Source organism: Cupressus sempervirens, chromosome 10, assembly GCF_028749045.1.
Source record: "Cupressus sempervirens isolate cs-2001-9-10 chromosome 10, ASM2874904v1, whole genome shotgun sequence".
In the NCBI taxonomy this organism is placed as follows: Eukaryota; Viridiplantae; Streptophyta; class Pinopsida; order Cupressales; family Cupressaceae; genus Cupressus; species Cupressus sempervirens.
In genome coordinates this window covers 616,856,840-617,001,018 of record NC_143127.1, presented here as the reverse complement: position 1 = coordinate 617,001,018, position 144,179 = coordinate 616,856,840, and the positions used below count along the sequence as shown (strand labels likewise).

The 144,179-nt window shown below is 34.8% G+C and overlaps 1 protein-coding gene across 2 annotated transcripts; it reads right to left on the bottom strand.

Moving 5' to 3' along the window:
- Positions 1–30,772: 30,772 nt before the first annotated feature.
- On the bottom strand, positions 30,773–113,955 carry LOC149535354 (3'-5'-exoribonuclease family protein). Of its 2 annotated transcripts, none has more exons than XM_089803707.1 (8): positions 113,511–113,955; positions 113,341–113,390; positions 76,421–76,490; positions 76,209–76,314; positions 58,980–59,046; positions 58,623–58,698; positions 31,300–31,601; positions 30,773–31,168 (listed from the first exon to the last, which is right to left on the bottom strand). In XM_089803707.1, the coding sequence occupies exons 1-8, from the start codon at positions 113,668–113,670 to the stop codon at positions 31,085–31,087; spliced, it is 915 nt and encodes a 304-aa protein (XP_089659833.1). In that variant the 5' UTR covers positions 113,671–113,955; the 3' UTR covers positions 30,773–31,084. The 2 variants fall into 2 exon arrangements, with proteins under 2 accessions (XP_089659833.1, XP_089659834.1); XM_089803708.1 differs by having other exon boundaries at positions 76,430–76,490.
- Positions 113,956–144,179: the final 30,224 nt, after the last annotated feature.

The following is a 144,179-nucleotide window of genomic DNA, read 5'->3' as shown; positions in this document are numbered from 1 at the left end:
AGTAGGGCTTTTCCCATGTGATTTTCTCTATTTCTTAACTTTACAAATATTTGATTGTGATTGGGTACCTCATCAAGTCTTTTTGTTGGGACCCAAGTTTTCTTTATGCATTGTAGTGTCCATTTCTTTCATGCATTATTTGTAGTTTCATTGTCACTCATCTCAAGGGAAGGTTTTAGAGTAAAAGGTTTAACTTAATTGTTTGATTAAATTACCTTTTATACTTTCTTAAGACTTCACTTTATGCATTATTCACATTGAATTATTATTTTAATTGTTGAATGTTTTCCCCTTAGGGTCTTTTTAGGGTTGCATGATCTTCTTTTATAAGGATTGATCCATTATATTTCATTATCCAATTTCATTCTTTGAGAAGTAGATATTTCATATTTTCAAAGCCTTTTTCTTATATTTTTCTTCTTTCTTCCTTGTAATAGGTTATGTTGCATACAAGTACTTATTGGGCTCTATGAAGTTGGTTTTGACAACTACATTTTTTAGTAACTATTTCTTTTCTAAGTAGATTATTTTTAGTGAGAAATTTGTTAATTGTTATTGTAGTAAACTCGTTTAGGTTTTTCGAGCTTTTCATAACCTTTTTGCTTCAATTTTCTTTTGCTCAACTCAATTTGGGGATTTTTTTGAGATGTATCGAAAAAGGCTTGCATTTGTTGTTGTTTTCTTTTGTTTTTATTTATTTATTTATTTTGAGGTGGGTTCTAGGTTTTGCATAATTTATTTTTTAAAACTAATGGAGTTATGATTTTTCCCCTTCAAAGATTATTTTATGAGTTTTTCATAATTTTTTATCTTTTGAAAATAATTTGGGGATTTCCATTAAAAAAACTCCTTAAAAAATTATTTTGAGGGTTTATAAGGTTTTCCTCAAAAATTAATATTTTGTTCATGTATACCCTAGTTTATGTTAGGTTTTCATATTTTTTCCTTGAACAATATGTTTTGTATTCTTTAATCTGTGTCTCAGATTTTGTATTTGGTATTGATCAATTTTTCACCTGAAAAATCATATTTTGTTTTTTATAAAAATTTTACCTCAATAATCATGTTTGGTACTAGTCACCTTTTCTCCTTAAAAAATATGTACAAGTTTCTATAATTCATGATGTTCACGTGGTATTTTCTATCAAGGATTCTTGATTTAGATGTTTTACCATTTTTTCTATAAAAAAATGAGGCTTTGTCAACTTCAAATCATGATATCTTGCAATATATTTTTGGGCATCCTTCTCATCTATAATAGTTTGGAGGGTTTATTGAAAATCCATAGTAATTTTCTTCTCATGGAATTCCATTGTCACCATGGCATTACATCATCATTGTGGCATTCCATAATTCAAATAGTTAATTATCTTGTATATCTTATTTCTTTCTATCATTTTGTATAATGGAATGTAATGATGGTGATGGAACATTATGGTAGTGATGGAATGCATTGAAAATCCATAGCAACTTATGGCATAAGTTTGTATACCATGTGATATCAAATAGTTCATTGACTTGTCTATGATATTTAGTGTTATTATGCTTTGATAGATTCTTTCCAAGCATCCATAACTTGTTGAAAAGAACCTATTTTAGTGTTTCATAGACATGTATTAAAAATGTGGTAGCATGGATAAGGAAATAAGTTGTTCAAAATATTGATTGAATGAAATTTGGTCTTACGGTGATATAATACCATGGTGGTGATGGAATTCATTGACAATCCATAGTAATTTTCTTCTTATGGCATACCATCGCCACCATGGAATTTCATCATCATGTCATTCAATCATTCAAATAGTTCACTACCTTGTCTATCTTATTTATATATGTCATTTATATGATGGAATTCCATGATGATGATAAAGTGCCAAGATGGTGATGGAATCTTATGGTGGTGATGGATTGCTTTGACAATGCATAACCATGATGATGGTGGAATACCATTGTGGTGATGGAATGCATTGACAATCCATAGTAATTTTCTTCTCGTGGCATTTCAGCAATACCATGGCATTCCATCATCATCATAGAATTCAATCATTCATATATTTCAATGCCTTGTATATCCTATTTCCTTTTATCATTTGTATGATGGAATGCCATTATGATTATGGAATGCCACAATGGTGATGGAATGTTATGGTGGTGATGGAATGTATTGACAATCCATAGCAACTCAACACATATTTTTAATACCTTATGATCCATCTATACATAGAAACTTATGACCTATTAATGGTCTAGGCCACACACCTTAGCCTTATTTATCAAATCCCTATATTCCACTCTCAAAAATCAAATGTTGTTCATAACTCCATTTATTGATCATATTTTTTTAACTGATTATTTTCAAGAGAGTCCATGTCTCTAGCAATGTCCCCATACCTCTTGACTGCTCCCTCACATCATTCTAGTACCCTATGATAGCCTACTTTCCCTTACCATCCACAATCCACACAAGGAACTCTCACTTCCACTAATCCCACCAACCATTTCCCATTTATCTTGAGGGCTTCAATCATGATTTTCCTAAATCCATCAATATGTATACTATTAGTGCATTATGTCACTGACCACTATACATAGGCCTTATTTTGATCAAATATCCATCTCATTGAATTCTAGCCCATGTGGTACTCTAGACTTTACACTTTTATGATTTTTCCCAAATAATCCTCTACACACAGCCAACTACTTGTTTCTACCAATTAGGATTCTACTCCTAAGAACCTATTCACATACTTAGGATAGTCACTTTTATCTCTAAAAAAAAAAAATCAATAAAATGGTGCCTTTTAAACTCTTCATTTCCTTGCTCTAACTCCTCATAACATCCCACATTTGTACTTATGAGGACAAAGTCCCTCCAACTTACTTTATCACTATTTTACTGTAATAGTGCTAGCTGCAAAGGTCTTTCTTGGTCCTTTGCACAAGGTCCCTCTTGCATGGTACCCTACAAATTTAAGGCTTGCAAATGTTTCCCTATCATCTCACCAAATATGGGGGCCTTGTAACTTGTGAAACAGAAAGAAAATTACATTATATATACCCATAGGTTCCTCAAATAAGGGTTTTAGATCCAATATCTCATTGGTCTTCAAATTCCTTTCAATGATCAAGTGACCCTTATTGTGTTCATAAGCCTCCTAATGCTCCTATGCCAATATGGAATGGACCATTGAGACAAAGTCTGATTGTCAAAAAGACTCTCGATGGTGAAATTGGAAGAAAAAGAAGATGAAGTTATCATCGAAGGTCTTGTGATTCATCATGGGAATAATGTGTCAACAATATTTTTAAGGGTCAAGAAAGTCTTATAAAGATACTTTTATTGTGATGAATGCATTGGAGGGTTTGATAGGGTCGTAAAGGAAGGTTTTTGGTGAATCTTTGGAAGGGTACACTTTAAAATAAAACATAAAAGTTTCTACATTTCCTTATATTTTGACAATCATTTTAGTACTTTTTCTAGAATTTTTTTGAGTGTATACTACTCATTTTTTAGGATCATTTTGCATGCCCTATTAGAGCATCTAATCCTTTGTACTTTTTCTTTTGTGGCACTTGATTTGGTTTAGTACAGACAAGGATTATTATGTTTGGAATCAAGACTATCTAAGACCCCTTTTTGTGAGATCCAAGGCATATCAAATGTAGTTTCCTTCCATGTTCACATGCACCAAGACACTGAATTGGGCATGGAATTGGTCCTCTATGTATATTACATGCCACCAAATCTGCAACTAGACATGCAAGGTCTAAAATATGCTTTAAGAAGAGAAAATAGATCATAAATTATCATTGTGATATTAAAATAGTAAAAAATAGGTCGAGAGACTTTGTCCACACAAATTGAAATATGGAGTGTTCTGAAAGGTGTGGGAGATGTATCAATAATTTAAGGGAATTTTATAGGAATAAATTACCTTGGAGGAGGTTATAGACCAACAAAAAGGTTTTCATATTAGTTATTAGCATTGGTGTAGTTAATAGTTGAATGATGATAGAAAAAGATGCATTTGCACCATTGATTGGGTTTTTGACTGAGTGATGGGAAAGTTTTTTGGAAATATGGCTAGGTAGGATGAGTTAGGGTTTTCATTTATGGCAACATATATCTCGAGATGAGATATCAAGGTATACAGTTGAAGATTCTATAGTCAAAGACAAAAAAATTTCTAAGTGTTACACAGTTTCTCTAGCAATGAAGAGATCATTTTGACAGTGGGTTCACTGGTCTTTCCCCTAAAGCTATTTGGATAGTGGGTCCATCTACCTTCTACAACTTCTAATAGGTTTGGCACAACTCCTAACAAGGTTGGAATCTCCTAACAGGTATTTAAAGTCTCTTAATAGGGTATGATATGTACTAAATGTTTCCATAGACTCCTAACAAGGTCCATCCTTTGACAAGGAATATTTATATTAGTACATCATCTTGTGGGTGCCATCCCCACTAGGATTTTCCCTTTGATCAAGGGTTTTCCTAGTTAACACATCTGGTGTTATTGTGCATGAGTATCCTATTGTAGTTTCTAATTATATTGCTTATATGGTTATATTTTAATAAGGTTGATAATTGTGATAATAGTTGGATAACTGATTCACCCCCCCTCCCCACCCCACACCACCCGCCCTGCCTATTACTTATATTGGTGGACTGTATATTCCAACAATTAGAATTAGAGCATCAGGTCCTTGAAGAGAAAGCTTAGCATCTTTGGGAGATCAATTGTGGGTCATTTTAGAAAGAATAATGCTAAGTTTGATGGAATCAACTATGATAGCTAGAAAGAGAAGATGAACACTCCTCTTCTATGTATGGGTCCAAGATATAGGATCTTGACAAAAGAAAACAAAAAAATTATGGAAGAAGCAAAGCTTGAGGAATGCAATGAAGCAGAAAGAGATGTTCATGTGGAGTATGAGAGCTAGAGAAGCCTTACTATCAGCTATTCTTGAGAATGAATACAGTTAGGTAAAGTCACTAGATACACCTCATCAAATTTGAAAAGCTTTAGAATCTTCTTTTGAAGGTGATACACATACAAAAAGGATAAGATTGTAGAATTTAAAATTTTTGTTTCAAGATGTTAAGATGATGGAAGATGAATCTATAAGAAGCTATGTTGGTAGGATATCTAAGATTGTTGCTGGAATCAAATCATATGGTGGAACCAAGGAAGAAGATGAGGTTGTATGGAAGATCTTGAAAACTTTGACACCACCATTCAAGCTAGTAGCATAGATGATTGAACTTTTGATACCCTATACTGATAAGTTCACCAAGGAAACTTTGCTTGGAAGATTGGAAGTAGTAGAAACTTGTTTGATACAATCTAGAGAATTGACAAGAGTGGAGACAACTTTCAATGCCTTAAGTTTTTGGCCATGTCTATCTAGAAGTGCAAGCACTCATGAAGATTTTGCTAGCAATAGTAGAACCAAATTTGATGAAGATAGGAAGATTGAAGAAGGTACAACCCCTATTGTAAGAAGAGAACCAGATGGTAACAATATCTTTAAATGTTGGACTTATAATGCATTTGGTCATTATGCATCTAAATGTCCTAAAAGAGAGAAAAAGGTACAAAGGAAATTTTAAGCCTAGAAGACCTAGAAATTATTTGTATGCAAATGAAGATGAGGAATCCAACAAAAGAGTTCAAAGTGTAAGTGATGATGAGCTAGGATTTGTAGCCATTAAGGAAAATGACCTTGACATAGAAATTAGAGAAGAGAAATCTCTACTTTCTCAAGTTGAAAAGAAATATGATTGAATAATAGATAGTGGATGTTCGCATCACATGACTGGTGATATGAAAAAATTTGTTAGATTCAAGAATCATGATGGAGGTATTGTTAGAGTTGGAAAAAAATGTAGCCTATCACATTATAGGAATAGGATCTATTACTCTTGATGGAAAGACTAACACAGATGATTACTTTTTTTATGGTATAAAGCATAATTTGTTGAGTGTTAGATAGTTGGTAGATAAAAGTTATCACTTGCAACTCATATAAAAGACCTACATTATCAAAGATAAAGATGGTAAGATGATTGGAATAGGTATAACATCTAGAAATAATGTATTTCAATTGAATCTCACTTAGATGACATGTTTGGTTGCTAAAGTAGATAATAGTTGGTTATGGCATAGGATATTTTTCATATAAACTTTGATAACATTGTGAAGATTAGTAGAAAATTTGCAATTAGGGATTTGCCTAAGATTATGAAGCCTGCTAATGTTGTTTGCAAATAATGCATCATGGCTAAGTAGAAGAACATATCATTTCCTAGCAAGAAGTCCACTACTACAGAGAAGTTGGAGATTGTTCACACAGATTTGAGTGGCCCTACCAAGAAGACAATTATATGGAGAAAGGTATTTCATGATTTTTGTTCATGATTTCACTAGGATGATGTGAGTAGAATTTTTTAAAGAGAGATCTAAAGAATTTGAGAAGTTTAAGATATTTAAGAATAGAGTTGAGAATGAATCTAGTGTTAAGATAAAATGTTTAAGATCTGATAGAGGGGGGGAGTTTATCTCTAGAGAGTTTAGCATGTTGTGTGAAGAGAATGGAATTAAGAGACTGCTATCTTCACCTAAGACCCCTAGGAAGAATGGGATAGCAGAAAGGAGAAACATATTAGTATCAGATTTGGCAAGAGAAATGGTATTTGAGAATGATATATCCAAGACATTTTGGAGAAAGAAGCAGTTAATACAACAGTAAACACCATAAATAGAGTACATATTAGAAAAGGTATGCATAAAACCCCTTATAAATTATGGTTCAATCATACACCTTCAGTAAGATATTTTAGAATCTTTGGAAGCAAGTGTTACATAAAGAGAGATGATGATGTTGGTAAATTTGATCCAAGAAATGATGAGGGTATTTTTCTTGGTTATTCATTGAAAAGAAAAGCTTACAAATGTTTTAATCATAGAACCAAGACAATAGTTGAATGTACAAATGTAAAAGTTGATGAAAAGTTTGGAATTAAAGAAAAGATGATGGATTACAATTATGATGAAGAAGAAGAAAATATTGAAATTATTGGAGAGCATGTAGAAGTTTTCTTTGAGACTAACAATAATCTGCAGAATGATGTGCAAATTGTTGAGAAAAGAGGAGAACAAAGATCTAAACCAAGAGAAGAAGTCAGAGTTGAGTTAGAAACTCCTACCTCTAACAAGAACATGACAAAGAATCATCCACCAGAGAAGATAATTAGAAGAAAAGATAAAGGAATGATGAAAAGAAATAAATTTAATGAGGAATTATGTTTGATTTCTCAAGTTGAACCTAAGAGTGCAGATGAGGCACTCAAAGATGATCATTGGATTCAAAAAATGAAGGAAGAACAGATTGTGAAGAACGATACATGGGAATTAGTTCCAAGACCTAAAGACAAGAATGTTATTGGAACCAAATGGGTATTCAGAAACAAGATGAATGAATAAGGTGAAGTTATAAGAAAAAAGGCTAGACTTGTATGCAAAGGATATTCATATCAAGAAGGAATAGACTATGAGAAAACATATGCCCCTATAGCTAGAATGGGATCAATGAGAATGTTCATGGCTTATGCAACAAATAAGAAGTTCAAAGTGTATCAGATGGATGTCAAATCAGCCTTTTTGAATGGAGTAACTTGAAGAAGAGGTATACATTGATCAAGGACGCCCTCTAATGGAAGAAAAATATATGGTGTACAGATTAAGAAAAGATCTATATGGTCAAAAGAAAGCACCTAGAACCTAGTATGCAAGGTTGGACAAGTATTTTGCAAAGCTTGAATTTACTAAAGGTGTGGCAGATAGCAAGTTGTGCTTAAAATAAATTGAGAATAGTTTCTTGATAATAGTAATATTTGTAGAGGACATAATATTTGGAGGCAATGATGAAGCAATTGAAAAGGTTTCTAAAGAAATGAAGAGTGAGTTTGAAATGAGCATGATAAGAGAAATGAAGTTCTTTCTATGTTTTCATATTGTGCAAAACAATGATGGCATTTTTATTTCACAAGCGAAGTACTTGAAATATTTGTTGAAAATATTTGGCTTGAAAAGTTATAAACCCATTGGAACACCAATGATAATTGGTCACAAGTTATCTAGCAAAGATGAGACACCTACAATTGAGCAGAAGAAGTACAAATCCATGATTGGAGGTTTACAATATCTAACTCACACTAGACCAGATATAGAAAATGTAGTTGGGATTGTAGCTAGATTTTAAGCTAATCCTAAGGAGTATCAATATGTAGCAATAAAGAGGATATTTAGATATTTGAAGGGAACGTCTAGTTATGGGATATGGTATGACAGATCAAGTGATTTCACTCTATGTGTTTATACGTATGTGGATTGGGCAGGCAATATGGATGATAGAAAAAGCACCATTGTTGGAGTATTCTTTTCTTGGAGGAAGATTGATTTCTTGGCTAAGCAAGAAACAAGATTGTATTTCTCATAGAATAGCTAAGGCAACGTATGTAGCAGCAACAAATTATTGTAATCAAGTCATGTGGATGAAGCAAATGCTAAAGGATATTGGGATAGAATTTTTAGAACTTGTTATCATATATTGTGATAACACAAGTACAGTAAGTATGTCTAAGAATCATGTACCACATTCTAACACTAAGAATGTATCTATTAAGCATCATGTTTTGAGAGAGAAGGTAGCAGAGAAAAAGATCATATTGGAGTATGCTAGTAATAAAGATCGGGTTGCAAATATCTTTAAAAAGCCTTTGCCTAAAGATACATTTGAGTACTTAAAAGTATGCTTGGGGTTATGCCCTTGCCTACTTTATAGTAGATGATGTAGAGATTGCATCAGTCCAGTAGTACAGAGCACTATCATTTGATTGGACTGAGTGTTGATGCTTCCTGTATTGGGAAGTATCTGTGATGAGAAAATCCATTAAGGACTCTTGGTAATTGGTTGTTAATAATGTCTTTGGACACTTGAGTTGGTTTAGGACTTGGAGCAGACAATTGACATAATGACGCCTTTGTTATTGATGTTAATGGGGGAGATATATATATATACATATATATGTACATATGTACATATGTATGTACATATGTATGTACATATGTATGTACATATGTACATATGTATGTACATATGTATGTACATATGTACATATGTACATATGTATGTATATATACATATATATGTACATATGTACATATATATGTATATGTATATATATACATATGTACATATATATGTATATGTATATATATACATATATATGTATATATATACATATATATGTATATATATACATATATATGTATATATATACATATACATATATATGTATATACATATACATATATATGTATATACATATACATATATATGTATATACATATACATATATATGTATATGTATATACATATACATATATATGTATATATATACATATACATATATATATGTATATATATATATATATGAAAAACATCCTCTAGTTGAATGGGGGAGAGATAGTTGAAGAGGGGTGAGATGACCACATCCCTATTCCTTTTTAGGGAGATTTAGAAAGATTCATACAAGCTACGATGTATGGAGGAGAAGTTGACATTTGATTGATGAAGATGATTTGAAAAGATAAGAACAGCTACAACAACAGCAGAGTATTTTTTGGTATTCTTGGAATCGAGATGTTTTTCATCTATGTTGTCATGAATACCAAAGGTGGAGATTGTTAGTATGAATGTTGATGGTATTCCTTTGGGGGATTATCCTAAGCTTTGGAGAGCATGTGGAAGTATTGACATGTTGCATTCATGACTATGTTTATCATTGATGTCAACATAGTAGTAATTATGTGAAGACAAGTAGAGCAGTAGATAAAAATTGTGGTTGTACAAATAGCATTTTGATAGTCAGGTGACATGCAATTAAGGACATGTTCCACATTGTGCCCTGATGATGAGGTTAAGTGCATATAACATAAGTCAAAGAGATACAGAAGATATACGTGATTTACAAAGAGCAGTGCAAAAACAAAGCACCTAAGAAGCAATTTTTGATGATTATATTTTATCTCTCAACAAAGATATAATTAGGATATGTGAAGTTATACAGTGATAGAGGATATTTGAATGATGATGTTAGCAAGTGCACAAGTCCTGAATTCACACTTGTGAAGAGTTGTGTAGACTGTGATCAGACAATGCTATTGTGATTGGGAAATAATTAATTATCTTATTGTGGTCCTATTATAATTAATTTGGAAAGTCTAAAGGCCAACTCAAGGAATTTTTTTGAGGACTTGGTATAAAGGAAAGTATTTTTCTTGATTGTAAAATGGATGTGGAATGCAAAGTATTCAAGGAAGTGAGAACAAGAGTAGAGTATTTGGTAAATGTGAGTAAGTGATCCAAGGGTTTATTGGATGTGAAGTTTGTGATCTAGTATCAAGATCAAAAGGAGCAGAAGTTCAGTTAATAGGACAGAGAAAAGAAGAAGAAGGGGAAAAGAAGAAAAAGGACGAAGAAATAAAAAGAAATGAAGTTGAGAACAAGAAAGATGATTAGGAAAAGAGAAGAGAGGAAGAAGAAAGTAGAGGAGGATGAGAAGCCAAGTGTACCCAACACATCTCTCACCCTAGCTGTATTTACTAGTTCTAATGATGATAATCAATCAAAATTTGATATCATCCCTCTATAAGATTATCAGCAAGAATAAATAAGTCAAGAGTTTGTAGAAAACTCTCATGGAGATAACTGACAAGTTGTAGGGAGTCACGACTATGAAGTCACTTGATCTTAACCTTGAGGATAGAGCCAAAGTTTTGATTCAAGCATTTAATGTTGAATTCACAATTTTTTTAGAGGTTGCAGCAGCTCAAGCTCAAGACAAGAATGATGCGCATATGTTTGACATTGTCTTTCAAAACATCATAAATGAATTATTGACTCTTAATGTATGCATCAAGACATTAAGGAAATGTGAGCTTGAAGGCAAAGCTTTGTATACAAAGTGTGTGATGTCTTTTAGCTTCACAAAAGACATTGACAATGAGCTCAAAAGAAAATGCACAGAAGTAGAAGCATTGTCCAATTAGTTAAGTCAACCTAGCATGCAAATTGAAGTAGTAGAAGCATAGGTTAACAAGACTTGTTATGAGATAAGTCTGTTGGAAGATGGAATGGCAAAGATAACAATGAGGTTCTCACTTCTGAGAGAACACCTATCCATGAAGTTAAGCACAATTAAGTGTTAGTTGGAGGAATGTTTGTCAATCAAGACATCTTTTGACAATTTTGTGTACTCATATTTGAATGTAGTGGAGATAGCATCCTATAGATTGTGTGCTCTTGTCAGCATTTCAAAAGGAGTTAAGGACTCATGGGAGAAAAGCATGAAGATTTTTGCAATTGGTTTTGGTGATTGTATTTCTCGCTTGTCAACCTAAGAAGAGGTAATGAAACACAATTTTGTCATGTAAATAAGTTTGGACACCTTTGTCATTAATCTCAAAGGGGGAGAAGAAGGAAAATTGTATAGAGTTACAATATGTATAGAAACAATTATATACTAAGGGGGAGAAATGTTACTTAATATTATATTGTATTAGGAGATATAAGGAAGATGGTTATAAGTGTAATTATCCACTAAAAAAAACTTGTTAAAGTGAGGTTTCTGTTGCATGAAATGACTGATCTATTAATTCTTGATACAACCACTCAACTTATAGTACACAAGAGGTAGTTAAGCCATTTTCACGAATCCTAAAGGGAGCGTTGAACAAATTTTCAACAATCTCCCCCTCAGCATTACCTAAGGGTCTGAGGATTTGAACTTGTGACCAAGCTATGATACCACTTTTTAGAGTGGGGTTGTTGTTGCACCAAAAGACTGATCTGTCAATGTCTGATACAACCACTCAACATATAGTACACAAAAGGTGGTTAAGCCCTTGTCATGAAATCTCAAGAGAGCACTAAACAAATTTCCAACAAGATTACAGTATGTATAGAAGCAGTTTTATACTAAGGGGGCAAATGTTACTTAGTATTATATTGTATTAGGAGATATAAGGAAGATGGTTATAAGTTTAATGATCCACAAATTTTTGTAAAGTTTTCAAGGCTAGTTTTGAAAAGTTCTTTTTGTATAACATTTTAGGACTTAGCCAATTTTACCATATGTTTCCATCAATGCCAAAGGGGGAGATTGTTGTCAATATGGATAGGTATGATGAATTAAGGTTGTCATTTATGGAAACATATATCTCAAAATGAGATGACAAGTTATACAATTGAAGATTCTACAGTTAGAGATAGAAAATTGTCGGAGTGTTAGACAGTTTCTCTAGCAGTGAAGAGATCATTTGAACAGTGGGTTCATTGGTCTTTCCCCTGAAGCTATTTGGACAGTGGGTCCATATGCATTCTACAACTCCTAACAAGGTTGGCACAACTCCTAATAGGGTTGGAATCTCCTAAAGGGGATTCAAAGTCTCCTAACAGGGACTAATATGTACTAAATGTTTTCATAGACTCCTAACAAGGTCCATCCTCTAACAAGGAATATTTATATTAGTACATCATCTTCTAAGTACCATCCCCACCGAAGTTTTCCCTCTGATCAAGGGTTTCCCTAGTTAACATATATGGTGTTATTGTGCATGAGTATCTTGTTGTGGTTTATAATTATATTGCACTCATATGGTTAAGATTTAATAAGGTTGATAATTGTGATAATAGTTGGATAATTGATTGACCCCTCCCCCCCCCCCCCCCCCCCCCCACAGTTATATTGGTGGACTATATGTTCTAACAAAGGTCTGTAATGAGATGAGGTTTGAAATCCAAGGGATTGGGGGTTTTGTAAAAGATGAGATTCATATTTACAAGAGTGTTAGTATTTAGCACTATGATATTGGGACACAGTGTTATGTTGGAAGACTGGGCATTATGGAAGTCCAAGTGCAGAGTTGATGAGGTTGGATGGGGTCAGTGGGTTGGAGTATAGTGCTAAGTTGATTCAATGTATGAGTATGGTGTAATAGGGTATTAGAAGTTGTGTGTGAGAATTCAAAGGGCATTAAGATAGAGTTAGGGGCATGTAATCTCTTGAAGACATTTATATGCAAGGACAAAGTGTATTTCCTAGACCATTAATAGGTTTTGAAGGTGTGAAAAGTATAATTATTTGTGTGGATCCTAGTGTTGAACCAAGAAGATGAATTAGGATAATATCTTTTAAAATAGAAATTGATGTAAGAACTTTTCTCCATGATAGATTGTAGTAGTTATCTTTAATAGTTAGGATATTGAGAGAAAGTTATAATATGTTTAGCATCATGGGAGGATGCTCTACATCATACTAGCTAGTGGATAGTAATTATAATCATGTTGAAGATTGTGGTCTTGCCCTTGTAGTGCATTAGGGGATTTCCCACTCAAAATCAGATATATAATAATGTATATAATTTTGCACCATATTTGCTATTATATTCCTCTATTTTGATAGTTTCTTCATTACACTAGCACAAAATCTTGAATTCTGAAATTTGATAAGACAAGTTCCATCTATACATATACTTTAAGTTTAAGTTCCATTTAGCAAAGTTCCCAAACTTAATGAATAGTAGTACATCTTACCTTCACATTTTCTCACCAAAAAAACTCCCATTCTTATCATTCAAGGCTCTAAATCTTTATTCATCTCGAAACACATTTGAAAACCCATGATTCAATGTCTTTAACTAGTTGTATTGTCCTAATCACAAATAGGGATATTTGCAATAGTAGCATCTACAAGGGTTCTCATCAATAGTTTATTGCTTTTTCAAACATGTTTTAATTGGTTTTTCAAAAAAATAAAATTTAAAAATGGTGTAGCACTAATGAGGCTATTGTTTTCGTCGCAGGTTTGGCAACCTTGTCGACTCTATGATGGATCATGTCATCAAAAAAATGACATGTCATTTATTTACCAATGAGGTTCCCAAACCTATGAAAAATTCTTTTGTTGTAGGTACAACAACTATATTGGTACTCTACTAGATCCTTTCATTGGAATTTTGATGACATGTCGTCGCTTTACCGATTGTTGCTGCTTGATAGCTTCAGTCAAATAAACCTATATATAATTATATGAGATATAATTTATATAGACATCTATCATTATATTTGAGATGTAATGTTATTGTTATATGAGAGAAATTAATATATTATAATATATATATATATATATATATATATATATATATATATATATATATATATATATATATATATATATATATATATATATGATTAAATTTGGCATTATATTAATTATTTGATTAACGAATAGACATGTCCCATAAAGGGACGTGTATATTCATGGCTTACGCTCAATATAAATAGAAGAGGTTATTGTGCTTGAAAAATGCATACCATATATAGGCAGTGTTATTACATCTGCAATCGAACCTCAAAAACACATAGTATCATAGCCTAATTGCATATGTAAATTGAATGAAGAGCATAAGAAAGAGATTGTGAAGCATGAGGGTGCATAAGTTCTGCATTTGACAATCAAAAATAAATTGTAACACCAAATATAATAGAAGTCATGAGTATTGAAATTATCACCAATATATCTGGCAATGTTGAAGGAGCATTATGCAAACTACAGTTTTGCAGAGAAAGGTGAGGGTTATCTCTTCCTGCATAGGGAGTCAGACTTGGCATGTATTGTATCAAAACATATTTGAGCATGATTTACCAGTATTGAACTTGATGCAGAAATCTCCAATCTGATTTACATTTGTGATGATAGAATATGTAAAATAACACAAAGTCTTTGATTGTTTTTATCAAAATTGTTTCAAGTTTTTATTGAATGATGATGTTGAGAATATAGGTGGTGTCTATGTTTAATATGTATTCTCAAAGCATTATTAGAACACTTCTCATCCACACTCAGAGTGAAGGAGACATCATTAAGAACAAAAATATATGTTTAGAATAATTTGAAAGAAAATCATTTTATTATGAAGACACATGACTAAGACTTGGATTTGACTCCTTTTTGTATTTTGTTGTCCAATCTTACGGCTGACATGGGGCACCTTCAAATAAAGAATGATAGGTTCCTATTTTCACTACCAAACAATATGAGCAATTTGAGAAAATTGTAGCATCTAAGTTTGGAAGGATGTAGATTGAGAGGGCTACCTACTTATTTTAAGGATTCAACTCTGCTATAGCATCTAGACTTGGTATGTTGTGCTCATATACAATTGAGAGTGGGCCTTATGGAAAAAAATGTTAGAGCTAGAGTATTTAAGCTTTTCAGAGTGTGTTGAATTGACAGAGTTGCCTCCTCACATCATAGATCAAATGCCCTTGAGAAATCCAAAGTCATATATGGGACTTAAATGAGTTACCCATGAACATTGGTCAACTAACAAAGTTGCAATAATAGTGTGTCGGGGGTTAGTTATTGAGAAGCTTTATCTTCCTAGACTACACTCCACATCAAAGAATCTTGGGAGGTATGATATTTAGCAGATTCTGTGGGTTTTTTTAGTCTCTTAGAGAGATTAGAGATGGAATATTCAAGAGTGAGATATTTATCCAAATCAATCAATCAATGAATTAATCTTGAAAGCATAAGGTTAGAACATTGTGGAGTCAACGAATTGGATCTTGGGGCTAGGTCTTCAGTGAAAGCTTAAGACAATAGATATAATAGCCAAACTATACAAAGAAATGATTTCCAATTTTGAGTCATATGAGACACCCTTTCGGTGGTGAGGACTATTAATGGAGTATTCAAGGTAATGTTGAGGTAATGTATTACGATAATATGTGTCATTATTAATAATTATTTTGTAGTTATATTGTATGAGATATTACAATTGAAAAAATATATGGTGATAACATATATGTATATAAAGTAATAATATGTGTAAACATAGATTAAAGATATATACTTAGAAGATTGAATGTGTGTGTGTCTATGTAAGTGTTCAAATTATATATTTAAAAAATATATTTATCTATATTACATTGGAATGATCTTATATCATTATGCAGAATTGTCCTTAAGTATTATATTAGTCTCTCTTATTTTTAATTCATTGCATACTATAAGAGCTATGTGCCTTGATCTTTTCCTTCGAGAATGTTATTGAAAGAAGAGGGAGCCTGACATTTCATTACAGGAAACCTTGAAAGAGAGGTAGCAGATAGAGGATATGATTCAGTCAACCTTCAACAATCTCGGTCATATTAATTTAGAGGGAGTAAACCATGTTGAGATGGATACTTCAGTGATCAATAAATTGTAGCAAACAAGAGGACTATAATGCATGAATATACCTTGTGACTATGTGATTTTATTGGGCCTATCCCCTATGTACATCATAAGGAAGTGATGAATTCCAAATTATGTCACTTGTATTTGCAAAAGTTATTTTAAAAGGTGAAGCTCTTACAATAACTTAATTTTCTATTATAATGGATATCTTATGATGTCTATGTAGATCATGATAGCTTATACTTTTCATGGTAGATGTTAATATGGTGAGCATTATGAGAATGTGTGTGCACATACTTTATAAATATTTTTTGGGCACATGGAGAATATTATGCAAATTGATGGTATGGGGGGTTATTACATAGAGTACTTGGTGAATATCATACGACTTGATGTTCTAGATATTGTACTTGGTGAATATCTTGCATCTCAACATTTTGGAAGGTCGTTACTCAAAGAGTATTTGGTGAATATCATGTTTTGATATTCTAGGAGACCAATACTCGTAATATCATATGTGATATCAAACCTTATTTGAGTATTTGGTGAATATCATGTATTGATATTCGAGAAGACCAATAATCATGATATCAAATCTTATATGAAAACATTACTTAGAGTATTTAGTGAATATCATATGTTGATATTTTGGAAGACCAATACTTATGATATCAAATGTGAGATCAAAGTGGTGGATATCTTATGATCAAAGATATCCTTGAATTTTTTCATTCATAATATTACCAATGGTGTTATATGTCATGTGTTTTCCCCCCTAGCTAAGAGGGAGTGTTGATGTTTGACAACTTCAGTCAAATATAAGAGATATAATTTATATGTGTGTTTGTGTTCATTATATTTGAGATATAAAGTTATTATTATCTAAGAGAAATTTGTGTGTGTGTGTGTGTGTTGATGGAATATTGCCATTGATATCAAAGAGTTTCAAGAAGATAAATGGAATGTCACCATTGAAATCAATGAAATTTCTGAGAAAGAATAAAACTACAAAGGTTAGCATCAGCACTATCAAAGGAAGATGCAATATCATGATATGAGTGTATAAGGACCATATAGGGATACACTATTGTAAATACAGTCAGAGAAACTTCAGTTTATTCATATATTAGAACAAGAGCAACAGCATGGTTATTATAGTGATTAAAGAAATAGTTGGGATAGTTTTCTCAAATAAGCAATGGGAAACATAATTCTAAAAGTTAATAGAAAGTCTAGAACAAGAGGGAAAATTCCCTGAGGCAAAGCTACAAAGAAGAGCTGCTAAAGATAGTAATGGTCTACACACAAAGTATTATACACCAACTTAACCAAACATGTACTTGACTACATCCAGCATATAAAGAGATGATAGACAGTAACTAAGTAAGGAGTTGTTTGAATTGATAGACGTTGATTAAGTAAGGAGCTGTGATTTTTTCAATATATTCTAGTAAAGATATTATAATAGTTTATATGGAAAAGCATGTTCCGTCAAATATGAAGACACAGATATAGTGATAAAGAGGAAGTTGGCAAGAATCTATAATGGACCAAATAATATGAAGGGTTCAAAGAAACACACAGAAATGGGACAATGAAAATAAGTGCCACACTGCATATTAAAATGCAAAGTTAATATTCAGAAATTCATAATAGACAACGTTAGTATGAAGAAGTTTCCATTAGAGAGCCACATTAAACATTACCAAAGCAGTAAGCATGGTCAAGACGAAATAAGAAAGTAAAAGAAAAAGAGGTTTCGAAGACTATATATTGTCCATGAACATATTAAAAATAAAAATTATCAAACATATATAGAAGGCATGATGATATGCAACAAATAAAAAATTATACACGAGAAACACAAAGGAACCAAACATGAGTTTTGAAGGTAGCATTTATTCAAATAAAAATTAAATAAATTTGTTGATAATATAACAATATACGATTTTATTCTATATCAACAAAGTGCAATAATGTCACACGTAGCAACAAAAATAGAAGTAAAGGGGTTTTGAAGGTGCCATTGGGAGTTATTAATTTAGTGACATAATGTATGCAAAGAAACTATTATATGCTAAGCAGTCAAAGCCAATTAAATATTAAATAAGGTTGATTCTATGCAGTTGAATTCCTAATTAAGGAGGATATATTTAATAATGAGAAAGTATGTGTGTTAAGGAACGATGGAATTGAGAAGTGAAACAAACAAAATGAATGTTGGTAATATATTTCACTATTAAATAAAGAAGCCACAACCAAAACAATAATACTTATACATAGAAATGAATTTATAAAGAGAGGTGAGTCAAATACAAAAGTTAAACAAGTATGCTTTGATTAAATAATAACTAGTATTTCATTAGGAAACAAAATTATAAAGAGAGGTGAGTCAAATTCAAAAGTTAAACAAATATGCTTTGATTAAATAATAATTAGTATTTCAAGAGGCATAACATGTAGAAGAGTTGTGATTATTAAAAGAAATCTTAATAATAAAGATTATCTATAAAGAGCCTTTGGGTATAAAGCAAAAATTATGAGTCTTCAATGAAAAGACTTGTAAGTAATTGGTTAAAGATAAATAAGAGAAGGGGGAATGAATAAAATAGTAAATATGTGAAGTATGTGAGATATTTAAAAAAAAGTGTAGTGAAGTATAAAGGGAGGAGATTTAATATGAAAAAACATTAAAAGGTTGTAGAATATTTGTGTGTGTGTGTGTGTGTATTTATTTATATATTTATTTGAGAAAAGGAATAAATATATAAAAGAAAAATATTGATTTAACTTTCATATATATGATGAAATATAAGATCGAAGGGTATATGAGTGCTAAATTTAAATAATTTATGCAAATCTAAATATCAGATTGAACAAAAGAATTCTTGAAATAAATGTATACATCATCAATTGAGTAAAGAAATGTTGATAAGGTGGAATAACATTTGTTTGTTGTGGGGTTGGTGCTTCCAATAGGTCAGCGCCTGTGAAATGTGGGTATTGAAGCTTCCAGTGAGTTGGTGCTCATAAACATAGGGGTTTGAGCCTCTAGTAGGTTGTAGCCTATAAAACATTGGAAAAGAAAAATTTATATAAGAAAGCATTTATTTGTCATGGTTTTCTCCCGCATTGAGTTTCCATTCATTGTGTTATTATGTTCATGTGTATGATTGTTCATTTCAACATTTGAAGTTAATTATTTGGATAAGAGTTTTAAATTGGCAAACTTGTTAATATACTAACTCACCTCCACCCCTCAATATAATTGTGTGCACTTCTTATATATAAAAAGTTTGCCAATTTACAAATCAGTATGAGCACTTAGTGTGGTATTGCAGATATGTGAACATGAAATCATATGAAGGGTACAAGAGAAATCATACAAAGATCAAACAAAAAGAACCTGTGTCTATATGGAGAAAGAAACTTGGAAAAGACAAAGAAGATAATGAAACCTTATGGACTTTGAGGGAAAATAATCACAAGGGAATAGCTACAAAGGTATGGAAAAAGAAGATAACTAAAAAGGAATATCAAACAAACACAAGTACAACCTGCATCTCGTATACCTCCCAACTTGAGAGGAGAAGCATGAACTTGGAGGGGGGAGTGGGGGGGATACATATGAGATTATTTGTTAAACCCTTGGAGAAAAAAGTGAGATGGTTCAAGAGTGATATATTTGATGTTTTGAAGATTATATTCATAAGATAAACAAGTTGATTGCATTGATGTCAAATTTTGAAAAGAAACCTTTAAAGGGGCGGATGTAGTAATGGTACCACTAGAGAAAGCAAGAGCACTGAGGAATTCTTCTCAGGGGGAGTACGAAATAACTTTCATAAAGGGAGAATTTGATGACTAATTTATAGATGGAAGCTTGATAATCATCCCTTTTCCATTGATGTCAAAAGGGGAGAGAGACAGGGAGGAGGAGAGCCAGAAGATTTGTTATTGCCATCAATGACAAAAGGGGAGATTGATGGAATGTTGTCGTTGATGTCAAAGAGTTTCATAGAAATAAGTGGAATATCATCATTGATGTCAATGAAATTCATGAGAACAAATAAAACTACAAGAGTTGGCATCAACACTAGCAAAGGAAGATGCAATATCATGATATGAGTATATAAGGACCATATAGTGATAAACTAGAGTAAATAGTGTCAGAGCGGATATAGTTTATTCATATATTAGAACAAGAGCAATAGCATGTATATTATAGTGACTGAAGAAATAGTTAGGATAGTTTTCTCAAATAAGCAACCAGAAACATAAATCTAAAAGTCAATAGAACATCTAGAACAAGAGGGAAAAGTCCCTGAGGAAGAGCTATGAAGATATGTTGAAGACTGTAATGGTCTACACACACAATATTATGCACCAAATTAACCAAGCATGTACTTGACTACATCCAACATATAAAGAGATGATAGACAGTAATTAAGTAAGGAGTTGTTTGAATTGATAGACAGTGATTACGTAAGGAGTGGTAATTATTTCAATATAGTCTAGTAAAGATATTATAGTAGTTTATATGGCAAAGCAAGTTCCGTCAAATATGAAGACAGAGAAGTAATAACAGAGATGAAGAGGAAGTTGGAAAGCATCGAGAATGGACAAAATAATATGAAGGGTTCGAAGAAATACATAGAGACTTGACAATGAAAGTAAGTGACACGTTGCATATTAAAATACAAAGTTAATAATCAAAAATTCAATAATAGCCAACGTTAGTATGAAGATGTTTCTATTAGAGAGACATTAAATGTGACCAAAGCAACAAACATAGTCAAGACAAAATAAGGAAATTTCGAATACTATATTGTCCATGAACGTATTCAAAACAAAAATTATCAAACATCTATGGAAAGAGCGATTATATGCAACAAAATTTGTTTGTACATGAGAAACACAAAGGAACTGAACATGAGTTTTGAATGCAATGTTTATTCAAATAAATAAAAAATAAAGTTGATGGTAATTTAAGCGGATATGAATTTATTCCATATCAACAAAGTGCATTAATGTCACATGTAGGAAAAAAATTAGAACTATCGAAGTTTTGAAGGTACCATCAGGAGTTATTAACTTAGCGACATAATGTATGCAGAGAAACTATTATAGGTTAAGCAGTCAAAGGCAATTAAATATTTAGTAAGTTTGATTCTATGCAGATGAACACCTAATTAAGGAGGATACATTTAATAATGAGGAAGTATGTGTATTAAGGAACGATGGAGTTGGACAGTGAAACAAACAAAATAAACACTAGTAATATATTTCACTATTAAAGAAAGAAGTCATAGTCAAAAGATAATACTTATACATAGCAGTGAATTTATAAAGAGACATGAGTCAAATACAAAAGTTAAACAAGTATGATTTGATTAAATAACAATTTGTATCTTAAGAGGCATAATATGTGGAAGGGATGTGGTTATTAAAAGAAAGATTATCTATAAAGAGCCATCGGGTATAAAGGAAAGATTATGACTCTTCAATGAAAACGCTGGTAAATAATTGGTAAAAAATATATAAGAGAAGGGGAAATGAATAAAAGATATATATGAAGTATGTGAGATATTATAAAAAAAAATTGTTGTGAAGTATGAAGGGGGGAGATTTAAAATAAAGAAACATTAAAATGTTGCAGAATATAAAAACATATATGTATATAGATTTATATCTAGTATATATATATATATATATATATATATATATATATATATATATATATATATATATATATATATATATATATATATATATATATATAAATTTGAGAAAAGAAATAAATATATAAAGGAAAAATATTGATTCAACTTTCACATATATAGGACAGAAGAATGTATGTGTACTAAAGTTTAATAATTTATGCAAATCTGATTATCAGATTGAAGAAAAGAATTTATGAAATAGATCCATCATCAATTGAGTAAAGCAACATTGATAAGGTGGAATAACATTTGTGTGCAATGGGGTTGGTGTTTCTAGTAGGTTGATGTCTGCAAGTGTGGAAGTTGAAGCTTTAAGTGAATCGATGCCCATAACCATAGTGGTTGGAGCCTCTCATAAAGTTGTAGCCTACTAAACATTGTAAAAGAACAATTTATATAAGAAAACATTTATTTGTCATGGTTTTCTTTTGCATTGAGTTTCCATGTAAATCATTGTGTTATTCTGTTCATGTGTATAATTGTTCATTTCAGCATTTGAAGTCAATTGTTTGGATAAATATTTTAAATTGGCAAATTTGTTATTACTGATTCACCCTCCCACCCTGTGTGTGTGTGTGTGTGTGTGTGTGTGTATAATCATGCATACATATCTACATATACATATACATACATATATATATTATATAATGTATATGTGTGTGTGTGTACATGTATATATTTATATGTATGTATGTATTTTTTTGTATATAAGTGTGTGTATATACACACACACACACACACATATGATTAAATTTATTATTATATTAATTATCTTATTAACAAATAGACATGTCCCATGAAGGGACATTTCTATTCATGGCTTATGCTCAATTTAAATATAAGAGGTTGCGTTGCATTTGTAAAACACATAACATATATAGGTTGTGATATTACATCTGCAATTATTCCTCACAAAAACAACACTGATGATAGGAAAGCATCTTATCGTGAATCATTTCTGATGTGGACTTTGTCAGAAGTACAATGTCTAGGTATTTGTTGAAACTTCCTACAAGATATGTTGCCCTTGTTTGCTGAAGTTCGACACTTGTTTGTTTGAGAGGTTGTTGCATTTGATAAACACATACCATATACAAGCAATGCTATTACATCTACAATTATTCCTCACAAAAAAAACATCAATGATAGGAAAGCATCTTATCATGAATCATTTCTGACATGGAGTTTGTCAAAAGTACAATGTCTAGGTATTTGTTGGAACTTTCGACGAGATGCATTGCCCTTGTTTGTTAGAAGTTCAACACTTGTTTGTCAGAATTTTGATAAACTCTCATTGAAAACGGACCTCAAATATTCAATGTCTTAAACATGTATTTTTTCGCTTAGGTGGAGATTAGTATAGATCATCATCTTTCAGCATATAAGCTAGGTTTAAAATAATTGATAAAATGTTCTTGTTCAACCTTGTAAGTTAAAACTTCTCAAACTCCACTTTTAAAATCTAGAAACTTAATGATAATAACTTCTCAAGATATGTGAAACCTATAATCAAACTATGAAAATAGCAGTCTTCTTTTAAGCTCATGTGATAATTGGAATGAAGAACAATGGTAGTTTTTCCCACTCCCCTATTTCAAACTCCTTTGTGCCTACAATTGTGTTTCGTTCATCTCTATTGCATGATGCTATTGAGGGGTTTTTTGTTGTTGTCAACATGTCAACACTTGGTTTCCCACTGCCCTTGCGGCAGTCTTTGGACTACCTATCTCCACTACGGAGTTTTTGTTGTCATTGGCTTGCGTGTGTCCCCTGGCCATTAGATCTATATTGGCTTCAATGGAATAGCTTTGTTTGTTCCCATGTGCTCTGTTGTGGATGTTGTGGTACCTTGTCTAAATGTTTTGCAACTTCGAGTGAAGTTTGGTTCTAATTTGTGCATTGTCCCTAAGGTTGTTCGGAATTGTACTTTTTTTGGTGCTACCTAAGGTTTTGCAAGTGTAGGTGTCGTTGGTGTTGTCAAGGGAGGAGCCCCCCATCATAAAACTACTACTGCATGTGGAAAGGGTCATGCTTTTGCTACTAAATATTTTGCTACCATCCCATCTAATGTGAAAGTCTATCCCATTATTGTGCCAAGACGTCACTTGTGGTTGTTTGTAACCCTCAAGTGGTGGAAAATGTGGAGTTCTACCAACAAAATAGGTTGATTGGTAGATTTGCAGGTCTTTGGCCCCCTCTTTCAGATCTACATGGTTGGATTTACATCTCTTAGCAACACCTTGCCTTGGTTGATATTGAACTCTACCCTTGTGCTAAAGGATTTTATTGTTATTTTCTTCTCCCGAAGATCGTGATTTGATTCTAAGCAAGTTGTAACTTTGGGGAAGTCATTCCCTTTCAATGTGCCTTCAGAATGGTTCCCATCCTAAATCTCGCTTTCCATTTTTGGGAGATTTCTTGCTTTGAGGATATTGGAAACTCCCTTGGTCAATTCCTCAACATGAATGTACCTACGAAAACTTTTTTAAGCAATACCACTTTTGTATGTATCTTGGTTGATATCATGTTTCTTAGTTTCTTCATGGTGGTGTGGTGCTCATGGTTGAGATAGGCCATGGACCTAAGAGCTATATTATGAGGGCCTCCTTTCCATTGCTGGCATTGATTTTCTACTAGTCACATGGCCACAAATTGTGCTCTTATGGAACACCAAGGTGTTGCTACTTGGTGGAAGGTTGCAAGTAATGATTTGTGATATTTCTACTATTAAATTAAATAATAACTTTAATTTGGGGTCCCAATTGATTTATGTATATCTCAAGCCCAACTTTAATTTTTTGTAGATGTAGGTGTTTGTCATGTCTTGTTGGCATGTTGTTTCTCCCTTAGGAGTTTTCCTTTATTAGGTTAGTTGTTCTAGGTATGTGATTTTGACTATTTTATTGTACTCTAAATTCCTATTGGAGTTCAGTATTGTTCGTCATTTTGGAAGTGGAATATCTTCCCTACATGGCTTTTCTGGTTTTGGTGGGATTCAACCCTCGCCCTATTCCATTCAATGCATTACGTTGCTTAGATAAGATAAATCTTAGCACTATCATATTTGTAGATTAGAGTTATGTCTCTGTCTAAATTGATTCTCTCTATGTTTGGATATTTAGTCTTTAGCAAAGATTCATTGTGTTGCACTCAAGAAAAATATAATACAATTCTTACAATATTGGTGTATTGTTCATACAATTTGCCTACCATACAACCCACACATTACATAAATCAACATTTACCGTGGCAAGTCTCCCCACCATGTATAATTCTCCCCTAGTTCACCATACAGCATCTACAATTCCACTCACTTTCCCTTCATCCAAACATCAATTGTCCTCACAATTGTATGATGTGTGACATTCAACCTCCAACTCCCTCCTTCATACTCCCCTCCAAGATACACCTTCCACCATACAAAAACCCTTTCGACACAAGTAATTCATTCTACAAAAGTCAAAAATTTGGGTCTAGCAAATTAGGAACATAATTGTGCTAATAGAGCTAGTGATTATGCCAGCATGTGGAAGTGAATGCAACTTTATACTCGAAGAAGAAGGTGAGATCACTTCATTGGTAGAATGGAGGATCCACAAGATCCTATGACAAAACTTATGAATCTTCTAAAAGAGCTTAGCAGAAATCGAATTTAAATCAATGAAACCTAATGTAGGAAAAATTACAGAAATTAGTTGAGGGGAAAGTAATCAGAGAACAAAATGGGCTCAGCGACAACTTTGTTATGAGGAGGACAAACTTGCAATCCACACCTTCTTGACCTTTGATATTGATTTTCCCTCCAAGGACAAAAGCACTGTACAAAGAACGAGAGCCCACCTTCTAGGAAATGCAAGAATAACTTTGAGAAGATGCGAGGAACACGAATATGGAAGGCAATATATCCTACAAAGATTGTGTCGATCTAAGAATAAGATATTCAAGCGGGGGAAATTGTGGCTATTTTAATGATGACCTAAGGAGGAAGATCGGAAAGGTGAATTTATCAAAAATTGATGGATCTGGAGCAGCCACTGCACAAGTATGGGCTTTGAAGGTGGACACTTCTTTTCAGCTCAACCTGGTGCTCGAAGAAGCCATCAAGTTTTGTCACACTCCATCTGAAAGGAGTTGCATAGGAATGGTGGCATTGCAAATTGTTCACTCTCAACCACAACCAAGTGACCCCTTATGTTGGGTTCACTGAGAGACTCATTGACCATTTTGATGAGAAAGGTCTTGAACTAAACTTCAAAGATCTGGCGCAACTAACACAAATAGGGGTGATAGACAATTACATCATAGAGTTCCAAAGGCTATTAAGATCGGTCATAAACACCTCCAAGAGACGTCAAGTCATGTTATTCATGGATGGACTAAGGGAACCTTGAGAGGCTTGATCAAAGGGTTTAACCCATGCACTCTCAACAAAGCTATTAAGAAGGTGCATGACATGGTCGCATCTTCTTCCAAAACCCACATAGCTACTCCAACACCTCCCCCACGAGAAGACAAAGACAAGGAGCCAATTTTAAAAAAAGCCTCATGTGGATGAAGACTCTCGGCAAGAACTCTAGAGGAGAAAGCTTTGTTTCACTTATAAGGAGTCATGGGGATCATGTCATCATTATCTTGGGAAGCGGAAAGATTCATTATAATGAGGTGTATCCCAGTTATGAGGAAGGTCAAGTATCCACAATATTTGGTGAAGAAACTAACTAGGTAGAGAGAATAAATCCACTCATACAAAAAGGGGGTTCCAATGCTACCCTCACTACTACATCTTATAGTAGCATCTTCAGGGTTCATGGCACACTTCACGAAAGATGAGTCACAGACATGATTGATAGTGGTGTCACACTTAATTTCACAAATTTTCCATTGGTCACTAATAAGGCTTTGCATATTGCAGAGCATGAAGGATTTGAGGTTAAGGTTGTAGGAGGAACTTTGTTACCCTACACACACGTGACTCCACAATTGAACATTACCATGGGAAACTATACCCTAACATATGACTTCTTCGTCATATATCTGGTTGACACAAATATCATTCTGGACATCCAATGGATGGAGACCCTTGATCAATATAGCCAAAGCTTCAAGAGGAAAGACTTTTCATTTGAGACATATGGCAAGAAAGTGTTGCTAAGAGGAATGTTAAATAAATGACCAAGGTAAGTCACAATCTAAATCTAAATAAAATATTATCACAAAATCTAAATCTGATAGTGCGAAGGCAAGTAAAAACATGATAGACAATGCTATACTCCATTCCTTAATGAATGATTAGCAGGCTCATATGTTGGTTGGATACTCCAAAAAACTTTTACATGTCACATGATGGATGGCTATATAGAGGATGATAGATACGAGGTGATTTATGATATCATTTACTACGATAATAAGATCTACTTGGTGCATAGCAAATTGGAAAAGTTGTTCACATAAGGTTTTCCAAAATCATATTTGCAATTACTTAGGGCAAGCAATTTTTGGGATGGAAGGACTATAATATTCTCATTATTAAATATAAATAAAATAATCTTTAATTGGGGACCCGATTGATTTATGTATATCTCGAGCCCATCTTAAATTTTTCATAGGCCTAGGTGTTTTTCGTGTCATGTGATTCTCCCTATAGAGTTTTCCTCCAACAGGGTATATATGTATATCAAGTTAGTTGTTACAGGTATATGATTTAGATTATTTTATTGTACTACAAATTCCTGTTGGGGTTCAATATTGTTCACCATTTTAGAAGCCGAAGATCTTTCCTACTTGGCTTTTCCGGTTTCGGTGGAATTCAACTCTCACGCCATTATGTTCATTGTATTACTTCACTCAAATTTGACAAATCAGAACATCATATTTGCAAATTAGAGTCTGTGTCTAAATTGATTCTCTCTATGTCTGGATATTTAGTCTTTAGCAAAGATTCATTGCGTTGCACTCAATAACAAAATAATTTAATTTTGACAATACTAACATATTGTATCTACAAACTACCTACCGTACAGCTCACACACTACACAAATTAACATTTTAGCGTGGCACATCTTCCACCAAAGTACAATAGTCCCCTAGTCCATTGTACGACATCTACAATTCCACTCACTTTCCATTTGTGCAGGCATGACTTGTCCTCACAATCATATGGCGTATGACATTCAACCTCCAACTCCCTCCTCACCGTACATCGTTTCACTTTAGTCTCACATCATATGGACTAGGCATAGTGCCATCACACAACACCATTCATACGACCTATGTCCTACCATACATCCTTCATAGTCCCCTAGTCCATTGTACGACATATGCAATTCCACTCACTTTCCATTTGTACAGGCATGACTTGTCCTCATAGTTGTATGGCACATGACATTCAACCTCCAACTCCCTCCTCACCATACACCATTCCACTTTAGTCTCACATCCTACAGCCTAGGCATAGTGCCACCGCACAACCCATCCATACGACCTATGTCCTACCATATGTCCTTCATACTCCCCTCCAAGATACACCTTACACTATACTAACACCCTTTTGGCATAGGTAATTCATTCTACAGAAGTCAAAAATCTAGGCCTAGCGACTTATGAACATTATATGATCACCTAACAATTTGTGTTGTTGACTCTTTCTGAGTCCTCTGATGAGGGTTCACAATGTGTTGTTGAGGTCAATGTTGATGAAGGTCATGTTGCAAATCATGTCCAAGCTTCTAACGATGCTCCATGCCCTACCTTTAATGCAACCTTTCTTCCTCATAATTTTGTCTTCAGGGCAAAGGGTCATAACTGCACCCTCTTCCTCTACCATTGCTCAAACTCCACAACAATTTGACCATTATGCTAGTAGTTTCCCTAGTGGAGTATCTTTTATTGGAGATCCTAAGGATAGTACTGCTTGTACTGTTGTCTGACAATGTAGAAAGAATTCACCCTTCCTCTCTTGCAACATGAGTTTGGTTTGATCTGTCTAGGCAAAAGCCTTTGTGCTTTGTATTGTTATGTTCTATATTTCTTGTGAGCACCTTTCATGCTGATGATCTATTGTTAATGGCTTGTTAACCTATTGGCGAGTCTTGTCTTTGTAATGTGTTAGCTCCTTGTTTTGGCTGCTTTTAATATCAAAAACAGGCTAGTTATACACAAACTCAATTTAAACAAGTGTTGTCATCTTTCAACATTGATGGTAATATCCCTAGTGAAGTCATATTCCAACAAGTTGTTATCCTCCACATCCCTTCCCTATTTAAACATGCACCTCTTTCATTGAGTACACATGCATGTACCATTAGGGACATACTGATTTAAGCGTATACAAGGTCAATTTTAAGTCGTCGTCAATTGAGACACTAATTTGGTACATACAAATCATTTGTGGGAAGGAAAAGTTACTTTCCCATCACATTGATCAACCAAACGCATATAACCTCCTCCATTAAGCACATAGGGCTTTAACATCACACTATGCATGATGTAGGGGTCACAACTAAATGTCATATTAGATAAGAAATTATTCAGTTGAATGAATGCATAGAGATAGAATGCATACGATCTAGTATGTTAATAAGTACAATTTGGATAGTATCAAGGAAACAATTGCACCCACTGCAATAACAAGAATAATTAACACAATGATATAAAACCATGTATTGTACTCTATGACAAACGGTTCATAGAACTATTGAATAGAATTATAAAGCATTATTATTGTGCTCCAGATCAAGCTTCTATAGCAAGGGTCTTCAATTACTTCTACTAGAGATGTTGGTAAACAGTGGACACTCTACAACTTTCTTTTTATCTTATTCTAGAAGATTTAAACAGGCACAATTTTCATCAATTAAGAAGTTCTAGTCTTTCTATGGAAGATTTAATGTAGACTTCGGACAACCATTTTGGCAATACTAGCAACGTCAATAACTTTGTGATGAGCTATATTGCAATTTGATTTTATTTCCTACAAGGTTTGAATTAAACTGCCTTTTGGCAAGGAATTATCTAGAGATTGATGTAAATTATTACAAAAAACATTTATAGGCAAAATCCGTGCATATAAACCAAAGTATGAGAATCGGAATCGGATCGAAATTGGCAAGGCCGAATCGAATCGCAAATCGGCCATTAATCGGCAAATTTAAAAAACCCTTGAAATTTAGTAACTTATTTCATAAACCCTTTATCGCTGATTCAATTCACCGATTCACAAAAAATCGTTTGGCTTGAATCAAATCACCGAATCACATGAATTGCCGCGAACCTTACTACTATGGACTATGAACCATGCTTTAAATGCTGTTTACAATAAAAATGAACAATAACATGCATCAGTCCCACAGCCAAGAAAAATGCATAAAGATTGCTGTCAATTAATTGTATATGAGCAAAACAAAACCTACTCTACAAGGTAAGCCATATTCGTCCACATGGTTCCCGACAAACCATCACAAAAAAAAAAATGCAGTTCAGATAGTAGCAATGAGAAAACATTTATGCCACCCTTCAAATGACGTTCCAATAATCAACCAAATGTTTTGGCATTAATAATGCAATCCCACTTGCCAGGCAAAATGACAAAATAGAAAACTGATTTAAGTTCTGTCAGGTGTGCAGTTAACAGGATAACAAGAAAAAAACCTCTTATACTTTCTAATCATGGGCATTAATATCTTTGGTTTAAACAAGTATACACCACATATGTAAGGCATTCAAAAAATTGATCCCGACATTCATCAAAAATCTTAATGATTGCACTTAATGGGTAGAACAGACTTTATACCTTGTAAAATAATGCCCCTACATTACTTTCTAGTAGCAAAAATTTTCAATTTTACCCACCGTAAAAAGCCAGAGCTGATTTATAAGAACAGCTCTCATCTGTCAGTACAGCCCATAAGATATTGCCCAATCCTTATACCTTTATTTTGACATGTTTTGCAGTGCTTTCAAATATGGACAACCACTCAATGAGGTAATTAAAAAACCTGAACCTTACAGATCATTTAAACATGTTTGAACTGGGAAGATATTTATTAGAGTATTAAGTACACTCCATGTCAGAAAGGGCTTCCTCAAGTATTCTCTGCAACTCTTTTACTCGGAACTTTGTTAGTGCAATACAATCCTGCCATGAGTGAAAAATCTATCAGAGAAACTCTTAATAATATTGTCATCCAACCATGCATTTTTCAAACAAAAGCAAACTATCACTGCATGTAATAGAGATGACTGGAAGCAATTGGTAGAATTCCAAACCTGTACAGTGGAAGTAGATGCAAGAGTAGAACCACCAGGTTTATAAAAGGAGACAAGGCGACCAGAGGAATCAAGAACAACTATGACCATTGTCTGAAGAATAAACTCTTCTTCTGCTGTTGGGTCTGCTATTAAATGTCTCTTATAAAGCATACAAGTCAAAGAAAAGGGAATATTCTGTAGCATCAGCTTCTGCCTTTTCTCTTGAACTTTAGCATGCTTGTTTTCATCTTCTTGAACAGTGTCTCCAGATGCAGGAATCACTTTTCCATCTTCAGTCAGAGAAACAGACGGAAGAGACACTGCATTGAAAAAGGAGAATAGATTAGCAAATATAGGTCAAAAGATTTAAGATATTAGTCTGCAACCCAAATTATACAATTTTCAAGTTAACAGGTCACAAAAATATCTACTCAGTCTGCATCTATGAAATGCTAATCATGATTCTTATGCTACCCAGTGGCATTCACAAAAAGAAGCGAACTTCTTTAACAGCAATATTCATTCCTTCTTGACAAAGACCAGCTGAAACCTGTTTTAGTGGAAAATTAAAATATAAATCTCTAAATCACAAAAATTTTACCTTGGAAAACAGAAGGCCTTAGACACATTTGAATAGACAATTAAAATAAACTACAATTAATGAAGAGCTATGACAGCAGCAACATACAACAAGGGCTGTCCATTGTATCTGTTAAAATGTTGCTAATTATAGAATATTGAATAAAACAATGATTCTACAAAAAAAAAATTTAGAATGTACAATTATTACAATGAAAAACAATCTATAGAGAAGAATGTTTTGTATAGGAACCAGAAAATAGCATGGTAACATGTCCCTAGAACTTCCTATGCATCCACCTCCCGCACAAGTTTTTCACCAAAATCTTCATCATTTATCCATCAACACTTTACCAAACAGTTATCTGAGGGGAATGACCAGTGTAACCCGAGAACTTGCACCCCCCTCCCAAACCTCGAAGTACCCGTCCCAGCACCGGGTACTTGAGTACCCAAGTACCCCCACCTCCGCCATTCCGCAACCATTTTATATATGTATTGGAGAATCACGTCAGCAGAGATGTATTAATGCCAATGTTATATAAGCATCATATGAATCATTCAGAACATATTCGGATTCGTGAGCCAGAGGTGGTTCAAATGTAGAAGCTCCTTGAATGTTGTAGAGTATCAAGTGTTTCTTTGGGAAGTTCAAGGAATTTTTGATAGAGACAAGATATAATAGTGATGATATTTGGCATTAAGCCAACATCCAATAATGAGTTGAAAAAGAGAACTCATAAACTTGTGGGATTTGGCCAGGGTCAACCATTAGTCTATAAAAGATAGCCAAATATACTCAATCTTGCCAAATTTATTACATCAATCTGATTCATGAATATCATACAAGTCAAAAGGTTGGCTGACTATTACAAATCATATAGGATAACAATAAAGTCTAACAAATTGGGAAGCATATTTTGAGCAAAAGACAACAATAAGAAGTTTCATAATCCAATGTTTAAACCGATCTTGTGAAGGTTACTAAAACAAACGATGGTCAACTTCATATGCTGGAAATTAATGGAGAAGCAGTGATGCATAAAAAGGGTGGGAATTTTACATTGTGGGGGAGTGGATAATTATCTTAACCAATGTTTCATTCCTCATGGGAGGCATTTTTTGATGTGATGAGCCTTTACTGGATTCATTAATATCAAGGATGTTGATGTACAAGATAAGTATTACATTTATCTACTTATGATAGTCTCTCTGTCATTTGCATTTTTATATGTACTATATGAGTTATTTTCTTTGATCTTCTCCTTTGTAACTGAAGTTGATCTTCCAAGAAGAAAAGAATGGTACATTAGGCAGCTTATGACAATAGTTTCAACGAAGTTGTGATCAGGCTGGATAAAATGAGGCTCTTGAAGCAAATATCTTTGATGATTGAGATTATGAGTATCCTTCTACATTAAGAGGGAGTATGACACTTCTTCAAAGGCAACACAGGAGCTTAGAAGATTGATACTCAGAGGGAGTCTAGAAAAACATGTGTGTGACTGTATGATTTTGATGGATCTACTCATGTGTACATTATGAGGAAATAATGACTTATCATCAGAAAATAGGAAGATCAATATTAGATTCAGAGGGGCAACCTTGGGTGAAGAGAGCCTATAAAGGAGTAATTACAGGACCTGACTTCCCAAAATCAGTATTCAGAGGGAGAAATTTGAGGTGCAATCTCTTGTGAATGATATCTTCTCTATGAAGGAAAGGTTCTAAGTGAAATTCCTTGTAATGCATTCTTTTCTATGAGAGAGAAGTTGAGGTGAAATCCTTTTGTTTCACCCTCTGACTTGGTTCATGATGGTTACTATTTTGCATATGTGGATTATGTCATGAAAGGTGACGATCTTTCATTGATATACATATTTGAAGAGTAGCTATTGAAAGGTGACAATCTTATCAATAGCTGGACCTGTTATCGTGACAGACTACATTAAGTTGTCCCAGAGTGCTAGAAGTCTTGATAACGAATGTATCATATGATTAGACTACATTAAGTTGTTGTCCCGAAGTGCCGGATGTCATGATACTTGTCATGATAGAGTTCATGACATTCTGGAGTGCCAGAAATCAAATAACTTATTCTCTTGATAGACATAACTTGTCTGATGTTAGTACACATATCAAGTAAATATCACTAAGGTAATAAAACATAAAAGATTCAATCCTCCCTTGCTAAGAGGGAGTGTTAAAGTTATAGCTTCAGTCGGATTGAAGCCTGTAAGAAAATCAATATAATATGTATCACTAATATATATATCTCTGCATGTTATCTGCATATATATATGAGTTGAGATTCACTAAACTTCAGATAGAATTCGCTGAATTGCCCATCATTAGCATTGGGCTATATATTATTATCACAGGTCATATTAAAATTGAGCATCATATTATTGTGAACATGCTTGAATCGGCACTTTGTTTATATTAACTAATCTCATGTCCACGTAGGGACATGACCCTACATGGCACCTGTGCCACGTGGTGTCATGTCTCTACGTGGGCATGACTCTTTGTGCCTCTATATCATAATACCGTTGCTGTTGTTGAACCATCATCAATACACAACATGCATAATTTATACAACAGAAAATATATATATCATATCATTTCTGCAGTTGATCGAAGACATATTACATACTAAAGTCACACAGTTATCTGAAGATAATCACATCTAGTTTAGTTCACTTCTGATCAGTCAAGATTAATAACAGATCTGAACATATAAATTATTCATATCAGATTTTTAGTTGAGCAACAGTAAAATAATTCTTTTTGTTCTCTATCAGAGATCCTATATCTCTTTACACTTCAAAACAAAAGTGTAACTCTCCAAAGGCTCAACCCATTTTAAATGTCTTTGATACAACTTTTTTTTTCTATTCAAATGCTATAAGGCTTGATGACACTAAACAAAACAAACTCTAGGAAAAGGATAACGTCTTCACTTCCTCAACTTCCTCAATGCTTGAACTATAACATTAAACTCCTCATCATAAACAAAATATTTTCTTTTAGCATCATTCAAGTTCTCACTAAAATAAGCAATGGGTTTACATTCTTGACTCAAAATAGTTCCCGTGGCATTGCCACTAGCATCGCAGTCTACTTGAAATACCATAATAAAATCTGCTAGTGGCAAAACAAGTTCCCATGTAACTTTTCTTATCAAGAAATAAATTCTCCATATTGCTCCCACAATCCAATTAAACACTTTTCTATCCCCTCTCATCGTTTCAATTAAGGGTCCACAAATACCACTGAATTTTTTGTAAACTTTCTATAAAAGCTAGCCAAAATATGAAAAGATCTTAACTCAGTAGCACTCCTTGGAGTAGGTCATTCATGGATAGCCTTTACTTTCTCTAAATCCATTTTAACACCATTTACAAAACTACACTTCTTCAAGCTAATCAACAACTTATCTTCTCTTAACTTCTCAAAGATGTTTTATAAGATTGGTGCAAATGTACTAACAATTGTCATTTATTGATTGTTTTCCAAATGCAAATGGAAGGCTTATTAAATATGAGAGGAAGAGACATGTTTCATGAAGAGACATGTCTCTACGGTTAATCATCACTAGTTAACATATTATTTATATTAGTAATATAAATAACCATATATATAATATATTATTATGTAATATGTATAACAATATATATATATATATATATATATATATATATACAAAATAATATAATATATATATTATATACAATAATATATATTATTTAACATGGATAAGTATATATAAGAAATGATGATTTGCCAATAACATTAATATATATCAGATCGAATCAATCCGACTAAAGTTACAACTTTAACACTCCCTCTTAGCTAAGGAGGATTTGTAGAACACATTATACCCTCAAGTATTTCAAGAGATATCATCTCAGTATCATATTCAATTTACTAAAGGGCTAAATTTCTCAACACTCCCTCTTTAGCAAAAAGAGAATTTCAGCAATTATAATACAAGATTTGAATACCACCTTAAGTGTGGTCTATAATAAATTTAAGTTATGGTGTCCGGCAAGATCCGGCCTAAAGAACCATAACAAATTGTTTTTCATGGTGTCAGCCAAAATCTAGTGAAGAACCATGATGGGTCGGTTATCAAGGTGTCCGGCAAATTTCAGCCCAAAGAATCATGATAACCCTTGCTCCTAGACATCCAACACATTTTGGTGCTACAGGTTAATGTAGCATATTTAGGAGATAGGTCAAACTATTGATAAGATCGTCACCTTACAATAGTTACCTTTTGTTCGTTATCATAACTTCTAGCACTCCGGGACAACAACTTACTGTAGTCTTGTTATGATAATAGGTCTAACTATTGATAAGATCATCACCTTTCAATAGCTCCCCTCTAAATATATACATCAATGAAAGATTGTCACCTTATCATGACATACTCACAACAGCATCATATAGTAACTCACATGATATCTACCATGAACCAGGTCAAAGGGTGGACCCACCATAGTTGCTACTAGAGGGTGGAACAAGGGTTTTCACCTCAAACTTCTCTCTCATAGAGGAGAGCACATTACAAAGAATTTCTCTTAGAACTTCTCCTCATAGAGAAAATATCATCCACAAAGGATTGCATCTCAAAATTTCTCCCTCTGAACAATGATCCTAAGAAGTTAGGTCCTGTAGTTACTCCCTTTGAGACTCTCTTCACCCAAGGATGCCTCTCAAACTCTCTTTGAATTTGATATTAATCCTTCAACCTTCAGTGATAAGTCATTATTTCCTCATGGTAGGCCCATCAAAATCATGCAGCCACATACATGTATTTTTAGAGTCCCTCTGAGTATCAATCTTCTAAGCTCCTTCATTGCTTTAGAAGAAGTGTCATACTCCCTCTTAATGTACAAGAATCTCATAATCTTAATCATCAAAGATGTTTTCTTCAAGAGCCTCATTTTATCCATCTTGATCATCAAGGTCTTTGGAGCTAATATCATTAGATTGAGTCTGCAAAATATTAGGTAGCATTATGTAAAGTACCAACCTTCTTTTCTTGTAAGAATATCCTCAACCATAAAGGAAAAAATCAAGGCAAATAACCCTTATAGTATGTATAGAATTACAAATAAGAGAGAGACTACACAGAGTAGATAAATGTGAACAATAAGAATACTTATCTACACACAAAGATTCAGAAATTGTCTTTTTAGTTATTTGAGAATGGAACATCTCCCTTCTAAATACGGTTCAAGTGGGAATGGAACATTGACTATTATTCCCCCCACAATGTAATATTTCCACTCATTCTTATATTGTTGAACAATTTTGTATCAATTATGACAACTTCTTTCTAGGTTCCAACTTGCTCTTTTCGTCCATTGAAGGTCCAAACATACATTTAGCTTTAACAGTAGAAGCGAACATGTCCTTCCATTTTCTCAAACTCATCCACAATACGCTAATATATTGATCGAGTATGATTGTGCCACATGTATGGATATCTTGCAATCTGTGTATTCCAAATTTATATCATTAGTGAATCTATCACAACATGGTTTACTCCCTCTGAATTAATATGATCAAGATCACCAAAAGTTCACTGGATCATATCCCATATATGCTTCCTCTCTTTCAAGGTTGCCTGAAATGTCAGTCTCCCCCTGAATCTCAATCTCCCTATTTTCCTACGAGATCATTCTCAAAGGAAAAGATCAAGGCAAATAGCTCATATAAAAATATAAATGAGAATGTTAACATTAATTCAAATGTTAGTGATTTAACTCATGCTTACAACTAACAATAGTATAAATGATTGTAACATAACTCTTTATTTTATATTTTCAATAATAGAAGTAAGATAACATTATACTCAATCTTTTCTTTTCATACTCTCATGATGAATCCCTTTATGTTTAACAAAGTTTATATCAAATTATTAAATATCATTTTGAATGGATATATATTATAATTCAAATGCCAAATATATTCTCAATTATAATATCTCATGTAATATTAAACATTTAAATATTTAGAAAATGTTCATTATCAATAAAGGATTCATAATTATAAAAGTAAATGCATAACTTCATACCTTATCGGTGCCTTTTACCTTATTATTCTCAACAGATGGGCAGCAACATTCTCTGGTCCCTCTATAACACCCAATGGTCTAAGGCAACACTTTTAATTCTCCAAGTAATAGCAATGGCACCTTTTTCGTTCTAATATATTTCCTCCAATTCTTGCCATGGTGTCAAACTTGACTAGCTTTGTGTGGTTAAGTGATGATGAGTTGATGATGTGGGAATACTCCTCTTTCATTCCACATTAAAGTCCTTTATTCTATGTTATCTGCATGACATGGAATGTGTTGGACCTTGTACTCCACATTCGCGGTTATTCAATGCCTCCTTGTATAAAGAATTTTATTTTACAACTGCCAATGCATTTACACATAATTTCTCGAAACCATTTCAATGAACCCATTCATTCATATCATGAAAGTGGAAAAAGACCACGCTTTTGCAAACCATCACGTGTGTATTCTACAAACATCTATTTCCACCCCTTGTTCATTAAGTGTGTAGGTCACAGCCAATAGAGTTAAACATAGGTTTGATTTTACACCAACTCATTGCATTTTCTTTAAATGTTTATAGTGTTTTTTGTTATTCTAATCTTCATTTTTCTATTCTACTTAATAGGTCCGCCTTGCATCCGTCAACCTTGTGTTTTATTTTTTGTTACAATATGGAGATATTCTTTGGCCTCTATAGAAAGTCCCATCTTTACATAAGAGATTGACATCTCATTTACCTTTGAGTATCAACCTCATGCGAGTGTTTCTTATACCCTATGCCTTGCATGTGTCTTCCATTAAGGGATCAAATTATGAGTGTTAGCTCGTTTATATGTTTGTTTTAGGGATCAAATTACAAGTTTCGGTCATCCTTGATGAAAATGTAATGTGTCACCCTAAGTTTTTCTTTTATTGGTTTCATTTGTTCACCCTTTGAATATAATTTTGTTTTGGTGGGCAGGAAATGACAATATACAAACAATGGTGTACAATTTTGCTACAAATGTGCTTTCATGTGATTGATCATTCAGTTGCCTTATGGTTCGTAGTCTTAAGTATATTTATTAATATTTTCAATGTTATCACCAAGTATTTTATTCAACTAAATGATATACTATTTAGGGTTCATGTAATCATCCTTCTTGCCGACGGAGCTCTAATGTCCCTTATACTCTAATGAAGAGAAATCTGCCCCAACGTTGCTGCTCCCCACATTGACTATCTATTGATCGCTTGGCCATATAAAAATCTTATATTATGGTGGCACGTCCAATAAATGGTGACTGCGTATGAATTTGGTGTCAATGTGAGATTCTTGGATGGTTCAAGCCAATAAGTTGCCCTCTTTTAATTGCTTTTTTTTCTATTCATCTCACCTTGTGTATTGTTTGAATCTTTCATGTTCCTAGGTCTGCAGATTGCCTCTGAGTTTCCCCCCATTAACCATGGATAATATGAAAGCATGAGATTAGCATTAATATCCTAGATTTGTATTGTCCTATTATTGCAAATTAATTAATTTCCTCTCATGCCGATTTTGTAGCTTCAATATATCGCTGTAATATATTACTCATGGATGAGGAGCTTTGTGGGATATTACACTGAGATCTTTCATTTACTTCCAATATTTACACTACTTGAGCATAATCTTGAGAAGGTAGATGTATTCTCTCTCACTTGCGGAAATGTAATCGAATCTTTCTAAAACATTGGCTATTTACTTCCATGACTCAAAGCAAGCATGTATCAAATTGTTTATGAACTTATTCAGTGAAGAATAAAATTCAATGATTCAGAAAATTATTCATATTATATTTTGTCAAATACACTTATGATCGACATCTCCAACATTTTCATGTACTGTTGAATTGTTTTAGGATAGCAAGATATTGAAGACTATATAATTCAATCTAATCAAATCAGATATTGCTTTCTGTCTATCTATCATTGCATATAATTACATTTGCAATTGGCTCTGATACCATGTTGTTTTCTAAGATTGCTGCAAATGTACTAACAATTGTCATGTATTGATTGTTTTCCAAATGCAATTTGAAGGCTTATTAAATATGAGAGGAAGAGACGTGTCTCGTGAAGAGACATGTCTCTATGGTTAATCATCACTAGTTAACATATTATTTATATTAGTAATATAAATAACCATATATATAATATATTACTATGTAATATGTATAAAATATATATATAATATAATAAATATATAGAGTATATACAATAATATTTATTATTTAACATGGATAAGTATATATAGGAAATGATAATTTCCCAATAACAATAATGTATACTAGATCGAATCAATCCTACTAAAGCTACAAATTTAACACTCCATCTTAGCTAGGGAGGACTTGTAGAACACATTATGCCCCCAAGTATATGAAGAGATATCATCTCAGTATGATATTCAATTTACTATAAGGCTAAATTTCTCAACATTCCCTCCTTAGCAAAAAGAGAATTTCAGCAATTATAATACAAAATTTGAATACCGCATTAAGTGTGGTTTATGATAGATTTAAGTTACAGTGTCTGGCAAGATCCGGCCCGAAGAACCATAATAAATTGATTTTCATGGTGTTCACCAAAATCCGACCCGAAGAACCATGATGAGTTGGTTATCAAGGTGCCCGACAAAATTCAGCCCAAAAAACTGTGATAACACTTGCTCCTAGACATCCAACACATTTTGGTGCTACAAGTTAATGTAGCATATCTAGGAGATAGGTCAAACTATTGATAAGATCGTTACCTTACAATATTTACCTTTTGTTCGTTATCATAACTTCCAGCACTCTGAGACAATAACTTAATGTAGTCTTGTTATGATAACAGGTCTAGCTATTGATAAGATCGTCACCTTTCAATAGCTCCCCTCTACGATCAATCATCACTAGTTAAAATATTATTTATATTAGTAATATAAATAATCATATATATAATATATTATTATGTAATATGTATAACAATATATATATATATATATATATATATATATATATATATATATATATAATATAATATATATATTACATACTATAGTATATATAATATAATATATATTATATACTATAATATATATAGTATATACAATAATATATATATGTATTATATACAATAATATATATTATTTAAAATGGATAAGTATACATAGGAAATGATGATTTGCCAATAACAATAATGTATATCAGATCAAATCAATCCGACTGAAGGTACAACTTTAACAAAAGACCCTGCAAATAGATGCATATGCTCTTCCCATGTCTTATTGAAGATTAAAAGATCATCCAAGTATACAGTAGCAAAATTACTCAAAAATCTTTTAATGTCTCATTCATGCACAACATGAATGTGCTCGATTCATTGGTTAGCCAAAAGGGCAAGAATAATCGCTCATACAAGCCCTCCTTTATCTTGAGGGTTGTTTTCTATCCATCTACTTTTCTAGTCAGGATTTGATGATATCCACTCTTCAAATCTATCTTTGTGAACTAGTTAACTCCACTCAAGAAATCCTTAAAACCATTCATCGTTGGCAAGGGAAACCTATACCGGATAGTAATCTTATTGATAGCCTAAGACTCTGTGTACACGTCCTCCATTTTCATTTTGCTTTGGTGCTAGTACTGTCGGTAAGGCATAAAGACTCAAACTAACTTGAATCAACCCTTCTCCAACAATTCTTGCACTTGTCTATTCAACTCTTCACTCTTTGTTAGAGTCATTCTATCATTTGCATTATTTGTCAAATTGGTTCTAGGAATCAAGTCCATTTGATGACTAATCTTTCTTATTGGGAGCAATCCATCAAGTACGTTATTAGATACAATATTCTGAAACTCATCCAACAAATCAACAAATTTCACTAGTACATCTTCCACTTCTTTATCAACTTTTAAAATTAAAGAAAACATATATGCTAATGCTTCATGCCTTCTAGAAACTTCCTTCCATTAACTAGACATTTTATCACATTACTATATACCTTTTCCTTTATTTTTTTTCAACAATTTCAACTTTTGCCAAACTCCATCCTCTATCAAAGAAATAGGTGTTTGCATACCCATCATGCATTGCATGATGATAAAATTGCCATGGTCTCCCTAACAATAGATGACAAACATCCATAGGTATAATACCAAAAAATACCTCATCATGATAATTTCCAATTTTGAACTTTACCAGACATAGCTCATTGACCAGAGTTGTGTTGTCCTGCAACCAAGCAATCCGTTAGGGATGTAGATGCTTCCTTCTCTCTAACTTCAATTTATTAACCAGTTCCTCTTAAACGAGGTTATTAATACTATCACTGTTACATCCCAATTTTTGACCTAATTTAAAATATAGTCGTTGAAGTTCACATGAAGTCAGTTGACAGTTAAATTTGTTATAATCCTGCCAAATGGTAAGAAGGTTAGTCATTATAATTTCATATGAAGATAACGTGCTAGTGATTAATTATCATGAATTCATGAATTGAAAAGGCGGTTAGCCGTTATGATTATTTATGATTAAATAACTTGTTATGGTAATATGATTTAACTGCGGAGAATTTCCTTGTAGGAAGCATGTCAAAGGGGTGGAAGCATTGTCAGAAAAGAATTGGGCACAGGAGCATCACCATCACTGAGAAAATGGGTATGAATCGTGAATCACCATGATTGTGGACCTAGCAACTTGAACATCAGAATACAATCGATGGAACCGCATGAGCTATTAAAAAAACGATTTAAAACATAAAATAAATTAATTAAAATATAATATGTACCTCAAAGGATTTTGAATGATCTTTCACCATATTATTATGGTATATATCTATGTACGTACACATAGATATAAAAATGAAGTGACACCATCATATTATTTTCTTATAATAAAATGATGCCACCTCACCAATATATTTACATGTATGTATATAAATATAAATTATAATATTTTTCGAATTATAACCTTCAATCTTCTTCCATCTTTATATTCTTGTCTTGTTTGAAACCGATTGACACTTGGCTCATTTACTTGGCATCCAAGAGCCAAGACATTCTTTTATGTTACGGCTTCTTGGAAGCCAAAGAGTCCCTTTTAATCCTTATTATATTTTGAGATCACGGAAGACGGGACATTCAAGAAATCACATTCTCAACTTCCATATATTATTATCACTTTTTCCTTGTTCATTCCGGCTTCAATACATAAGAGATGCTCTACTTAAGCAATCAAACTTTCTACAATTTCATTTGAACCTTTCATAGCAGTGTCGTTCTTAATGCACTCTGTCGTATGTGATCTTTTCTATGCTAAGGATTGAAGTTGTATTTATACACTATGGTTACACCTGGAAGACATTCATATATTTCAAACACCCGACTACCTTGCTCATGCTTACGTTTTTCAATATTCTGTTGGAAATCGTGAGTACTCTTATGTTGGAGTTGTGTTAGATATTTTTACAAGTAAAGGTGTGGTAAGTACCTGAGTTTTCAACAAGACATCATCTCCAAATTGTCCAAGTTATGTGGAACACCCAAAACCAGTATTTCCAATTTGATTTTCTTGAACCAGGGTGCAATAACATCAAATTTCATAGCAATAAACTACAGTATTTATCATGGTGATATCTTGTTTGATATTATAGATTTGATCCACTTTTCAATTTTGCTTTGTCATGGCAAGTGAAAGCCAAGAAAACATAGTATGAATCCATAAATCATTATGCCAATGGAGATTAGCATTAAACAATAAATTCTGCAATCTTTAAGAATATCTCTTTCAAATCACAGATTGTGATAAGCTAGAATATATATATATATATATATATATATATATATATATATATATATAATTCATGAATTAGCTGAGAATCAACAGACAGAGTCGGTTGCTCTAAGATCTGAGCACCTAGGATTCACCGGCTATATAACCATGGAAAAGATGAAGAGGTGAGATGGAGTTTGCAATGACATAGAAATAGAAGTCGGATATGATACATTAAATCTAGAATAACATCATTTAATAGCTCATGCATAATCATGTTTATTGTATTCTCCTGTTGTCAAGTCAAGTGGTGTGATTAGATACCAGAGTGCTCAATGGATGACAAGATGTTCCATGTCTATTTCGGGTAGGGAGGGCCTTTCTCGTCAAAGATTGTGTGGGGATAAGTTATGGTCTGAGGTTGGGTGGTTAAGCCCCTGACAATGTTTCCCTCTCCACAAGATGTCGAACGAGCATCAGATAAAGATAAGCTATGCATTCAAACATTTGTCAAAAACAGGTATTTTTACTATACGATGTATGATTAAGTAGAAGGTAAGATTAATTGAGTTATATCATCATTACAGTTATTTCTTAAAATGAAAGCAACTCTTATCATCAATATAATTGGCAATCAGTTAGATCAATTGATCTTCTAACTGAATGTGGAATATATTTATTTACGAGGGATAGATTGTTATTTCAGTCTTTCATTTATAATAATGATTACGAGCTTATTTTCCAATCTTATGTTATTTCCACAGTTGAGCAAATCAAAAGGAGAGGAATGATACAGTTGTATATGATGCCCTAAATGATCCAATGGTAATTGATGCCCTAATGATACAGTGGTATCTAAAGCCCAAATGATACAATGGTATCTGAAGCCCTATATGATACAGTTGTATTGACGGCCCAAATGATATAGAGGTATCTGATGCCCTAAACAATCCAATGGTAATTGATGCCCTAATTAACACGGAGGAGTGTGATGCCCTAAATGATCCGATGATGTAAGATGCCCTAATTGATAGTGGTATGTGATGCCCTTATTGATATAGTGGTATTTGATGGTAATTGTCATTTGATTTTGATATAGTGGTATTTGTGGACTAACCTGGGTGTTTGCAAAAGTAACCCTAGATTGATCTCAGTTTCGAATTCCATGGTATGTAGGTTTTAATTTCCATAGTAAATTTATTGAAGGTGTTTTTTAGATGTTAGTTATGAGTTTTTCATTTATGTAATTATAACTATTAAATCTTATTCACATGAACATAACTGATATAATTGTCTTCCTATGAAAATGAAGTAATAATTGTATTTCTTTGATATGTTAGTTGATAATTAAGACCCGGAAAAAGAAGTTGTTACAACCACCATCTATAATGATATTGCATTCTTTACTATTAAACTTACATCTTATGCAAAACAAATTCTTCCTTTTCTCTAGTGTCTTCTCATCATTTAGCAAGGCCCTTCTAGTAACAAGGACCTCTCCTCTTTCACAATCTTTAGAATGCGAGGCCTCGACATCCTCATCTACATGTGCAACTAGTGCATGGTCTTTTGGTCTCTCATATTGGGGACACTCAGAGGCTCAATGTCCTTCGCACTATAAACATGTTCCACTAAAACCTCCTCTTCCCAATCCTTGCTCTCTTCCTCTTCTTCTTTGATCTCCATTATCTTGATCGCAAGGATGATAGAAATTATTCCCCCTCTTATTCTAGCTACTACTAGAGTCATATTGGGGACACTCATAGGCTCAATGTCCTTCGCACTATAAACATGTTCCACTAAAACCTCCTCTTCCCAATCCTCGCTCTCTTCCTCTTCTTCTTTGATCTCCATTATCTTGATCGCGAGGATGATAGAAATTATTCCCCCTCTTATTCTAGCTGCTACTAGAGTCATCATTCCTCTTATGATCTTCATTTCGACAAACCATCCACTTGATTTTCCACCATAACCTCTTCCATTTTGCTTAATCCCAAACTTCTTGTTCAATTTTTCTTCTCCATTATATAAAAATTGATATAAATCTTCAAAGGTAGATATTCTTACCATTATGTGTTCTTAAATACTCAAACTTAACCCATTTATGTAATGGGAAACCTTCTCCTTGCTAGCCTCAGAATTACCCCTTCAAATGAGAACTCAATAGAACTCTTTAGTATTCTCTCAAACATATTTTTTTGTTTGCTTCAATCCTTGCATTTTCTTCAACAAATCATGCTCATAATCAACAAGAATGAATAGTCTCATCAATGTGTCCACCATCCAACTCCATCCTGTTATCTTTTCCTTTGCTCTTCTATTTCTCTTTGACAAAAACTCTTTTCACCAAATTTTAGCATGACCTTTCAGCTTGTTCTTTGGGAACCTAACCCTCTCAGGGTCTTCTACTTACTCATACTCAAAACGCTCTTCCATATCATTGATCCAATCAATTCTTTTACATTAACATTTCTAGAAAATGTGTAAACTTAAATCTTTGGTCTCTTCCCAATCTTGGAAATGGCCCTTAAAAAACCTAGCTTCGTCAGGATCTTTGGTCATTTCTTGTTCTTCAAACTATCCTTCTTTAGATTCATCCTCATTTTCATCTCGTTCTAATTTTGGCTCCCCTATGCAACTCCTCTTGCATTGCTTGCATTTTTCTCTCGAGGGCTCTATGACCCTTTTCTATCACACTCGAAACTCTTCCACCTTAATTCCTTTGTGGAGGTATTTTCTGCACTTAACCTCTCAGACCCACAACCATAATCCTAGTGCAAATTGTCTCATGTTCGACAATCTATGCACTCAAGAACTTTTGTTCTGATACCACTTGATGAAGGGTACTCTCCTTACTAACCCAAGCACACAACAAAACATGGAAATTAACATAAAATTGCAAGAAGATAAACACTTGCTTTCTATTATCTTCAATGAGATGACATCACCATATTGAATGAAAAATAACATACTACAGCCACATGGGCATTTTCATTACAATAATCTACAACATAGAGCCACAAACTACCATTCTGGAACCAAGCATGAAATCCACTTTCATCCCTTTATATGCAGCACCAATAACCGCCTTAGAAAATTTTAGAAAGTGAAGTTTTATAATTTTGGCATTGAGCGGTTCAATTTCCTACTTCAAGTGATATTTCTCTCTTCCTTTTGTATCAAAACTTGAATCTTGATGGCACAACTTCAGGAAGCCATAACTTGTGAACCGTGTACCCGATTGTCTATTACAACCAATTTTAGAAAACCTCTCTTAGCTCTCTACAACTAGAAGAGGCACCTCAAACAAGTTTTGACTTGTTTCAAAGCCTTGAAGGCCTTCAGAATTGAGTTCAAAGCTTTTATACCACCCTCTCAAAACAAAATATTCAATATCTTTGAAACCAAACTTGGTCTTACCAAAAACTTTTACCTACAAGCTTATACATCCAAAAAGAACCTACAAGGAAGTGATTAAAACAATTCGTGCTCCAATGAAAAACTTACTAAAAGTAGTAGCCCTGCCCAAGGATAGCCCTTATTGAAAAACTAGACAATATTTTTAGGTGATGCAATATTGCTCTTACACATTGGATTCTCCTGCATCACTCTCCCAAGTAGCAGCCTCCACAATAAATAATTCCCAATGGTCATCTTCATCAAGGTATGTTCCTTGTAAATAATGACTACCTCTGAACCAACACAAGTTTCCCTTCCTCAACCAAAGTGTGTAACTCAAAAGAGGGAACAACATTACTTCCAAGAGCCTTCTTGAGGTGAGAAACGTGGAAGACACAATGAACATCGCAACTCTTTAGCAGCTCCAACTCATATACCACCTCTCCAATCTTCTTGGAGGTCCTCAATGAGCCATAAAAACTCAGTTTTATCTTCATTGATCCACTCTTCTTGATAGTAGATTTCCAAAAGGATGCAATCTCAAATAAACCATGTTGTCTACCTCAAATGCATGCTCTATACAATGCAGGTCTACATACAACTATTGTTTTTGAGCATGTTGGAGGTTGTCTTTAAAAGATTGCATTGTCCTAACTTTGGTGCAATAATCTTAGGTTTCAAGGACTCCACTATAACTAACCAGAAATCAATGAACTTAGAAGCTCCATGTCATGTCCCCATTTTAATAAGATTTTAATAAATATTATAAGAAATATTAACGAGTAATATCAATAACACAGCTAAATATTAAACTATAACATAATCAATTATAGACCAAATAATATAAACTATTCTATATAAGTATGATAATGCATATGATTATAAATATAGTAATAAATAATAAATAAATAGTATTCAAATATACTTATATATACATAATATGATTAACAATATAGTATTACATGCTATAATAATCAGCAAAATGAATAAAATGTAACTAACAATGTCAATATAATGATATGAGCCACCTAAATATAATAATGATAAGTTAATAAGTAATCATAAATCAAATAAACATATTAATAAATAATCTATTATTATCATATATATCATTAGTATAATCAATACTAAGCATTAAAATATAATAAAGTATTTTATTATACTTGTATTTATTATAAGTATCTTATATTATATTTTAACTAAATTATAAATATATATTACATCAAATTAATTACCAAAAACTACTAAATGAATAGTCATGAACCTTCACCCACTCACCATTTTTGGTAATTTATTTGATGTAATATATAATTATAATTTAGTTAAAATATAATATAAAATACTTATAATAAATACAAGTATAATAAAATACTTATATTATATTTTAATGCTTAGTATTGATTATACTAATGATATATATGATAATAATAGATTATTTATTAATATGTTTATTTGAATTACGATTACTTATTTACTTATCATTATTATATTTAGATGGCTCATATCATTATATTGACATTGCTAGTTACATTTTATTCATTTTGCTGATTATTATAGCATGTAATACTATATTGTTAATCATATTATGTATATATAAGTTATAACTATATTTGAATACTATCTATTTATTATTTATTATTATATTTATTATCATATGCATTATCAGACTTATATAGAATAGTTTATATTATTTGTCTATAATTGATTATGTTATTGTTTAATATTTAGTTGTGTTATTGATATTACTTATTAAAATTTCTTATAATATTTATTAAAATCTTATTAAAATGGGGACATGACACTTCATATCAATAGAATGCCACCAAAGGATACATCTTGGTTTACTTGTGATTGGCGTTATGGTAAATCAATATTGTATTAAACAAAGGAAATGAAAGCTCCTTATATTGATTTACAAAGAGGTTGCTTCTAAAAGAAACACTAAAGAACTAAAGATAAAAATAGAAACTACTTAATAAACTAAAGACTAACTAAGATGACAATCAAAGAAACATTACGATATTTTAATACCCTCCCTTATTGGTCATCATCTAACTAGAGTCTTTTGGTCACAAATTCTTCAAAACATTTCGTTGTTGCTGAGACCCTCCCTGGATCTGCAAATCTTAATGCCGAAGAAGTCATCCTAACTGACGTTGGGTAACTGAGTTGTTACTCCTGTACCTAGAGACACTGAGATGAAATTGAAAGCACAATTTTGGGAAAATTGTTGTGTAACACAAGCGTTGGGGTATATTGGGACACCTAGACGAGTTTTTGGGACGAGGAGACAAAGGGTCTCAATTCCAAGACAATGGGGAGCAATGAGGGGGGGGCAAAGGGAGCGTTGTGTACTACACATGTATAACTTGAAATGCTAGTTATAAAGTGATGTTTCAATATAATATACCAAATTAAAACACTTGAACATAGCAAAATTGCAACACTAACCAAAACCATTGAAAATTCAACATAATAAATTAGTATATACCCAATAGTAACATGCAAAAAATAAAAACAGAAATTCAAAGTACATATCCCAGCAGCGACGTGGTTGTGTAATGGCGGAGGTGGGGATACTCGGGTACTACAAGTACCCGATGAGGGCACGTCTCGGGGATGGGTACTTCGAGGTTTTGGGTGGGTGCAAGTCCCTAGGTTTCACTAGAAAATTGCTAAACCCTTTTGCAAATGAGTACTACATCCCAAATAGACTACAAGATGATTCACCAAAAACTTTTGCAGATAAGCACTACGACTCTAAACAGACTTTAAAAAGCCATAATTTATTTAGGAGAAAAACCAGCCACAATTTTTACGGTGAAAATTTGAACAAAACTAGACAACAAAATGTGAGACACGGGTCATATAATACAAAGCATTGATTTTTAGGAAAAAAATGTTAAAACCTATTAGATAGTTTTTTAAGGAAAATTTATTGAAACCCAACAGAAAAATTGAGGAAATTTTATTCAAACCCAACAAATAATTTTTGAGGAAAAACTTATAAAAACCCAACCATAATTTTTGAAGGGGAAAGATATGAAAACCCATCATAATGTTTTAAGGGAAAAATTTATCAAAACCCATTAGAGAAACCTTAATGCGAAAAAACACGAGACTATGTGGTAAACAAGCACACGCAAGTACATACAACTCACAAAATGTGCATGAGAGAACATGCAACAAACATGCAAGTACATCCAACCTTCAAAAATTATAGACTTTTGCTCAAATTAAGAAATCGTGCAATCAAAACCGTCAACTAGGCTCACAATTTTCAGCAAACAATTTTAATTTAAAACAAATTGAAAAACATTTTTTTTGGAAAAAAATATCAGGATCAAAAGAGGCTTAAATTTTTCTTTAAAAAACCAGCAGATTTTGTGAAACCCCATTGATCCACTCTAACACTTTGTTATGGTAAATATGTGTATTAAACAGAGAAGATGAAAGCTCGTTATAAAGGTTTACAAAGATAATGTTTCTAAAAGACATACAATCTTACTAGGTGAGGTAATCCTCTCCCTCTCTCTCTCGAATATCATGGTTAAGCTAGTAGGTTGGATTATGGAGTTAGTATCATCGTTGGTGATGCTCTTGTTCCTTACTATGTGATCACTTGTGCTCTTATTGTAGCTTCCAAACATGATATTAGTGGGTGAGACATTTTTGGCTGATGTCTCTTTCACTAGTTGATTTAGAGTTTTATTTTAGTACTCCCCTTTTTTGTGTCTTTTGTCTTTTCTTTTGGTTGTGTTTTCATACACTCGTGCACGGATGTGGAGTTAGGATCCTTAGTTTGGAGGCTTATGTCCTTAGATTTAATGACATCTTATTTTGTTGCAATTCTCCGCAAGTATCTTTCTTTCTCTTTTCCATCTCTTCCTTTACCATGAGCATGAGCTTGTCTCAAACTTCCACCAAAGTGGAGGCTAAATGTATAGCCCTAAAAAGTAAGCGCTTACTTTGTGTGCATTTTGGGACCATTTTTTGTCCACTTTAATGTGTTCCTTATGTTGGGATCTGACATTGCACCTAATTGCATACATTAATTAAATCAAGGTCCTACCTTCTCCTTCAATGTTTCTTTAAACTCTAAGTTGACTCTGATTTCTATTTACAATTTCCCTTCCACTCACATAATTTGTTTCCCTCTTGAGCCCATTTTGGCATTTATGATCAATTTTCCTACTCATCTATCTTTTTCTCAAAACCCTAAACACTTCTCAAGTCTTGCAATTTCCACCTCAAAATTAATCCTTCCACGTATAAGTCAATCCTATTTTGACCTATACCTTGGGGTTGAATTTTGGTGGATTTCAAACCCGATGCAAGATATTTTCATTTTCTTGCCCAGTACAGTCGGCCTTTCCCAAATTTGGACCCTGAAATTACTATAAAGAGAGACTTTCCCCCCTCATTTTCACATCTCAATCATCAATCTAAAGTTATCCCTCATTTCTAAAAGCTACCTACATTCAAGCAAATTATTGTGCATTTAAGGGGTTCAAGCAAGAAAGCATTCATTGAAAGCATCCATCCATCAAAGCATTCATGCATTACCTTCCATAAATCTTTCTTTTTTCATATGAGACAAAAGAGTTGGCCACCAAGGGAGGGAATTTACCATTCAAATCTTTCTCTTCTTCAATTCAACATTGAGGCAAATTACGAGCATCTATTACATGAGGTTTTGTCTCACAAGATTTTTCTTTTGGTTGTTGTGTTCAATCAAAGCTATTGCTTCAACCTACTTGATCATATACCAAGGATAATTGCATTTACATGGTTTGATATTCTTCATTGTTGTTTAATCTCTACTATGATAGCATTTCCTTTATTTAAATTCAAGGTTAATTTCTAAACAAGGGCTTCATCAAGGCAACTCCCTTCCCCTCCGACAATTTCCTTTTCCCTTTGGTGTGCAGGTGCAGATTTGCGAAGTTTCGGATTCGGGAATTGCAGATCTAGAGATACGCTATCAATCACAATTTTGAGACCTCCAAATTTAGCCCTCCCAATTATAGGTCGAACCTATTTCGACCCATCTACAAACCTTAGATTTTAACAGTCGGTAGATCCAATCATTAGGTTTCCAAATCTTGATCTATTTCCAGTTTTGATATAGTTTGATAGGGTCTCTACAAATCTGAAGTTGCTTCCTCTACTAGCCCTCTAGGTGAGTACATCATCACCCTTATTTTTCATAACACTTACTTTGATGGACTAGATCTGATATCTTGTTGTTACATAAGTATTTGCTTTTGTTTACTTGCACACACATTACACTTTTATCCTTACATTCTTACATTCCTATACATAGAAAGAAAGGACCCTAGAATCAAACACCCCCTTTAAGGTCTAAATTATGCATTAGCACCCCCGTATCTATTTGGGTTTGTGCTAATCAGATTTAGCCTCAAAAAGGGATCTTAGGGCCCCTTCTAATGTATGTGTCATGTTGGGATCTATCATTGATCACCATTTTTCATTATACATATAGAGGTCCAAAATTGATATGAATACATTTGTTACTACAATCATGCTAGATCAAAGGCTCTACCTTGTATAGGTACCTTGTCAAATGTAATTGCCTTAGAGTTTAAGGAAGCAGTTTACCCTTGTTTTGATGGAATATGTTATCAATTACCCCTTAGCCACCTTACCTTTGCATCAATAAGTATACTTATTTTCACTCTATTGACATGCGGGCACTCATTTACATATTTAAGTCCTTTCTATGAGAGTTATTCTTGGATCTTTTGGTAAGTTATAGAAACCGAGGTCACCTGCCATATGTGCATCTTGAAATGTCCTTGTAATCTTCATCTTAAGCCTTGATTCAAGTACTCAAATTATCCCCTCCTATAGAGTATGAGTTCATTCGTAAGGTGAGTATTTATCACAATCTATATGAATTTGTTCTTTCAAATCAAGTACTATTTCCATCAATTAATACAAATGTGGCATGCTTGACAATACATCAACTATATTTTTCTTCCCCTTGAATTATTCAATGTCATAATCATAAGCTTGTAGCTTAAACACCCATTTCTACTATTTGTCATTAAGATCCACTTGATCTAGGATATAGTTGAGGCTATTGTGATCATTTAACCATGGGCTTACTTCCCACAAGGTATTGCCAAGACTTGGTCAAAGCATGCATGATTGCAAGCATCTCCTCATCGTAGATTGGGTAACTTCTCCCCACTTTCAAATTCTTGCTCTCATAGACATTTGGGTTCTTATTTTGCATTAGGACAACACCTATCGAATCACAATCAACCTCAAATAGTATAGAGAAATCAAGAATAGCTAAGACAAGGTATGCGCTCATGATTTTCTTGATATTATCAAATGATTTTTTATTAGATTAGACCACGTAAGGCTCCCTTCTTAGTGCGATCTATAAGTGAGATAGAGACCTATGAAAAAACCGTAACAAATTTCCTATGGAAACCACAAAGCCAGAGACTCCCTTGTGAGATATTTGTAAGAGGCAGCCAATCTAGAATTGCTTTGATTTTCTCTTGATTAACACTAACTCCCTTAGAGTTGATTTTGCAACCAATAAATAGAAGCTCTATCATCTCAAACTCGCATTTTGGCTCTTTTGCATGCAAACATTCTACATCAAGAATGCTCAAAACCTCATCTTAGATGCCTCATGTGCTCCTCCATATCTTGTTGTAAATTAAGATGGCTAAGTAGAAGATATTTCCACAAGTCAAATTGTGATATTGCTATCAGGATTCAACTATGTAGTTCTTGAGTCAAACTCATTGACCAATGTTTCATGAGGAGTGGTTCACACGAGCCCATCTCTCATTAGAATGAATGGAACACTAAGCACTCATTGGATCTAGGTGATGCTCACAGAGGTGAAGCACGGGGACTTCCCAGGAGGTCACCCATCCCAGTACTACTACAACTTAAGTGCACTTAACTATTTGAGTTTCCTCCATGATAAAACCCACTCTACTTGCAACCCCATTTGTAAAACCTTCACCAAGTGTTGTGACTTATAAACCATTCATTAGAAAGCCCCTTAAGCTCATCAATTGATAACTAGAAGATATTTTCCACAAGTCAAATTGTGATATTGCTATTAGGATTCCACTATATAGTTCTTGAGTCAAACTCATCAACCCATGTTTCATGAGTAATGGTTCACACGAGCCCATCTCTCATGAGAATGAATAGAACACTTAGCACTCATTGGATCTAGGTGATGCCCATAGAGGTGAAGTGGAGGGACTTCTCAGGAGGTCACCATCCCACTACTACTCTAGCTTGAGAGCACTTAACTACAGAGTTTCCTCTATGGTTAAACCCACTCTGCTTGTAACCCCATTTACAAAACGTTCACCAAGTGTTGTGCATTATGAACCATTTGTTCGAAAGCCCCTTAAGCTAATCAATTAACAAGTAGGAGATATTTTCCACAGCAAGTAAATTAAGATGTCATCAAAGAGTATCAAAACAAATCTACAAAGTTGCATCTGAAACACCCAATTCATACAAGACTAAAAAGTGACAAGGACGTCGGTCAAATCAAAGGGGGTAACTAGAAACTTGAAGTGAGCAAAATGGCATTTAAAGGTTGTCTTTTCTATGTCCTCTCTAACCCTTATTTGATGGTACCTAGATCTCAAATATATCTTACACAACTCCATCTAGCTCATCAATGAGCTCATCAATCCACCTGATGGAGTACCTATTTTATAGTCTTATTATTCAGAGCCATGTGGTTAGTACACATATGCATGGTTCCATCTTTGTTCTTAACTCAAACCAATAAAGAAGCAAACAGGCTCTTACTACATCAAATATGTCCCTTCTCTAGTAGCATCTTAATTGTCTACTCAATCTCATATTTGTGCCTCTTGGATTTCTTATAAGGAATGGTAATAACAAGTTAAGCACCCTCCAACTCTATCTCATGCTCAATGCCTTTGTCAAAAGGCCTATTTGAAGTTATACAACTAAAAATCTTACTTCACTTGATTAATAATGTCTACACATCTAAATGGAAGCTACTCTTTTCCTACTCAATGATTGCATGCATTATATTACACAACATTACCCACTCAATCTAATCATGTAGCTAAACTCTCCATATGAATGTGACAAGTAAGTTGTCAGATTTTGTTTGGTTTCAAGTTCGGGTTCGAGGAAGCAGTTCACTGATAAGGAAAAATTTTAATAAACGGGGATTTGTTTTTGTTAGTACAAAAACTTATAAAAATTGTGTGTGTGTGTGTGTGTGTGTGTGCGCGTGCGTGCGTGCATGCATACATATGCAACCTAGAAGCATGAATTAAGATTAGAATGTCGCATAGTATCATATAAACAACAAAAAAACCATAAACTTGTAATCATATATCTACATTAGGTCTCACAATAAATTTGAAATTAAACTTATATTATTAAATAATAAAGTCAAATGTATTATTTATTAAAAGTTAACTAAATAATACAGTATTTAATTTAAAATTAATATGTATATTTTACACTTTTTTAATTAATATATATTCTATACACTTATTAACATTAAGATGTATATTTTACACATCTATTTATATAGCTATATATTGTTAATATAAATAAGAAATAATTTGTTAAAAACTTAGCTATTAATTATTTCCTAACATTAAAATTGGAAATCATTTCGAAGTGTCATGAAATAAGATATTCAGCAGCTAGCTATTGTTGGATGGCAAAATATTACTAGTGTAAAGGTTGGAGCCAACCCATTTCTTATTGCAAACTTTGAGACAGGTGTGACCCTGTTTGGAACATTGTAAGGCTCATAGCTCTCCACAAAACCCCTAGTCACAGAAAATCCATGCAAACCCAAACCGTACCAAAACCCTACCTGGACACAGTGCGAACCAGACCTGGATCCAGGCATAAACACTGCAAACCCAGAAACTTAGTGTGACAACTCTAGGATTTCAATGCAGAGACACTAATGCTGCTCCAATTGGACGCCCATTATTGCACTGCTAGTTTGTGGCACTTGTTTCATCATTTTGTAACACGGAACACTGTGAATCATTCTAACAGAAGTTGTCAAGATATTTACATATTTGTCCAACTGCCCTTGAAGGCATCACACTCCACAATGAAGTGTTTTCTAATTCCACTGCTCTAGAAGTACAAAAATGCACTCTTTCTTCCCAAGCTTTCCTTGGCCTTTTCTGCCTCCCTGTTTCACAACGGAATTGATTGGTTTTTAATTGAGCAATAAGATTTTTTGGTTCTACACAGAACATTAGTACCTACGTATCCTATTTTTTATTTTCATGATGATCACAAGTATAATTGGGCACCACTTAATTGAGCAATAGGAATTTTGGCTCTACACAGGATTTTAGCCCCTAGCTATGTTTCTTGATGATGATCTTAAGTATGATTGAACTCCTTGATAACAAAAAATTCTTTCTCCCTAGCACTTTGCCTCGTGTAAAGTTGTGGAGCTTATCCATAGCATTTACCTCCTTTCTATTCATAAGGCACACATTCAAGTAGATATTTCATCTACTCATCCATTTGCTGCATCGCTTCATCCAAGACTTCTTTTCTTTGTACAAGATGTTATTGAAAACAACCCTAGGCCATCTAACCACTTCCACTTACTCAAACTTCTTAAATATCTTATGAGACACACCATAGGAGTTGCTTCAATAGGAGTAGTCCCTATTTCACTCAACATGATCTCATAAGCAAAATAATAATAATTTTTAACTTTCTTGTGATCAATTCTTTTATTCCCTCAGTATGTTTCCACTTTGAGTCTAAGGTATTGCTGTCCAACAATTCAACACAAAAAGGGTATGCATAGGTTTCCAATCCCATAGCTCTGTCTGTCTGAATTTGTTTTGTAGAGCATAAAACAATTTCCATCCTCCTAAAGTTTTCTTCTTCCTGCAACATTCCCAACTTAAATTGTTGTATTTCAATCCGAAGATATTTGTATTTCATAACTTCATTAAGAATACGACCTTCACAGTAGAACTTCTATTGTCTCTAGTATCTTCTATTGGAGAAACCATGAATCTGATCTTGCTGATATTGAGTTGCATCCTCACCACTTTTTAAAAACATATTCAAGCTCATATAACTGATCTTGCAACCCAAGAGTCAATTTAGCAATCAGAAAAAGGTAATTCGCAAAATGAAGAAGCCCAAGTTCATGTGACTGCTCTTGCAACCCAAGAGTCAATTTAGCAATCAGAAAAAGGTCATTCGCATAAAGAAGGAGCCTCGATATAAAAGTCCTCAAATGCACACCATTGCCACCTTTGCCAATTTAACCACTCTTCAAGTTTGTCAATATATAAGCCAATGGTAAGGATGGTAGAGAAATATGGTGGTTTTGAGATGAAAAAGAAGGGGGTCAAGTTTGTCAATATATAAACCAATAATAAGGATGGTAGAGGAATGTGGTGGTTTTGAGATGGAAAAGAAGGGGGTTAATACTGAAAAAGGTGCTGGTGGCTATGGTGTCTTCAAATAGGTTGGTGATGGTGTGTCTTCTGTTTGAATCTGGCATGGTGGTGTTTTGCTACTTCTTGTTTTTGATTGGCAGAGCAGACTGTACCTTTTGGGTGTAATGTGACCATTTTGACTGCTGATACATGTGTCTTATTTTTTACAAGAGGGCCCTACATCGTCACTATTTAGTTTAAAAAAAGCTCAGTTACCAGATACATCCCAAGGCCCCTCCATATCAAATGCAGATGCACACACCAGTGCATTTGGATGTGTGCTGGTACTCAAATGGGAATATTCCTGTACAAGATGGTGTATTGTTAAACTATCAATTTGCATTTAATATTTTATCATTGGCATTTGGAATTGATCGAGTATCATACTATCAAATGATTTAGTATATTTCTTTAATATTTTTGTCTATAATACATATATACATGCGTACACCACAATGCATCCAAACCCTGGAAAAAATTCATGCATCCATGTACAAGATTCCCGTGCCCGCATCTGAACCGGTAACTAAGCCAAAAATAAATAGGAACTAATAATGCAAAATATGAAGTTCCTGGCATGCAATTATGTCTGATTCATGAAATGTAAACTACAGCAAATAGAACTTTTAGACTGCATGGTATTGGAGTTTGCTCCAACTTTGTATTTTTTTATTTACAATGAAATAGCAAATGCAAGAAAAATTCTTTGGGCTACTTTTGTAAAGTTAACACAGCTATGTATTATTTTTGCCCCATAATTTTTGTAAATTTTGAATAGAACATATCAAATCGAAATATACATCCAGAAAAAATTGCTTCAAGATTATTTCTTCCTTCCCTGAGAATGTAAACATGGTCATGGAAGACCCAAAAAAATTAAAGATATACATAAATAGAAAAGATCATCATTAACCATACTGATTCAATTTTTATTTTTCCTGACAATTTGTAACACTGTAATAACATAGCACTTTACTGCTTTTCTTGCAGAAAGGGATAACAGATAAGATTTAACATACAGTTTGAAAAAGCACCAACAGCTGAAAGCAGAGCGCAATCAAAAAGTGAACCATCTGCATCTAGGCAATATATATCCTGCGTTACAGGAATTGATCATGTTCTTGTTGCCCAATTGCCATGTAACCATATGTACAGCAATTTATAAATGTGTGTCATTTGTACAATTCAATCAAAATCATCAAACACAAGCACAAGCACAAGAACACGTCATAGGCTTCACTTTGACAGTTCCTTAGCCCAAAATGTTTTGCCTGGAATAGAGACTCAAACTTGTAGAATGGACTATTGTATCTATGCAAAAGGACTTGTGTATTTATTTATGTAAAGCCAATGAACAAACAGAAAAAAATATTTACCAAATATGCCATCCAAGCTGCTTTTCCATGTGATATAAGTAGCTCCTTCACATTAACCACGCCAGAACTGCATTTATTCCAATGGCCTATCTGTCAATATAGTTCACAGGACCAGAAATCTCTCTCTCTCTCTCTCTCTCTCTCTCTCTCTCTCTCTAGGAAAACAAGGGATACAAACTTCATTTGTAACTATGTATTTGTCAAAAGTCCAGAACGTTAAATATCACAATATTTATAGTACAACAAAAAATGATAATCTAATTGTGCTAAACAAAACAAACAACGAAGCTGGAACACAGTAATACAAACAACAGAGTACAAGTTATATTATATATGCACTGAAATAATGTTTAATTGAAAAAATTTAAGAATTCACTATCTTGATTAAAATTGGAAAGAAACAAACTGTTGATAGGAGCGTGCTAACTTGTAGTTAGCAAGAATTGGCTATCTAGAATTTTAATGGAAAAGTATTAATGCAAGCACTGTTTCTGTTACAGACCCAAGAAAGTAATCTGATATATGTTCAAACTTCAAACTACCATAAGAAAACATGAGACCTGAAATATAAAATTGGATTTCATTGTTAGGATTTTGAATCTGACATGCATTGTTGTTCTACAGACATCAATATACCTATATGTTGAGAACTCGAGTTACTCAGAAACTTGTCCAGTCTTATATTATTTTTGTCAAGCCAGATTCCATTTCTTGCTTTGTTTATTAGTTTCTTCCACTAAGGTTAGTGTCTATACTCCACAAATGACAGATTAGATCAACAAAGAGATGGTAAATGCAAAAATTGGAGTTGATGCCACGTGAGAAGTGGTGACACTATCACAAGTTCATCATCTCAATTTAAAAATGGCATTAATGGAAAAAGGCCCCAATAAGGGTAATCAGGAAGGATTCAGAGCACAATCAAGAAGACAAGATGTTCATCTAGTAGAATTTAATTATGCTGAATTATAAAGTCCTACATCTGGACTTGATTAAAAAATAAACCTAAAATAACAATTTATCAAAATAGTCATCCAAGAAAGGTTATATTATCTACCACTGAAGTATTCCACAGCTCAGAAAGAAAGCTTGAATGGTGTTTGTTGACTCCTTGTGATTTGAACAAAGCTTTAGTGAAATACCCTTTCCTTGGCCTAATTGAAACTACTATAATACACGCAGCAATAAGATTTTGTTTTATTACAACCAAAGGAAACCCAGAAATACAGATGAATAATAGAGATACTGACAATCAATAGCAGAAAATCCTTGGTCAAAATTGAAAGTCCAGATGACAGTTTACAAAACTTTATTCCCAAAGCCTAAACTATTTACTGCTGACCTGATCATTAGCTGGATAAATTGCAGACCTGCTATTCATTTGTTAATCGAAAGAAGCTGTGAGTTCTTCCTCGTGGTTAGCCTTCTGGAGACACATTCATTCTGTACTCTGCCCAGAATAAGACTGTGACATGAACGTGGTTCAAACTGTGACCCACACTTGGAAGTTGAAGGTTCTCAAATGGTTTTTCTGGGATCTCTTCCTGAATTCTCCGTAGTTCACCAAATCATCTGGTCTTTGTAAGTTCAACCATTATCTATTGCTTGTTAACCGACTCTGGAAACCCTGTCCTCACAATAAAATTATGCCTCTAATGTGTGCAGATTTCATATCAAGATCAGTGAAATTTTGCACGGATCCTGAGAAGCACTTCCTTGTCTCTAGCTCAGTTTATATATAAATGTGTGACTATTACATTCATGAAGAAATGCTTGTCAAGAATCGCTCATGTAACTGCCTTCAATTTCTTTTGATGACAGATGACAGAGGTATCGCTTTGTATTCATTGTGGCGTATATTCGCTTAGATTGTCTGTGCTGAAAGCTGCAACATCTGTGATAAGTATATTAAGTTATTGAAATATTCCGGAAGGATGGAAAAACCGAGCAGAATGTAGCAGCATTGTGAATAAGTTCTCTTCTTTGCTCAAATATCATTGTTTGCTGTTCATGTAGAGCACAGAACAGCTTGGAGTTAACATTTTGGCACCTGAGCATTCGATATGAAGTTCTCAGACACTGGTCTTTCTACTGATCAGAGATTTGCTCTGGAGAGATTGGTGACAGCTAGCTTGCTAGCTTTGGATTTGTGGTGGTTATTTTTCATATCCAGCACAAGGATGGCATTGTGGCCAAGAAGACGTTATCATTGCCAAAATCTTGCCTTCTTGCAGTTGGTGCTCCAAAAGCCCTTGGGATGGCTTCAGGAATGGCAGTAGGAATCTATGTGAGAGAGATAAGTATTCTATGATTATTGACTATAAATATTTGTTGTTTTTAGCATTAATTTTTAAATATCTCTCCATGATAGGTTGGTTTTATCTCTCTTGGTTGCAAAAGCAATGAGATAGGGATATTGTCATGATGATTCAAAGGGAGATGGTTTGAGCGAGGTTACATCAGCTATCTTATTGTCATGATCAAATGTCCCTACTGAGAGGGAGTCTCTATTGAGAGAGAATCTGTCATTCTTAAACATGTTGTTGAGTTCTTCTTTGTAGAAGTTCGAGGTGCAATCCTTTGTTAATGAGTTCTCTGTATAGAAGTTAGAGGTGAAATCTCTTGTTCCACCTTCTGTGTTGAGGCATGGCGGATCTACCCTCTGCGTTGAGGCATGGTGGAAATACATTTTTCTCTAGGAGAACTTTGAGGTGAAAGCCCTTGGATCCACCCTCTACGCTGAGATGTGGTGGAAATGCATTCTCTTTTGGGGCAAGTTTGAGGTGAAAGCCCTTGGATCCACCCTCTATGTTGAAGCATGGTGGAAATGCATTAATCTCTGGGAGAAGTTTGAGGTGAAAAGCCCTTGGACCACCCTCTGCGAGTAGACATAGTGGAGTCATGTGTGTGACTCTATGACTTTAATTTTATGTACTTATGGTGAATTATGTTATGCTGAGATAACATGTTTTAATGAGAATCTATATGATGAAAAATTATCATTAACATCTTTGGTTGCAGCTATGTGCTTGTCTTACTAAAGATCTCTCTCTCTTGCTAAGAGGGAGTGTTGAAGATTGTAGCTGCGATAAAGATCTTTATCTTTGATTTTACGAAACAGAAATATGACCGCTATAGTCATATTTAGCTGAAGAAGACGGTAGTAATAATATTTGAGATAATATTTATAAATATGTGTCACGCAAAGAGGCATGCATATGGAAATATGAAGAGTTGTACATTTGGAAATTAAGGAGACCTTCAGTTGTGTACTGAAGAGTCTTTCTATTATTGTATCAAGGGAAAAGCATTGTACACTTGAACATTTTTATCATCAATGTTTTCGTGGTGTGGTTGGGTTTTGCCCTTTAAGTGGACGGATTTCCCCCGGTTAATCTATTGTGCCTTTTGTACCTGTTTTTGTTCTTTGTTATTGTTGTTTATCTTTATTTTTGGGCAAAATTTAACATATTATTGCTTCGATTATTTATTAAGCAAGCATCTATACTTGATGTGTGTATGTTGTAGTGATAATTGGTACCAAGCATCAACTCCACCTAGCTTTAGAACTATGAGTGTCTTACTCTTGACAACAGCACAAGAGAGAGTTAAATTGGTCATTCATAACACTTAGGCAAAATTGTACCTATATGAACAATGTATCTGTCATTGCATTATTATACCTCCAATTACCGTACAGGTAAAATACAAATTGACCTTGCACATTTGTGATAGACCAATGATTATCTATGTATAGTCTAGTATTCGCAATTGTTGCGGTTAAGTTGTTTAATTTATATGTTGATTCTGATGTTAAATGGTTATTTTATAATTATCAGCAAATTTATCTGAGTTGCATTTCATTTAATTGGAATTGAATAAGTTAATCACTTGGAGTTTTTGAGCATTTTTGGTTTATTTAAGGGTTTTATTTTAGCCTATTTGGCTTAGGGAAAAAGTACCCTTTAATTGGGAAAAAAATTATTCATTTTCATCATCTTTTTTATTTTGAATCAAATTTTGCTCCAAAACCTATTGGAGAAAAGTGATCCTTCGCTTGTTGGAGTTGGCTCACTTATAAGATTTTTGGAGGTTACGGCACGTTGGGTTAGTGTCGGGATCACTCCAATTTGTTGGCATTGTTGTTCGAATCTATGGTGTTTCAAGTCTTCTCTGCTGTTTTTTTTTTTGCCATTATGTGAGGTAGGACTGCTCATAACTCCTTAGTTGCTCAATTATTTTGTTTGTGTTGGTTGCATATGCATAGCAAGATGAATTCTATGTTTTTCCCTACATGTTTGGTTCAATTCCATCTCCATTTGGGTTTTTATAGATTTTTTATGTTTTTGGTATTTTGGAATGTGAGTCCGTATAATCATAATGTTATGTTGTATGTTTTTCCATGTGTACCCGGAATAGGAATTTAATTGGACATTTATAATGTTGTGCATTGGGAGACCGGTATGTTTTCCCTAATTTGTTTGATTCCAACTTTGGAATTTTGGTGTTTTTTGAAGGATCGTCGATGAAGGCGAACTTCAGGACAGGGTTTTAATCTACAAAGGAATTTTGTGATTAGTTTGAGTAGAGGGTATCATGTCCCCATTTTAAGATTCAATTTTTGATAGGGATTTTAAGATAGAATTTTAATAATAATTAAATAATAGAATATTATTTAAGTAAATACTGATAATAAAATCATATATTAAAATTAAGACTAAATATAATAAATAATAAATAACAATAAAATATTTTTATTATAATATAACTAACATATGATATAATTTATTATCATAAAATAAGATATAAAAATAAATAACAATTAAATAATAATAAAATTACAATGAATAAATAAATAAAATTAACTACAAGAAATAATATTGTAAAAAACAAATTACCTTTCCAAATAGAATTTAATAATTAATAATAAACTTAAAAATAAATAAGCAACTAAATGATATAATATAAATTAACTAGGCAAGAGCCTACAACACAACGGTAAATTGTGAGCCTCTCACCTGGGAGGTCTTGGGTTCGAGTCTACTTGAGACTAACACATAATAATAATTAATATCCACAAACAGTAACAATAAATAATAAATATTCTAGGCTTCAGCCATTTACCAATCAAAAAAACATATATAAGTTAACTAAATCTAATGACCATGGGCCATTTATTTCAATGTTCGGTTGTGGTTTCTCATGTAATTGATTGTCACATCCATGACCTTGTCAGATATCATCTCTTGCTTGCTTGGCAATTGAAGGTAGGGTGTAATTGGCTCAAAGGGATAAAGGTCATTGACAAAGGCTCCTAACTGATGTTTTGACCTGGATGCAAATTTAACTCTCATATGCTAGTGTTTATAACTATTTCTTGTAAATGGTATTTGAGTATCTAATGTGTGCAGAATTAATAGGGAAGATATTGAATGAGTGGTGTTATTGAACAATGGAAAATTGGGAAAGAGAAGATTGCCTGTACATCTTATTTGGTGGTTTTGTACGCTTGTGTGATAAAACCTTAATAACTTCCCCAAATGATGTTTAAGCATGGCATCTATCACTAGAGGTTTTTATAGGCAAATATTGGAGCATGTTGTACAACCAAATTTACAGTCAATTTTGGGCTCCCATAGTTCTGACTATTTAGGAAACTGAGACATACTATTGTTATTTGTATTGTATGAGTAATGGATGAGGGTTTTCTTTCTAGTTCTTTCCTTGAGGAGCTCGTTTTGAACCTGCTTTTTATATATTATATAGTGGCTTCCACTTTTGCAGAAAAATAATAAAAGCTCAAGAGATATTTAATAAAGAATTGTGAATACTTCAAAATAAGATATAAAAGGGAAGAGAGTTTATTTAAAGGGGAAAAAGAGGAGAGGAGAAGAGAGTAGTTAAAAAAGAATAAAAGGGAAGGGGAAAGGAATGAGAAGAAAATAAGGGACTTTTTCAAAAGGATGTGACTCTTCGAAAAGGATTATAATTATGAATAATTATGAATGGTTGTGACTCTTCGAAAAGGTTGTAATTATGAAGTGTTGTAACCTTTTGAAAGGATTGTGATTATAAAGGGTTGTGACTTTTTTGGAAGGATGTACATGACAAATAGAACAATATTTATAAATCACCATTGAACAAGAAAAAAAAAAGAATCATATAAAAAGGAGAAAATAGTATAAGATAACAAAAGAGATATAATTGCATACCTCTTCACATATATTTAACAAGAGAAGCAAGGCAGATCTAAAAGGCGGTAAAGGCATCGTATAGGTGTATATAAGGTATGTTATATATTCAAAGTTTTCTTTACATTAATATATGATACATCAATAAATACATGATATATACATGAAATTTCTTGAAGAGATCAAGAGAGTCCTTAGAGAAGGGAAGAGAATGGTCTCAAACATCTTTAGTGTTAGTATCAGAGATGGGCGTAACTTCCCATTTGACCAACACCAACCTAGGTAGATATAATCTCTATAATGTCAATATGTGAGAATTGTCTCCATCTAACTAACATGACTGACATTGATATAATCTCTATAATGTTGGTAAGTGAGATTGATAATCTCCATCTAACTAACATATTTGAGATTGAGGAATCAATATAATGTCAATATGTGAGATTGATGATCTCCATCTAACTGACATGCCTGAGATTGAGGAATCTCTATAATGTCAGTATGTGAAATTGGTGATCTTAATTTGACTGGCATGCCTGAGATTGATGAGTCTTCATAATGTCGGTATGTGAGAATAATAATCTCCATCTCACCAACATGTCTGAAATAAATATAAAAATGTCGATATGAGAGAGTGATTTCCATCTAGTGGACATAACCCAGAGAAATATAATCTCCTTTCCAAATTATTCTAATGAGTCAACATATGCATATGTGATAAAGCCTTGGATAGGGAATATACCTTCCAAGAAGAAATCTTAGGGGGTGCACTCCAAAGAAGACAGTTGATTAACAAAGGGTTAGGAAACTCGATTTGAAGACATCCTTAAGGTTTGGGTTAGAATTGGGGTAGAATGTAATAGTAAGACTTGTTATTGTTTGATTTTGACATTTCTTTTGCAAGTTTTACTCATCAACCCCTACTAGAAGTGACATTACATACTTCTATGGATTCCGCAAATTTCAAGGACTCCTGAACTTCATGCTATTTTGTTTTTGTTGCCAACTCGGCAATCTTCAATATTTCTTGAAAATTGCCAAAAAATTTCCCACCCGTATTCCACCACCAACACTTTGTGGTATTTTCAACAGTAAGCAACTTAGTAGAGTTTTTTGGTTTTTTTTTGGCACTTTTTCAAGCCCGCGATTTAAGCCTATGCCATTTTTGACCACCAACAGGTCAGATTTCTCTAACCTTTAATTTTTCACAGCGTTTGTTTAGAGCACATTGCGGCCGATTTTGGTCTCTTTTATTTTGAGATTTTTTTTGGAATTTTTAGGAATTTTTTGGGCAATTAATTTTTTGGTGGATCTAGGTTTCAAAATGCCTTCTGACCTGCTCATAACATGGGAGGGTTTTAATGATTCTTCCCCTTAAAAATTTTTTATTGGCTTTTAATAATTTTTCCCTTTAAAGAATTAGTTGGGTTTTACCGTTTTTCCTCAAAAATGGAGTTTTGTATTCTCCGATCCATGTCTTCACTTCAATTTGCTTTTGATCAATTTTTCACCTCAACAAATGGGTTTTGGTTGATTTTTTGCCTCAAAAATCATTTATGGTTTTCGTAATACACAAAGTTTGCATGGAATGTTATTTTAGGGTTTTTACCCTTTTTCTTAAAAAATAATGTTTTGCACTCTTCAAATCATGGTATTTTGCATTCTACTCATTTGCAATAGTTCAGAGGATTCTACAACTATTCTTAGTATATATCTTTGTTTCCAGGAAAGGAAAGGAAATCTTAGAATGTTTCTAGAGTCAATTGTGTTATTGTTTTTTGCATCGACATTTCAAATCACACTCTATGATCCATCATATTCTCTATCTTTCTTCATCTTGATGATGGACACAAAGTTTGCATGGGATGTTATTTTAGGGTTTTTACCCTTTTTCTTGAAAAATGATGTTTTGCACTCTTCAAATCATGGTATTTTGCATTCTACTCATATGCAATAGTTCAAAGGATTAAGCAACTATTCTTAGTATATATCTTTATTTCCAGGAAAGGAAAGGAAATCTTAGAATGTTTCTAGAGTCAATTGTATTATTGTTTTGTGCATCAACGTTTCAGATCACACGTTGTGATCTATCATATTCTCTATCTTTCTTCATCCTAATGATGGATCACAAAGTGTGATCCATCATGTCAATGCAAAAAACAATAACACAATTGAATCCAGAAACATTCTACGAATTCTATGGATTGTGGAAATCTGCTCTCTACTAAGGAAAGGAAAGGCATCCAACATCAAGTTAGATGTTTCTCTAATGATTTTTGGTCAGTGATTTTGCACATTCTAGGAGGGTCAATAGAAGAGTCAATTGTAGGGTCTACTCTTACACAAGCAAATCATTCCGATGAACGGGACCATCTTCTCCATTTTTCTTTAACTACACTTGGTCGTTGGCATCTTGTGGATCCAAGGACGGTCTCAGTAGCAGCAGCAAAATGTTTTGAATCTTTTATGACTACAACACATGTATCATCTTCTACATGGTAGTTGATAGAATGACTATTAAGGGAGGGTATTAGAGTTATTTTAGGTATCTTAGATTCTTTCTATATTTAGCTCCTTCTTCTAGAACCTTAATTAATGGTCATTTACGCTTTCTTATTAGGTTTTCTCAATTAAGTCTATTTTTAGACTGCATTATAATTAGCGTCCATAAACTCTATTTAAGAGTTCATTGTCAATGCAATCTTCATTTATTTTTCTTCGTTCATTATGTTTTTAACAATTTCAAAGAATGTGATTGAGTCCTATGTTTATGGGGTTTTCATATTCCTTATGTATTTGATTGGATGTGTCTTGAAATTGGTGCTCTCGTCAATTGAGTGGCCCTTGTGCACAAGTATTTGCCTACTTTACATATTGGCTTATTTATTGCTTGGCTTGAGATCGCATCTTTAATTACTAATGTTGGTGTTTGAGCTACATCATGAGCATAATTGAGATACACCTTGATGGGATCTTTGAGAGAGTCGTGCTTTTGGCTTGAGAACAATTGAGCTTATCATGATTCATTAAGGTTTTATGACTTTTGGATTTTTTTTCTTGCTTCATGCTTCTTGGTACACTATCTTGCATTATAACTCACTATAACAGGGATGACTTCATTTGATGTTTGGGTAGTGGAGCAGAGTGACTAAGGCGAGTTGGGACACAAAAAGGTTCGGAGATTTCTTAATAAAAACTAATAACTTAAATAAATGAATGCGAAAAAACATATTGACAAGAATTAATAAGACTACCTAGCCATCTAAGGACATTAATCAGAGTTATGTCTTTGAATGGCCATTTGAGGACACTGATCAAAGGCATGGTGTTTGGTTGTATACAGAGATGTTGAGCAAGGATATGACCTAGCCTAGTTGTCTAGGGACGTTATTCGAAGGCTTACTAGAGCCTCCTTGTTTTGAGAAGGACTACTTGAACCCATATGGGCCACCTCATGCCATACGATGACACTCCCACTCTTGAGTCTCTCATCAAGCCACTATTTAGGTATGAGTAGTGACCTTGTGTTTATGGGACTTGATGTCTTTTAGTTGCATTGGGCTTACCATGCCACAATCCAATTGCATGCACTGTATGGCGTCAGCGTTAGCCTTATTTCCTTGAGTGCATTGTGCTTGTATGGACCATGTGACTATCCTCAAAAGCATGATGGATAAGCTTGAAGATCCACATAGTTGGGTGGCTTGACATGTCATTGTTGGAGACCAGCGTACAAGCAGTGGATCGAATCCAATGGCTTCAACGTCAAGCACGTTGTGCTCATTTCTATCCCCTTGCCCTTTCTTCTAGTGCTTGTGTTATTTTGGAAGTCATGTTATTGTTGATGGTGCTTTCTTGCTTAGATTAATTATATAGTGATTTTAGCCTTGATTATGTGTATACACGACTCCCCAATGTGGAGCTAGTTGTACTTTTGTAATACGTTGGTTGACATAGGATTTTGGTAAATTTTTCTAAGTTTTGGGAGAAGCTTACAGATCTGTGCCTGCGCCTACTTTTTGGCATCTACATTGATAGGCTCCTGCAAATATAGAATGGCATCTTCAAGCAACTAATTTGACACTTATTTGTCTCGAAAAATCTCTAAACTTTAGATCAGCGTCTACATTCAATAAACCAACATCTATGATCTTTGGCATCTCCACCACTTTGGAATAAGACATGGATCGGTGTTTGCATTTGCCAATCAATGCCTGTATGGTTTGACACTCAGCCTACCTTGGCTTCTACACTTTTAATTAATTGTCTAGCTTAGTTTTGTAAGTCGAGCAACTGGTGCTTGATTCCTTATGGATTCCTAGATAGTTTTATAGCCTAGTAAATGAACATTGCATGCTTAATCATCTAGGAACACATTATTATTGATCCTTACAATGATTCTCTTTTAGGTGGTTAGGAGGTGACCTCTCCTCTATTTGAAGGTGTGAGTTATTGTCCTACTTAGGCTCTTGTAGCTCGTTCGACAACATCTAAGACCGTATTACACGTCTTAGGAAATGTATGTACCCTGTTCCAAGTGTGTGTTTGGGGTTGTCTTGGAACCCTTGGAGGTGTGTGAAGACTTCCACCTGTGCACAATCACGACATGATCATTGTTATTGTATTATTGCTTATGCATTGTTAACTATACACGCGCGCGGAGAGAGAGAGAGACATGTGTACCCTACTCCAAGTGTGTGTTTGGGGTTGTCTTGGAACCCTTGGAAGTGAGTGAAGACTTCCACTTGTGCACAATCATGACATGATCATTGTTATTGTATTATTGCTTATGCATTGTTAATTATAAACACGCGCACAAGGAGAGAGAGAGAGAGAGAGAGAGAGAGAGAGAGAGAGAGAGAGAGAGAGATCAGTGCATGTTATATTCTACGTTTTCAGGGTTCCTTGGCTGGGTATTACGATATACCCTTCAGTCTTGGTTGGTCCTTATGTTAAATTGCTATATTTTACACTTGGTTGGTCCTTATGTTAAATTGCTATTTTACCCTTGGTTGGCCCCTTGTTATTGTCCAGTTTATTGTTAATAAATAATGTTGTCTACATATATTAAGGGATTCTAACACTAGTTTGGAGGGTCATGACATTGGGGGTGGTGAACATTCACCTCTTTCCTTACATAATCTCTGAAATTCACTCCACCAATACCAAGTGGGATTACATTATCTATGTTATAGTTGAGAACACATGTTACAAATAACGAATTTTCACCACAAAGACTAACAAATTATTACGAGGTAATTGGTAAATACTTGCTTGTTAATAACAGAGACCGAAAGGTCAATTTATACAAAAGAATGAGACGATGTTTCCTTAGGAAACGATCGTAAAGAATAGAAACATTCTATTCCAGAGAAAGCAAAAAAAGAAAGCAAACTAAAGCTAAAGATATTTACAAGATAACCATTAACTAATAATAGACGTCTTATCTATTATTTTGATACCCTCCCTTAATGGTTAATCTATCTAACACACCAAGCTGTCCTCGAAATTTGACAAACTTATCAGGACCAAGAGGCTTGGTGAGAATGTTTGCAGTCTGATCTGTGGTAGGAACATACTGCAGATCTATAGTCCCGTCTTCAACCAGCTGTCGTATGTAATGACAATGAACATCCACATGCTTGGTTCGTTCATGGAAGACTGGATTCCGTGCTAACTTGATAACACCTTCATTATCAACAAACAGAGTAGTCGGTCCTGCTGGTGACATCTGCATATCCCCAAGCATCCGACGAAGCCAAATAGCTTTACATCCTACCTTAACAGTCCCTCTGTATTCAGCCTTTGTAGAAGAGAGAGAAACTGCCTGTTGCTTCTTGCTGGTCCATGTGACTGCACCGGATCCCAAACTAAACACATATCCGGATGTTGACTTTTTATCATCAACAGAGCCTGCCCAATCTGAATCTGTGAACCCACTAAGTTTAGGATTAGAACTCCGAGAATACAGAAGTCCATAATCAGAAGTGCCCTTCACATAACGAAGCACACGCTTTGCTGCCATCCAATGATCAGCCTTAGGAGCTGTCATAAAGCGTGAAATATAGCTGACTACAAAGCTGATATCAGGCCTAGTAGCAGATAGGTAGATGAGGTTGCCTACTAGTTGCCTATACGTAGTATCATCAACAGAAAGAGAATCAGACTTGGCTGATAACTTGAGACCTTTCTCCATAGGTGTAGATGCAGGTTTGCAATCCTGCATTCGGAATTTGTCTAACAAGGCCCTGGCATATTTGGACTGAGAGATGAATATACCAAAAGACTGTTGCCAAACTTCAACACCTAAGCAATAATGCATGAGCCCAAGGTCAGTCATATCAAAAGACTGGCATAAGTGTTGTTTGATTCCCTGAATCAAAGATGCCGAACTGCCAGTGATGATCAAATCATCCACATAGATAACCAGAAGGATGATGTCACTGTCAGTAGTCTTGATGTACAGATTTGAGTCTGAAGAACTCCTCTTGAAGCCTTGATCACTGAGGTACATATCAATCTTGATGTACCATGCCCGAGGGGCCTGCTTCAAACCATAGAGAGCTTTTACCAATCTGAGAACCTGATGGTCTTTACCAGCAACCTTGAAACCAGGAGGTTGCATCATGTAGACCTCTTCATGGAGATCACCATTCAGGAAAGCACTCTTTACGTCCATCTGATGGACCTTCCAGCCAAACTGTGCTGCCATGGCTAGGACTAATCTAATGGTGCTCATCTTTGCAGTAGGAGCAAAGGTCTCCTCATAATCAATGCCCTAACGCTGAGAAAAGCCCTTTGCCACTAAACGAGCTTTGTACTTATCCAAAGTACCATCTGATTTGTATTTGATTTTGTAGACCCATTTGCAGCTAATGGGTTTCTTCCCTGGGGGAAAATCAAAAAAGACCCAAGTGTTGTTCTTCAGCAGGCTCTAGTGTTCAGATTGCATGGCCTATTCCCACTCTGGAATTCCTTTAGCCTCGGAATATGTTTGAGGTTCAAACACACTGTGAATGTTGGCCATAAGAGCAAAGTTAACAGAATCTGTAGTTTTGCTCTTTTTCCGAGCAGTTCTCCCATCAATGAGCTCATCATAATGAAGATCAGCAAGTGTCTTAGCCCACCACTTAGGCCGGAGAGGAGAATTACCAACAGTAGTACTAGCAGATGCTTGATCAGCAGGATCCTCATCAGAAGAATCTGGATCAAACTCAGGTGAAGCATCTTCAAAACGAGGTGATCCTGCAGGAGAAGCCGGAGGTGTCTATACAGGTATCACTAGCAGGACTGGAGCTATAGGAGCTACTGGAGCCCTCCCATCAGGTGGACCTAATGGAAGGCGAACTCCCAAATCATGAACCTGCATAGGCTGGTCTGCTGGATCAGGAACAGGAGAAACAGGCATGAATGGTCCTCGCTGCTCATCAAAGACTACAGCGCGGCTGTATATGAGACGAGATGTCTCAACATCAATAAGGCGGTAGGCTTTGTGAAGACTGCTATATCCAGCAAGCATCAGTTTCTGACTCTTGGCATCCAACTTGGTGCGTGAAGCATCAGGGATCCAAACAAAAGCAAGAGAGCCTAAAACCTTCAGGTGACTGATTCTGGGCTTGCCACCTGACCAGGCCTCTTTCGGAGTTTTACCTTTGACCGTCACTGTGGGTGACCGGTTCAACAGATAAACTGCAGTGTTAACTGCTTCTGCCCAAAAACGCTTCAGAACATGTCTACATTCGAGCATGGAACGAGCCATCTCGGTGATTGTCCTGTTCTGATGTTCAACTACACTGTTCTGTTGTGGCGTGTGGGGTGTGGTGAACTGGCGTTGGATGCCATGTGTATCCAAGAAGCTGGAGAAAACACTAGAACAAAATTCCCCCCCATTGTCTAATCTAAGAGTAATAATAGATTTCCCAGACTCTTTTTCAACTAAGGGTTTAAACTTCTGAAATACAGTAAATGCATCGGATTTCTTTTTAAGGAAATACACCCACATTTTTCTACTGAAATCATCTACAAACAACAAAAAATACCTATACCCAAGAACAGAAGGAGTGGCCATAGGGCCGCAGATATCAACATGAATAAGCTGAAGTACTTGAGAAGCTCGCCAAGAATCGCCACTGGGGAAAGGTGTGCGATGTTGCTTCCCAGCCTGACATGCGTCACAAACTCCAAGGTGTTGGGTTTGAATCTCTGGCAAACCAAGAACAAGCTCATCCCGAGCAAGTTGTGAGAGATAATGCACATTTAAGTGCCCATATCGCTGATGCCAAAGTGTGCTGATGGAAGATCGCCGAGCAGCCATAGCTAAGTCCTGAGAATCACCAGAATCAGTAAGTCTAAAAAGACCATGATCCTCAAGACCAACTGCAACAGTAGACTTAGTCGCCCGATCAGTGATGGTGCACTGATGTGAACTGAAGGTGACTGCCAAGTGTGGAGAATGTCGCAGCAACTGATTGACCGAGAGTAGATTTAGTTCCATCCCTGGAACGTAGTACACATCAAGGAATATGAGCTTCCTCCCAACAGACTGAATTTGAATGTTGCCTTTACCAACAACCGTGTACTCTTCTCCACCACCAAAGATAACAGAATCTGAATAAGGCTGGTAGTCAGTAAACCAGTCTCTGCGGTGAGTGAAATGTCAAGAGGCACCTGAATCAATGTACCAGGCAGATGACTGCACATGATCTGCGGGTCTTTTAGCCATGAAGGCGTAAAAGGCAGATTCCGCCTGTTCAGTGTGCTCTGCACTGTTCGCTTTGGGTTGCGAACCTGATTGCTTAGACTGGGCAGCTAAGCATTTCCGACATGCAACCTTCATGTGACCATACTTGTGGCAATAGTTGCATAGATTGTTCTTCTTTTTGGTACCATCGGATGCTGGAGCAGAAGACTTCTACTGAGATGGTTGCTAAAACTTGCCCTTATCCTTCTGAAAGGATTTCGCAACAAAGGCTTGCTCAGTGGAGGTGGAACTGGAGCTGCTACCGAACTGTTGTTTCCACCGATCTTGCTGAAGCAACAGGTGCAGAGATCAGTGAACTTTAGATCAACACCAGTAGATGTGATGTTGAGAGTCTCGATAAAATGCTCATAGGAATTTGGTAAACTCCGAAGAGTGATTACCACAATATCCTCTTCCTCCATCTTGCGACCGATGGCAAGTAACTGATCACGGATTTCCAGAATCCGATTCAGGTGTGCCTGGAGCGAGGTGCGCTCATCCATGACAATAGAAAACAGAGTGTTTTTCATAAAGAAGGCTCTGCTCTTGTCGAAAGTCTCATGAAGACCTTTGAGATGTGTCCAAATTTCGGCCGCTATCTTGCCGGATGGAATCTGAGAAAGCTGGTCATCAACTACGGATAGTTTGAGAAGCATTACTGCCTCTCGATTGTTTAGATCCCATGTATCTTGATCAGGACCCGGAGAAGTCGGACGCTGCTTAACACCCAAAACAAGTTGATCGGTGTTTCGATATTCGAAGATTGCGATGATGCGCTGCTTCCAGATTCCATAATTGCGACCATTGAATTTGGAATTATGCTCGAGCAGAATATTTGTCAGAGATGCCATGGCACGTTTTTCAATTAAAAACTGTGAAAATCTGTGAAGGCACGTTCTTCGAGGCAAAAATACGGAAGACCCAGAAGAGAGCTCGAAAAACCCAGAAGGAATCTCCTATCGTTTTTTGGATCCGCTGGCTCAAAAATCAAGGCACCCAGAAAAAACGGACGACAACCCAGTTGAGCTCTCGAAAAACCCACCAAGAATTTGAAAACAAAATATTTTTCGACCCCAAAAATTAGGGTTTCGAACAAAACCCTAGCCGTCGGATTGGAGATCAAAAAATGGCAAATTTCTTGAAAAAAATGGTCGAATTTGCTTCCCAGAGCACGATGACAGACTGAGATGGAGCTAAAAAAGTCGTGTTTGACCGCCAAACGATTGGCAGATATGGCAGGAGTCGTAGTTTTTTTTTTAAAAACGCAGAGCTGTAAAACAAATGTCAAACGACCACGATTTTCAGAGTGACCACGATCTGCAGAGAATCGTGTTTTATAGCAAGGCCGAGCCCCTCCGCCAAGAAATCGCGAGTTTCCAACAACAAATCGGACGCGATTTGCAGGTCGCGAATTGGAGGAAAAAAAACCTAAATAGAATATTACGATTTTTCAGAAAAAAGACCTGGCTGAAACTTGGATTTTTTTTTTTACAAATGAATTTCTAAAAAAAATCAAAAAACCCAAGTCGAAAATCTGAGGGTTTTTTTTTTAGAAAACAAGAATCACAGAATAATTTCGAAAATTAGCTTTGATAATTTTGGAAAAGAAATTATAATTTCCGAAAAAATTAAGAAACAGGCTCTGATACCATATTACGAGGTAATTGGTAAATACTTGCTTGTTAATAACAGAGACCGAAAGGTCAATTTATACAAAAGAATGAGACGATGTTTTCTTAGGAAACGATCGTAAAGAATAGAGACATTCTATTCCAAAGAAAGCAAAAAAACGAAAGCAAACTAAAGCTAAAGATATTTACAAGATAACCATTAACTAATAATAGACGTCTTATCTATTATTGTAATACAAATCCCTACAAGGAAATTGATTTGAAACCAGAAACAATTCATTTAGATATGGTAAATTCACCAAGAGAGTACATTTATCTGGAACCAGAAACAATCCAATTTATGAAAGATTAATCTTTAGCTACTGCAGCGTGTATGACAAAAGAAGGAGAAAAAGATGCAAGCCATGGTCAACCAAATGCTGGATCCTAGAAAAATACCAAATAAATCGATTTTAAAAGCAGAGTGTCTAACAGGAAAATATATAGATCAGTTGCCTCTTGATTAGAAATACTTACTCAAAATTCCTTCTTGCTATTAAGAACCTTTCTACTTGGTTGTGATTAAGATTTTAGCATCTATGTAGACTGAAAATATTAGGACAACAAAGTTCTCTCCTATAGTATAAGGCAAGCCCTGAGAAACTAGAATATAAGTAAACATACAAACCTTGCAAAGACATTTGACAACTGCTCAGAAACAGAAGCCGCTAGGTCCACTGATCTGCCTGGTCGAACATGGGGAGAACAAATAGGTGGCATTTGAAAGTCTGTCACTGCACACAATAGAGCTTGGGCAATAATAAGAGTTTTATCCCAGACTCTTGGAACAAATTGAGATAAGGATTTATATGACAGCTTCCAAATTAGAGTGAAACTGACCAATGCAACCTTCATCAGGGGCCTCAGTTGCAGGTGTCATCACTTCCAGTTTCACTGCAGCCAGCATGGTCTGAAATTGCAAAACAAATAGAAATTAAGACAATGTTTGCTTCATATGTCAGATCTTGCCACAAATAAAATTATAAAGATATGTCAATAGTGACACCAACAGCTATGGTCACCATTTTAATAGCAGAATAACCCAAGGTTCAAAAGTAATCAACGAATACAACTTAATAAAGCAAATGTTCAACTTTTTATTCACATTATATAGTGAAGGGTTTGAATTCAAAATACTCAGATGCCATTGTAATTTTCTGAAATTTCATAGAAGTCATCATAAGTTATATGCAAAATACACTTATATTGGAAAGTAAAAATATTCGGCACAAATGTGCTCACTATAATTAGCAGCTGTGGCTATGTACCTACCGTATAATATTATAATGAATTTAAAAGGTTGGAGATGCTTACGTGTGGCACACATCCATTAGGGATACAGGGTCATACTTCTATAAATATTTATATCAGGTGATGAGTAGGTCTTCGTTAAGATTGCTTCTCCATTGCTAAGTTGCAGGATCAAAACCAAAATCGAACTCGTGGGTAGGATATGCTAGTCCAGCAAAAATAAAGAATTGGGGGCTGGGTAAGTTTGGGTACATCCATACAGAAACATATTATAATAATAAATTTAGAAATACATTATAAATTATATATGAAAAATACATATATATACATTATAAATTTATTTTTTTTAGAAGTGGAAATTTTTAATCTGGCCCAAACCAGGTAGGGTCACAAACAGGGGACCTCATCCCCAACTTGAACACATAGCATCAGCAAATAATCCAGACCCGCAAGCACAACAATGCACTAGGGGCACAAAGTCCACAAGCACACTAGCCCCATGAGGACCAGGAGCACAGTCCTGAGCACTAAGTCATTTGGCATGAGCACCAACAGCATCAACATGAAGGTTCAAAACAGCTTACACTAATTTAATGAGAGCACAAAGCCTGTGATCACAATAGCCTAAAGCTGATTTCCACCTTAGTATCAACAACAACAACAACGCGATGTAAACATCACATCATGTGATCAACAGCATTATTTTATTTATAGCTGATAAAGTTGTATAGCCTTTTTTTTAATTATAATTTTTAAATATTAAATTAATTTTGTTTTATAAATTTATTTTATTTTTTATAAGCAAGAGGCCAAAGCCATTGATTAAAATAGTAAAAAATTACAACCCAACTCAAGAGGCACTGAGAAGACAGAGTTGGGTAAAAGTCCTTCAGTTTTGCCTGTCATTTGAAAGATACAAAAGAGAGATACAATATGTGAATCAGAATTTTCTTCCCGCGTTTTATTGCCCATTCAAATTCCCTTGATCCAATTCAGTCCTGAAATAACACAGCCATTTAACTATGGCTTTAAAGGAGATAAGAGGACTAAGAACTATCATTAATGAAACAAAGAAGAGGTACAAAAAAATACAGATGAACATAAGAAGCATTTGTTTATCAAAAACTGAATTCAAAATACATAGCCCAAATGAAAAGTCACTCGGATTAAAAATAAGATTAAGATTATTGAGTAGTCAAAGTGTATTTATGCTTCTTTCCAATGAGTTTAATTTTATGGCAGCACAAATTCAACATTCACCTTTCTTAAAATGAATTCATTACACACTTTAATCTTCAGAAAATTTTGATTGCTTTACAGATTGACATTTCTTTAACAACCTGGATTTTCTATGAACGGACGCATTAAAGACAAAAATCTTTAAGAGTTCCGATTACTTTCAAATTTTACATGTTTCCTTCCCATCTTTTAAATCAATAAATCTAACGGTGCGGAAATCAATTATAAACTGGAACTGTAAATAATGCTTTTTCCAAAACAATTTTTTTAATTCTTGTGCATGCCACAAATAAAATATTTTTAATTTTACAAAACACATCACTTTCTTGAAAATCAAAACTCCTATTGGCTCATCAGTGCATGTACAAAAATGCGCAGCTGCTAGTTATATTTAAATGTATAAATAAATATTTATAATTATATATGTATTGAGACCATATTTAATCTTATATACTATTTGACTTTAAAAGGGGAAATCTAGATGTTACCAAGCAGGTGTTGATGTGAGTTTTTGTACAACTACATAACATATTAGTAATTGAATATCTGATACGGAGTATCAAACACACAATTCCTCTCTTGAAAAGTTAATGCTCATGGGATATGAGAATAACTCCAATGTTCCTTACACTTGTGGATACTCGCTCAGTTTATCGATATGATTCGCTAGTAATCACGTAGGTAGCCTTACGCTATTCATTCGAGGATGACTTGGGCCTTTGGTGGGATGATGGTGGTGATGGTATGAGTTCCAAATGGTGTTGATGGTGATGGTGATGGTGATGGTGATGGTGATGGAGGAGGATGTAGCACCAGATAATGCTGATTGCGTGAGGAGACAATAATGCTTCTAATGACTTCTACCTTCCTAACTTTCTTAGAGTGAAATCCGACTACTCAACTACTCGCTATTCTACTCCTACTCCTATGAATGGAAAGATTAGCAAATGGACAGGGATCGAATCTAATGAAAGTTAACCAGCAGCTCCACCTCCATAAATGCAATGATTCAAAGGAAAATGAACTAGTTTACCACACAAGGCTTCCCAACAAGCCGCTAGGATGCTAGTGGTCTAGTATTGATCCCTATCAAACATCTACTAACATCACCATACAATTAGCAATCTACTTCTACTCTAACAACATGAAATGAAATCCTACTTTAATTTGAGAGATGAGAAGAACCATGCAATACACCAAAATGATCATGTATATCCACCATGCAAGCCACAACAATGAATAGAAAACAATTTTGATAGTATTTTGGCAACAATTCTCCAACATAACTCTCTCACAAATGAAAGCAAAATAGCCTTATATAGAGACCAAAATTACAACCGATGGTAGAGATGAAAAGCAAAATCAACAATCCAGATTGGATCCTAGAAACCCTAATTAAGGTTGCCACCCCATCGGCCAATGAGAAGATGCCACCTCGTCGATGAAGAAATGAAAAAAGTGGAAAAGTAGCAACCAATGAGAAGGCACCAAAATGGTGGCCAATCAGAATTAGACACTTGTTCTATCCTAGAAGAAAGGGAAATTGCCACTTGGGCTTACATCAAATGATCTTCTAATATAAATCTCCCTTTTTCTTTCATTCTTTTAGCTAACGCAATAAACTTAGCTAGCCTTTCGTTGACTTCTTCTATGGGAGGACAAGGTGTGTGCTTTATCTCGAGCTCCGCCAATTTCATCACGCTGTTTGCTGCTTGTAGTGTCTTTTCATGATCCTTCTCATACTCTTTTGCGAATCCAATGAAAGCATTTAGGGAGGAAAGGGTGTTCAAATGTTTCTTCTTGATAGCAACCTTTCCTAGCTCATCCAATCTTGATCCAAATCTTGTCTCATTCATATCCTCTTCTCTAATGTCTTCAAAATCAAGTGTCATCCCAACATCGCTCATCATGGTTGAAATGGAAGTGTCGATGTTTGGGCTGTGTTGTGCAACTGCCTTCTATATATCTTCTTTGCCAAGGAGGATTGTCTTTCCTTTAGTCTGCCCTTTACCTATATCATATTTACCATACCGACATTGGTATCGATTATTCACCTCATTTTCAAGATTAAAGTTGTTTTGGGCATCATATCCTCTATCTTTCTTAGTGTTTGTTCCCTTAGGATTCTTGCTTGCACTAACCTCTACCATCTTGTCAACATATGATAGGATGGTGAAGTGGTGGATAATGAATGCAAGAAGAACCAAGGGAGACAATATCTAGACAAGAACGAAAGAAGGAAATCAGCTAAAGGACCCCTTTCAACTCTAAATGATTTGAAGTTACCCTTTACCAATAGCTGGGTCTCTTTTTGGATTTTTACCTGTATCATGTTTACTGTACCGACATTGGTATCGGTTATTCACCTCATTTTCGAGAAGAAAGTTGTTTTGGGCATCATATCCTCTTTGTCTTTCTTAGTGTTTGTTCCCTTAGGATTCTTGCTTGCACTAACATCACCATCTCATCAACCTATGATAGGATGATTGAGTGGTGAATAATGAATGCAAGAAGAACCAAGGGAGACAATATCTAGACAAGAACGAAAGAAGAAAGTCAGCTTAAGGACCCCTTTCAACTCTAAATGATTTGAAGTTACCCTTTACCAATAGCCGGATCTTCTTTTTGGAATTTAGGATCAAACTTCGAGAATTTCAAACCCTTTGCAAATCTTGAGGCCCTAGCTGAAAAAATCGGAATTTTGTGCTCTTGAAATTTCCCATGCATGTGCCAAAAAAAATCAGACTTTTTCACTTGTTTTCTTCACCAACAAAATCATCCAATCTCTAGGAGAAAATCACAGCCCCTCTTGAAGATCAGAATTTTGTCTTCCACAAATTTCGGCTCCCACAAAATTCAACTCCCTCAAAATTCGCCTCACACAAAATTTGCCTCCCACAAAATTCACCAAGCAAGAAGAGTGTAGATCTTAGGAAAATCGGTCAAGGAAGAGAAAATCTGCTCCTAGCCAAAAATCACCTAAGCACCAAAGAGGAGTGAGGAATGAGGAAATGAGAGTAAAGAGTTTCCTCTTATACCCAACTTGCTCATCCTCCCTAGCTGGCCGACTGGGACCTTGGGAGCAAAAATAAATTAATTAGAACACAAGACATGGCCCCCAATTAAATGTTTGGCTAAAAACTAACTTTGCCAATATGAAATTTACTTTTTTAAATTGCCAATTAGACCAAAATTGCAAAAAGAAAGTAAATAATGCCTTGGAGATGCTAAATGTTTTCATTTAATGACGATTTAGCAATTAATATATCATTAAAATCGGATTTTCGCTAGCCAAAAGCCATTTTTCAATATTAAATTACCAATTTCATTAAAAGCTTAAAAATTTTCAAGACAATTTTAATCTATTAAAGCAAATTTTTGCAATTCAATTCAAATCAATTTTGCTAAGCAATTTTAGTTTTTGACACAAATAAAATCATTTCTCTAAAGTCTAAAATTGATTTTGCAATTCGATTTCATCATCACAAAAATTAATTTTCTCACCGAAAAAATTCAAGATTTTCCAAAAATTCAAATCTAACAAAATTTCACTTTTTTGAAAATTATCCACATTTACACAATTATATCCAAATTTTCAAAAAATCGTCTAAGTACAAATTTTACAATTTTATCCTGCCTAGTGTTGTTCTTTGAAATTTTTGTCCGGCCTAAGGATGAAATTGGTTGTTCTGGAAAATCAAGTCAAAACCGGGTGAAAATAAACCTAGCCCTCTCCCCTCTGGCCCTGAAGGTGTCCAAGACTTAAAATTTTCAAAAAAATTGAATCAAAATTTTTTGGACAGCTCAAAAATTTGCCAAGGCGATGAAACAAAGGGGGTCCCCAAAAATTTTGGGGCGATGGTGTGAAAACCTCACAACATCTAGCATCAACCCAAAGAAATGTTCCTGAACATTTCAAGATATAAGTAACTTTGAACAAAAATCTCAAGGTGGCTTACCCGAAAACCTCCTTAAGTACAAGCACTCAACAAGGGAAAGAACTCTCAAGTTGATCCTAAGCACCTTGACCATAAGTTACCCACGTGTGTGCAAATGATTTATTCCCCGCTCGATGAGAACTTGATAATCTCTCAGATCCATCAAACTTAGCTTATTATAATTTCCTTACTTCAAAAGCAACCTGGATAGAGCCCTGCTACCAGTCAGGCGTCTATAGCCCCGACGAAGTTATTGCTGTGGCACCACAATCATGGTTCACTTTTAGTAATTATTTTTATAGCATCGGTAGAGATGATTGCACACCCTTGAACCAAATTTCATCTTTATTTTCACTTTGATACTGCCTTTTCTCTTTTCTCATGATATTTTCTCTTCTTTTCTTTTCTTTTCAATCTTTTGTTTGGTTTGCAAGCAATGAAGCTTGCGGAGGGTTTGGAAGACCACAGTGGTGCTAAAGCAAGCGTATGATTTTACTAAGTCCAATTTTACTTCAAAACATCAAGAACTTAGAGCAATTAAGTGTGAGTAGAATGTTGTAACCATGTCAAAGATAACTTAAGAACCTCCATCGAGTTTGACCCAAATTTAGTACAAGTCCTGCCATAGACCAACAATTAAACACATCCTTTAATCTCTGAACCTTGTTAAATATACTCAAGAAATGAACAAGACGGACTCCGTTTTGTCACCAAAAATGTAAAATCCACACACCTCACCCACGAGTGATAACATGGACCCCCTTCTGAACTTGCAAAGGCCCAAAACCAAAATCTACTTCCAACTGAGGGAAGCTAAAAAAAAAAAATTCAAGTTAAATGACTTGATGCAAATCTAATCTACCCAACTGAAAGGAAACTTAATCTAAGCCACACACGAAAGCAAACTAAACTACTCTTCTGAACCAAATGGTCCAAGACAAACCTACCCTAACTATGTACAAGACCCTAAAGGGACAACACTAACCAATCTAATATATACACTGGATCTAACATGGTTTCTCAGGATGTTCAAAAGTAACAAGGTTTGGGTGATAGTTCTCAATTTCGCAAACTCATCCTTGTACTCTGAAAAAAATTGTCACCTCAAACTCAAACTCTAGAAAATTATCATGCAAGACCAACAATTTAAGAAATTCATAGGGTCCATGATTAATCCAAATACAAGTTGTTTCTCCAGAATTTTCATAATCAAAATAAAAATTTTCAAACCTTTCATCGTTAAGAACAGGGAAAGAAACAACCTGGTGTGACTCAAATTCAAATGGAACCTACAAATTCTCCACGGCCTCAGGAAGTCAAAGTTGATGGTGAACCATCCCAATAGCATCAACACCAAACTTATTGGTAGTCCAAGAAGGATCAATCTTGGAATCAAGCTCATGAAATATCGTCTTTGGGGGCTTGTCCCTGTGAACAATGAACCATGAATCCTTGTGAATCTCCTCAAGTGTATCCTCAAAAACCAAGGATTCCTTGATATTCTCCCCATCAAACACCTCTCCAAGTTGCTCGAACACAATATCCAACTGTAGCATCAACCCAAACTGTGTCTTTATTTTCCTTTTCCACGGGAGCAACTTGATCACCACTTAACAATCCTTGCACATCCTCACCAATAGGAGCTTCATCATCTATTTCCATTTAAATTCTCTTTAGGAACATCTTGTAATTCTTTATGTAGACTCTCACCAAACACAGCACCTTCAAGACCAGTAGGAGAACCATCATACGTCTTTGTGAGTTGCCCATCAGCTTCCATTTCAAGTGGCAAATTTTTTGGGGGTTGAAGTTGATGGTGAATCATGCCACTTGCAACAACTTGATCACCTTGAAATGCTTCGAGCAATGACTACTTTTGTATTTCTTCTATAGGATCTTCAAGCATCCCCCCAAAAAACTGTAGCGAAAATAGTGCCTTGTATCGGTTTATCAAAATTTTCCTCATATTTGAACTCTCTTGTGATATCTTGTAATTCCTTGTTCACCTCACCCACTTGATTATCTTCCTCTTTAAGGATATTTGAAACTTCCTACAATCCATCCTCAAGAGTCACCACTTCAATTATGCATGAAGGATCACCAAAGATTTCTTTTTCAACCTCCTTTCGAGGTTCCATTTGTAATTCTTCGTGTGCTCTCACATGTTGACTTTTGCCTACCATCCTTTCTTTCTCTTGGATAAATTCAATTGTTTCCTCGATTTTCTTGTCAACCTCTCCAACTCGTGATATAATGTGCGAAGGTTCATCCACTAGTTCATCTTGAATATTAGAATCAACCATATCATCTTGATAAATGTTACCTTCTTCATTCTTTGGTGTTCGCCCTAAAAGCTGAAAGAAATTTTTACCACCTCCCACTGATATTTCCTCATACCAACCCAATTGAAACTTGACCAAGTCAATGGTGTCTTGGCAAGATGGGCAAGTAGACTCAAAATGTGAGAGACCGTGTACCGTGCACCAAGAACTTCTTCCATATATGTTTTTTGGTTCCCTATTGATATCTTCTTTGGAAACAAGAAAATCTTTCTCTGAATTGACAAGGACCACAGGCTCATGTATTTGTGAAAAAGAAAATTTTCCTCTTAATGCCAAGTCCACTCTTAAGAGAAACACCAAAATATCCAACTCCACATGATCTGTCGTGCTATGTATCCCACACTTCCCTGATGCTGCAAGTTGAGAAAAATCCAATGAAGGTAACCTTTTGTTCAAATCAAACAAAATGGGAAGAATGTCCACCTGTCTATCCATTGAGAAACCTTTCTTTCTTCCTCTTCTTTTTTTTTTGAATTTTTTGATTTTTTGATTTTTTTTATTTTCACTTTAAAGGAGATCTCTTATCTCAAATCTAACTTTGAAAGCTCTTTCCTCAATCTCCACTCTGAATTTCCAAGTTGATCCAAGAATGAAAATCATTCAGCCCTCCTTCTAGTGCCAAGATAATGTTGATGTGAGTTTCTATACCACTACATAACATATTAGTAATTGAATATCTGATACGGAGTATCAAACACATAATTCCTCTCTTGAAAAGTCAATGCTCATGGGATATGAGAATAACTCCAATGTTCCTTACACTTGTGGATACTCACTCAGTTTATCGATATGATTCGCTGGTAATCACGTAGGCAGCCTTACGCTATTCATTCAAGGATTACTTGGGCCTTTGGTGGGATGATGGTGGTGATGATATGAGTTCCAAATGGTGTTGATGGTGATGGTGATGGTGATGGTGATGGTGATGGTGATGGTGATGGAGGAGGATGTAGCACCAGATAATGGTGATTGCACGAGGAGGCAATAATGCTTCTAATGACTTCTACCTCCCTAACTTTCTCAGAGTGAAATCCGACTACTCAACTACTCACTACTCTACTCCTACTCCTATGAATGGAAAGATTAGCAAATGGATGGAGATTGAATCTAATGAAAGTTAACCAACAGCTCCACCTCCATAGATGCAATGAGTCAAAGGAAAATGAACTAGTTTACCACACAAGGTTTTCCAACAAGCCGCTAGGATGCTAGTAGTCTAGTATTGATCCCTATCAAACATCTACTAACATCACCATACAATTAGCCGTCTACTTCTACTGTAACAACATGAAATGAAATCCTACTTTAATTTGAGAGATGAGAAGAACCATGCAATACACCAAAATGATCATGTATATCCACCATGCAAGCCACAACAATGAATAGAGAACAATTTTGATAGTATTTTGGCAACAATTCTCCAACATAACTCTCTCACAAATGAGAGCAAAATGACCTTATATAGAGGCCAAAATTACAACCGATGGTAGAGATCAAAAGCAAAATCAATGATCTAGATTGGATCCTAGGAACCCCAATTAGGGTTGCCACCCCATCAGCCAATGAAAAGATGCCACCTCGTCAATGGATCAATGAAAAAAGTGGAAAAGTAGCAACCAATGAGAAGGCACCAACATGATGGCCAATCAAAATTAGACACTTGTCCTATCCTAGAAGAAAGGGAAATTGCCACTTAGGCTTACATCAAATGATCTTCTAATATAAATCTCCCTTTTTCTTTCATTCTTTTAGCTAAGGCAATAAACTTAGCTAGCGTTTCGTTGACTTCTTCCACGGGAGGACAAGGTGTGTGCTTTATCTTGAACTCCACCGATTTTAGTATGTTGTTTGCTACTTGTAGTGTCTATTCATGATCTTTCTCATACTCTTTTGCGAATCCAATAAAAGCATTTAGGGAGGAAAGGGTGTTCAAATGTTTCTTCTTGATAGTAACCTTTCCTAGCGCATCCAATCTTGATCCAAGTCTTGTCTCATTCATATCCTCTTCTCTGATGTCTTCAAAATCAAGTGTCATCCCAGCGTCGCTCATCATGGTTGAAATGGAAGTGTCAACCTCTGGGCTGCGTTGTGCAACTGCCTTCTGTATATCTTCTTTGCCAAGGGGGATTGCCTTTCCTTTAATCTGCCCTTTACCTGTATCATATTTACTGTGCCGACATTGGTATCGATTATTCACCTCATTCTCGAGAAGAAAGTTGTTTTGGGCACCATATCCTCTTTGTCTTTCTTAGTGTTTGTTCCCTTAGGATTCTTGCTTGCACTAACATCTACCATCTTGTCAACCTATGATAGGATGGTGAAGTGGTGGATAATGAATGCATGAAGAACCAAGGGAAACAATATCTAGACAAGAATCAAGTGTCATCCCAGCGTCACTCATCATGGTTGAAATGGAAGTGCCGACATCTGGGCTGCGCTGGGCAACTGCCTTCTGTATATCTTCTTTGCCAAAGGGGATTGTCTTTCCTTTAGTCTGCCCTTTACCTGTATCATATTTACTGTGCCGACATTGGTATCGGTTATTCGCCTCATTTTCGAGAAGAAAGTTGTTTTGGGCACCATATCTTCTTTGTCTTTCTTAGTGTTTGTTCCCTTAGGATTTTTGCTTGCACCAACATCTACCATCTTGTCAACCTATGATAGGATGGTGAAGTGGTGGATAATGAATGCAAGAAGAACCAAGGGAAACAATATCTAGACAAGAATGAAAGAAGGAAACCAGCTTAAAGACCCCTTTCAACTCTAAATGATTTAAAGTTACCCTTTACCAATAGCCAAGTCTCTTTTTGGATTTTTACCTGTATCATGTTTACTGTACCCACATTGGTATCGATTATTCACCTCATTTTTTAAAAGAAAGTTGTTTTGGGCATCATATCCTCTTTGTTTTCTTAGTGTTTGTTCCCTTAGGATTCTTGCTTGCACTAACATCTACCATCTCGTCAACCTATGATAGGATGGTTGAGTGGTGGATAATGAATGCAATAAGAACCAAGGGAGACAATATCTAAACAAGAACGAAAGAAGGAAATCAGCTTAAGGACCCCTTTCAACTCTAAATGATTTGAAGTTACCCTTTAACAATAGCCAGATCTTCTTTTTGGAATTTAGGATCAAACTTCGAGAATTTCAAACCCCTTGCAAATCTTGAGGCCCTAGCTAAAAAAATTGGAATTTTGTGCTCTTGAAATTGCCCATGCATGTGCCAAAAAAATCTGACTTTATCACTTGTTTTCTTCGCCAACAAAATCGTCCAATCTCTAGGAGAAAATCACAGCCCCTCTTGAAAATCAGAATTTTGTCTTCCACAAATTTTGGCTCCCACAAAATTCGCCAAGCAAGAAGAGTGTAGAACTTAGGAAAATCGCTCAAGGAAGAGAAAATCTGCTCCTAGCCAAAAATCGCCTAAGCACCAAAGAGGAGAAGTGAGGCATGAGGAAATGAGAGGAAAGAGTTTCCTCTTATACCCAACTTGCTCATCCTCCCTAGCTGGCCAACTGGGACCCTAGGAGCAAAAATAAATTAATTACAACACAAGACATGGCCCCCAATTAAATGTTTAGCTAAAAATTAACTTTGCCAAGATGAAGTTTACTTTTTTAAATTGCCAATTAGACCAAAATTGCAAAAAGAAAGTCAATAATGCCTTGGAGATGCTAAATGTTTTCATTTAATGATGATTTAGCAATTAATATTTTGGCTAGCCAAAAGCCATTTTTCAATATTAAATTACCAATTTCATTAAAGGCTTAAAAAATTTCAAGACAATTTTAATCCATTAAAGCCAATTTTTGCAATTTTGCTAAGCAATTTTAATTTTTGACACAAATAAAATCATTTCTCTAGAGTCTAAAATCGATTTTGCAATTTGATTTCATCATCACAAAAATTAATTTTCTCAACGAAAAAATTCAAGATTTTCCAAAAATTCAAATCTAACAAAATTTCACTTTTTTGAAAATTATCCACATTTACACAATTATATCCAAATTTACAAAAAATAGTCTAAGTACAAATTTTACAATTTTATCCTGCCAAGTGTTGTTCTTTGAAATTTTTGTCCGGCCTAAGGATTAAATTGGTTGTTCTAAAAAATCAAGTCGAAACCGGGTGAAAATAAACCTAGCCCTCTCCCCTCAGGCCTTGAAGGTGTCCAAGAATTAACATTTTTTGGACAACTAAAAAATTTCCCAAGGCGATTAAAAAAAGGGGGTCCCCAAAAATTTTGGGGCAATGGTGTGTAAACCTCACAACAGCAAGGATTTGTAGAAATCCAAGTAATAGATCTTTGTCTCAATAATCTTAATCTTATTTTTAATCCGATTGACTTCTCATGAATCACAAAACCCTTTCGCTACTCAATAAATACCTCTTTTTCAACTAAACCATTCAAGAAAGTTGTCTTTATATCCACTTTATGTAGTTTGCATCCTTTAACTACTACAATAGCAATGATAGTTCTGATAGAAGTGTGTAAAGCTACAAGAGCAAATGTCTCCTCATAATCTATACCTTCCTTTTGAGAAAAACCTCTAGCTACAAATTTGGCTTTATACTTTTCAACCTTTCCATCAACTACATGTTATTTTGAATAAACATTGAAAAGAAACAACAGATTTACCTCTAGGCCTAGGAACAATATCCCAAACGTCATTCTTGATAATGGATTGATACTCTTCCGTCAAGGCATCTCTACATACTTGTTTATTTGAGGCCTCTTCAAAACTTGAAGGCTCAAATTCAATAATATGACAGATTAAAGCAACATAACTTGCAAACTTAAAAGGCCTTTTACTTTCTCTGAAAGTGCCACAAGGGGCTGCATATTTTTCAGCCTCTTGCATAGCATGTCTAGCCTACAAAGGTCTCTTCTTGTCAAATGAAACATGACTTGGAGCAGCAATAGAATCTATAAGATCATCTAAACCAAAATTTTCCCTTTGAATATCAAAAGGGGAATTAGAGGCAGCAATATCCATATCTTGCAAAGTCTCATGATCTAAACTATCAATTTCCTATAACCCCTTTAGATCCCTTACAAGCTACATCTTCTTCAAATGAAACATCTCTATTGATTTCAATCTACTTTTTGACCCAAATTGTAGGCCTTGAAATCTTTAGATGATTCATTGTAACCAACAAAAGTTCCCTTCCTACTTGAAGGTTCTAACTTAAGACCTTTTATCTTTAGGTACATGAATGTAAACTGGACACCCAAAAATTCTAAGATGACTAACTTTTAGTTTAATACTTGTGAATGCTTCTTCATGAGTCATACTGTCTAAAATTCGATGCTAACTACAATTCTGAACATAAATAGTTGTACTGCAAGCTTCTGCCCAAAGAAAGATTTGAACGCCTTGATCATGGATCATGGCTTTTGCTGCCTCAATAATAGACCTCTTCTTTCTTTTTGCAACTCCATTTTGTTGTGGATTATAAGGGACAAAACTCTCTCTTAATCCCAATTCAATATGGAAGTTTTGGAACACACTAGAAGCATATTCACCCCCATTGTCAGACCTTAAAACTTTGATCCTCTTATTGAACAAAGTCCCTATTAGAGCTTTGAACTCTTTAAATCTCAACAGCACTTCATCGAACTCTTAAGCTTTCAAAAAAATTATCCAAACCTTACAAGAGAAGTCATCAATAAAAGTAACACAGAACCAAAAACTACATAATAAAGCAACAAACATAGGACCACATAGATTAGAGTAAATCAGCTCAAAAATTTCTTTTGCTCTACTTTTACTATTATGAAAACAACTTCTAATGTTCTTACTTAGAGCACACCCTTTGTAGTCACCATCATGTTTGTAATTGCGCTTTGAAGGACTCACGACCATCTTCTCCGTGAAGGAGAGAGTTTTGAAATTTAAATGAGTGAATCTTTTATGCCACAACTCCCTAGAACTCATGGAATCATGTGCTAAGGATTGAATAGGACAAGCTAAAAGTTTATTTCAATTCTCATTACGAGCACCAATTTCACGAGTTGTCTTGATGCTAGTGTTTTCTTCCATGCAAGACCTTTGCCTTCAGGAAATGCCACTTGGCATCCGTGGGTGCCGGACATAATAACCTAGCCAAAATAACCCTAGACACAATAACCCCGCCATAATAACGCAAGGACACAATAACCCATGGTCAAAATAACCCATGGACAAAATAACCCATAGTCATTCTAGATCAAGTTAGTATGCTTAAAAAGGGATTGTCAAGCACCATAGAGGATATTTAGGTCATTTTTAGACCATATATCCATTGTATACCCCTAAAATAGCCTTAAAACATCTTTAATATGCTTAAAACATCATATATCCAAATATCACTATTCAAGGATGTCTTTTCCATTTCTCTCAATGCTTGTGGAGGAAAGTTCAAGAAGTAGGTCTACAAACACGTTATAGTGTCGATGAAGTATTTTCATTTGAGATCAAAAAACTGGTTGCATTAACTTTTGTGCCTCAAATATATGTAATCAATGCATTTGAAATACTTCTACAATCTCCTTATTATATAGAACATGAGGAGACTTTGCAACCCATAATTGATTATTTGGAAGACACATGGATTGGAAGACTAACTAGAAGAGGCAATAGACAGTCACCCAAATTTCCAATCACAATGTGGAACTGCTATTCAGCTATCCAAGATGATCTTCCCAAAACTAATAATTCTATTGAGGGATGGCATAGAGGATTTAGTGAATCGCTTCAATCATCACATAGCACAATCTGGAGATTCATCAAAGCAGTGAAAAAAGAACAGGGTCACCAAGAGAATAAAATAGAGAAATATATGGCTGGACACACTAGACAACCAAGCAAGAAAAAATACCATGAACTCAAAGAAAGACTAAAAAGACTAGTTGATGGTTATGACAATAATAATATTTTAGATTATATAAGAGGCATTGCTCATAATTTGACACTCAATTGAAAATTCGAATAATTTTTTTTTTAGAAATATACTTGTAATTTATAAATTTTGTTTTCCTTTCTCTATAATCTTATGGGGTTATTTTGTCCATGGGTTATTTTGACTCTGGGTTATTTTGAATTGGGTTATTATGACCCTAGATTATTTTGTCCTTGGGTTATTATGGCTGGGTTATTTTGTCTAGGGTTATTTTGACCGAGTTATTATGTCCTATAATCGGCATTCGTTATCTTCCAATGCTGAAATAGAAATCAGATTTCAATTGATTCCAAGAACAAACAACAAATCACTCAGAAGAAGAGGAATTCCTTGATCTAAATGAAAAAATATAGTTCTAGCCGCTTTCACATAATAGCAAGCATCATCACCAATAATAACTTATAAATGAGTATCCTTTTCTGTCAAATTAGAGAGATGCTCACAATGTCCTGTAATAATATGATGAGACGCTCCATCGTCAATTAGCCAAGTATCACTATCTGCAACTGTAATATCCTCCCCTGATTTGAACTTTGACTTGCAGAAATTTAACTTAAGGAATATTGTCAAACACTTTGTATCCAAACTCATAAAGCTGATTTCCTCAATAAATTGCTTTCCAATGAGTAGATTTACGAACAACTATGAAGTGTCATTAAAATGCGTAATACACATCATAACATTTTCACAAACACTTGGCACACATTCAATAGTATATGAAAAATCTAGAAACTCTTTCAATCTGCTAATAAAGGGTGATTTTTAAATGTAGATGTGCACTTACAGCTGCCTTAAAGGCTGCAACAACTATTCAAACTTGTATTCAACAATTATTATACAAAATATCAAAATTTGACAGAAGAAACCTGGAATTAGTTGTCGTAGTATTTTGCAGATGTAGTCGGCCAGCCCTCCAAACTTTTAATCAGCCGGAAAAACAAGTAAACTTGATACCAACACTGTTCACGCCGTACTGTAGCAAAATATTGTTCATGCCGACTGTAGCAAAATACTGTTCATGCGGCACTATAGCAATAACTAACTTCAGATCTGCACCTCAAACCCTTGTAAATTTCTTTATGCAAACGCCCCAAATGAAACCCAGTGTGTTTCTTGAAGTGAAAACACCCTTGATCCTCCTGACTGTGTCTTCCAACAGCGAAGAGAATGCTAGTAAAGAGGGATTCCGTCCTCCAAGCCCGATAATCAAATATCCAGCAACATAACATTAATCTTCATCCAAGCATACAAAAAAAAAAGCTCTTCCATTTCTTTTATAGTGTTCTCACAAGAGCTCAATACTTCGTTTTCTCAATGTGGGATAAAACATAACTCCCTTTATGTACCTTATGTCTCCAATGTGTTATAAAAATAAAGGGAACTCTTTTGATTTAAATATTTCCCACAAACTATAGTCTATGCATTAATAAAGTTAAATATTTAAATTTAACTTTATAAAATGGCTTTATCAATGCATAACAAATCTTATCAATGATAAATAAGTCTTCCTGTCGCTTTAAAACAATTACCATCGACATACCATTGTGACTGAATGTCCGGCCATGTCCAAGATGACTTACTATAAATAGTAAGTATGCCCAAAGTTGCCTCAGAACCCCTCAGAAAGACCTGCAACTGAAACTGTCTAGGCCAAATGGCCTCTAAGCCCCTTTAATGTCCTAGTTAGCCTACGAGATTGTGGGGAAATAGACTAACGACAACATCATGCTATGAATGCTAGAAAGGGGACATTACAGTCCGCCCTTCCCAAAATTGCTGTCCTCAAGCAATTTCAGCTCTGGATGCTGCAATATCTGCTCATTTTCCCAAGTAGCATCCTCGACAGGTAGGTTCCTCCACTTCACTAGATACTCCCTGATAGTCCTCCTGCAAAGCACCCTCTCCCTGGAGTCAAGTATGGCCTCGGGAACCAAGATAAGCTTTCCCTCATCATCAAGAGGTGGCAATACTACTGAAGGCACCACATTGTGACCCAATGCCTTCTTAAGGCGTGACACATGGAACACATTATGCACTTTACTGTCTGCAGGCAACTCCAACTCATAAGCTACTTCGCCCACTCTCCTGATTACTTTGAACAGTCCATAGTAGCGTGGTTTCAATTTCTCTGCTCCACTCTTCTTGAGAGAGGACTGTCTATACGGCTGTAACATGAGGTACACCATATCTCCCACCTCAAAAGACCTCTCAACCCTGTGCTGATCAGCATATTGCTTCTGCTGATTTTGTGCCTTTTGCAAATTTTCCTTCAAGGATCGCATAATGTCCTGACACTCCTGCAAAGTATCCTTGGCCTTAGGCACCCTGCTGTCCCCAAATAACAAATCCAAAAAATTAGGAGCATCATACCCGTACAGTGCCATAAAAGGGTACATTTGAATAGACATATGGAAAGAGGTATTATAGCAGTACTCCCCTAGATGTAGCCACTTCACCCAAGCCTTTTTCTCTCCTGCAATGTAGTTTCGAAGGTACCCCTCAACCCATTTGTTCACTATCTTTGTCTGCCCATCAGTTTGGGGGTGGTAGCTGGTACTCGGAGTGAGCTCTGTTCCACATAACCTGAACAACTCCTACCAAAAGTGGCTCATAAATCTGCTGTCTCTGTCACTGACTATGCTCCGTGGTATCCCATGTAGTCTGAATACCTCTCGAAAAAATAGTTCTGTTGTTTGTGCTGCTGAATATGTAGACGAAATTGCAAAGAAATGTGCAAATTTCGTCAATCTGTCTACCACAACAAAGATACAATCCCGACCCTGTGCCTTGGGGAGGCCTGTGATAAAATCCATGGAAATGCTATCCCACTTCTTCTCTGGTATGGGTAGGGGCTGTAGTAAACCACCCGAAAAAGAATGTTCCTATTTGTTCTGCTGACACACAGGGCATTCCCTAACAAACTGAAGCACCTCTGATTTGAGTCCTTTCCAAGTGAAGCGCTCTCTCACCTGCCGATATGTCTTAAAAAATCCGGGATGCCCTGCCATTGGTGAATCATGAAATGCCCTCAAAATCCTCTGCTTCATAGCAGACCCAGGTACTAAATAAATCCTTTCCTTGTAGATGATCAGATCATTTACGACAGTGTATCGACTATCTTGAATAGCTCCCTCAATAATGCTAGATGCCCAACTATCCTTAGCATATTCTACCAAGATCATCTCTCTCCAATCATCCATGACTATCCCAACAGCAAGCAAATGAGGCCTTCTAGATAAAGCATCTGCAACAATATTTTTCTTCCCTTTGACATAGGCTATGTCGAAATCATAGGCCTGTAATTTACTCACCCATTTCTGTTGCCTGTCATTAAAGTCCTTCTGTCCAAGGAAATGTTTCAAGCTATTATGATCTGTTTTTACTGTGAATCGGCTTCCCACTAAGTACTGCCTGAACTTAGCTAGCGCGTGCATGATTGCTAGCATCTCTTTGTCGTAGATGCTATAGGTTCTCTCCACACCTCGTAATTTTCTACTCTCATATGCGATGGAATGTTTGTCTTGCATGAGAATAGCTCCTATGCCCTCTCTCGAGGCATCACACTGCAGCTCAAAAGGCCTGGTGAAATCTGGAATGGCTAAAACAGGAAATGTACTCATCAACTCCTTAAACCTGTCAAAACAATCCTGAGCCCTCTCTGACCACTTGAAACTATCTTTCCGTGTCAAATCTGTAAGTGGTGCTACTATCTGTGAAAATCCCTTCACAAATCTGCGGTAGAACCCACAAAGCCCGAGAAATCCCTTGAGTTGTGAAGTGTTCCTCGGTGGTGGCCAATCCAGAATGGCCCTGATCTTGTCTGGGTCAACCCGAACACTTCCTGCACTAATAATATGCCCTAGATAGAGCAACTCTGTCATCCCAAACTCACATTTACTCATCTTGGCATATAATGACTCCCTCTCTAGAATATTGAGCACTGTATCAATATGCTTCAAATGTTCCTCCCAAGTACGGCTGTATATCAGTATATCATCAAAAAATATCAACACAAACTTCCTCAACTAATCTCTGAACACTCTATTCATACAAGACTGGAAAGTGGCAGGGGCATTTGTCAACCCAAAGGGCATATGACTAAGAACTCAAAATGTCCATAATGGCATCTAAAAGCTGTCTTCTCCACATCCACCTCTCTAACCCGTATCTGATGGTAGCCGGATCTCAAATCAATCTTGGAGAAGTAGCATGCACCATGCAATTCATCAATAAGCTCATCGATGCGCAAGATAGGGTATCGGTTCTTGATTGTCTTCTTGTTTAGCTCCCTATAATCAATGCACATCCTCATTGTACCATCCTTCTTCTTCACCAATACTACTGAAGAAGCGAAAGGACTTTTGCTTGGCCGTATGTGCCCCATGTCAATCAACTCCTTAATTGCCTTTTCTATTTCATCCTTATATCTCTTCGGATGGCGGTAAGGTGTGATGATAACTGGCTTAGCCCCTTCCTCTAATTCAATAACATGCTCGATTCCCCTATTCGAGGGTCTCCCTGGAGGTATCTCACCAAACACCTTAGTATGTTTGGTTATTATTTTTTGTACATCAGGTGGATACTCTAGTTTATGTTGCTCTGTCATCTCAGGCATTACTCTAAACTCTGCTACCCACTGCACCTGATCATGTCTAAAGAAACTCTGCATCCGCTTGAGTGACACCACTCAAAGTCTCCCATCTGACAAACCTCTGAGCACTATCTTCTTACCATTTGCCTCAAACCTCATTTCCATTTTTTCAAGGTTAAATATAAACTCTACCAAAGACTTCATCCAGTTCATCCCAAGCACCATATCCTGATCACCAATGTTGACCACAAAGAAATCTCCTGTCATGTCATAATCTCCCAAACGAAGCTGCAAGTTGGAGATTTTCTTGGTACATTCAATTTTGAAGCCATCGGCAACCATCACCTTAAATCCCCTATGCTCCTCTGTATGTAGCCCTCTGCGTGTCACAAACTTCTCATCAATGAAGTTACGTGTCGCCCCTATATCAATGAGTGCCACAACTCTCTGTCCATCCAAGGTTCCCCTAACTCTAAAAGTGACGGCCTCCTATATACTTGACAACTGAGCTATCGTGCTATCACCGCGTGCTTCCTCCTGTGAAGAACTATCATCATCTCCATCTGATTCGGATGACTGCTCTGAATCTCCATCTACTGACTCTTCGGCTGAAAAGTACTCCATCTGCTTAGCTTTTGCTTTCAATGGACACTTATGTGACAAATCCCAAGGCTCCCTACAATGAAAACAAAGCTTCTTCTTCCTGAGATCATTAAGTGTCTCATTGTCCAACCTCTTACTTTTCTGCTTAGTTGGCTGAACCTCTTTATGAAAAGGTTTCCTGTCCTTATCTTTCCTTGAAGGGAAACTCTTTGCCTAGAATTTATTTTTTGAAGATGAAGAGGAATCCATGTCACGAGCTTTCTTAATAGCTTCCTGCAAAGTGGGAGGGTTGAGAGCTTTAATCCACCCTCTCAACGGATCAGCTAACCCATCCATAAATAGAACTAGTATCCTCCGTTCAGATACATCTGTTACTAACACTGCAAGTTTCTGAAACTCTGAAATGTATGTTTCCAATGATCCCCACTGTTTAAGTTGAGTTAACTCCTTAAAATGGAGTTCTGGATCCTTCCTATCAAAACGTTCAATCAGCCTCTCTGTAAACTCCACATATGAGGTAATGTGTGCATGTCCCATAGTGACCATACCATGATGCCACCACTCGTGTGCTAACCCATCCAGATGAATTGCTGCATACTTAATAGCTTCTTCCTCGGGCATAGGGTTCAATTGAAAGTATGTGTCAAGCTTTTGAACCCAAGCTCTTGCTATAGACTTTCCTAAGCCATCATAATATGGTAACTCAAGTCTCCCTACTTTCTTCCGTAGCTCATAGCTCTGGTTCCTGTCATGTCCACGTGGCATATGTTTCATCCGCACATCCATATACTCCCTAAAGGTAATTGCAGCAGTAAAATCTGGCCCTCCGGCTTCCCAATCTCTCCTCAACTGGTCTTGTATATCAGTAATCTGGGGCTCTAGTACGAGTTGCTCTGGAGCTCTAGGAGGAAATGTAGGAATCATGGGCCTTGAACTCACTGTCCTAGCTCGCTGGGGTGCATGACCGAAATTGTTCCCAACTTGTTCATCTCCATTATGTGTCCCATCCTGATCATTTCCATTCTGATTGTTACCATTCTGATTATTTCCTCCACCCATGTTAGCATTCAACCCCATTTGACGAGCCATCATCTGCATCATAAGATCCAATCTCTGATTCTGTTCCTGTGCCCTTTGTTCTGCTACTCGCTGACCCTGTACCAAGGTCTCTAATAACTATAAGAATCTTTCCTCTCCAGGCTCTGGACCGGCATTCCCGCCTCCACCTAATCTTGTATTCCTGTCATCTCGGTCACCCATATTGCTGTCTTGATCAAAGAATACCTCCGCTGTGTCTGTATGACTGGATTCTATACCCCCCTGTACGGATGAACTAGACTGTTTGCTTTGCAGGTCTGAACTCCTACTTTGTCTTGCTCTGGTATTGCGGAAATTATAAGGCCCCTGTCGCATGCTCAAATATAAATGCTCTGATTTTAGTGTTTTGACATTTCATCAAACACTTTCCCCTCTATCCGCCAATTCCAAATTTCCTATAAGACCTCCACAGGATGGCAGGACTTATAGCTCTGATACCACTGTAATATCCTCCTCTGATTTGAACTTTGACTTGCAGAAATTTAACTTAAGGAATATTGTCAAACACTTTGTATGCAAACTCATAAAGCTGATTTCCTCAATAAATTGTTTTCCAATGAGTAGATTTACGAACAACTATGAAGTGACATTAAAATGCGTAATACACATCATAACATTTTCACAAACACTTGGCACACATTCAATAGTATATGAAAAATCTGGAAACTCTTTCAATCTGCTAATAAAGGGTGATTTTTAAATGTAGATGTGCACTTACAGCTGCCTTAAAGGCTGCAACAACTATTCAGACTTGTATTCAACAATTACTATGCAAAATATCAAAATTTGACAGAAGAAACCTGGAATTAGTTGCCGTAGTATTTTGCAGATGTAGTCGGCCAGCCCTCCAAACTTCTAATCAGCCGGAAAAACAAGTAAACTTGATACCAACACTGTTCACGTCGTACTGTAGCAAAATACTGTTCATGCCGACTGTAGCAAAATACTGTTCATGCGGCACTATAGCAATAACTAACTTCAGATCTGCACCTCAAACCCTTGTAAATTTCTTTATGCAAACGCCCCAAATGAAACCCAGTGTATTTCCTGAAGTGAAAACACCCTTGATCCTCCTGACTGTGTCTTCCAACAGCGAAGAGAATGCTAGCAAAGAGGGATTCCGTCCTCCAAGCCCGATAATCAGATATCCAGCAACATAACATTAATCTTCATCCAAGCATACAAAAACAAAGCTCTTCCATTTCTTTTATAGTGTTCTCACAAGAGCTCAATCCTTCGTTTTCTCAATGTGGGATAAAACATAACTCCCTTTATGTACCTTATGTCTCCAATGTGTTATAAAAATAAAGGGAACTCTTTTAATTTAAATATTTCCCACAAACTATAGTCTATGCATTAATAAAGTTAAATATTTAAATTTAACTTTATAAAATGGCTTTATCAATGCATAACAAATCTTATCAATGATAAATAAGTCTTCCTGTCGATTTTAAACAATTACCATCGACATACCACTGTGACTGAATGTCCGGCCATGTCCAAGATGACGTACTATAAATAGTAAGTATGCCCAAAGTTGCCTCAGAACCCCTCAGAAAGACCTGCAACTGAAACTGTCTAGGCCAAATGGCCTCTAAGCCCCTTTAATGTCCTAGTTAGCCTACGGGACTGTGGGGAAATAGGCTAACGACAACATCATGCTATGAATGCTAGAAAGGGGACATTACAGCAGCAACATCACTTGAAACTCGAAAGAGAAGAATAAATAAGAAACCCTCTGAATTTTCACTTGAGTCTCTATGAAGTATTTTCAACATTTGTAGCAGCGACTTGATGCTTGCATCTTGTTGAACAATCTCTAGCAAAGTGACCATACTTGTCACATCTAAAACACTGGATTCTTGAGAGATCCTTCTTCTTCCTAGGTTAAGGGGCTGAATCAGAATTCCTATCTATATACCTCTTGAAATTTTCTTTCCTTTCCTTTCCTTTTCTGTACCTCCAATCTGCATTCCTCATGAATAGAATCAGCCCTCAACTGATCAAACTTGGGTAGTTCATCTCTTTCACTAATTCCTTGAATGAAGGATTCCCAAAAGTAAGGACGGTTATTCATGGCCAACATAACCATGCCTTTGTCCTCAATTGAATCTCCAATAGCATTGATTTGATCCTTCAATTCCGTAATCTTCATGAGGAAAGATACAACTAATTCTCCTCTAGCCATTTAACTATGAAAAAGTTAGCATCTCAAGGCTAGAGCTTTGCTAGTGTTGTTGGATGCATACAAACTTTGAAGACTCTCAAACATCTCTTTAGCTAAATTCCTCTTGGATATAACAAGTACCAAATTATCCTTAACAAAGTCAATAATATCTTTCTTGCCATGATATCATTCTTTCTCCATTGAGTTTTGTCAATGTCATCAAAAGGTTCAACTACATCAGACTTTAAGTAGTTGAGAAGCTCATTCTCTTCAAGTGCAATTAGGACTCTAAAATTCCATGAAGTAAAGTTGGATGCACAATCCAGCTTGTCTTCAACTTTGAGTCCATTCACCATTGTTGGATGTTGTAACAAGCAGACAAGAAGAGCAAACAATAATTCGAAGCTTAATAATTCTGAGTATGGATCATTTCCTTCGACCCACTCTAATACCATGTTAAATTTTGAGCCAAAAAGACAAAGAAACAAAATTTGATATACAAAAATACACTAGAACAAATGACACAATAATCTATCCTAGGAAACCCTCCACTTGAGGGTGAAAAACCGGCCAGACCAAAAATTTGATCCTTTATTGAAAACTGAAAACTTCGAGTTCAATGTTCTCAAGCTAATCAAAAGATAAAATAACCAATGACTATTAACCAGTGTAACTCCAATACTGGGTACATCGGGACGTCAGGACGCTATGACGAGTTTCCAGGACGTGGGGAAAATGGGCCTCATTTTCAATATGGCCAAGGGACGGTGGCAAGGGGAGAACGGGGCAAGGAGGGATGTTGCATAGTATACATATAAAACTTGAAATGCTAGTTATGAAATGATGTTTCAGTAGAACATACCAAATCAAAATACTTGACCATAGCAAAATTACAACATGAACTAGAACCATTGAACATTCAACATAGTAACATATTACATGCCCAATAGTAACATTCAAAAATCAAAACTCAAGTACCCATCTGGCTACAAGGTTGCAAAATGGCGGAGGTGGGGGTACTTGGGTACTCAAGTACCCAGTGTGGGGACGTCTTGCGGACGAGTACTTTGAGGTTTGGGAGAGGGGTGCAAGTCCTCATGTTACACTGTTGTTACACTGTTGTTAACTCTTAACAATCAAGTAATATACCTATTCAATAGTTTAGACAACACTAGATCAACTTCATTTACAAAACATACAAGACTTCAAGTATCTCACACATACTAAAGGCAAAGAAATGATTTTCACAATGAAAAGTAATTGTGCTCGAATTATACAATAATTCTAAATTACACAGTGCTCATTGTGGAAGACATGATCACATTCTACAAACATTGAAATCACTAACCTCACATACACCCAAGTATCACACGGTCCTACCTGAGTTATGCCAACATGCGATCTCACCAACAAAACATCAATCATCGCACCAAAGGCCTATAACAAGGTAGCACATGAAGCACAGTCATTACGGTAGACCAAACCATTGACAGTCAACATGTAATGATGTATCCACACAGATCATAAACACAAGCAAACACAAGCCACCTAAATCAAGAAAGAATCACGATGCAAAATCATCCATTCCTGTTCTAAAGAAGGAACACATAAAATAATGATAACTAATAATGAAAGAAAGTTGTATTACAATAATAGATTAGTTAATGGTTATCTATTGTAAATATCTTAAGCTTTAGTTTGCTTTCGTTTTTTGCTTTCTCTAGAATAGAATGTTTCTATTCTTTACGATCGTTTCCTAAGGAAACATCGTCTCATTTTTTTGTATATATAGACCTTTCGGTCCCTCTTAATATCAAGCAAGTTTTTACCATAATATGGTATCAAAGCTAATACTTAAATTTTTTCGAAAAAAATTATAATTTCTCCGTGAAATTATTTGTTTAAATTTTTTCAAAATTATTTCTGTAGATTTCCTCTCAAACCTACCCAGGGTTTTCGGCCTAGAGAAAATCCTGAATTCGAATCTATCTGCAAATCCCATAATTGCTCCCAGTCTATAGACAGCCACATCCTGGACTCAATCGTCTGCAAAATCGTTTATAAAAATCACATCCATTTTTTTTTTAAATGGCGATTTCTCTGCTCACGATTTCTTCTTGCCCCACCAGATTCATGACTACTGCTTCACACAACTGCTAGGTGTCTGGATTGCTCAGTTAAAGACAATTGCATATCATGATTTTGGCCGCCAGATTTGAGCCGGGTTTGCTTGAGATTTCCACACGATTTGCAAAGAAAATCGAGTCTGCAACTCGCATTTTTTCTCAAACTCGTCTCGGGTATTCTCCTACATGTTTGGAGCCAAAGACTATAGCCCTAAATTCCACTGGTTCTACAACATTTTTTTCAACAAATCAGCCATTTTTTTGGAAATTCAATTCTCCAATCCGACGGCTAGGGTTTTGCCCAAAACCCTAATTTTTGGGGTCGGAAAAAAATTTTGATTGCAAATTCTTAGTGGGTTTTTTGAGAGCTCAATAGGGTTGTCCATTTTTTTGGGTGCCTTGATTTCCGTGCCTCAATTTTCAAACCAACAAATCCAAAAAACGACAGCATATTCCTTCTAGGTTTTTCGAACTCTCTTCTGGGTCACTCTCTGATTCTTCTGGGTCTTCCGTATTTTTGCTTCGAAGAACATGACTTCACAAATTTTCACAGTTTTTCATTGAAAAGCATGCCATGGCATCTTTGACAAATATTCTGCTCGAGCATAATTTCAAATTCAACAATTGCAATTATGGAACCTGGAAGCAACACATCATCACAATTTTTGAATATTGGGACACTGATCAACTTGTTCTAGGTGTTACAAAGCGTCTGACTTCTCCAGGTCCTAATCAAGATACATGGGATCTTAATAATTGAGAGGCAGTGATGCTTCTCAAATTTTTCGTAGCTGATGATCAGCTTTCTCAGATTCCATCCAGCAAGACAGCTGCCAAAATCTGGACACATCTCAAAGGTCTTCATGAGACTTCTGACAAAAGCAAAGCCTTCTTTCTGAAAAACACTCTGTTTTCTATTGTCATGGATGAGCACACCTCGCTCCAGGCACACCTGAATCGAATTTAGGAAATCCGTGATGAGTCACTTGCCATCAGTCGCAAGATGGAGGAAGAGGATATTCTGGTTATCACTCTTCGGAGTTTACCAAAATCCTATGAGCATTTTATCGAGACTTTCAACATCACATCTACTGGTGTTGATCTGAAGTTCACTAATCTCTGCACACTTCTGCTTCAACAAGATTGGTGGAAACAACAGTTTGGTAGTAGCTCCAGTTCCACCTCCACCGAGCAAGCCTTTGCTATGAAATCCTTTCAGAAGGAGAAGGGCAAATTTCAACAGCCATCTCAGCAGAAGTCTTCTACTCTAGCATCCAATGGTTTCAGAAAGAAGAACATTCAATGCAACTACTGCCACAAGTTTGGTCACATGAAGGTTGAATGTCAAAAATGCTTAGCTGCCCAATCTAAGCAATTAGGTTCGCAGCCCAAAGCGAACAATGCAGAGCACACTGAGCAAGCAGAATCTGCCTTTTACACCTTCATGGCTAAAAGACCTACAGATCATGTGAAGTCATCTGCCTGGTACATTGATTCAAGTGCCTCTTGACATTTCACTCACCGCAGAAACTGGTTTACTGACTACCAACCTTATTCAGACTCTGTTATTTTTGGTGGCGGAGAAGAGTACATAGTTGTCGGTAAAGACAACATTCAGATTCAATCTATTGGGAGGAATCTCATATTCCTTGATGTGTACTACGTTCTGGGGATGGAACTAAACCTATTCTGAGTCAGTCAGTCGCTGCGACATTCTCCACACTTGGCAGTCACCTTCAGTTCACATCAGTGCAACATCATTGATCGAGTGACTAAGTCTATTGTTGCAATAGGTCTTGAGGATCATGGTCTTTTCTTTCATTGATTCTGGTGATTCTCAGGACTTAGCTATGGCTGCTTAGTGGATCTTCTGTCGGCACACACTTTGGCATCAGCGATATGGCACTTAAATTCTCTCACAGCTTGCTCAGGATGAGCTTGTGTTTGCTAGAGATTCATAGACTCAGACTCAACACCTTGGAGTTGAGCATGCCAGGTTGAAGCAACATCACACACCTTTCACAAGTGGCAATTCTTGGCGAGCTTCTCAGGTACTTCAGCTTGTTCATGCCAATATCTGCAACCCTATGGCCACTCCTTCTATTCTTGAGTCCAGGTACTTTCTGTTGTTTGTAGATGATTTCAATAGAAAAATGTGGGTGTATTTCCTTGAAAAGAAATCAGATGCATTTACTATATTTCAGAAGTTTAAACCCTTCGTTGAAAAAGAGTTTGGGAAATCTATTATTACTCTTAGATTAGACAATGGGGGGGAATTTTGTTCTAATGCTTTCTCCAACTTCTTAGATACACATAGCATCAAACGCCAGTTAACCACACCCCACAGGCCACAACAGACCAGTGTAGTTGAACATCGAAACTAGACAATCACCGAGCTAGCTCGTTCCATGCTCGAACAGACATGTTCCGAAGCAGTTTTGAGCAGAAGCAGTTAACACTGCAATTTATCTATTGAACCGGTCACCCACAGTGGCAGTCAAAGGTAAAACTCTGAAAGAGGCCTAGTCAGGTCACAAGCCCAGAATCAGTCACCTGAAGGTTTTTGGCTCTCTTGCTTTTGTTTGAATCCTTGATGCTTCACGCACCAACTTGGATGCCAAGAGTTAGAAACTCATGCTTGTTAGATATAGTAGTTTTCACAAAGCCTACCGCCTGATCAATGTTGAGACATCTCGTCTTATCTACAGTCGTGATGTAGTCTTTGATGAGCAGCTAGGACCTTTTATGCCTATTTCTCCTGTTCCTGATCCAGCAGACCAGCCTATGCAGGCTCATGATTTGGGAATTCGCCTTCCATTAGGTCCCCCTGATGGGAGGGCTCCAGTTGCTCCTGCAGCACCAGTTGTTTCAGTGATACCTGTACAGACACCTCTAGCTTGTCCTGCAGGATCACCTCGCTTTGTAGATGCTTTACCTGAGTTTGATCCAACTTCTTCTAATAAGGATCCTGTTGATCAAGCATCTCCTAGTACTACTGTTGGTCATTCTTCTATCCAACCTAAGTGGTGGGCTAAGACACTTGCTGATCTTCGTGATGATGAGCTCATTGATGGGAGAACTACTCGAAAAAAGAGCAAAACTACAAATTCTGTTAACTTTGGTCTTATGGCCAACATTCACAGTGTGTTTGAACCTCAAACATATTCCGAGGCTAAAGGAATTCCAGAGTGGGAACAAACCATGACATCTGAGCACCAGAGCCTGCTGAAGAACAACACCTGGGTCCTTTCTAATCTTCCACTAGGGAAGAAACCCATTGGCTGCAAATGGGTCTACAAAATCAAATACAAATCAGATGGTACTTTGGACAAGTACAAAGCTCGTTTAGTGGTGAAGGGCTTTTCTCATCGTCAAGGCATTGATTATGAGGAGACCTTTGCTCCTATTGCAAAGATGAGCACCATCAGATTAGTCCTAGCCATGGCAGCACAGTTTAGCTGGAAGGTCCATCAGATGGACGTCAAGAGTGCTTTCTTGAATGGTGATCTTCATGAAGAGGTCTACATGACGCAACCTCCTAGTTTCAAGGTTGTTAAAGACCATCAGGTTCTTCGATTGGTAAAAGCTCTCTATGGCTTGAAGCAAGCCCCTCGGGCATGGTACATCAAGATTGATAAGTACCTCAGTGATTAAGGCTTCAAGAGGAGTTCTTCAGACTCAAATCTGTACATCAAGACTACTGACAGTGACATCATCCTTTTGGTTATCTATGTGGATGATCTGATCATCACTGGTAGTTCAGCATCTTTGATTCAGAGAATCAAATAGAAATTATGCCAATCTCTTGATATGACTGACCTTGGGCTCATGCATTATTGCTTAGGTGTTGAAGTTTGGCAACAGTCTTCTGGTATATTCATCTCTCAATCCAAATATGTCAAGGCCCTGTTAGACAAATTCTGAATGCAGGAGTGAAAACCTGCATCTACACCTATGGAGAAAGGTCTCAAGTTATCAACAAAGTCTGATTCTCCTTCCATTGATGATACTACATATAGGCAACTAGTAGGCAGCCTCATCTACCTCTCTGCTACTAGGCCCGACATCAGCTTCGCAGTCAGCTATATTTCACGCTTTATGACAGCTCCTAAGGCTGATCATTGGATGGCAGCAAAGTGTGTGCTTCGTTATTTGAAGGGCACTTCAGAGTATGGACTTTTGTACTCTCGAAGTTCTAATACTAAACTCAGTGGGCTCACAGATTCAGATTGGGCAAGCTCTGTTGATGATAAAAAGTCAACATCGAGTTATGTGTTCAGTTTGGGATCCGATGCAATCACATGGACCAGCAAGAAGCAGCAGGCAATTTCTCTCTCTTCTACAGAGGCTGAATACAGAGGGATTGTTAAGCCAGGATGTGAAGTTGTTTGGCTTCGTCGGATGCTTGGGGATATGCAGATGTCACCAACAGGACTGACTACTCTGTTTGTTGATAACGAAGGCGTTATCAAGTTAGCACGGAATCCAATCTTCCATGAACAAACCAAGCATGTTGATGTTCATTGTCATTACATACGACAACTAGTTGAAGACAGGACTATAGATTTGCAATATGTTCCTACCATAGATCAAACTGCAGACATTCTCACCAAGCCTCTTGGTCCTAATAAGTTTGTCAAATTCAGAAAACAGCTCGATGTTGTGGATAGATTAACCATTAAGGGAGGGTATTACAATAATAGATAAGTCATCTATTATTAGTTAATGTTTATCTATTGTAAATATCTTAAGCTTTAGTTTGCTTTCGTTTTTTGCTTTCTCTAGAATAGAATATTTCTATTCTTTACGATCATTTCCTAAGGAAACATCGTCTCATTCTTTTGTATATATAGACCTTTTAGTCCCTGTTAATATCAAGCAAGTTTTTACCATAATAAGTTGTTGTCACATGAACGATAATCGCACATACAATTTACAGCTTGATGACTCTTGCACATCGTTACCATTAATCCGGCAGTGACTGTTATGTAAAAAAGTTTATGGCTTGATGACTCTTGCACATCATTACCATTAATTTGGGTCGTGACGGTTATGTAAAGAAGTCGGTTCACCTTCAAAGATATACCAAGCCTCTAATATGATGACCATAGAAGAGAATATGCACTTACAATAGCATATGCATTAGAAGTGATGAATCAATTGCCGATGAGTCCAACACAGCAAACGAACCAAGAAAATGTGCAGTCTAGAACAACATATTGATTCTAAGAGAGCTTGAGAGCGCTAGAATCATCAACAAAAGAAATAGCATGCCCATTGTAGGAATGATAGATATCTCCAGCTACTACTAAAAACATTAACACAAAGAAAGCAACCCAAGACTGCAAACTTGTTACATGTATTGGATATATATTATAGACTTGGGGAAATGATGTGATATTGTTCGTAACACACAAAGAGACATGCACAATAGTTTCTAGGTTTATCAACTCTTTTTCCTTGAAGCAATTGAAACTTGAATTCTACACTAACTCAATCTTCAAATATTCAAATAAAAGATAAAAAGGGATAAGGACTTAGAGAATTATAATCTATTGCTAAGGACAATGATGATAATGGATAACACTTTGATAAATGGATTCCTTAAACCAAGCTTTGCTTTGCCACAAGGAAACAACTACACACAACTTGATGCAAACTCCAAAGGTAATGAGGGATTTTCATCATGTAAACATTCATCCAAACACCCAATATTGATGTGATCCAATTGTACATAATTGGGTTCAGAATAACCATGCATGCGATTTGCAATCAACAAACTACAAATGGTATAAAGCAAGAAATTCATCATTTTCACATTTCTACATTAAAATATAAGCTTCATATGAGCTTCAACTAAAGCTTTGAGAAGTAGAAACCATGCATAATGTTGAAATAACACGCAAAGATCCATCATATCTTCAATAATAATTGTTTATTAACTTCGACATAGTCTTGGGAACAATCTTTTAACCCTTTCCTCCTACTACTATTTGCTTGCTTTCTCGTATCTAATACACAACTTTACAAATGAGATGGCCAAGCCCTTTATAGACCTCCCAAGTCCCAACTACAAATGAAGGGCCTTGATTGATTTCAAATCAGCGGTCAAGATACTACAATGGAATCCTACCTAGGATAGTTACAACTACCACATTCATACATTAAATGTCATTCAATAAGAAAATCACAAGTCCAAATGAAACAATATGAAATTTGATTTTAGTAGCACTAAATGCCTTCCACACGTCTAGTTGTTAATAAATCAAGTTCATTAAATTTGGACATGTTGAACTTGATTGGTTGAAGATGAGTAGGAGCCATTTTGGCTTGCCTATCTTGTAAATCTTCAACAATCATTCTCACAAAGAAGAGATATCTCTTGATACTCAACATTATCTTTCTAATTTTAATTGACCGTTTTGAAACTACCTACTTCCTGTGAATGATTGTGATGGTTCATATTCCCAATTCGCTTCATCTTCATGAATGTTCTTCAATGTTACCCCAAATTTCCAAGATGTGGGAACAAAGGGACAGAGAAACGGGTTTTTGAGAAAGATTTTTTTACCCCTGGAGTAGAGAACAGCAGTGGAGACATCTACGTTAAATATGGGGAAACTTGAGAATATACAGGGAAGTTTTAAATATTCATATGCAAACATGGATAAAAAATGCTTATACACATTATAGAACCTTAACATATAACATTTGTGTTAAATAATTTAAATTCAGAGTTTACATAAGAGTGGAAGTCAAACAAATTATCAAAATTTAAACATTAAGTTTATAGGACAGCTAGGGGCTGGGTTTCCAAAAGTTTCCAAGACGGGTCAAATTATGTCGGAAACATGTCCCTGGGTAACATTGATGTTCTCAAGTCCACCTCCTTGATTCTGATTTAATTTTGCCTTCTGCTGGAAATTTTGCTTCATAATGTTTGCACCCTAGATCTGATGTAATTGATTGTTTTAATGATGTTTCAGAATGATATCTCTTGAATTTCTTATATGAGCTCAAGTTGAAATCTCAATCAACTTGATCAAGGTCAACTCCCCTTTGTGTTTTGCATTTGGAACTTGCTCCTTTCTTCAAAAACGTTTTAGATGTGGACAAGGACAAGAGAACAGGATTTTAGTTGTCCCAAGGAATTAAGGTAGGAAATTTTCCTGCAAAAAGGACTACTGGGTGAATCTTTGCATAATGACAAGGATAGCTATTTTGCTTTAGAACTGCGCTCCTAATGAACTTGGATTTGCAATTTTGAATCAGATCTGCCTGATTTGACTGTACGCATTCATCGACTTGGATCTGATTCAAGCTCATCTTTAGGTCTGGAAATTACACTTGGGTTTGCTTCTAGTTCTGCTCGAATCCACTTTGGATCTGCATTCCAATGTATTTTTACAAGATCTCTTGACCCTCTTGTAAGAGCGCTCATCTTGAATGTGCATTTTACTTGTTAGGGCTGACCTAAGCAATCATTTTTTTTTTTTAACTTCAAACATTTCCCTTTGCTAGATCATCCTTCTCCTTCATGGGCAGGATTTTGGTAGTTTTAAGGGCAAGTGAGGTTGGCCAACTTCATTATATTTGCATTTGAATTTCATGTTTTGTCTAGGGCATAAATTCACTTGAGAGCTGGATTCTATGGTGGGATTTAGGAGTTGAGCCAGACTGTGGGTCGGAGTTCCTCTTCTCAGCTGGACAAGTCCATGTTAAGGGCGGGAATATCATGATAACAAAGACTAGGAGGTCGTAATTTTACCATGGAGCTGGACTTTAGCTTGCAAACCTTGTATTACTTCATTTGACTTAGAACTTTCCTTCTTGATCAAGAATTTTCACACTTCCATTCAAGAATTCCTAATCTTATTTTAGTATTTTCCAAGGTTGCACGGGTTACGTGGGTATGGGAACGGGAACGGGTACGGGTATGCATATTTTTCAAAGTAGGGGACGGGGGTACATGTGTATGCCTAATTTTTTCTATATAATTAATATTTTATAGAAAATATAAAAATCAAAATATATGTCATGAGTCATGACATTGAGCATTCAAAACAAGAAATTTGAAAATATGAGCCATAAGTCAAATAATTTTGTGTGTGTGTGTGTGTGTGTGTCTGTGTGTGTCTCTGTGTGTGTGTGTGTGTGCTATTGCTGAATGTTTAATGTTTAAAGTATTTTTCTTAATACTATTGCTGAATGTTTGTCAAATAATTGTGTGTGTGTGTGTGTGTGCGCGCTATTGCTGAATGTTTCATGTTTAAAGTATTTTTCTTAATACTATTGCTGAATGTTTAATGTTTAAAGCATTTTTCATAATAGGGGACAGAGGTACTTGGGTATGTCAAACTTATTTAAAAAGTATACTTTTATATTTATAAAAATCTGAAATTATGAGTCATGACAATGGTTTTTCCAAACAAGAACAGTGATAAAGTTTGCAAATGTAATGTATTGTTTTCAGTTTCAGATTTGCTATATGTTTGAAATAATAATACATGATAAATGCTTAGATGCATAACAAAGAAGGCAGACTTTAAACATGAACAAGAAGATCCTAAATCATATGACAATGACATATTGCAAATGATAAACTTATGACTTGAACAGTGATAAAGTTTACTGTTAACGAGTATCAAAGTTTCAAACTGATTTGGTATTGAATTAAGTTTGATAAACAACAAGCTAACACAAAAATCAAAAATCAAAAAAAAAATCAGAATCTTAATCAAGGTCTTTAGCTATGATGCTCTCCACCAAGTACCCAGTACGTGGGATACGTGTACCCAGTACTTGGGTACATGGGTACGAGTACCAGGGGTGTGGGTACGAGTACCCATGCAACCTTGGTATTTTCCATTTTTTCTTTGGAATTCATCCGATTTTTTCATGTCCTGGTGCTGTTTGGAATTCCTTTCTTTTATCAAGGATTTTTACTTTTAATTTTGGAATTTATTCCTCAAATATGGATTTTTAATCTTCACTTTTAGAATTCCCTTGACTTCTCATTTTTCCCTTCCAAAATCTTGGATTTTAATCTTTATTTCTCCCTCTAGAGTGGAAATTTGGCCTAGTGAGAGATTTTGGAGTGGATTTTTAAGATCTACATGGATTTCCATTTGAGGCTCCGATTTTTCCCTTCTGTCATTTCTCATCTTTCCAAGTATGAAACTTGACCAAGAGGAAATCCTACTCAAACCTGGATTTTTCAATTGACATCCAATCCTTGCAAAATTTCTTTAATCCTGATCTCAACCTAGAAATTCTTGACTCAACTCATCCATTCTAGGAAACTAAGAAACCCAAAAACCTTGCCAAGCTAAGGACAACCAAGCTAAACACTAAGCTAGAAAAGGGAAAGAAATGAAGGCGTCCCCATTTGCAATGGGATGTATGTGTTTACAACAAATAAGGGGCCCATGGATTCGATTTGCTTAAGATCTGTTTACAAGTTTCATTGGCTCAGTTGAATCATCTGATTTCTTCTCATGACATTCGACATTGACAGTTCTGAAGTTTGAGTCACATCTAGGCATGAAAATCCCTTGACTGCAAATCCTTGGAGTTGTGATGAAAACCTTTACCTCATACTTTGCAATTCTATATGAGAATTGCAGTTTTGCTGATTAGAGTTTGTTCAGTTTTGAGGATTGACGTGATTGAATTTGCAAGCAAATATTGAGGAGTTAATTGCATGCCAGTGGAGGGCCATTATCTATGAGTCTTAAGGCCCTTGGAAGTAGTTGATATTGATTTTGGACCAGTCTTAAGGGCTGTGCCCATCCATTACCAGATTGCAGCTATGAGAAGATAAAGAGTGTGCTGCCCAAGTAGTCAAAAATGTCATAGCCACTGAGTAGTATGGGGCCAGAACAGCATACAGTTCATAAATAGGTGATCATTACAGTCTGCAAGGTCTATGAATTATTTAATCCAGGATGCAACTGTTCACTCCCGCCATTTAGACCCTGCAATCACAACTTGCATATCTAGGAGTAGATTAGAAGGTCATCTGCAGGTTTATACCGGTCGATTCTTCATCAGACTATCTACAGCTCCACGTCATGTATTAGTCTGTATGCACAAAGAGAGAGAGAGAGAGAGAGAGAGAAGTTTTTATCAAATCCTACATTGTAAGTTCTTTCAGTTCTATTTCTAGCAGCAAATACATTACATGTGCCTGGATTGTCAAATATTTGTTGACCAATAAATAAAAGTGAGTATACGCAGCAATGAATATGGCAATTATTTTTCCAATTCATGACTGCACATGGATCATTTCTGAGTAAGAAACAATGATGTTAATTTGTAACTATATCTTTTTTTCTAGCAGTGCTAGTGATGCATATCTATTTATTACAGTTTGAAACCCAGATACAGAATTTTCAAATTTAGCCAGGACAATCACGTGTTAGCATTGTTCCTCTTTGAGAGAATTGAATCTAGCATTGAATGCAACCTTTAGAGACACTAGCTAGTTTACTCCTAGGCCACTGAGTCTGTCCATTTGTCTCTTGGATAGTAATTTGGGGGGTGAGCATGTAACCCATCATACGATATATGCAGGCTTGCCATATGTGCACTCACTGTACTTTGGTAGCATTGTCTCAATCAATTAACCTAGAATAAGTCATGTTGCATGCATTCCGTACAGCTTTATGGACTACTTATTTCTTCTATTCCACCCCGAGACGCAAGAGCGAAAAAAGGTCACTCGTTATTCTCAGCATGGCAACACTTGGTCTCAAAATGCTTTGAGAGCTAATGATATTGTTATTTCTCAATTTGGGTGCCCGTCATACATATTCTCAAGCTATGTACTTCGGCCTCATTCTCCTATATAAATCACTTGCCTGCATAAAAACGTTTCAGTACCAAATTCTCTGTAGCTCTAGGCTTTTGCTCACCCAGATTGTTCTTGATTCGCTTAGATTGTATCTAGCTTACTTTATCTTTCTTAATTTTGCTTGAGAGGCTGCTTCATCGTTTTGGTTATTCATTGTGGTGGGTGCTCCATAAATCATTATCCCTTTACTCGGTGCTTGTGAAACAAGAATTTCTGTTAAAACACTTCATGAATCACTACTTAGACCTAAACTTGAGTACAACTGAGCCACTTCGACTGAAAATTTCCAAGCATCACCAAGTATCACATCATGGGCCATTTTTTTGGTACGTAAAAATAAGAAATGTGCCTAGTAAAGGTGAATTGTGGGAAAAAATCGAATTTACAATAAATGCGTTTAACTAAGTGAATTTGAAAACTTGGGAGAAGCCTGGACAGTACTGTTTAAAACATGTGCTAATTAGCCAATTTAATTTTTTATTCCAACTCTCTGCGACAAACTTATTAAATCTCAATCTCATATTCCTTCTCACTTTGGAATGGATGAAAATGTATTATGTTTATTTCAAAACAAAACAAGATCATAGCTTGAGAAAGGCGCTTACTGTCTTGCCAATTTTGGCCATGGCTGAGCCATCTGCGGTGGGCACCACTCCTGAGACATTTCTCACGCACCATAACAGCACAATGAGTTAAATGAAAGAAAAAAATAAAACCCAGATTAAAGAAAACTACAGAAAAACAAGCATTTCCCAGAAGAATAAAGCAAAATGACCTAGATTAAGTTCTGTGTGTCTAGCTTTTCCAAGGGGCCTGGCGTCAGGACGAACACTCTCATTGAGGTAACGCTCATAAAACTGTAGAGGGTATAGCCTTCTAAAGGCCTCCACGTCCATGTCTCCCACCAGAGCAGCTTTCTCGCTACTACTGGCCATTAATAAACCCTAAATGTTTGTGTATATGTTCGATGCCCCTCCTTTAACTCTATTTATAACGCGCTTAACAATGCTGGATTTTTCCGTCTAATTGATGCATGCATGCCCATTTTATGATTCTTTATCTTTGAATGGTAAGATATTTATCGTTGGTCTTAGTCGGAGCAGAGGCTTTGTTTACGAGGTTCGGCAAGCGCTCGAGGTATTCGTGTGCAGCGCGATGGTTTTGCCCCTGCTGCAATTTGCAGTTCGCTTGGGTAGTTTGTGCTTAGACCTGAGATGCCTGAGAACGAAGCGAGCAGTGTACCATATATATAACAAGAGCTCTGAGGGAGAGCTCGAGTCCCTGTCCTGGGTACCATATATATAGCAAGAGCTCTGAGAGAGAGCGAGTCCCTCCCCTGTTTTCTGTTGTGATATTGCTATCAAGATTTAGGTGTGTGATTTTAAGTCAAACTCATTGACGCATGTTTCATGAGTGGTGATTCAATATAAATCTATCTCATGAGAATATCATTGGATCTAGATGATGTTCATAGGAGTGAAGCATCGATACTTATTGAGAGGTCACCCATCCCAATACTACTCCAGCTTGAACGCGCTTAAGTACAAAGTTTCTTCCATGGTTAAATGCAAAGCTTGCACTCTCATTTTCAAAACCTTCACCAAGTGTTGTGCCTAATGAACCATTCATTAGAAAGTCGCTTAAACTCATAAATTGATAAGTAGAAGATAATTTACATAGCAAGTCAAATTGTGATATTGCTACCAGGATTTAACTGTGTGATTTTAAGTCAAACTCATTGACCAATGTTTCATGAGTGGTGATTCAACATCAACCCATCTCTCATGAGAATAAATGGAACACTTAGCACTCATTGGATCTAAATGATGCTCATAGGGGTGAAGCACCGAGACTTCCCAGGAGGTCACCCATCCCAGTGCTACTCTAGCCTGAGTGCGCTTAACTACGAAGTTTCCTCCATGGTTAAACCCAAAGCTTGCAACCCCATTTGCAAAACCTTCACCAAGTGTTGTGCCTTATGAACCATTCATTAGAAAGCCCCTTAAGCTCATTAATGGATAAGTAGGAGATAATTTACATAGCAAGTCAAATTGTGACATTACTATCAGGATTTAACTGTGTGATTTTAAGTCAAACTCATTGACCCATGTTTCATGAGTGGTGATTCAACATGAATCCATCTCTCATGAGAATAAATGGAACACTCAACTCATTGGATCTAGATGATGCTCAAAGTAGGAGATAATTTACATAGCAAGTCAAATTGTGATATTGCTATTAGGATTTAATTGTGTGATTTTAAGTCAAACTCATTGACTTGTGTTTCATGAGTGGTGATTCAACATGAATCCATCTCCCATGAGAATAAATGGAACACTTAGCACTCATTAGATCTAAATGATGCTCACGGGAGTGAAGCATCGAGAGGTCACCCATCCCAGTACTAGTCCAACCTGCGCGTGCTTAACTACAAAGTTTCCTCCATGGTTAAACCCAAAGCTTGCAACCCTATTTGCAAAACCTTTACAAAGTGTTGTGCCTTATGAATCATTCATTAGAATCTTAAGCTCATCAATTGATAAGTAGGAGATGATTTATACAGCGAGTCAAATTGTGATATTGCTATCAAGATTTAACTGTGTGATTTTAAGTCAAACTCATTGACCCATGTTTCATGAATGGTGATTCAACATGAATCCATCCCTCATGAGAATATATGGAACACTTAGCACTCATTGGATCTAGTTGATGCTCACGGGGGTGAAGCACCGAGAGGTCACCCATCTCAGTACTACTCCAGCTTGAGCGCACTTAACTACAAATTTCTTCCATGGTTAAACCCAAAGCTTGCAACCCCATTTGCAAAACCTTCACCAACTGTTGTGCCTTATGAACCATTCATTAGAAAGCCCCTTAATCTCATCAATTGATAAGTAGGAGATAACTTACATAGCAAGTCAAATTGTGATATTGCTATCAGGATTTAACTGTGTGATTTAAAGTCAAACTCATTGACCTATGTTTCATGAGTGGTGATTCAACATAAATCCATCTCTCATGAGAATAAATGAAACACTTAGCACTCATTGAATCTAGATGATGCTCACAAGGGTGAAGCACCGAGAGGTCACTCATCCCAGTACTACTCCAGCCTGTGCATACTTAACTCCGGAGTTTCCTCTATGGTTAAACCCAAAGCTTGCAACCCCATTTGCAAAACCTTCGCCAAGTGTTGTGTGTAGTGCCTACCTCTAGTTCGCATTTTTGCTATTATCGTCAAATTCTTTTAGGCTGATTTTGTGCATTGATTGGTTTTAGAGATACTGGATTTACAATATTATGATATTATTTCATGACTTGGATTAGTGATATATTAGTGATGATTACTTAGTTGATTTCATTTCACGTGTTGTTAATGATGTCTTGATGATTCCTAATTAGTAAATGTGTTTTCTTTCGTAACAATGTTAACGTGATGTCTTTAATGATGATTATGTTGTATTAATAGAGATGCATTATTACAACTGAGCATTTATCTTAGATTGGTGATTTTTATACTTACCCCATACTTGCATGTGTATGGTGTGCGTGTTTGTTTTATCTTTTTGTCTGATGTGTTTGATGTGGTTAAGGGAGGGAGTCGTAGTCACTTGCTAGTCGGGATCTACATGATGCACCACTCCCTGCCATTCCCTGTTTAGTTTAGATATATTATATACATGTACATGCTCATCTTTTATGCAGGATGCAGGTACCGGGCATCAACTTCCCTGAATTGCTAGGATGAGCATGCCCAATTACAAATACTCAAATGGTAAGAATGGGAAGATAATGATCAGGTCCAATCCTAGCCATAGCCTATAATACTTGTCTTGCAAGGAGGACTCGTAACAGACCTGTGAGTATTTTGTGCGTATGTTATTTTGTGAGTCTTTGATGAATTTCTATTAATTAAGTCTAATTAAAAGATTAAATTAATGATTTAATTTAATGAAAAATTATTATGACATTTCGAATATTTAATTATATTTAATTAATTGAGAAAGTAATTAAATAAAAGAATGGAATTCGAAGATAAAAGTTATAAGAATAAAATTAGAATGTGATAATATTAATTTAATTTAATAATAATATATTTAGAGATCATTTTTAAATAAATGCTAAATATTATTGTTATTTAAGTTAATAAATAATTATCAAATTCAAAATTCAAAAATAAATTAAGAAGTGAAAAGAAATTAATTTATGAAAAAGATTTAAGTTTGCATGATGCGTGTATGAGATTAAAATATAGGAGATTAATTAAAAAAATAAAATATGTGAACTTAATAAAGATATTTTAATAAAGTGCGCATGAGATTTTAAAAGTTAATAAATTAATTTAAAGCGTAGTCAAGTGGAAAATTAAATAAAGTAATTTACTAATTCACTTGACGTGCATGCAAGGAATAATAAAATAATAATTTTAATTAAAAGCAAATTAATTGTGCATGAAAGAATTAATTAAATAAAATAATTGTAATTTTAGAGTTGTGGAGATAGAAACCCTAAAAAGGTAATTAGAGTTTATATTAGAGGGTTTTCAGGTCATTATCACACACACAGGTTTCAGGGAACACATTTTTGGAAGGGGAAACAAAGAAATCTTTGGAAGCTTTGAAGGGTTTGGATTAGCAAGGGTTTCATCAGATTGTTAGCATCAGATCAAGGTAGGGTTTGTGAACCATTGTAGAAATACTTTCGGATCTGTCTTCTTCGTGCTTGTTGAAAATTGCTTTCTCAAATTTTATTGAATGAATCTTGCTACCTTTCTTCTGAATCTTTTGCTATTTGATTTCTTCTGGGAATCGAGATTGAAAAAAAACTATTTAGATAACCTCGTTCTACAATTGAAAGAAATTAGTATTAAATCGGGGTCTGGGTTTTGGATTAAAATGGAATTAAGAAATTTAAATTTGGATAGTGTTTGTTCGTAGATCGAAAATTCAATTGGTTCAACTTAATTTGTCCTTCCAAATTTTAAATGGCAATCATTTATTTATTTATTTTTTTAAATTATATTATTGAGGGGGGGCATTGTTTTTGGATTAAAATTTTATTAAAAATAAAGTTTTAAATTATATATATATATGGTTAATAGAAATTCTTCCATCAGACCATATTTGCAAAATACGTTAAAATATATATATATATATATATATATATATATATATATATATATATATATATATATATATATATATATATATATATATATATATATAATTAAAATTTAACTGTAATGGTGGAGGGGCGAAATGGGTTTTGTTTTGTATATATTAAGAAAAAAAGTTAATTAAAAAAATAATATAATATATATTGCAAGTGGGGCGGAGCCACCACTTCCCACGCCCCACCTTTTTCTCTCTGTCTGCGTCGTAGCAAGTACTGTCGCGGCAGCAGTACTGCTGTGACAGCAGGTACTGCTGCGGCAGACCGCAGTCTGCAGGCTGGCGAGCCTAAAACGCTTTAGTTAATGCGTTTTGTATTAAAAAAAATTGTTTATAATAATTTTTTTTTAATATAAAATTTAATTAATATTTAAATATGATTTTGAATTAATATTTTATTAAAAATAGATTATGGTTAATACATTTTGTGAAATGTTATAGTATTCAAATTGTAATTAATTTTAATAATTGATTATTAATGTTATTAAAGTTAATTTATAATGAATTTAAATTATTAATTATTAATATTGTTAATAAATTCTATTAATATATATTAATAATTAATTAAATATTATTGATATACTTTAATATTGTAACGCCCCGCCAAGGGATCCAAAAGAATTAACCTAAAATTTCACTAAGTTTGCTAAACATTTTTTTTTTTTTTTTTTAAAGTAAGAAAGTATAACATACACATCAAACACATAGTAGTGGAAGCAATAACATGTAATCATCAACAAACATACATCACAAGTTACACCTTAAGGATCCCAAGACGTTGAGTCACATTTAAATTTAATTAATTCTAAGTCTAACAACTACCACATACATATGAAAGAATAATCAGAAAGTCCAATGTCCATAATATACATTTGTTCCGAATGCCTCTTGGCAATTTAATTCGGAATGCTCAATCATCCACTGTACATGTCACAGGGTATGAAAGGCTTAAAAGAATATACATATGTAAAGATAAAGATACATCATCCTCAAATCCATGATACAAAGTACAGTAAAATAAATGAAACTAATAACATACTTGATACATCCATACATCCATAATGATAAAACATCTATCATAAAATCTAACCATCCATCATAATAATCCAAGAACATAGTGAAGGTAAATGCCAACCAAGAAAGCTCCAGCCACGGTGACCACGGACGGATCTCAATGGTAAGAGTAAAAAGCACTACCACCCGACCACGTGGAACCTCAATGGTCCACTCCCACTGCGCTGAGGAGATAGTCTCAAGTCCCAAACGAGGTATCAAAACACAAAACACAAGTACTCTCTAAGTCTGGGAAATCCTAAAAGTATACTAACTCAAAGGTTCCAACATAGAAAGACATCTAGACCCAGAGGCACCACAAAGACATGTAGGAAACCTGCTATGCAAGCGGGAAAGTGTCATCACAAAAGTCACGTAGAAGTTACCCGAGCAATCCCTTAGGAATCCCGGGTCCCTAGTGATTCCTACGGCCACTAGTATCCTCTCATACTGACGAGGCATACTGCGAAATGCAAGGTCGTAACCAAGCGTTCTCTCTACCCCATCCTAGCCTGTACTAGCACTCAAGGCATGGGAGAGAACATACAATTATCTTATTAGGTTCATTTAAGTCAGTATTTAGGTGAGATGTTTTCACTTGTTAAAACAACTTACAATGGGTTACTCCAGGCAGCCTCTTAGGGCCCCGATCCCCATTGCAAGCCACTTCCCGACACTACAAATAGATAACCTACCCTAGGCTCATGAAATCACAAATCAAAGAATCATAATAAAATCACCTCAGTCCTATACAAGCAACTGAAAAAACACCATAAAAGATAAGCCACAAAAATTACATCAGTTCCTCATGAGCAACAGGATAAGCATCAAATAATAATCATATGATCACAACAGTTCTCTATCAGCAACTGAAGGCATCAATGATAAATCAAAAAATCCAATGGTCCTCCAATGAGCAACCAGAAAGTATCCCAATAATAAATCACAATACTGATCAAAGACTCCAAAATGGTCAAGTCAACACATGACATCATCAAGAACATAACAAACACTTCAGTCCTCTCAAGCGACCGAAAAGCAATCCAAGTGTAACTGATCGAGACTCAAAAATGGTTATCAAATATAACTGATCGATGACTCAAAAATGGTTATGTCAGGTATCTTATATACATACACTTCAGCTTCACACCAGGAAACTGGAAAGCAATAACAAACAGTAATCACAAACATGTCATAGAGCATATCAACACATCACCAGGGTTGGGTTTAAAAGATCGAGATCAAAAACAACATAACATCACATTCACATAATCCCTGAGCCTCTGGTAACAACCTAGGACTGGTCAACGCTAGGACAAAACCTAAAACACAGAGAACACATAGAAAACATCAAAGTCTCATAGATTGGATTTGAAAGTATATTATCGAGTTAAAAGTAGAGGATTCAGTTTGCATATTAACATATGTTTCAAATAACTAAGTTTCATAGTTTTCCCCCAACGAATTAACCCGTTCTTATAATTAATTATATCACCACCTAAAAGTAATAATAATCGTTGTTAAATTATTAAAATAATAACAATAGTTAACTATATATAAAAAAAATGAACCCATACCCATTAAAAAAATCAAATTTCTAAATTAATAATTAATATATATATATATATTTTTAAATAATAATTATTAATTAATTACTCAACAATCATTAACAAATTTCTTAATAAACTATATATATATATATATATATATATATATATATATATATATATATATATATATATATATATATATATATATATATATATATATATGTTTTATATTGTTAATTAACTTAATTAATTAACAACTAAAATTTATAGTTTAAACCTCTTAATAATTATTATAAAACTTATTATTAAAATAATAATAAAGTTATTATAATAAAAATTATTAATAAAATTATAATTAATATTTTAAAATTTATATAAATAGTTTCAAGTTTATTTATTAAAACTTATAACAAAATCGAATTATTATTTTATTTAATTTTCAAAGGGCATAAAGTTTTTTTATAAAACAATAGTTATAAGCGATTTAATAAATCGCTGCCCACTCACGCATACTGCCGTGCAGGGTACTACTGCGTCAGCAGTACCTGCTATCGCAGCGGTACTGCTGCCGCAGCAGTACACACTGCGAAACGTGGCGGTAGGTTGGTAGGGGTGTGGGTCAACGACCCCCCCACCAATATTTATAATAAATATTGTTTTGTTTCTTAAAAACAATACTTTGTCATTAAAAATGATGTTTTACAAAAAGTTTTAAATATATCAAATTTTAATAAACAATACCTTTCAATCTTGTTTAAGGTCTAATGATATATGATTTATTATTATTATAAATATGAACATTTTATTTTATTATTATTATTTTATTTATTTATTTATTTTCATTTTTATTTTTTTTTAAAAGATTACAATTTAATTTGATAGAAAAATAAATCGAACCAATCGAATTTCGTTCTGAGATTTTTATTTCCATTCAATTCAATTTTAATTCAAACGAAAATTCGATATAATCCAAATTCCCTTTTTTACCTACGAATGAGATTTTCTAAATAGTTTTCCAATCTAGATTTACAGATGAAATCGAATAGCAACAGATCTAGAACGAATAATTCACACATTTGAGAAGACAAGTTCTTACAATCACAAAGTAGACAGAACATATTAAATTTCTTAAATCAATTAGGGGTCAAGATACCAGACCCTACCTGAACCTGATGCTAATACGCAAACCCCAAAAACTATAAGAGAACTCGCTCCTCTTCAATAACTTTCTTCTGAAAATATTTCCTAGAATTCTCCTTCTGAAATTTGCTTCCAAAGTTCTTCCCCAAAATTTCTGTCTCTAAAATTCACGGTCCAAAAATTTTCTCTTCAAAATTCACCTCTTCTGAAAAATGAACCCCCAAGTTGTGATAAGGAGTTTTCTCCTCAAATCGGGGCACTAATTGTGCGTTCACCCGAGATGACTCTTTGCTCAACTGAGTTAACTCAAAATTATCTTTTATTAATCTTTGCTTTATCTTTTTAATGCATATTAAATGAATCATTAAATAACTTTATTTAATTTTTCCACTTGACTTCTATTTTTAATCTTTATTACTATTAAACCCATGCGCACTTTATGAATTTAAAACAATATTATAATTTCCTCTTATTTTATCTTTTTAATTTTAATTTCTTTAGTTTCAACACATGCTTGCATCATGCAATCTTACAATTTTTTATAATTAATATATTTTCACTTTTTACTTTATTTTAGAAACTTAATTGATAAAATATTTAATTAACTTAAATAACAATAATATTTAGCATTTATTTAAAAATGAACTCTAAATATATTATTATTAAATTAAATAAATATTATAATGTTCTAAATTATCCTTAAACTTTTATCTCCAAATTTAATTATTTTTATTAATTAATTTCTCAATTAATTAAATACAATCAAATATTAAAATATCATAATAATCTTCTATTAAATTAAATCATTAATTAATCATTTTAATTAATTTCTTTTATATTTAAACTCATGCTTAGATCATGCGATCTAGAAACCTTTAATAATTTAATATCTTTTCCACTTTTAATTTGTTTAAGAAACTTTAATTGATAAAATATTTATTAATTCAATTAATAATAATATTTAGCATTTATTTAAAAATGAACTCTAAATATATATTATTATTAAATTAAATAAATATTATCACATTCTAAAATTATACTTAAAATTTGTATTTCCAAATTTAATTCTTTATATTTAATTAATTTCTCAATTAATTAAATATAATTAAATATTAAAATATCATAATAATTTTCTATTAAATTAAATCATTAATTAATCTTTTTAATTAAACTTAATTAATAGAAAATACATCAAGGACTCATAAAGCAACATACGAAAACCCATCATAGAAAAATACATACTAAATCAAACAAAAAGGATTATAATCACGAAATAACATCATTTGATGCATTCGGAGGGTACTTAACTCAGATACTTGCCCTAATTATCAATTAGGACAATTGGCTAAAGGGTTTAGGAATTGGACTTAAGAGTTTATCTCCCCTCTCTTACCATTGAGATAATGCGATAGGGTACGCTCATCCTGGCAATTCAGGGGAGTCGATACCCGGTACCTGCAACCTGCATAAAATCCACGCATGTACAGACACAATATTCTAAGCTAAACAGACAATGGCAGGAAGTGGTGCATCGTGTAGATCCCGACTAGCAGGTGACTACGACTCCCTTCCTTAACCACATCAGAAACACCATACATAAAGAAAACAAACACACACACCATACACATGCAGTATGGGGTAAGTATCCATAAGAAAGCACATGTGATAATAAACCTTCTAACTAATCATCATCGATAATTGAAAACATTGAATAATCATCATACATGCATGAAATATAGAGTACCAAGTAATCTCATCATATAATAAATTGAGTGTAAAACAACATCTGATAATCTGAAAGTAATGCTACTAAACATCAAGTATAAAACTGGCCTAAAAGAGTTTGGCAATTAAAACAAAAATGTGAACTAGGGGTAGGCACTACAAATATTTAATAATTAACTTAATTAAAAATTAGTTTAATTAAAGTTAATTAATAATGGATATTATTTGATAAAACTATAGAATTAGATTATTGAATTAATGGAAGTATTGTTGCAAGTTTAATTAGCGATATTAAAAATTTATAATTAATGATTTTGATAAATTCGTAATTGTTTTATTTAAAATCATTAAGGATCATTTTTTTTATAACTTATAAAATAAAAGATTATCCTTAGAATTTTTATAAGGTAATTATGCAACCATTTAAATATAAAAATGGGTTAATTGTAAAGGGCAATTGCGTAAACTTATTACTTGAAACAAACATTGAACTGAAACTAAAACCTTACATTTAACTCAACTATATGTTTTCGAATCAAATCCAAACTATGAAACTGTATTGTTTTGCTTATACTGTCTCTACTTTGAGATTTTGGTGTTGATTAGATGTTGACCAGTCTAGGACGTACACCAGAGGTTATATGAAATTTCTTTGATACTATTATGTGGTTGGATGTCATGATATGTCTCGTGATTCAAATTGGAAATTATATTTATGAGGTTTACTTTATGGAGCATTTATGTGTACTTGGATGGGAGAGCTGTATTATTGTCAGGTTGCCTATTAAGGAACGAAATTTGATCTTTATGGGTGTTGTGGTATGGGACACAACTATGTATTTATGTTCTTAGGAGAGGTTGTCTAGGTACATGTCTTGGGAGTGGCTTGCAATAGGGTTCTAGGACCCAAAGTGGTCAGTGCCAGGGTAACCTAATACAAGTTATGTAATAAGTGATAATATAGTAATTAAAATTTACTGGGGGAAACACACTAAAGAGATATGTTAGAGATATTTGATCCACCCATGCCTTGAGTGCTTGTATAGACTAAGGATGGGAATGGGATGAGTGCCTCGTCTTCTTGAGAGGGCTTTCTAGTTTCCACATGTGTGAGGTTGAGGGTTCGGGGTTCAGAGTAACCTGTCCAGGGTAACTCAACACTTGAGGGTCCGAGGTCTATTAAGAGATCAGTCCAGGGTAACTCAAGTAGCCATGTGATGACACTCCCTAGTATGTAGCCTGAGTCTCCTATGTAGATTTTGTGTACCTCTAGTGGTGTACTTATTATTGGATGTGTTTATTATGGTTATTTACTTTCATTGATGATGATTGGTGATTCATGGATGATGTACTTTTGACATGTGGCTTTTGACTTGAGGTGATTATCTTTCGTTGACTTTATCTTATGATCTTGGTATTTGGTTTATACTTGGTTTGTGAATGATGTTTGGTTATGAGGTGTTAGTATTGGATTGAGTGGTCTTACTTTTGGATTATTTTATCTTCTTGAGTAGCATGTGTTACCTTTGAGGTAGTTTTGGCAATTAGGGGTACCTTGCCTAGGAATGTTTTATGTTTGATAGTCGTATGTGGATCGTTCACTATCTTTCCTGCACGGTGGGAGTGGAAGCCTGACTAGGTAACCACACGGTCGAGAGGTAGTGTCTTCTTACCAATTGGGTTCCCCTCATATTGCCAGCTGATGGATGTTCGTTGCAGATGATGTACCTTTATCATTCTTATTTCTTATCTCAGAGACTTCTTTTCAGATGATGTATATATGTTATGATGTATTGTATCTATTCTCACATACCCTGCGACATGTGTAGTGGATGCTATTAATTGGATGTACTTTCATTGTATTAGTTATACTTATGCTTTTCTTAAGCGATTATATATCTGTTATTTCTTTATGATCATGAGACATTGTACTTGAAACTTAAACTAATTAATTTAAAATTATTAAATGTGACTCAATGTAAAGGAACCCTTGAGGAATTGAAACTATATTTGTAATTGATTATGTGTGTTTGATGTGTATGTTCATATTGCTTCCACATTAATGTTATCTTGATGTTGTTTAAACTTTAAAATAAAATAAAAAATTAGTTCAGTAAACATTGTAACATGTTAGGTTTATTTCTCTTGTGTTCCCAAGCGGGGCGTTACATTATACCTTATGAACCATTCATTAGAAAGCCCTTTAAGCTCATCAATTGATAAGTAGGAGATAATTTACACAGCAAATCAAATTGTAATATTGCTATCAGGATTTAACTGTGTGATTTTAAGTCAAACTCATTGACCAATGTTTCATGAGTGGTGATTCAACATGAATCCATCTCTCATGAGAATAAATGGAACACTTAGCACTCATTGGATCTAGATGATGCTCACAGGGGTGAAGTACTGGGACTTCCTGGGAGGTCACCCATCCCAGTACTACTCCAGTCTAAGTGTGCTTAACTACAGAGTTTCCTATGGTTAAAGCCAAAGCTTGCAACCCCATTTGCAAAACCTTCACCAAGTGTTGTGCCTTATGAACCATTCATTAGAAAGCCCCTTAAGCTCATCAATTGATAAGTAGGAGATAATTTATAGAGCAAGTCAAATTGTGATATTGCTATCAGGATTTAACTATGTGATTTTAAGTCAAACTCATTGACCCATGTTTAATGAGTGGTGATTCAACATGAATCCATCTCTCATGAGAATAAATATAACACTTAGCACTCATTTGATCTAGATGATGCTCACAGGGGTGAAGCACCGAAACTTCCCAAGACGTCACCCATCCTAGTGCTACTTCAACCTGAGCGCACTTAACTACAAAGTTTCCTCCATGGTTAAACCTACAGCTTGCAACCTCATTTGCAAAACCTTCACCAAGTGTTGTGCCTTATGAACCATTTATTAGAGGGCCCCATAAGCTTATCAATTGATAAGTAGGAGATAATTTACACAAGTCAAATTGTGATATTGATATTAGGATTTAACTGTGTGATTTTAAGTCAAACTCATTGACCCATGTTTCATGAGTGGTGATTCAACATGAATCCATCTCCCATGAGAATAAATGGAACTCTTAGCACTCATTGGATCTAGATGATGCTCACAGGGGTGAAGCATCGGGAGGTCACCCATCCTAGTACTACTCTAGCCTGAGCACACTTAACTATGGGGTTTCTTCCATGGTTAAACCCAAAGCTTGCAACCCCACTTGCAAAATCTTCACCAAGGGTTGTGCCTTATGAAACCTTCATTAGAACACCTCTTAAGCTCATTAATTGATAAGTAGGAGATAATTTACACAAGTCAAATTGTGATATTGCTATCAGGATTTAACTGTGTGATTTTAAGTCAAACTCGTTGACCCATGTTTCATGAGTGTTGTATTATTAGTGGTTCATACTTTAAAAATAAAATAGAAAATAGATTGCTAAATGTTTATTGTAAAATATAGTTTTTACTCATTGTAAAGTTTATTTTAAAATATAATTTTTATCATTTTCGATTGTTCTAAATATCACAAATCACAAATTCCTAAAAACATATTTACATGCAAAGGTGAACATTATGACTTTTGGTTTGGATAATATAATAATTGTTTTCTTCTTAAATTATAGATGTTATTTGTTCAAATTTCACTTCAAAATAAAATCTTAAATTAAAATTCTAAACATATAATATAATTTTGTAATAACTTTAAAATCTGTGAAAATTTATATGATATATTTGTATCTTAAAATTTAATTTGTTTTATTGATTTAACATACTTTTAAGTATAAGATACATATTATAAACTTATTTATATTTTTAAATTTTTATAGTCCAACAAGATTTTCTTGAAATCAGTTAATTTTTTGTTGATAGTTAGTCCAAATTTGTTGTCTTTATAAGAAATATCACAATGAATTAAGGTGCCAACGACTTTGAATATAGAGATGCACTTTGCCTATATCTATCCATGGGAGGCAGTCCACAACTGTATTGCCTAAAAAAACTTAAGATATCACCAGCTAGAGATAGATAACTAACCAAACATTGGCTGAAGATAAAATCACTGAACATCTATTTGATCAATTCATGCAAAGCTTGGAGTTTTTTTTTAAAGCTTCAAAGTTTTTTTTCCTTTGTAATGGCCAAGCAAAGGCCCAAAATGGGTGAAACAAAATTAGCAGGTGGTCCCTCTATAAGTGGCTACAACTACCTTTGATGTGTCCTGGGGCTTGCTCCAGCAAAAATTGAAGCTACAACAATGACAAGAAGAATATGTGGGATGTCGCTACAGCTGATTTGTGAGAAGCTGAAGTCAATGTTAGCTTGGCATTGTAGGTGTAGAGTTCCAGTTTCGATAGGTGCTTGGATTTTATGTGTACAATCATGGCCTACATTGGGGTTTTGCTTGGAATTTGCAAGGGCTTGGCGATCTAGAAACAGGGCAACTGCAGGTGCTTGGAAGTTTCTAGAACTTAAATTTTGGTAACTTCTTTATCAATAAATCAATATTACCCCTAGAAAAATTCCAAAGAGCCAATCAGAAATAAGAAACTATTGACTAAAAATAAATATAAATATAAATCTATGTTTGAACTTTAGCAAATGAAAGATTTTGGGTCTAAAAATTAATTAAGCCCTAGAACTCATAACATTAGTTCCCTTCCAACTTGAATCCATGTCTTTTGTAAGGACTCAGAAGTAGAGCTTTGTGGTTTAGCTATAGTTATTAGTCATTGCCTTATCTATAAGGCAGGGAACTAATGTTCCCAGTGGTTGTACATAATTAATTTTTATAACATAAATCATTACAATACTAAAGTTAAAAAATACTTTATTTTTAAATTAATTTTCAAAGAACTATTTCTATTTTTTGATTGGCCAGCATGGGGTAAAATTAATTTTTTGAGATAAAAAATTGGAAAAATAAAATTCTAGAACGATCTTCAATCAATCCCATTGTCTATGACAATTTAATAGATTGTATGACACTTCCTCCATTCCCCATTCAACTCAGATCGATTTAGTTTGAACATAATACTGCTTATAGAGATCAAACATAAACTAGGAAAACAATGAGTAGCAACAGCCTAGGCACAAATACTATCAGAAATGACATTCATGGAAAAGAACTATAAAAAATGACAGTCCTGAGATAAAACCCCATGAATATTATTCATTGGAAAAGAATCAAGGTTTTTTTAGCAACAACTTCGTCCGCCTACCATGCCAATCTCCAGTGGAATAACAGGTAATAGCCCTACATTCTTAATCTACAAATTACAAACACTAAAATATTTTGGCCAAAAAATCAGATTGCATCTTCCTCATCAAATCCCCAAGAATAATTCAAAATAGATGAGCATCAAATCTAATTTCTACAAGAAAATGAAGCAGATGTTGCCCAAAATAATTCCTTCCCATGCTTATCTAGGTTTAAAAGAAAATCTATACAGAAATAGTACAGCTAGATTTGGAAAGATCACCATCAACCTTTTCAGGGTTATTTCTAGTGCAATGAACATACAATAAAAAATGATAAAGATCATTTATTATGTGTTAGAGTTTGGGAAGAAAAAAATAGTAAAAAAAAAAAAGAATCACCCGCAATATTACTGTCTGAAATGATTCCCTTTCTTTTCAAAAAGTAGCTTAATCTTTCGAGAAGAAATATTTCTGGATTGGAGAATAGTGCCTAATTAAGTTGGAAGATGATTAATTAAATTTGAGATGATACATTTGAGTTGTTAGGGAATTCAAAATCATTTTATCCCATTTCATTTTATGATGCCTATATGCAAAAGGAAAGCTTCTTGCACATCTTTTTTTATACTTAGCTAATCATTTAGTTTGACCGCTTGCTCACTCTTACCTTGGCTGCTTGCTCACTCTTACCTTGGTAAGCATTTTTTTTTCGCAGTTTCTTTGTAGTATGGTATTATTATTAGTAAAGTATTTTTTTTAATAACTTTTATTTATTTTACTATATTTTGATGAGATGATAATCTTTTACTAAGTATTAGTGGGGAAACGCATTAAACATTTTGCTTATAAAAAACATAACTAAACAATGCTAATTATAAAACCAATAACTAATTCCAAATATAACTAATTGTTATGTCAATTTAAGACCATCAACTTTATTCATTTATTAGCATATAGAATAAAATTTATAATACTAAATATAAAAAGTTAACAAATTTTTAAAAATATAAAAAATTATAACTTGTAACTAAATTATATAAATTTAGTAATTTACGAGTATGGGCGACGATAACAACCACTGCCACCACAACTTCTATTTTCTAAAAACCAAAATCCATATTCTACTTCCCGTGAAAGGCAAGGACTCTAGCTCCTTCAGAGTTCTTGTTGTTAATATAATTTTGTTTCTATGAACATATTTTCATATGTAATAATTGAGATGTATACAACATGCTACTAATCAATATAATATAATCTAATCATGTATATATATTTTAGACTTTCAAAAAAAATATCAAATCAATATAAAATAAAATAAATGTAATTTAAAACATAAAATATATACGTAAATTATATTTGTCGTTGTAAAATATTTATTATGAAAGAGTTGTCAAATGTTCATTTAGGACATGTTTAAATTATTATTTTGTTGACAATTCTAATAGATCATTCAATTAAGAGAAAATTTATATTTTTAATTGATCAACAAATTACCCTAAAAAGAAATTGCTAAATTGAAGTAATAAACAAATGTATAAAAAACTAAATTATAAATTCTAATATAATAATATAATAACTTTTATTTAGACGTTATCTTATGCAAATTATATTTTTATTATGAATTTATAATTTTATTTTTTTATGATAGAAATCTAATATTCATTATATATTATTATATATTTATATGAAAGTCCTAAATAACTTGAGCCTAAAGACGCAATCATTATATATAATATTTAAAAGATTATGAACTAAGTGCATCTAATTTACCAATCTACTATGAAATTAAGTAAAAAATATATCATTTCACAAAAACTCTGAAGGAAGGAATACGATAGGGTCTTTTCTATTTCATATTTTGCATAATGTTTAAGAAAGAGTTTTTATAAAAAAAATAAAAAATTAACATAGCAAATTGTGGTTTTACTATCAACATAAATCATCTTATGCTAGGAGATTTGAATAAACCTTAAATATCCCTTACAAAAACTTGTGAAACTCATTACCCTACTTACCATACATAATTTAGAAAATAACATGTGTTAGACAAGTGCCCGATTTCGTCTACATGTTGACTTTTGGCAACGAGCATGTATTAACAAATCAGATGAGGAGCTCGAAGGAGAGTGTTGTGTCATTCCCTAGAGTTCTGTAACAATGGGTGGAGCTATAAAGTTTCGTCGAAAGGCATGGGAAGAAGCACTTCAGGTTTCTCCTTCTCTTGCAGTTACATATAGGAAAATGGGACGAGATAGAAAAGAAAAAGATAAGGCCAAGAGAAGAAGAGTAGCAATTTTCTTATGGTCGACAGATTTATTTCTCCTCCACCACATTTCACACACCCATTTTCTACACTAAAAGTGCAACTGCCAAGAAAAAAAAAGGAGCAAGAGGAAAACAAAAATGGTGAAGGAGGGGGACGATTTAAGGACGAGCATTGTGTTGGCTTTGTGGAACTGAAGAGGGAAAGTTGCTCAAAGAAATTAATGGGGCATTTTCCCCTCTTTGTAGAAGGTTGTTCTGCTCAAAGAATAAATAGTTCAGTTGTAAAAATGATGTGTGTATGGTGGGAATTTTAATTTTTGTTCAATTGTTTAAGTTTTAATTTTCATTCATTTTTTTGTAGGGTTTGTTTTTGTTTTGGTTCATTTAACTTCTAGTTTGTTCAACAAATATATGCTTTAGCCCTCAGAAATGTGTACAAGGAAGATAAGGCATGTCTCACAGCCAAGTTGATATAGGTGAGAGTGGCAATTGTATAGGATGCTAAGAGAATGGATCATTGGAATTCAAAATTGAAGGGAGTGAGAAGAACTAGCAAGGGGTTGTACGATAGGGCATGTATATATGTTTTTTTGGTATATATACATTGTGCATATACATGTTTACATGGTGTGCACCTCAAGGTCAGAGGATATACTAAAAAAAAGAATGTCATCGATTGTGCATGTTGTACAGATGGGCTAGGGAGTGGCGTTTATGCTACAACTAACACATTCACCTTAGAATTTGATGTTGTTGAGAACTTGACACCGTTGAGAACACATTAGATTCTACATGCGTCATAATGAACTAGGAGAAATATGTCATAGGGCCAGAGTATTTGTTGTTGGATAAACAAGGGGGAAATCATGGATAAAGTGGAGGGGTTAACACATAAATTAGAAGAAGCTTCCAAAAAAGGTGGTCAGAAGAAGCTTCAAGAAAAGAAGCTCAAAAATATGTCTAGCTTTTTCATCCATTTTTTCACAATTAAAATAGAAAATTACCCCCAGCAAAAATCTTCTCAACAAATAGAAAATTAGATTTTATAACATAAAAAATATTGTATGTTTAAGCCTTAGAAAATAACGCTACAACATTTGGGGTCAAAATCCAATGCTAATTTGCGACGACAGTGCAATTTGTGTGATTTTTATGGGTTTTTTTTGCAAGTATCCCCAACATTGTCCTAATACCGAGGGTGTCATCATTATTGTGATGCCCATGTGATTATAAACAAAATAAAAATGGTCCTTTTTCATTTTCTCCAAATGTAGTTGTGCGTGCAAAGAGGTGGAGGCATTCTTAAGGTGAAGTTGAGCTAGGTAAAGAGTGATCACCACATGCTTATGTTTGCACATAAATAGTATGAATGCACATTGATAACATATAATAATTTCAAATATTTTCTAAATTTTTTGTCAAGAATATGAGGCCATTAAAACTATTGAAAGAGCCCATTTTATTTTGTGTTTTGTCATTAAAGATTTTTCCCTAAATGTGTAGTTGGCTAAAGCTAATGCATGTTAGGGTCCACAACAGAGAGTGTTCTCCATCATCAACAATGCATACATTATGTGCAAAAACACCATGCATGAATATGTCGCCATAAGAATGTTGTAACCCTTATCACCTTGTCACCAATCATTTTGGGATGGCTTCCTGAGAGCACTAAGTTATAGTACAAACACAACCCCCTGGTGGTCCATCTATTCAACACACCCGTTCCATGGCATTCATATATCCTCTGACCCTAAGCCACATGCCATGTAAAAATGTACATGCACCATGTATCTTTGGTTTACCGTGCAACACATCAAAATCTAAGATAAGGTAGTGGAGAAATCATATAGAATTGTATTTAATGTCGAGGGCTTATTGGAGTTATTGTCATGACCAAGGAAGGGTTTGTCAAAGATCTTCAATTTAGTATTGGTAAAAGACAGATTCCCTTCAACTTAAATACGTCCATTATTTATGAGATCCTGGATAAAGTTCTCCAATTTCATGCATTTCTTAGTATCATATCCCTAGATTCAATGATAATTATAGTATTCTTTTTTCTTTATACTAGTGTGGCTTTAGTTGATTGGTGTCAAAGGGTCTAGTGCTTGGAAACCCCATCATGTTTGAGTCTAAAATTCATTTGAAGATGATGTCTAATAGTTCTTGAAGATAAGTGAATTGATTATTTTGGTTCCAACATAATTGTTGATGCACATGAACATGAACATGTTTCCTAGAAATACTGATGCTTAGACAACAAATAAATATGATTAATTGTGATTTTTGTTCTAATTTTTATTATTTTGGTTCTAACTATTGTGGTTGTTATTTTTTATTGTGGTTCTGATTGGGATCATTTTGATTTTGGTTACCTTGATTATTGCTAGCACCTTGGATAGTTTGAACTTGCTTAACATGTTGGTATCTTTAACTATTGTTTTCTATTAGTGTCAAACACTTAGTCATATACTAGGTAGAGTTAGAAGGTCATCACTGCAACCGAGCTACTTTATATAGTTTGAGTCATATAAAGACTTGTAAATAAACATCTATATACCAAATCAATAGGAGCCAAGAAAATATTTGGTCATTGACAATTTTCAATGTAAGTCAAGTCTAATTCTTATTGAGGAGATCAAGCATATTGATGTCGAGTTACACAGAAGGTGTCGAGCATAGTAGAGACTGAATGCCAGTAGCGTATATAGTGAATGTCGAATGTTAGAGATAATAAGTGTCGAGCAACGCATAATTGACATTCAAGTCAAGAATGATACAAACTTTGAGGTATACTATTTCAAGGCGACGTGGACATATATTTAATACTTGTAGAGGTTATTATGCATTTTATGACATGGATCACAGATCCTTATGTTCTAAGATGAATCAATCAGATAAAGAGGAAAAATTAGGAAGCCTCTATAAAACTCTTTATGAAATCTTTAAATAGAGCAAAACTAAACCTATTTCAATATAGAGTATGGTGATGAGAAGGAGCAAACACTAATATTCATGTGATCACAGAGCACATTAAGTGTGATAGTGCGAGCATTGCAAAAGAGGCAAAGAGGTCAGTTATTCCATAACAGAGGAAGTGACCTAGTCAAAGAAGTAAAGGATAGTAAAGCTATATCATATTAGATTGAAGAGAGGAGATCCAAAAATAGTTTATCAAAGCAGACCGAGGATCAAGTACTGAATCAATTTTGATAGATTAAGTTAGGGATAATCTCTTAACAAATCTTTGTAAATCTCCTAACAGAGTCCTTACTTTTTTGTAAGTATGATATCCTCTAATAGGGTAAGATCTAACAATCTTAATAGCTTTTAACAGGGTAGACCCCTCACAAGGTAGATCATTAGATATAGTCAAACATTGTAACCCTAATAGGTTAATTTTATTATTGTAGTAACGAAGATTTGTGGGTATCATCCCCACCCCAGTTTTACCTTCACCTTGGAGGGTGTCTGGGTAACCAAATCTTCATATCATGTGATTACTTTTCATGCATGTGATTGATAGACTAGATCTATATGTTATTACGGTTTTATTTTACAAGTTATCCATGCATTAGATATAAGATGGTAAATGTGGTAAATGCACTTTGAATTTTTAAAAGGTTAAAAGTGTTATAGATCTTGATTCACCCCTCCCCCCCCCCCCTCTTAGTATCTTGGTTTCCAATTAAGACTTCCAACAATTGGTATCAGAGATGAGTTCTCTTGGAGAAGTTTAACAACTTGGAGTTTAGATCTTGGAGATGGAGGCTTATAAATTGGACAAAGGTATTGACAATCAGGTGATTGACATATAGCTCATACTGCAACAACTTGAAACAACAAGACAAGAATTGAAGAAATCCCTAAAAAGGAGGAAGGAGTTGGTCATTCTACAAAATGAGTTTAATTATGAAGAAGTTGAAACTCAAGGACTATTTGAAACAAGAAGTTCAAATGAGAGTGATTCAATAGCTACAGATCTAATAGAAAACAATTGAATCCTGAGTGAAGAATTTGGAGGACTAAAAAGGGAACATGAGATTCAGTTATTAAGGCTATGTCAAGTAACTGAGAAAAAGAAGAAAGCTAGGGAGGACAAGGTTATTGCTAAGGAAGACAAAAGGAAAATGACAACTAGACTTGAAGAAAGGATATCTAGTGTACAAAAGCTCACAAACACTCAACTAGACATGATGAATTAGCTAATGCTTGCAAATCAGGAGTTGAACATAAATGTTGTGGAAATAGAAAATGTGAGATCATAGAAGGAGTTATTGAAGAATGAACTGAAAATAGAGAAATAACTTATGGAAAGATTCAACAAACCTAATGAAGCAATGAAAGATTTTGAAGAACTAATGAGGTCATATGGCAAAACTATTGGTTTAGGACATTCATCTACCGAGAAAGGAGAAACATCCAAGAGTGGAGAACTAAGAAATGCAAAATCAAAGGGAAAACTGACATGTTATCATTGTAAAAAACTTGGTCATTCTACAAACATTTGCAGAAGTAAAAATGGTATGCAAAATCCTAAACCCAAGTTTATTGGTTATTGTTTTTACTACAAGAAGCAAGGATATCAAATACATGAGTGTAGATCAAGAATGAAGAGTGCATCTACTACACCTAGATTTGAAGGCTATTATTACAATTATCAAAAGTATGGACATAGAGCATACGAATGCAAATCACAGACAAAACCCTATTGGACTAATCAAAGGTAGGATTATGCACCTAACAATGTATGTTCCAAATGTCACAAGTTTGGACATTCAAGTAAATACTGTAGAACTTAAGTACCACTAGAAAATCACAACAACAACAAGGGTAAAGGAAAAGTGGACATTGATCAAACAAAGAAGGAGATGAATCAAACATGCTTGAAAAGGCAGAAGATGGAAATGGTGGAACAAATGGAGTGGAGATCACCCAATCCAATGGAGAAGGTGATCTTATCACCTCAAACTAAGCAAGAAAGGTATGTAAGGAACTTTTTATTTAGTGATATATCTTACATTAGTTCCAAACATAGAAAGGAGCTAAAGTTCTTTATGCATAAGTAAAGATGTATAAGAACAAATTCATGAAAGGATTAGTACAAAAGAGATCATTTATACAAATAATGTCGAACATTAGTAAAAAGTGTCTATATTGACCGAGCATTGCAATATGGACTGAGTACTTTAGACACTAAACTAGTGTATAGGATGAGTTAGTTGGAAGAGACCAAGCTATATAGTGAAGATGTAGTTCAAAGGCACAATGTCGATTGAAACAGTTGGCTTCCACCTACTTGAGTACACAACACTAATGAAGACCCTAAATAGAGTAGAAGGAAGTATACATCGAGACTTGAAGACATTATTTCATACCTTGCATACAAAATTTGAGAGCATAAAATGATTTAAGTGACTTGCAAAAAAGGATCGTAAGGCCATTAAGATCAAATCTAAGCCAAAATCTGGACCGAGTGAAGATTTGAGTAGTGTCGAGTAATCCAGAGAGAATTTTTCAAACCCTAACAAAGAAAAATGACAGCTTCATCATCCAAAAGAAAGATTCAAGGAGTAGAGGCTAGTAAAATTCAATTGGTAAGAAGTGATGCTTTTCCTCCACCTAAATTTCATGTTATTCCTAAGATTGCAAAGAAAGGTGACTCAATGGGTATGTTAGCTTTGATACCACCTAAGGTAATAATGATACATGATGTGCAGAGTTGCTACATGTGTAAGATTGGAGAAGTTGGCAACTATGAGATCCAAGAGGCTTATGAAAAATTGTGTGACGAAGGAGTTTTGAAGGATGAATTCAAAATTGTTGAGAGGAAAGGGTTAACTCGTGCCCTAGAGTTTCCAATAAATTTTAATAATGAATAGATTAAGGTTGTAATATGTAGGACCCATGATGTAAAATTTTGGCTACACAATGGACCAATTGAGATAACCAGGAAGATGATTCACAAGGTTATTGGTTATCCCACTCTAGACATGAAGAAGACTCTGTGATGTCTAAGTCATAAGGAAGTTGAAGCTAACACAAGAGCCAAGTGGAATGGATGAGGGTTGTCCATCTCAAACATTTCTAACCCATTGATTGAATATGCAGTGAGAGTAATTTCTCACAAATTCTATCAATCAAGTAGATTGAACAGTGTAACGTGTATGGCAGTGGATCAAGCATGGAAGATTGTCACAAAAAATCATGAATATGATCTTGCTGAGTTGGCAATTAACAGAAAACCTGATATCTATCAGGAAGGAAAACAACTCAATTTGTAGGTTTGGATTGCTTGTTATGTGTATCTTCTTTTATATTCAAAAGTATTTTTCTGCTATTGGCAATATTGATTGGGAATAAGGAAAACTAGTGACAAGACAAATCAGTGAGTACATAACTCAATTAGGGAAGAATTTTGATAATGTCATGGATACATATTTTGAAGAATTCAAATAAAGAATGAAGATATCTAAAGAGTCTTTATTAAAACATTGCAATGATGTATGCTTTTTAGTGGACACAAATAAAACATTTGTGTAGGCAGTAAAGCCGAGAAAGGCATGGCTAATATCATTTGATTATGAGATTGATAGTATACAGTGAATGAAAATATTGTTGCATTATTAAAGGAAGAGATTGATACCGAACTAGAATATTTTGGAAAATATTAAGAAGTTAAGGCAAGAATCACTATAGATATCAAAATAGCTTCTAAGGAAAAGAAAAGAAAGAAAATGATTGAAGACCTAGAGGAAAGCTAGGCACCCAAGGCAAGAGCAAGGAACCTCTTCAGATTATACAAGGTCTAGGAGAATATGAAGAAAAAGGTAGTGGTGATGAGGAAGAGAAAGAAGAAGAAGGAGCCAAGGGAAAAGCCCTAGTTGTTGTCTCACCACCCAACATGAAGGCTAAAATTGTTAAGTCTAGAGAAAAGAGAGTTGCAAAGCCAGTGGTGACACCCCTCTCTCCTCCACCACCAACCAAACCAAGGACTAGGGCAGCAACAGCTAGCACTGAGAAATCTGCAAAGCAAGAAATAATGGAGACTACTAAGTCAAGCAGGTCAAGAACAAATAGGGAAATTTCTCTAGCCCCTACTAGTCAACCAAAGAAGAGAAGATTGATTAAGGGACCAACCAAAAGAAGAAAAAAAACCTATTGATGAGGTATGTATTGACATATAAAGTTCCATAGGTTTATTTGGTTTTGGATATGTGAAATATGATACATTAAATGATGAGGACAAAACAAAAGTTGAAGAAGCAATGGTGGACATTATGGCAAGTTAGAAGTTGGTTGCTTCTAAATTGGAGAACAAATTTCCAATGGATATGTATAATAGACCTTACAGAAGGTAGCAACAGGAAGCTAAAGAAGAGAAAAATATTAGATGTGGCACGTTAGCCAAAGTAATGCATAATCTATCACAAGAATAGAAGGAAATATTATTGGAAAAATACAAGAACAAATTTGTTCCTAAGTTTAGAATTCTATGATTTTGCAAAATAAGACCAAAGTTATAATTCAACAAAATGAGCTACTATGGAAAAGCATTTTTGGTCTCATAATGAAAGAAGTAACACAAGAAAAGGACATTGTAACAGTAACTATCTAGGACAATCAAAGTGATGAAATGAGTTCAGGTGTATTGAGTCTGGAAGGTAGCATCTCACCTATTCATGCTGACACCCTTGGCACTCTAGTTACTAAACAAGAGAATCCCTTAGATGCAGATAAGGAGGGGCAAGAGGCAGATGAAACTAATAAAGACACAACTATATATATTTCTACTAGACATCAAGAAGGACCAAATGTGTTAGGACCTCACATTGAGGAGAATAAGGTAAAAAATAAAACTGTGTCGAGTGCTACTATTATTGTCTCTAGCATTGATATAAAAGCAAGATCGAGTGGTGATATCTCCTCACCATCTCCTAAAGTAGTGCCAAGCAATAACACTTCCATACCTCACAGAGAGAAAGTAATAAAGGATAGTTCTCCAGATATTCAAGTTAGTTTGGACAAAGTTATTGAGATGCCACAATTGGATTTGGCAATCTCACTCTTGAGAAAGCTATTATGTTGCAAGATATTTTGGCTAAGAAGAAGAAACAACAAGAGATGAGAAGAGAATATCAACAAAGGCAAGTCTTACATGATGTACCGGAGAAATTGGATATGGACCCATGAGGGAGATTCATAACCATTCAAGGGAAGGGTCATTTAGGCTCCTAGAAAAGAGGCACTTCAAGTAGTTTTCATTGTATGTGACCTCTTAGCATGCTACATAGAACTCTTTGAGATGTTGGACTAAACATTTATCTCCCAAGAATTTTTCGAACTTGGGTATCTCAAAAGTTACAAGAAAATGCACCATGATTATAGATTTTTCAAAGGGAAAAGGGTACATATCCTCAAAAGAGAACCCTTCTTACCCTTGTGTGTCATTCCCTATAAATATCTTCTAGGTTTGTTAAATTGTGGAGCTAAGTTTAGAGAATTGTGGTGTCTAAATGGGATGTTATTTGTCCCTACTCCAAATTGGGTTTGATTGATCATAGGCAGTAAACATATAGGATTAGGAGGTATGTTATTATATGGTGATGATATGAGTGGAAGGGAAGTCTTCAACACACTGGATTTATTTTTAATAAATGATGGGGTGTATTGAGGAGTAGGCTGTGAAACAATCAGTGAATGAAGATATATTGTCCTATAGATTAAGTAATTCACATCACACCAATTGATGTAGCATGTGGAGTACTATTATGTGATATTGTATTGGGTAGTGCACTAATAATTTGATGAATGTTCTTTGCAATGAACAAAAAGGTCTTTGGTTGTGAGGTTAATGCAAACATGGAAGATGTACTTGTAGGTGCCTTATTTCTTCCTTGTGAAGTTGAAGGATCCAAGGGAGCTTGTAGGAAGCCCTACCCTTGGTGATGTTTTTATAAGGAAGGGTCTCTTCAAAGTCTATAGGAATAGTGACACAAGAACAAATTTTTAAGCATTCCATGACAATGACTACACTAAGTGTCCCATTGGGTGTCCCAAAACATATGCAATAGAACCTACATGCCTAGAAAAAACTTAGACATGTCAAACATTAGATATAAGAATCATTTAAAAATAATTTAACATTTTGAAAAAAATGCATTCAATACACTAAGTATAACTACAAGATATGATGAGCTAAAAGAGGGAACCCAAGCCTTGTCTGATTTCATCTTTATTTTATTCTATGTGTTCTCTCCAAACATAATATATGAATCCTAATATGATTTCATCAAATGAATGCAATATTAAATACAACTAGATGAAGTAGATTGAATGGCTTATGGAGTAGTTATGCTGAAACTATCCTCAAGCATTCAATGCATGATCAAAGAGTAGGTAGATGAACCAAATGCAAGATCTAAACAAGTAGTAAATACAAATAAAATCTAGATAGGAAATGAAACTACCATTAAAGAACTCACAACTACATCTACCAAACAAGGTTAGTAAAACCTCCATGATGAATGGAAAAGCCTCTAAAATATATAGAAGAACATGATAGACCATATAGTGAATGATTTGTGTAATTCTTATGACCAAATTATGAACAAATTATTGAAATATTTGAAGGTAATGTGAGGATCTCATAGAATATTTTTCAATTAGAATTATGTTAGGCTTATGAAGAGATCATAATGGAATTAGAAATTGTCATTTTTTCTTTGACATTTTTTGTAACAACTAAAGAGTTCTCACCACGAGCAAATAGAGTGACCATTTGCTATCAAAACCATATGTGCAGATATAAACATTAAGTACAACATGTCCAAAAAAAATTCTTCAGATATACACATTAATTTTTTTTGCAGATACACATTAAGTACACCAATTTTTTTCTTTCAAAACCTTATGTGTAGATATAAACATAAGTACACCATGTCCAATTTTTTCTCAAGATTTTCTCTCTAATATTAATGTGTATGGTGAAATGGTTATCAATGATAGATCAAGGAAGTACAACCAATTTAATAAGGGCACACACATAAGTTATTCCTTTGAAGAAGGATCATGTTAGATTATACAAGGGAATTTAATTAAAATAGGGAGATAGTCACTAGATTGTTGACTAACTTTCAAAGAGAAGACGATGAAAAATGTTATTGTCACGACAAGAGTTGTAACAACTTCAAGACAAGATGAATCAAAATCAAAATAAATAAGAGACATTGTAGGGAGAATGGTCACATTGAATAGGGGTTTGGTTATCATCCATTGGTAAGTTGTTTGTTATATTGATTTTGCAATTAATATACATATGAACCATGGAAGGGGGTTTGATTATCACATTGAAGGGGAGTTTCATTATCATCATTTTTTTATAGGTCGATCTCCCCAGGGTAGTACGTGATATGGACCACACATCTTAGAGGAACATGGAGGAATATGGAGGTGTGAATGTTACCATAAATTCTAATGTTATTCCTTTGGGGAGTATCCTAAGCATTTCTAGAGCATGTGGGAGATTGTTAGTATGATTGACATGTTGCTTTTAGGACTGTGTTTCTCATTGATGTCAACATAGTAGTGTTTATGTGAAGATTGACATAGTAGAAGATATAGAATAAGGTCATATGGACAAAGTATCAATGATTAGGTCAAGCGCACCACAGTTACACGTGTTCAACACTATGTCCTGATGGCATGGTTAAGTGCACATCAAGAAATTTGAAGATATGCAAATGATATGGTTGATTTATAGAGAACAATTTGTAGATAGGGTACCTAAGAAGTTGTTTCTGATGTTTAGATTGTATCTCCTAATAGAGATAGAATCATGATGTGCAAGGTTAGGCAATGTTAGTAGATAGTTTGATGATGATGTCAACAAGTGCACAAGGTCTAAGGTCATACGTGTGAGAAGTTGTAAAGACTCTAAGTTGACAATGTTGTGTAATTGTAAAATAATTAATTATCTTAAAGAGGTCCTATTATAATTAATTGGGAAAGCCTCAAGGCCAACTCAAGGAATTATTTTGAGGATGTGGTATAAAGGAAGGTTGTTTTCCTTTTGGTAAAGTGTGGATTTGATGTGTATGAAGTGCAAACAAGAGAAGACTATTTGGTAAATGTGAGTAAGTGATCCAAGGGATCATTGGATGCAAAGTTGGTGATCTAGTATCACGATCAAAAGAGGAAGTTTGGTTGACATGAAAGATGAAGTACAAGTAAAGTTCATTTATATTATTTTGCAAGGAATAATATGGAGATCAGTTGGACAGTGAGTTTAGTGATCTTCCCTTGAAGTTGTTTAGATAGTGGGTCCATCTTCCTTCTACAACTCCTAACAGGGTTGGAATCTCTCAATAGGGATTCAAAGTCTCCTAATAGGGACTGATATGTATTGAATGTATTTATTGACTCCTTACAAGGTCCATCCTCTAACAAGGACAATTATATTAGTACATCATTTTGTGGGTACCATTTCCATCGGGGTTTTCCCTTTGATCAAGGGTTTCCCTAGTTAACATATCTGGTATTATTGTGTCTGAGTATCTTGTTATGTTGTTGATCATATTATTAACATGTATAAGGATTAATAAGGTTGATAATTGTTATAAAATTTGGATAATTGATCCACCCCCCTCTCTCAATTATATTGGTTGACTTTACTTTCTAACAATTGGTATCAAAGCATTAGGTCCTTGAAGAGAATGCTTAACAACTTTGAGAGATTAATGGTGAGTCACTTTAGAAAAGGAAGTCCTAAATTTGATGGAGCTAACTATGACAGCTAGAAGGAAAATATGAAGACTCATTTACTATGTATGAGTCCAATATATTGGCTTTTGACAGAGTAACAAAGCTATTGTGGAAGAAATCAATCTTGAGGAATGTAGTGAAGCAAAAAGAGATATGTTTATGTACAATATGCAAGCCAAAAAAGCATCACTGTCAGCTTTTCCTAAAAATTAATACAATTAGGTTAAATCACTAGAGACATCTCATAAAATTTGGAAAGCTTTAGGATCTACTTTTGAAGGAGATAAACATACAAACAGAGTAAGATTGCAGAATTGGATATGTTTGTTTGAAGAAGCTAAAATGATGGAAGATGAATTTATGAGAAGCTATATTGGTAGAATATCTAAGATTGTTGTAGGAATTAAGTCTTGTGAAGGCTCTAAAGAGGAAGATAAGATTGTATGGAAGTTTTTAATAACCTTAACACCACCATTCAAGCAAGTAGCATAGATGATTGAACTTTTGATAGCTTGCACTGAGAAGTTCACCAGGGAAACTTTTCTTGGAAGATTGGAAGTAGCAGAATCAAGTTTGAGGCAATCTGGAGAATGACCAAAGTGGAGACAACTTTTAGTGCATTGAGTATTCACCCCTATTTCATAATAAGTGCAAACACAAATGGAGACTATGATAGCAGCAACAGATCCATATCTAAAGAAGATAGGAAGATTAGAGAAGGAAAAGCTCTGCTTTTGAGAAGAGAACCAGATGGTAAGAAAAAATTTAAATGTTGGACTTGTAATGAATTTGGTCATTGTTCTTCTAAGTGTCCTAAAAGAGAGAAAAAGTATAAAAGGAATTTTAAGCCTAGAAGACCTGGAGATTGTTTGTATGCAAATGAAGATGATGAATCCGAGGAAAGAGTTTAGAGTGAAAGTGATGATGAATTCGAATTTATGGTTATAAAAGAAGAAAATTGTGAAAAAGAAATTAGAGAAGAGAAGGCCCTAGTTTCACAAGTTGAAAAGAAATATGATTGGATCGTAGATAGTGGATGCTTACATCACATGACTGGTAATATGAACAAGTTGGTTAAGTTCATAAATCATGATGGGGGAATTGTTAGAGTGGTAAAAAATGCAACTTGTCACATTATAGGGATAGGATCTATTACTCTTGATGGAAAGACTAACACTGATGATGTTTATTTTGTTGATGGATTAACACATAATTTGTTGAGTGTTGGACAATTCGTTGATAAAGGTTATTAGTTTTAGTTCATAAAAAATACTTGCACTATCAAGGATAAAGATGGAAACTTGATTGGAACATGTACAAGATCCAAAGGTAATGTGTTTCAATTGAATCCTAATGAGATGACTTGTTTGGTTGCAAAAGTGGATAACAATTGGTTGTGGCATAGAAGGTCTTGTCATATAAACTTTGATAATATTGTGAAGGCTAGTAGTACATTTGCAGTAAGAGATTTACCTAAGATCATGAAGCCTGCTAACATTGTTCGCAAAGAATGTATCATGGCTAAACTGAAGAAGGTTTTAGTTCCCAACAAGAAGTTCACTACTACAAAGAAGT

Bases quoted from the DNA above. Each gene is read 5' to 3' on its own strand.
- LOC149535354 (XM_089803707.1), bottom strand. From the start codon at position 113,670: ATGGCCAGTAGTAGCGAGAAAGCTGCTCTGGTGGGAGACATGGACGTG. The intron at 113,391-113,510 runs GTCATTTTGCTT...GAAATGTCTCAG, and splicing joins ACACACAGAACTTAATCTAG to GAGTGGTGCCCACCGCAGAT. The intron at 59,047-76,208 runs GTTTGTATGTTT...GAATAAATGCAG, and splicing joins TTGTCAAATGTCTTTGCAAG to TTCTGGCGTGGTTAATGTGA.